General features: G+C 44.9%; 1 protein-coding gene across 3 annotated transcripts; it reads right to left on the bottom strand.

Annotated features, from left to right (window-relative positions):
- Positions 1 to 28,187: 28,187 nt before the first annotated feature.
- Positions 28,188 to 139,594, bottom strand: MAT2B (methionine adenosyltransferase 2B). 3 transcript variants are annotated; one of them, XM_040344663.1, is made up of 8 exons: positions 106,955 to 107,038; positions 83,404 to 83,474; positions 82,901 to 83,095; positions 56,090 to 56,204; positions 55,046 to 55,198; positions 54,688 to 54,881; positions 40,599 to 40,715; positions 28,188 to 32,575 (listed from the first exon to the last, which is right to left on the bottom strand). In XM_040344663.1, exons 2-8 carry the CDS (start codon positions 83,404 to 83,406, stop codon positions 32,405 to 32,407), a joined length of 948 nt encoding a protein of 315 aa, XP_040200597.1. In that variant the 5' UTR covers positions 83,407 to 83,474; positions 106,955 to 107,038; the 3' UTR covers positions 28,188 to 32,404. The 3 variants fall into 3 exon arrangements, with proteins under 3 accessions (XP_040200597.1, XP_040200596.1, XP_040200594.1); XM_040344662.1 differs by lacking the exons at positions 83,404 to 83,474; positions 106,955 to 107,038 and adding an exon at positions 139,379 to 139,594; XM_040344660.1 differs by lacking the exon at positions 83,404 to 83,474 and having other exon boundaries at positions 106,955 to 107,098.
- Positions 139,595 to 144,179: the final 4,585 nt, after the last annotated feature.

Raw genomic sequence — 144,179 nt, 5'->3', positions numbered from 1 at the left:
CCCTGCGTTAGACAGAGAGCTTTGAAAGTGATTCTCTTTTATGGGCAACCAATGAAGGGATCTCAACGAAGGTGAGATTGATTTCCATGGTTTTTTCCCAGTCACAAGTCGAGCGGCCGTATTTTGAACGACTTGCAGACGAGTGATTTGGTATTTTGGGAGTCCAAGATAAAGGGCATTTGCATAGTCAAGTCTGGAGTTGATAAGTGTCCCCACCACGACTGCTATGTCTTTTTTTGGGATAAAGGGAGTGAGTCTGCGTAGAAGGCGCAGCAGATGGTGCGATCCGCTGACTACTGACCCTATTTGTGCATCCATTGTCATGTAGGTGTCAAAGATGACCCTGAGACTTTTGACTTTGGTGCTGGGGGTGATGGATTGACCCAGAATGGGTGGGGGCGTCCATGTTGTTGCGGGATGAATCTTTCGATTGGCCTGAAACAGGAGAAGTTCTGTTTTTTGAGCCATTGAGTTTAAGGTAACTGCGAAAATACAGTTGTGTGTCTTCTGCATAAGAGTGATAAAGTAACTTCTGGTTGCTGATGATTTCAAAAAGCGGGCGGAGATAGATATTGAAAAGAAGGCGACAGAGGGGATCCCTGAGGGACTCCGCATGACACCGTGCGTGGCGAGGTGAAAGGACCCAATTTCACTATTTGTGATAGGTTTTCCAATCTTTTGTGAAGATGAAGTTAGGCCAGAATCACTTGCTGCCATGGTTTGTTTCATTGGTAACATTATTTGTGATATGGATGATGAGGCAGGTGGCAGATGGTGATAGCAAATTTCCTATATTCTCCTCCCCAACATTCGCACATATATTTAGTGGTTCCCCAACTTAGAGATGAGCCTTATATAGTATAGTGTGCTGTAATTAGTTACACAGAGTCCCTCTGTAAAGATCTTTTTCCCTGGTCGCTACACAGCTTTGTTTGATGAACTTTTCATTTAGGAGGGACACTGCTGAGCCTATGCCCTCTTCACCAGTCCAGAGTACCTTTGCCACCTCACTCCCAGTAAAATATTGGGGTCCTACTGTGCACTTAGTGCTGACCACATGCATGCACGCGTTAACTCCTTCTCTCCCATACCATGCGGCCAGGCTATGGGTTTCCATAAAGTTGGTTTGGTCCTGGTTACTTTGGGAAACCGACTGCTGAGGAGGGAGCAAGATCGCTGACCCCCTTGCTACCAAAGGACCCATCACCTACACCAGGTACAATGCCTCATGACTGGCTGCAGTGCACCTTGCACTACTTCTGGGTTACCCATAGCAACTGCATTACTCCTCCTGCTTGTCTTGCTAAGAAGACCTTTTGTAGTGCCTTTGCGTCATACCCCACATGTGCTTTACTGACCCTAGTTATTTCATACGTCAGGACCTTCATGCACCACCTTTAAATGACTTTAGACCAAGCTTAAAACAGTTGATGCAACTTTACTTGAACATTTTGAGGTACAGTTCAACATGAACTATCTCAATGGAACATTAAAGGAATTTAAAAAAAATAACAAACATGTTATACTTACCTCCACTGTGCAGCTCGTTTTGCACAGAGTGGCCCCAAACCTGGTCTTCTGGGGTCCCTCGGCGGCTGTCTCGGCTCCCCCCGTAAGGACTCAACACCTTCATGCAAGCGAGCTTGCATGGTGTTAAGTGCTTGCGGGCGCGCACCTGTGAATAAGCTGGCGGCCATAGCCGCTCGCTATATCACTTGGCCCCGCCCCCTGCGTGCCACGTCATTGGATGTGATTGACAGCCGCGCGAGCCAATGGCTGCGCTGCTTTCAATCAACCAATGAATGAGTCGGGAAGACGGCCGTGCAATTTTCGAGAGGTCGGGTAAGTAATCGGGGGGGGGGGGGCACTAATACTCGGATGTTTTTTCACCTTAATGAATAGAATGCATTAAGGTGAAAAAACATTTACCTTTACAACCCCTTTAACTTCATCCATACCAGACCCTTTTCCAGGCATCAAAAATATTACACAATGTAAATCCACCATCAATCACATCAAGGGGTCTGTTATGGATTTTGGGAAGGACTCCAGCTGGTATGTATTTTTTTGTGGAACTCCACATCACTTTTTTTTTGCATGTGTTACCTCCTTAATATCTATACCAGACCCTCATCTACTATAAGGTTCTGGTATTGATGGAAGCAAAGTCAATGAAAAAAGTGTGGATATGTAATTTAGCGGCAATTTAAATGTTATTTTTCTACTTCTTTGTAAATGTCACTTTTGCTTTAGTACATTGTAAATATTGTACAGGTGTGCCATTTCACAGGCAGCTTTGGGGCACCCCCTAAGCATGGTATTTAAAGGAATCTAGCATTTTGAATGGTTCACTTTAACCACTTCCAGACCACCCACTGTATTTATACGTCATTAGTTTGGTGTTAAATACCGGGGTTATGGCAGCAGCTAGCTGTCATATTCCTGGTATTTTTTTATACAGTGAGCGATTCTCTTTCTAATAAAAGTGATCCAGGCACAGGATCACTTTTAGAGGTGGCAATTCAGCCGAATGGGGGAAAGATAGCCCTCACTTGGCTCTATGGCCTTGGAGGAACGGAGCGACATCCAACGTCACTTCAACATTCCTGCAATAATTCTAGCACTAGACCTCCTCTATAACTCCAAACAGGTAACCTGTAAAAAAATGTAAAGTGTCGCCTATGGAGATATTTAAGTACCGTAGTTTGTCACCATTCCACTAGGCAAGCAATTTTAAAGCATTACATGTTATATACTCAGCTATATACTCGGCACAATGTAAAGGGAAAAAATATGTGCGCTATCCAAAAACAAAAATAAGTGTAACAAAGAATGAACCCTGAATGTGAAGACGTCATTACAAAATGCGCATCAGGCGGAGTTGCGCATTACGTCACTTCCGGGTAAGCGCCAGGTGGAACGCAGCTGGAGCGCACGCTGCAATCCCCGGTACAGGCGCCCATTCCTTATACCCGGCCAGCAAGTTTTATGAGCCTGACTGTTCAAACAGTCACAGCCTTTTACTGTTAGTTTTTTTATTTATTTTACTTTTGAGCTGTACTGAGAATACACATTGTTTTAAGTATTTGGCACTTTGTGGCCACAATAAAAATCCTATTTAAGTACTACACTATGGGAGCCGAATCTTTCTCTTTCTAAGGGACTACCATACAAATTGGTGCTGGACAGACCATAACGTGGACTGATCTGATTTGCCGAGGAGAGACCTGGAGCAGTGGAAACTTGGGAAACTTATACTACATGCTGTATACCCCTGGTGGGGATTTGGATCTGGTGAGGGTGGGGACCCTTGTGGGGGAGCACTGGGACCACCGCAAACAGATCATCTATGGTTAGGGAACACCTTCCCTTACTGCAAGACTCTGCATCCTTAAAGTCCTGATTGGAACCAATAGAACTTTTTTTACTAGAGACTACTGTTCCTTTTTATGCGATTTCCCTCATGCGATTTATTGCTTGGATCCTATATAGCCTTGGATTTGAGGCTGTAATTGGATTATATTTCACTTTATATATTTTTTTCTGATTATTAATTTGTTTCTCACTTATATACAGCTTATTGACAATAGGTTGTTATTGTTCAAATAAGATTGTCACTGTGGGTGGGAGCGTGCTGGCAGGTTTGCACACACCTGTCAAGGGTCGATACAGGCTCCCATTAATGTTATCACATTATACATAATTATTTCGTTTACGATTGGTACCTGATGTGGAGGCTTACACATTTATTTTATTTCACCATTGGCATTTGATGTGGAGGTTTACATACTGAATATATTGATATACTTTTATATTGATATACTTATATATTTTATTTAGTTCACCTATTAGTAGTTCACTCTTAATGGATCCCCCAGGTGGGGCCCTCTTCCATTTAAATTGAGTTCCTCCCCTATATAACCCCTCCCAAATGAAGAGTACCTCCATTTTTTCACCAGTGTCTAAGGTGGTTGGTCACGTTGAACATGTGCTAAGAAGAAAAAGCTCTTTTGATGGTCTGTCTATGGAGGCCTAGGAGCTATAACCGGATCCATACCTCGGGCTGATATCAAAAGCTTAAGATGGGTGGTACCCGGGCCTCGTGTAAAGAAGAAACAAAGTTTGCCTGTAATGTCTCTCTGCAGAGGTCTGGGATCTGGGATCCAGATTTTAGTGTACTAATGCAACTGTGGCACGAAAAGTTACTGGCAGAGTCTTCTACAGGTCCAATTATGAGGTTCCTCTAAAGGAACCCTTGGTAAACCTGAAGGTTGGCACAACTTACCCGCCGTGATGGGTGAAAGCTGGAACTACTTATTTAATAGCCTTCCTGCGTCGTGGATTAGGTAAGAGAGGATATATATATATTTTTTATTAATATTATCTTCTGTGAGTAGGATGTCCTTCCTGGTTTTCACCACTGGAGGGAGTAAGTGCATACCTGGTGTATTCTTAAATAGCCATCCAGGACACTCTCAGTGAAGTCCGTCAGTTAAACGCCACTCACCTCCTCTGCTGTAGGCTCTGCCACAAACGCATACAGGGGTCTCCCCATGAAGCCCCCAGTGATCTGCTCTCCCTTTGACTCTTTCTGGGCACCGCCATGATGGCCGGCGCGCGTGCACGCACCGAGAGCACGCTTTATACTGACTATGAGCAGATGGAGAGGGGGGGGCCGTGGTTGCTCGTGCCCGTGCACAGACACGGCGCACCTGCGTGCAGGCGCCAAGAGGCTGATTTAAAGCCCAGCATGCCAGAAGCCTTCTGTAAAGTGGCATGGACACAGAGCTCTGGGCTGTAAGCATCCCTGTGGACTACCAGGCAAACCTAAGACTCCTACTCTGCATCAGGTTGTGCAGTGAGCTGATATTTGTGTATTGTAAGAGTATAGCACAACAGTGATTGCATTTTTTGTGGATAGTACCTTTGCTTTGCAGTAAGGACTATGCCCCTGAGAAGAGGTACAAGGGCTAGTAAAAGAAGGACCAGATAATCCCTGCTTTTTGCTAAGGATTCTGAGCTTGCCTGCAGTTTACCACCCCCCTCTGTCAGTCTGATAGCAGCCTCACAGGATGATCATGTGCCCCTGTCTGGTTTTGCAGCTTCTCGTATGGCAGCTCCTGTATACGTCACTGAGGACGCTTTAAAAGTTGCTTTGGATGGCTTAGAAGGTAGGATTGCTACTATAATAGCAACCTCCTTGAAAGATAGCAGAAAACGGGGTAGATCCCCTTCATCTGCTCTGGCTCTCTCATCAGATGAGCATTCTAATGCCTCGTACACACCATCGGTTTTCCCAACGGTCAAAAGACTGCCGGGAAAACCGAGACGCTGCTCAGTCACCTTTCCCCTGTACACACGGCTGGTTTTCCCGACAGGAAAACTGACACGATATCTTTGGTCAGAAAAACCAGCCGTGTGTATGCTCCCTCGCAGTGTTTCCCCATAGGAAAACTGCAAGAAAAAAAAACACTGTAATTCACGATGGGAAAAAATAAAAGTTCTAAGTTCAAATTTTTTTCACCGCAGTTTTCCTGTCGGGAAAAATGCTATGAAGCATACACACGAACGGTTTTCCCGGCCAAAAGAAAACATGGCAGTTTTCCAGACGGAAAAACCAATGGTGTGTACGAGGCATGAGGGTAAAAAATCCCTCTCTGGAGATGAGGATCAGTTGCAGTCTGAGGACTTAGAGGATGAGAGGATTCCTGCTACCTCTCAGTCGCTAAAGATGCAGGTGCAATATTATGCAGAGATGGGGCATGACACTTACAAATTGCCTCCTGTTGAAGGTTCTATGTCCTCTGCTTCCTCTTTGGGATCCCGGAAATCCCCACAGGCTGCATGCTCCTTTCCAGTTCATCCCTTGCTGGATAAACTGATGTATGATGACTGGGTTCACCCAGATAAATAGTTTCCTCCTCCTAAGCAGTTTTCCCTCCTTTATCCTATGGAAGAAGGTTTCACTAAGAAATGGGGGTACCTGCTATAGATGCAGCTATTTCTTGTGCAAACAAAAGCCTGACCTGTCCTATAGACAATGCTTAGGGCTTTAAGGATCCAACTGATAAAAATCTGGAATCTTTATTGAAAGCCTACTCCTCTATGGCTGGTGCTGTAGTACAACCTGCAGTTGCAGCAATTGGTGTATGTCAGTTCCTCAAGAAACAAATGAAGCAGATGATTAACTTGCTCCCTACAGAGGAGATTGTGGTTTATGAGGACCTTCCTAAGGCCTTGTGTTTTGCGATTGATGCGATTTTGGACTCCTACAGGTACACATGCGCAGGTCCCTTTGTTTAAAACATTGGGAGGCCGGGTGTGGCCTGGACGGAGACCAAGATGGCAGCTTAAGCCGTGTGCTCCTGCGACCCGGGGACCGAATCCTGCCTATCTGGGGAGCCTACACTCCGATTCTTAACATGAATAGATCTACCCGAAGCTCGTCTACATCCCGAGCAATCGGCGACTCCGACACACAGGCCCAAACCCTAAGCCCGCTTAGTTTGGAGCACGACACGCCGCCACTAGAATCTGTCGCCAGCGCGGGGCGAGCTCATCCACCCAGCTTGTTTGATCTGGAAACAATGACTGCTGACATCAAAAATGCTGTTACAGCAGCGGTGGCAGACCTCAAGGCGGAAATCCGTACGGTTGCACACCGAAGTGACGAGGTGGAACAAACCACCCAGACGCACGCTGCCGCCAATCCGACAAGTTCAGACTACCTATGACTTCCAACTCTCCCACCTCCTAGACCTCCATAGGCACGTTGAGGACCTCGACAATTCACTAAAGGAGGAAATTCTCCGCAAGGCAAGGGACAGAGGTCGAATCCTCTATAATGGCGCAGAAATAAAACTTTTCCAGGACTTGTCCCAGATAACACTCCAGAACAGGCATGCTCTGCGCCCTCTGTTGGAAGCTTTGCGTGCCATCAACATACAGTATCGTTGAAAATTCCCCTTTGGTCTGTCGGCATCCGCTAGAGGGCGCACCACCCTTCTTCGCACACCAGAAGACCTGCATAATTTCTGTGAGCAACTCGATCTTCCACTCGTCGACCTTCCAGATTGGTATGCCTTCTACTTCCTCTCTGAACCCTGGCTTCCGGTCTCCCTTAATCCATCATCGAAGGCTCAACGTCACAGATCCCGCAGACACAGAGCCGGTCCGGCTTCTCCAGGTAACCATGCTTTTCACCGTGATCTATACCAACGCAGCCCAGGTTCCCCCTCCACGCCTACCAGGGGAAGTAGATGCTTAACACCCTTTGCTCCATTCCTGCCTTGGACTGCCGCTTGTGATTGTCGGACCTCACTCTTGATTCCTTTTCTCCCCAGTCCTCTGTGGCTCTCTCCTTTTCTGGATTTCTTGCCCCCACAGGTCTAGCCTACATTCTGCCTTCAGCGATCCTCCTTGGAACTGGTTCCTGAGCATCGTCTCTGCCGGGTGTCTTTTTCCTCCCCTGCATCAGTTTTCACAGACTTGTGGCTTGCTATTTACATGAGGTCAAGTAGCTCCGGTGGGAGGTAATGGCTTTGGGGACACATCTGCTCCCTTGGAGCTACTGTGCCCCATCATCTTGCTTTCTGAACATTTTCGTCAGGACCTGCTGAACTGTTGACCCTTGCCCCCCTCCCCCGGGTTATCTCCCTGGGGGAGAGAGCTGTGTTGTGGGGGGTGTTTTTTTTCTTTTTCTGTTTTTTTAAAAACATGCTCCTTTTTGTTTGGGGCCTCACACTTACTCACCTCTTGCCCAGAGGTACTCCTACTATAGTAGCAGAATTTGTGGTTTATTTAGGATCATGTCACTGCCTATTTTGAAATTGTTTTCACACTGTTGATAGCATTGCGATTGTTTTTGTCCCGCACTTCTCTGCCACGGGCTGCTGTGTTTAATGGGGGCTCTTGGCAGACCCGTGTTGCCTGCCATGAGTGATGTGTTTATGTTTTTTTATATATTTTTATATTTTCTTCTGGATCATTTTTTTTTTGTGTTTTTATTGCACATCTACCTATCCTAAGCTCAGAATATTTAATCTTTGTAAGGTTACGCTACTGTTTTCTTTGATTCTGTATTTGTATTTTTGCCGACAGGGTGGGCCATTTTGAACACCCGGAATGTTTGTTTGGGTTTATCACAGGTGTTAGGAGTTGCTCCCCGGTATTGACAAGGTTGAGGAGTTTGCTCCCTTGCGTATATACTCACTAACCCACGCTCTACTCCTCTACTATGGGTTTTCAAATGCTCGCTTTCAAATGCCTGTTTGGTTTAATCTTACTCCTATGCTTCCTAAGGCGGCTCACAATTTGCTATTACATTCTGATGTCATTATTGGCGGTCCCTGTCAGGATAGTTTGGCCTGTTTGAGTATTGTTTCCCGCCCTTTGGGTGGGAGTTATTGTTCTTGGGTTACCCTGTTCATTTGCTCCTCATCACCAGTATCACATATTATGGCCTTATACTCTGGTCCTTCTGCAGCAGTGAAAGTCAATGGCCACCTGTCGGGCGCCTTCCCCATCAGCAACGGTACACGCCAGGGCTGCCCACTCTCACCCCTGATTTACATTTTGTCCCTGGAACTCTTTCTTAATAGGCTGAGAAGCAATCCAAATATACAGGGGATCTCCACGAAGGGGAGAGAATTCAAGGTTGCAGCGTTTGCGGACGACATTCTACTCTCTTTAAAGTCGCCTTGTATCTCCCTGCCAAGTCTCCTCAAGGATATTGAATTCTTTGGCACCTTATCGAACCTCAAAATCAACCACTCAAAATCACAGGCACTGAATGTCTCCCTTCCCTCTCAGGAAGTGACTTATTGCCAAGAGTCATTCCCATTCCGTTGGGAAAAGGTTTCACTGACCTATCTGGGCATTCGAATTCCCGTCCGCCTGTCAGACTTATTTCTGAGAAATTTTCAACCTGCCTTGCTTGGGGTTCACAAGAACCTTAAGGACTGGAGGGGTCTGAATGTCTCCTGGTTTGGTCGTTCGGCCCTGATTAAAATGATCATTTTGCCCCGCTTGCTTTATCTAATGCAATCTATCCCTATTGCTTTACTGCCAGGTTTCTTCACTTCATACCGGAAGGCCTGTTCCGAATTTCTGTGGAAGGACTCTCCCCTTCAAATTAAATATGCTCGCCTTACTTTACCTGAATCTAGAGGGGGAATCGGTCTACCGGACCTCCATAAGTACCACAGTGCTTGTCACCTTACAAGGATAGCAGACTGGAACATTCATGCCTTCAAAAAAGCTTGGATTTTCCTCCTTCTCGTCTGGACCCTTGCACCTTACCCCGTGGCTGCCTCCAAAGCACTGGCCTCAAACCCTCCTGACGCACCCTCTTATCGCTCCCTCTCTCCTGACCTTTAAGAAGGCCTCCCTCCAAGGGAAACTCGCCCCCCTCCCAAGCCCTCTGATTACTTTAAAGTAAACAAAGATGTTCAGGCCCTGGACCTTCCTATGATCTTATCTTCAAAGGTTCACCAGAGCCTCAATTTGTGGTTGCTCCCCCAAAATCTGTCAAAAGGAAATTCCTTTACTCCGGTTACCTGGAAATTGGTAACCACAGACGCCAGCCTTCTTGGCTGGGGGGGCAGTTCTGGAAGAGGCATCTGCCCAGGGGAAGTGGTCCGGAGCAGAAAAGCTCCTCCCCATCAACATTCTGGAGATTCAGGCAATTCATCTGGCCCTCAGAGTCTGGTCTTACAGACTGCAGGGTTGGCCTGTTCAGATTCAGTCCGACAATGCTACAGCCATGGCCTATACCAATCACCAAGGAGGCACCAGAAGTCTGGATGCTCCAAGAGAGGTGAATCACATCCTGGCCTGGGCAAAAAAGGCATATTCCTCGCCTGTCTGCGGTCTTCATTCCAGGGGTAGAAAATTGGCAGGCGGATGGTCTCTATGTCCCGACATTTCAGATCATATGTTAGAAATGGGGTACCCCAGAGGTGGACCTGTTGGCTTCCAAGTTCAACACAAAACTGGACAACTTTGTGTCAAGAACAAGAGATCCTTGTGCTCAAGGGTCGGATGCCCTGACAATTTCAGGAGCCCCTGTGTAACGGAATGACCCGTGACACCCAGAGACTTTTGAAGGATGGGGGGTACTCCTGTGCCAACGTCACTAATGACTCTTGGGTCTAGGGTCACCCTCTGCCCCTTTTGGACATTGGGTGACTGATAAATGATAATTCATGTTTTGCAGGATATCTTGGAATATTACAGTTTGGTTAATGCTGTCCACAACAGGTCAATAGGATGTCTCCTTCAATGCTTAACCTAGGCTGTTGAGATGCTAATGAAGTCTGTAAAGGTCAGATGTCTAGCTTTTAGGTGTTAATTCAGCCTGGCTTCTAAGACCTTTCATTATGTATGTTAATAACACTGTTTTGTGTGAAAAGTATAATATGTGGAATGTGACTTGTCTAGCTGTATGCGGAGACAGGCTGTCTGGATACTGATTAGTAATTAGGTCATGTTAATTATGTCAGACAATATTTTACAACCTTTCTATTGTTTATTAGACATGTGCACACTGAAATATTTTGTTTCGGAATTTCGTTTTCATCCGAAAAATAAATTTAGTTACTCCCAAAATAAAAAATGCATTTGTCCGAAAATCCGAATTAATACAGGTCGAATCTGTCATTGAAGGCTTATGGTGTCTGTCCAATGTTCTAAGAAGATTCAACGGAACAGCTAAACTGTACGACGCCACAATCGTACATTTCCGGTCAAATGTTCTGCCTACAAGCTATAGAAGAATTCTAATGTTGTATGACACTAGTAATAATTATATTTATAAATTATTATTACTAGTCAACCAACATTCAAATTCTTCTATAGCCTATGGGACGAGCATTTGACCGGAAATGTACGATTGCGGCGTCGTACAGTTTAGCTACTTGTCGAATCTTGTTAGAACTTTTGACAGACACCATAAGCCTTCAATGACAGATTCAACGTCTGTATGTTTTTCACTGCTTCGTCAAATCTTTGTCGTTCATGTCGAATGTTCCACCCCAACACTGTCTCTATAATGTCAAATCTTTTCTCTCTGTGTCGAATCTTTCCTCTCTATGTAGAATAATCTTGAACTAATAGAGTTAAGGTTAAAGCGGTAGTTCACCCTCAGTGACATGATTTTACCATCGAGACAGGCATTGTAGCGCGAGCTACAGTATGCCTGTCCCGATTTTTTTACCCCCGTACTCACTGTGTACTCGTACATTATAGATTTCGGCTCCCGCGGGGAATGGGCGTGCCTATGGAGAGGGAGGATGATTGACGGCCGGCCCTGGCACGTCACTCTCCCCGAAGACAGCCGGAGTAGGTCTCGGCTCTTCACGGCGCCTGCGCACAGGCTATACGCAGGCGCCGTGAAGAGCCAAGCCTATTTCGGCTATTTCCGGAGAAGCGTGACGCGCCAGAGTCGGCCGTCAATCATCCTCCGTCTCCATAGGCACGCCCATTCCCCGAGGGGAGTCGGTATCTTCGATGTACGAGTACACGGTGAGTACGGGGATAAAAAAATCAGGACAGGCATACTGTAGCTCGCGCTACAATGCCTGATTTTATGGTAGAAGAAAAAAAAAAATTTTTTTGGGTTTATAGGGTGAACCCCCGCTTTAAGCACATTCGACCACAGGTTCTATAGACACAGATTGCTATTGTCAGCGTCATGTCGAATCTCCTATCTATATCGAACTGTTGTAGCAACGAAAATGAAAATAAAGCATTTTTTACGTTGAATCATTTGGATTTTGCACGTTCATTTTCGTTTGTTAAAATGAAAATACCCGAAATTCGGAAGAAAACTAATGCACATGTCTATTGTTTATAAACAAGTTCATTTCAGGAGGATTTATGTGTTGCTATGGTCACTGTTAGCAGTGCTTTTTGCAGTAATTTTTTTCCTTAGGATAGCACATTACTACTGTGGGATGTGAGTACCCTGATGGGCTGGATGGCGATTGGACAGCAGATGCATTTATCCTTATGCTGCCTTTTATTCCTCTCCAATACTGTTAAACATTTCCCATTCTTTCTGTTTGAGCAAAGGAGAATTTTCCAATTGTCTTAATCTGGATTCTGTTATTGGTTGCTTCAATAGATTTGTGGCAGTTCCTGTTTAGGGCTTCTTTTGCTCTAGTGGGACCACGCAGTCAGTCGTTGCTTCTATGGAAATCTGTGAGGCCCTTTCCGTCTGGTCCCAATGTGTGGTTCATAACCCGGGCTCTATTCTGACAGATCTTTCTGTACCTCATAGACATGTGCATTCGTTTTCGTCCGAATGCATTTTCCTCCAAATTTCAGGTATTTTCGTTATCGTTTAACAAACGATAACGAAAGCACAGAAAACGAAAACCGAAAGATCCGTAATAAAAAATGCTTTATTTAGTTTTCGTTGCGGTCGAATGTGCCTAACCTTAACTCTATTAGTCCAATATTATTCTAAATAAAGAGAAAAGATTCAACATTATAGAGAGAAAAGATTTGATATAGAGAGAAAAGATTTGACATAGAGAGACATAAAGATTCGACTAAGTAGCTAAAAACAACTGTAAAGTATGCCTGTGAAATAGTGCATGTTTCCCGTACTTAAAGTGTAATTTCTGAAGGAAAAAAGTCATTTAAAAATGACTCGCGGCTATAATGAATTGTCGGCTCCCAGCAATTCAGAGAGAATTCATTCATAAAAATAAAAAAAAAGCGTGGGGGTCCCCCCAAATTCAATTACCAGGCCCTTCAGGTCTGGTATGGATAGTAGTATAGGTATTTTCACCCCGGCTTCCAGGTAGTGAATCTCGCGGGAGTGGGCGTTCCTATTCAGAGACTAAGTGATTGACGTATGACAAAGGCTTTACCCCCGGTGTAAAAGGCACATCACCAGTTGCCGAAAAAAGCCAAACGTCGGTGCGCAGGTGCCGTATAGAGCCGACTCGACGTTCGGCTTCTTTCGGAAACTGGTGACGCGCATTATGCACTGGGGGTGAAGCTTTTGTCATACGTCAATCACTTAGTCTCTGAATAGGAACGCCCACTCCCGCGGGATTCACCACCCGGAATCCAGGGGGGGAAATACCTATACAACGGTATGTAAACTGAAAAAAAAAACAACAGCATTCTGTACATGTCGGCAGTATGCTGGATTAAATAGTATATACTTGTTTTTAGGGTGAACCTCCACTTTAAGGGGAACCCCACCGTCAATTAAGAAAAAAATTACGTGGGGTTCCCCCCAAATATTCATTCCAGACCCTTCAGGTCTGGTGTGGATTTTAAGGGGAACTCCACCCCAAATTTAAAAAAAAGAAATGGTGTGGAGTTCCCCCAAAAATCCACACCAGACCCCTTATCCGAATACGCAACCTGGCCGGCCGCAGAAAAGAGGAGGGGACGAGAGAGCGCCCCCCCCCTCCTGAACCGTACCAGGCCACATGTCCTCAACATGGGGAGGATGTCCCCATGTTGATGGGGACAAGGGCCTCATCCCCACAACCCTTGCCCGGTGATTGTGGGGGTCTGCGGGCGGGGAGGCTTATCAGAATCTGGAAGACCCCTTTAACAAAGGGGACCCCCAAATCCTGGCCCCCCCTATTTCCCCCCTATTTTACCATTTCACTAAGGAAGTGTAAATAATTGTAAAAAAACACACATCACAATCCAGCCGTGGTAATCCACTCTCGGTCCCCGCTCCAACGTTGTCAGTATCCAGCGACGGTGATCTCTCCGCCGGGGTCCAGCGATGAGATGTCCATCCAGATCCGGGATCCAGAGCGCAGCACCGCCGGCCGCCTGTCTCCACTGGAGACAGCCCGGCGAATGACGCGGCTGAAGCTAGTGACATTTCTTATATAGGTGAAGCAAGGCCATAGGTCACGTGACCCCGCCCCCCTCTGACGCACGGGGAAGCCTGGGCTTCCCCATTAACGTAGCAGAGGGTGCGTCAGAGGGGGATGGGGTCATGTGACAGGTGGCCCCGCCTCACCTATTTAAGAAATGTCACTGGCTTCAGCCGCGTCATTCGCCGGGCTGTCTCCGGTGGAGACAGGCGGCCGGCGATGCTGCACTCTGGATGGATGGATCTTCTCATCGCTGGACCCCGGCAGAGAGGAGATCACCCATCGCTGGATACCGACAACATTGGAGCGGGGAGCTTCCTTCGTGAAATGGTAGGGGTACAATGTACCCCATTATCAATTCACATAGGGGGGGGCAGGATCTGGGGGTCCCCTTTGTTAAAGGGGTCTTCCAGATTCTGATAAGCCCCCCACCCACAGACCCCCACAACCACTGGGCAAGGGTTCTGGGGCTGAGGCCCTTGTCCCCATCAACATGGGGACATCCTCCCCATGTTGAGGGTATGTGGCCTGGTACAGTTGAGGAGGGGGGAGCTCTCTCGTCCCCCCCTCTTTTCTGTGGCCGGCCAGGTTGCATGCTTGGATAAGGGGTCTGGTGTGGATTTTTGGGGGAACTCCACGCCATTTTTTTTTTTAATTTGGGGTGGCGTTCCCCTCAAAATCCACACCAGACCTGAAGGGTCTGGAATGGATATTTGGGGGGAACCCCATGTCATTTTTTAATTGACGGCGGGGTTCCCCTTAATATTCATACCAGACCTAAAGGGCCTGATAATTGAATTTGGGGGGACCCACACACTTTTTTTTTTTGTAAAGAATGAATTCTCTCTGAATTGCCGGGAGCCGACATTTCATTATAGCCGCAAGTGATTTTTAAATGACTATTTCACTATTTCACACGCATATTTACACCCCCCCTCCTAGTTTTTTTTTTAAAGATTCTGTCGAATCTTTTTTTTTTTTAAAGATTCCTTCGAATCTCCTTTTTTTTTTTTTAAGATTCCGTTGAATCTTCATAGAACATTTGACAGACACCATAAGCCTTCAATGACAGATTTGCCCTTAATTAATTTGGATTTTCGGACGAATGCATTTTTTTTTAGAAAAACAAAATAAATAAAAACTAATTTTGGGAGTTACTAAATACATTTATTTTTCGGACGAAAACTAAATTCTGAAACAAAATATTTCAGTGTGCACATGTCTAGTACTCCAGCACTTAGAACTTCTTCCAAAGCTCTTAGGCCCTGTACACACGATCAGTCCATCCGATGAAGCTGACTGATGGTCTGATGTGCCTACACACCATCAGTTAAAAAAACGATCGTGTCCAACGCGGTGACGTACAACACAACGACGTGCAGAGAAAAATTAAGTTCAATGCTTCCAAGCATGCGTCGACTTGATTCTGAGCATGCGCAGGTTTTTAACCAATGCTTTTGCATACTAACCATCGGTTTTGACCTATCGGTTAGGCGTCCATCGGTTCAATTTTAAAGCAAGTTCTAAAATTTTTGACTGAAGGATAACTGACCGATGGGGCCCACACACGATCGGTTTGGACCAATGAAACGGCCCTTCAGTCCGTTTTCATCGGTTTTGACCGACCGTGTGTATGCGGCCTTACAGTATTGTGTGAACAGTCTTGAGGATTCTCTTGAGCAGATGTCCAGACTTGGCCTTCTGTCTGTTTGACTGCTTAAATACTGGTCTGCTGAACCAACCTGTAAAAAGCAAATAGACAGTATGCCATTTGCAGGTTGAGGTCTCTTTAGCAAACATCCAGGCTTTTATTTAGGAAATTGAAGGTAGAAAGCATACTTTTGTCTAGCAAAAAGAAAGCCTTAGCTCTTGCGAACAAATACTTTTCTTCTGGGTTTAGAAAGAGTTCCTTGTGTTTCTCCCAGATTTCTTCCTCTAAGTCTAATTTTTGCCACAAGCCCTGGGTTCTCAAACCAGCTAAACCCAGTTCTAAGCCCCCCAATCGGTAACAGGCACCCTCACTTCTTCAATTAGGGGACATCTGTCAGCTTTCTCCGATTCCTGGATACAATCCAGGCAGGTAAAACTGTCACGCCAACTTCCTCAGCCTTAATGATGTGGAATAAGGACAGTGGTCCTTCTACTGGAGGATTTTTTCAGAATGTTTTTCACAAGTGGGAGATGCTAAATGTGGAATTATGAACATCCTGGTTCAACAACAAACTGAATGGGTTTGTCACCAACTTCAGAGATCCTCAAGCTATCTCAGCAGACCGCATCTATACATCCAGGTGGACTACTACCTCCAGAATCTGATACCTGTTGGTTTATCCTACCAATAGATGTTTCTATCTATACTTGTGTATATTGTTTAAGTACATCCCCCCTGGATTACTTGCTTACCAGCAACTTATAATGGTGATTTTCTGCGGTTGTCAGTAACTGGATTTTATATTACGGACTTTTTGGCTTGTGACACTTACAGTAGTTACAGCCCTCTGGCAGGGTTGCTTAGACAAATCTGCTGGTTATACTCATATGCTCCCGAAGAAGCGTTCCCCTACGTGTAACATGTAGAGCGAATTTCTCACGGGGGTCATAATTTGACTCAACCACTCCACATCGATATTCCCAACTGGTTGCCGCTACTGTGATTTTCATCATTGCACCATTTGGGTTTATATGATATTTTTTACACTTTGGAGGTGTTATTAGGGTCCATGTGGCAATTCAATAATATAATGCTTTATATGTATACATATGTTCTTAACACTATTTAATTAAAAACTATTTTATATGGTCTACCTGTGTGCCTATAAAGTCATATTTTTCTAGCTCAATGTTTCTCCTATACATTGTCGGAATGTTGGCACACTACTATCTGTGTATCCATAGAGTCACCCTGTGAGGATATACTTTAAGTGCTAGTTCACACCAGATGCAGTTACGTTCAGTTCCATGCGCTTTTTTCTGCACAAAATACATGCACAGTGTTTTCCATGTATTCCAATGGCTCTAGTTCATCAGTACACCATGCAGTCAGTTTCCAGTGCATGTCCTTAGTTTGCTTGTGCTCAGCAAACTGTCTGTGGGCTTTCTTGTGCATCATATTTAGAAGAGGCTTTCTTCTGGGACCACAGCCATGCAGACCAATTTGATGCAGTGTGTGGCATATGGTCCGAGCACTGACAGGCTGACCCCCTCACCCCTTCAACCTTGGCAGCACTCATACATCTGTTTCCCAAAGACAACCTCTGGAAATGCACGGCACTGCAGTTTCAGGGCCTTGGCAATCTTCCTATAGCCTAGGTCATTTTTATGTAGAGCAACAATTCTTTTTTTTTCAGATCCTCAGAGAGTTCTTTACCATGAGGTGCCATGTTAAACTTCCAGTGACCAGTATGAGAGAGTGAGAGCGATAACACCAAATTTAACACACCTGCTCTCCATTCACACCTGAGACCTTGTAACACTAGCGAGTCGTATGACACTGGGGAGGGAAAATGGCTAATTAGGCCCAATTTAGGGGTTTATACATTAATGGCTGTGTGTTGAGTTATTTTGAGGGGACAGCAAATTTACACTGTTAAAAAAGCTGTACATTTACTACTTTACAATGTAGCAAAGTGTAATTTCTTTCGTGTTGTCACATGAAAAGGTATAATAAAATATTTACAAAAAAGGGCGCATGCACGGAGCTCCAGAAATTGCCGCCTGAGCCGAGAGCTTCGCTCCAGTCTAGTGCAGCGGCGGTCATAGCAACCGCCACGGCGACTCTACAGCCCCCAAAATGGACTGACTGACCCCTTTACAGCCCAGGAACCCCCATACACAAAAATCCCCAAATACGAGGGCATTACAGCTGCAATTTGAGCCTGTATCATCAGACGAAAAGTCCAAAATGTCCGCCACAGCACTCTGTCTCAAGCGCTCTCTGCCTCACTGAACACAAGCAGGCTATTCATTCTACAGCACCAATTTTTACCTCAGGATACCAGGCAGGACTCTCGCTAGTACTTACATCTGCTCCAATCTCCTCTGAGCCATTCCCTGGACACTTAGGGCCAGATTCAGAAAGGATTTATGACGGCGTATCTCCAGATACGCCGTCGTAAGTCAGAATGTGAGGCGCCATATCTCAGCGCCTGATTCAAAGAATCAGATACGCCAGAATTTGTCTAAGATAGGACTGACATAAGTCTCTTACGCCGTCGTATCTTAGGTGCATATTTACGCTGGCCGATAGGGGCGCTTCCGTATATTTCCTCGTCGAATATTCAAATGAGCTAGATACGCCGATTCACGAACGTACTTGCGCCCGTCGGATTTAGCTACGCCGTTTACGTAAGGTGTCGGTCCGGCGTAACTTTACCCCTCATAAAGCAGGGGTAAGTCATGTTAAGGTATGGACGTCGGAACGGCATCGTATTTTACGTTGTTTGCGTAAGTCGTACGTGAATGGGGATGGGCGTAGGTTACGTTCACGTCGACTAAGGATTGAGCCGGCGTAACTTAGAGAGAAAATTTGATGTGATACTGCGCATGCGCCATTCGTTAGGCGCGTCATTTACGTGGGGTCACGATTCATTTCCATACAACACGCCCCCTACCAGCCTACATTGAATTACGCGGGCTTACGCCGGCCCATTTACTCTATGCCGCCACAACTTACGGAGCAAGTGCTTTGTGAATACTGCACTTGTCTGTCTAAGTTGCGGCGGCGTAGCGTAAATAGGGTACGCTACGCCCGCACAAAGATGTGCCCAGATACGTGAATCTGGCCCTTAATGTCTGAATATGCCCTTTCTGCCTCAGGACACAATTCCAAACTTTTTCTGTTACCTCAGAAGCCTTTCCCAGCAATGAAGCAAAACAAATGGCGGATTTATTTCAAAAGTTTTCTGACCTTTTAGAGATCTGGCACAAACAGCAGCCAAAATCATTGGAGATCTGAAAGCTGACTTTCAGAATTTGAGATCAAGAATTGATTCAATTGAACAAAAACTGGAAGAAACGGTGGCCTCATCAAATCAAAATATGAAACATATACACACAGTTCAGGAACAACTGGATTATGCCATTGAATTGATGACCTCGAGAACAGATCTCGCAGATACAATATCAGAATCAGGGGGCTCTCTGAAACAGTTCTAGATGTATCATCAGCAGTCCAGGAATTATTCAGAAACTTGCTACCTACTGTACCTTATCCCCGCCTGGAACTTTATAGGGCCCATAGGGCTCTGGGACCCCCAAGGAAAGATGGTAAACCCAGAGACATCATTGTCAAGTCCCACTATTATTCCATAAAAGAAGAGGTAATGAAACAGGCCAGACCCCCCCCCCACCAAGTGTTATATCAAGGCCACACAATACAACTTTTTGCAGATCTCTCCCCTTCTACTATCCAGTGCAGGAGGGCACTGAAACCATTATTATTGGTCTTAACACAAAAATAAATTAAATACAGATGGGCCTTTCCTTTGTGGTCAAATTTTCTGATAAAGGAAGAACTTACTCCTTCTCCAGACTTTTGGAAGGGGAACACCTACTACTACAACTAAAACTAATCTCCCATGACGCAGACATGGACACCGCCCCAGCCAATACTGGTTTGACTAAAAGACCCACTCTGACAAGCCCACAATCCCCAATGTGGAAAAAAGGAAAGACAAAGAAAATCAAGGACACTGGTCCCACCTGAATAAGGACTGTAAGGGGAGTCACTTTCGGGCACAGATTGATCCAGAAAATAATGGACATGCAGAATATGTCTTGGACTGCAGCCCACCTGTCTGTTGCGATGTAAATTAATCTAGGATGGCTTCTGAGGATCTTTCATTGTGGCTTGTGCTAATTGACCCTGTATTGTGTGAAGGTCTATTGATGATAAATGTGTATTGTGAGTTAACAGACAATTCCTACACCTGACCTTTAGGCTATCAGTTGCAGTTAATTAGCTCATGTAAATTATGTCAGAGCTGAAGCAAGAATGTCTACTAAAAGATGTGTATTGGGGTTCGTTAGGAACCATTGTCTGATGTTGTGGGTGAAGTTGGGTCATTGTTCATTTGGTTATTGCAGTATTCTTTTTGTGTATATAAGAGCCTACTTTCTCAATAAAGATTGCCTTTTCTGTTGAACCTCAAACAGAGCTGTGTCTCGTTAATGGGGGAATTCGTATGGGTCGTGTTCACGGGATTGTGGAGTGTCGATAGCTGCCTTGGGTTCGGGAATGGAATATCCTAAACGGCTTTAACCCCTGTCCCATTTGGGGTTGGCTGTAACGGTCACCACCGTTTACGATATTCCCATTCCATCAACCACGACAGCTTATCTGACACTCCACAATCCAGCAGACACGATCCATAATAATTCCCTCAGAGAGACAAGACATACGCTTTGTGTTCTGAGTCAAATGTATGAACAACTGCTTTAATGGTTAGCTCTCTTATATACAGTACAACATGTTACAGTAATCAAAGGAACAAAAAACTCTCCACCCCCAGCATCACACAATTTGGCTTCAATACACCTTTAGATGGGCTAATTACTAAACATTCCAGACAGCCTGTCTCCGCATTAGAGGAGGTAATTACTACAGCTTGACAAGTCACATTCCACACACAAAACAGTATTAGCATACATAATGAAAGGTCTTTCAGGAGCCTCAATTAATATCTCAAAAGCATGTGTCCTCACATTGAATGAAAACACTCCACTGACCTGGTGTGGGTCAGCATGAACCAAACTGTAATATCTCAAGATATCATGTAATATGAATTATCAGTAATGTCCCATCTCATGTAATTTATAATTAATATTTCTCAGTCACCCTATCCCCAAAAGGGGCACAGGATGACCCTAGACCCAAGAATTATTAGTGACGCTGGCACAGGAGTACCCCTCATCCTTCAAAAGTCTCTGGGTGTCATGGGTCATTCTGTTACATCTCTCCCCTTTCGGTGGGAGACTGACACAGGAGGGAACCCCAAACGGGTTGACTCCAAAGTTAGTCAGTAGTTCCAGTCCTCCAATGCTGGTATCCATACCGTACTCCAAATAAATTGCTCCAAACAGAGCATTACTCACCCAGCCAACCTCTGCCTCTCTCAGAGAACATGCCTGCCGCTGGGGAGAGGCCTGGACTGGCCCTTCTCCCTGGAGTCCTTTCAGCCGCTGGAGAGAAGACAGGGTGACTGGGCTCAGTCCATCATGCTGTTGGGGATCTGGGCCAACTGGCCCCCATCCCTGGGGTATACCAGTGGAGACTGAAGTCCCATCCACTGGTGGTAGGTGAAAATCCCCCGGTGCATGCAAAGCAAAGCTGACATCCTGTCTCAGTGCCGCACCATTTTCTGGGGTTGTGTCAGTAAAGACTGAATGACAACACTCCATTGACCTGGTGTGGGTCAGCATGAACCAAACTAATATCTCAAGATATCCTGCAATATGGATTATCAGTAATGTCCCAAAGTTTTGATCGGGCCGTTAAACTAAGACTGGCACACTATGGTCCTAACCCTCCAGCAGAAATCATAGACCTAGTTATAGCTGCTGTGGATGCAACTTGGCTACATCAAAGAGGTTCTGCAGCAGCAGAAGTCACAGCAGCACCAACTGAAAAGGAGAAAGATACATTTTGCTGCTTTTAAAATTTTTATTGAAACTGAAGGGGAGATTGATCGGCAATGTGCCCTACACCGGGTGCCCACAGAGGAATGGGTTACTATTTTGTCTGGGAAATTGTCCGGTCGGGCCAGTGAAGCGTTCAGGGCCATCCCAGACGAGGATATTATGAACTATGGACTGGTAAAAGAAGCACTTTTGGCCAGGTATGCCATCACACCAGAGGCGGTTCCGAGAGACGAGCAAGCAGACTGAAGACTCATATACCGAGTGGGCCGCCTACACCGCACTGCATCCCACTGGGTCGATGGATGCCAAGCAGAATCCGGGGAAGAGGTGCTGCAGGTGTTCCTGCTGGAGCACTTCTTTGACAAACTGTCCCTGGAAGTCAGAGAGTGGGTCCGGGACCGAAAACCTCTCCTTGCCTGAAGCAGCTCTCCTGGCGGACGAATACACAGACGCCCGCAAACTGGATAACCCTGTGGTCAAGACAACAGCTTGGGTGGATTATCGATCGGCGGCACCCCCTCCGGCTATCGCCTACCAACCCCAGTCGTACCGCCCTACAGCACCACCTCCAACGGCCACTTATTCTCAGCAGCCCAGGTTCAACTCCCAGGACTACTCACAACCCATCAGGTGTTTTGGGTGTAAACAGCTAGGGCACAAAAAACTAGACTGTCCGTTGAATCCAGCCAGGCAGTCACAGTCATGGAAACAGCCAGCAAGGGGGAACCCCCGCACATCCATGCCTGCGGCCCACTGCGTTGAAGAGGAAGAACATTGGGGCATCCTGCACGAGGCAGATCCAATACAAGCAGCTAAACAGGACAACACGCAGCAACACAGGCAGACTGTCTGGGTCAATGGAAAGGTAGCCAATGGGCTACGTGATACTGGTGCCACCATGACCCTACTACAGAAGGACCTCATCCCAGAGAGCCAACACACAGGAGACACTGTAGCCGTAAGAGTAGCGGGAGGCACCGTCTTCCGGCTACCCGTGTTCACCTGGATTGGGGGGTTGGTTCGGGACACGTGAATGTGGGGGTGATGAAGGATTTGCCAGCGGATGTACTACTTAAGCCCTGATGTGCCCTGCTAAAGCCAACCCAGTGACCACCTGTGCCCAGACCCGTGCTGCTGGAAACCAATCTCCCCCGACATGTACCTTAGATCAGGCACAATATCACAGTCTAAAATTGGAATGTGACAAGTTGGCCAGTGAGAAATCGGAGATGCAACGACACTACGTCATGTATTATGAGATGTCCCGTGGCTTGAACATTGAAATGCACAAACAGGCTGAAATTGTCAAAAGGTTAAAGGATCACTAAAGGATTTTTTTTTTAGCTAAATAGCTTCCTTACTGCAGTACTGGTTTCATGTCCTTATTGTTTGTTTTTGCTTTGAAGTGGCTGTAATTCTGCTCTGATCTCCACACTTCCTGGTTGTCTTTTTCCTTATAACCATCGTACTGGGAGCTTTTCACTGTAGGTCTAATCTGTCATTACTGTGTGTCTAGAACTTAACAGAACCAATCAGATTCATTTTAAAAACAAAAACACTGCCCTGGATTTGTTTGTTTTTGTTCTGTGTGTCTCTCTAGTTCACAGGAACATGAAAACAGTTTAAAAGTGAAACTAACCTACAGGCACATTATATGATTGATTTTTTATCTATTTGTAATCATTTTTAAAAGGAATCAGTTAACTTTTATGTCTCTATACCCTGTAAACAGTCATTTCAGAAAAAAAAAATCCTTTAGTGACCCTTTAAATGGGATTTGCATCCAGGTTGTGCCTCATCTCTCCCAAGAGCATCAGCAACAAGTTTTGGGAGCCATTGAGAGAGCAAAGCAAGTGACTGTTCCAGAATGCTGATGGGTTGTCCAGGCATTAGAGGAATGGAACTATGGACTAACTTCAACTCGTCTGGGGTCTCCTCCTGTGTTAGTCTCCTGCCGAAAGGGGAGACATGTAACGGGAGTCACTTTTGGGCACAGATTGAGCCAGAAAATAATGGACATGCAGAATATGTCTGCAGCCCACCCCGTCTGTCTGTTGTGATGCAAATGAATCTAGGATGGCTTCTAAGGATCTTTCATTGTGGCTTGTGCTAATTGACCCTGTAATGTGTGAAGGAGTCCTGTGATAAATGCGTATTGTGAGTTAGCAGACAGCCTATAGGTCAGGTGTATGAGTCATCAGCTGTAGTTAATTAGCTCATGCTAATTAGATCAGAGTCAGGATGTCTACTAAAAGATGTGTTTTGGTGCTCATTAGGTAAGCATTGTATGATGTTGTGGGTGGAGTTGGGTCATTGTTCATTTGGTTACTGCAGTATCCTAATTGTATATAAGAGCTGTATTTCTCAATAAAGGGTCTCTATTCCTGTTGAACCTCAAACAGAGCTGTGTGTCTCGTTATTGGGGTTCGTGTGCCTGACTGTGGTGTGTCAGTAGCTGCCTTGTGTTCGGAAATGGAATATCCTAAACGGCTTTAACCCCTGTCCCATTTGAGGTTCCGTTACAGTCACTTTTATTCCTATTACAGGGAATGTAAACATCCCTTGTAATATAAAAAAGCATGACAGGTCCTCTTAAATATGAGATCTGGGGTCAAAAAGACCTCAGATCTCATAATTAGACTAAAATGCAATAAAAAAAAATAGAAAATGTGCCTTTAAGAAGCATGGGCAGAAGTGACGTTTTGACGTCGCTTTCGCCCTGCTATGCTATGGAGATGGGTGGGGGCCATCTTGCCCTCACTCACATTCCAGCCAAGCAGGAGACAGGACCCGATTGCCTCCGCTGCTGCCGACGGCTCCAGTAAGCGGCGGAGGGCGCAGGAGAGCCCTCTCCTGCCGCCGATAACGGTGATCTTGCAGTGAATCCGCTGCGCAGACCACCATTATCGTTTAAAGGACTGGCGCCTGAAGAGATGGATATCTCGGTTGTGACAGCAGCTGCTGCCGTTACCCAGATATCCCTTTTCAAAAATAGGACGTATATAGTCGTGCGCGGGTCCTTAAGTGGTTAATCACTGCTGGGTTTTAGATTTTTTACAAAAAAAGCCCAAAATTTTGAAAAAAAAAAGTTAGTTACAAAATTTTATGACAGAAACAATGTAATTTTTCGCCTTCACTGATGTGGCAGCACTAATAGGCTGAACTAGTGGGCATTGATGAGGTGGCATTTATGGGAACTGATTAGGTGGCACTGAGGAGGCACTAATATGCCGCACTTATGGGCACTGTTAGGTGGCACTGATAGGCACTAATAGGTGGCATTGGTGGGCACTGATTGGCATCGCTAATGGGCACTGATTGCTGACACTATATTGCGATACTGTAATCAGGGCACTTATGATCAGGGCACTGATGATCAGGGCCCTGATTACATTGCTAGATGTCCCCCTGTGTAGAGATGATGCTGATCGGCTCTCCTCTCCACACACTATGTCAGTGTGAGGCGAGAGCCGATTACCGGCATCTCCGTGTTTACATGTGACCGGACACAGCTGATGAAATGGTTAATGAGCCACAGACACGGCTCTTCAGAGATTGGGGTCGCGCCGTGTCCTAGCAACATGGCGCTGTCTGCGATCGGAGCGCAAGAGCGGCCGTTCTGGGAAGCCGCCACATGACATTGTCCTAGAACGAAAGTCGTACCGCCCCACTGTACGAGGCCTAAGAAATCCCCTGAAGAAGTCACGTGGTGTGACGATACGCGTAGGGACTCAGGAGCACTAGAGCCTACACGCCTGACGCAGGGAGACAAGCTCGCCGCTCGTTTGGTTTATGTGCCCGGTGACAGCTGTTATGTGAGTTTTTTATCCCGATTTTATATTAAACATATTTTGTACTGTGGAATTGTGCTATGGTCTTCCTTTTTTCCCACTGCACCTGCATCCACTGAGGGAGATATCCAGCCCTAGTGTCTGCCCATCGGGTGAAGGAGGAATAGGAAGGAGGAAAGATTGCTACCATCTAGGACCACTCACAAACTCGGTGTTCATCGGAGATAGGCCCACTATTCATGGCCTCTATGTGAGTGCATGTCTATGTGATCCATGTTCTTCATCTCAGTGTCCTCACAATACTGTGCCATGATTTCTTTGATGTTTCTTACATGTCCATCTGCTGCTGAGTTCTTCAATTATCTCTAAGTGTTGCTGCATCCACCTGTGTCTACCACTTTGGAGCTTATTAGGCTATCCGTGCTATAGCCTGGAGGTGAGCAGTTAGAAATCACCAGAGGTGTTTGCACTGAAGTTTCCTTGTTTCAGCACGGATTTTATTGGACTTTCGTGGATTTTATTTTCTGGGAGCACTGTCTAGAGACTCTATATACACTTTAAGACTTTATATACTTATATACACTGTCATATATGTTGTGTATCATTTATTTCACTCATATATAATTTTTTTGCAGCACTTTATGTGTTTGGTTGTTTATGGTCATTTAAAAATATTTGTTTGCCATCTTTTGGTGGTTCACAGTATAGGTTCATTTTATCACTTGCCTGCCTTGTGTATTTTTCTAGCACAGTTCATATTGGTCTGTTGTACACCCGCCCCCCATACCCTTTCACCCTTTGGTTCAGTTATTCACATTGTGTATTTTCCTGCACCATACTCATTCGTATCCATTCACAGCGCGGACACCACCCCCCTTCTTTTTTATTAACAGCTGCATTGGCTTTAGTTTTTTTTTTCCTTTTCTCCTGGCGATCCTACCAGAGAATCTTTTTTTCATCTTCCTTTAACTGACCAAGCTGTCCAGCAAAAGTGGCAGTTAGAGGGTTTAGACAAACCATTTGCTATGGATGGAGGTTCTTGCTATTGTCAGATTGTACTGATTTATGTAAAACCTTTATACCAAAATGGAATAAAACTGTTGCTCCAATTTAGGAGGTATTGAAACATTCTAAACAAAGGGCAATCTGTCTTTCAGACTTTAGGGGGATCAGACTGTGGGAAGCCAAAGAAGAAAATGTCCTGGCTTCACTGGGCGTAAACCATGCCTGATCTTTAAAATTAGGGGAGGAATAGTACCCCATTGTTGATGTCAGTGGAAGGAACAGTGCCCCATCATTGGTGTCAGTGGGAGGAATAGTGTCCCAACATTGGTGTCATTGAGAGGAAGAGTGGTCTGTTGGTGTCACTGAGAGGAACAGTGCCCCATCATTGGTGTTAATTTGCAGAACAAAGCCCTATGGTTGGTGTCATTAGAAGGAATTGTATCCCAACACTGGTTTTAGTGAAAGAGGAATTGTGCCCTACTGTAGGTGTCATTGGAGGGAATAGTGCCACACAATTGGTGTAAGTGTGAGGAATAAAGATTGTCACGCAGCCCCGCCCGACACGTTTCATCCTTATAACTGCTTGCTTTTGGCGTAAATACTGCTTTATGAATTGGTTAGCTAAAATTTTTAATACTGCTATAAATTACGTAGGACTCTAAAGGAAAGATGTGAACGTATTACAGTTTGTGCATGTCCTAACCCTGAAATGTCTGTTTAGCCCAAATCCCAATTCCTAGAGAATGCAGAGTGAGCTTGCAACAATCCTATGTACTAGTCTGTTATATGCTGGAGAAGAATTTTCTGACATGAAGCATGGGTACTCTCACAAGCTAGTAATTTGTACGTGGTGGCTATCTGTGTCTGTTTGACTTGTCTGGTTAGAACTAGTGTTTTCACATAATTTTTTGATGTGCAGATACATTTTCAAGAACACTGCATCCCAGACAGTGACCATTGAAATATACAAAGGCATTTTGACCTTTCATTATTTGAAAGAGTCCATTTGCTCCGGTAAGCATATCTATGTGGCACATGGTGGTGGATGACAACTGTGTCATGTTTTACAAAGGATTATATATTCAAGCTTAAATTAAGGTTTAATTGAATCTTTTGGGCCCGTCACTGATTATTGCATACATTTGTCTTGTTGCACTTTGAGTTTTAATTTCCTTTTAAATTTTTTATTATCAAGCGCTGCACTCGTGTTTATGTATATTTGCACTGGTTGACCTGTCAGCTGCTTTTCATACTCTAATGCCGCGTACACACGATAATTTTTCGACATGAAAAAAACATTGTTTTAAAAAAAATTCATTTAAAATGATCGTGTGTGGGCTTCACATCATTTTTCGGGTTCTGAAAAATGACATGTTTCATTTTTTAAACAACGTTTTAAACAATGTCGTTTTTCGGGTTGTAAAAAAATGATCGTGTGTGGGCTAAAACGATGTTAAAAACCCACGCATGCTCAGAAGCAAGTTATGAGACGGGAGCACTCGTTCTGGTAAAACTACCATTCGTAATAGTGTAAGCACATTCATCACGCTGTAACAGACAGAAAAGCGCGAATAGTCTTTTACTAACACAGAATCAGCTAAAGCAGCCCCAAGGGTGGCGTTATCCGTATGGAACTTCCTTTATAAAGCCGTTGTACGTCACCGCGCTTTGCTAGAGCATTTTTTTTTAAAACAATGGTGTGTGGGTAATGTCGTTTTAATGATGAAGTTGAAAAAACTGTTTTTTCTACATGCCGAAAAATGATCGTGTGTACGCGGCATAAGTGCGATTCTCCTTGGATATACTGATCCATGTATGGCCGGCTTAAACTGTGATAGACATAACATTGATTAATATATGTAACCTTTTGTCCCCAAACATACATATCTCACACACATTTCAGAAATATACTTTATTTTTTTACTCAACAAACACTTGTTAAAAATACAAGAATGTTCTCACAATTCTGGAGGAAAAAAGTACATTGTACTTGAGTGGGAAGCATCAATGATTTGCTCATGATGTCTACAACTCTGTAACATACAAAACAGTATTTGGGTTAATGCGAAACACACACATGCCATCTGATATTGTACATAACAAAAACATAAACGGGTGGCATCCTGTGGCATTTCTGTCAAGTAGTCTTAGCAAAAAAAAAAAAAAAAATGTCAAACTGATGCATTAACTAGCCCGGGAGTTTAAGAATTTAACATGTGAAAATAAAGTGTACACTGCAAAATTTACAAGGACTCCACCCTGCTGTAAACAAAGGACACAACATGTAAACCTTCTCCTAGCATCCTAATCAAAACAGTGAGGCAATCCCATTCCTCCCTTTAAGCTAAGCAACTCAGAGGACCTCATGTTACTACATGTAAAAAGCATAAACACAGCACGGAGTAAGATGGTGCAAGATGAAGTGGAATGGCCAGGAGACCAAAGAGTAAACTATTAAGAATCTGAGGGTAGAGAGCTGGTTTTGAGAAATGAGGTGTGGCAGATATAGGAAACCGTTGACCAAGGATCCAAGGAGGAGTGGACAGGTGTACAAAAGGTTAGGGTCACAGGTTAAACAAATTACAAATGAGTGGAACAACTGAAGGACAATAGTTGGCGTGAGATGAGAGTGGTAAAGGGTCCAATAGAGAGTTGCCAAAGGATCTGAAGATGAGATCACAGTTGGGGTGAGAAAGTGAAATGACATACAAGACCCTCATGGCAGGAGAAGCACATTTTAGTGGGAAGGTGATGAGTAAACATCTGTGAAGGAGCAGACTTTCTGTGTGGAAGGTGGCTGGCATGTTGCAGATCAGCAGACAATTTGAAGTAACTAAGGAGAGTATATGCAGAAGAGTAAACAGAGGAAAATGTTGGAGGTCTGTCAGGGAGAGGTTGTGGAGGAACATACACAGATTACGGCAGGTGAGAACAATGGAGTGACCAAAACATTTAATATTAAGTGACCAAGTACTTGAGAGATGTGACATGCAGGGGATCACATGTATAAAATGATGGGGCAGAGATTGTGAGAGGTGCAGTGTACTAGAGCATTCAAGAGCACAGTGTACAAGGATTTGAGGAGTTGACCATTTGGACAGGAGAGAGATGAGATCTTTTAAAAAAGCAGACACGAATTTTGGGAGGTGAGGAGTATCAATGAATGGCCTGAAGATGGTACATGGAAGCATTCCATTTCTTATCATAAAGCTTTGAATGGAGGACTACTTGGGAGTATTATGTTGGGAATACTCATTTGGAGAAGTGACCAGAGAGGGCTTGTGAGAAATGAGCTGTGTGTAAGTAGAGAGTAATGTTCTGTAGAGAAGGATTCCAGGTTTTGAAGACATGGCCACAGGTTAGGAGAGGTCAAGTTAACACAGCTGGATGCTGTATTTATTTATGTTATCCATGAAGTAGTCTTAGCTGTAAAAAAATAAAAACCTCAGACTTGTATAACAGTGCAAAAAGCAATGATGTTCAAAAGGGATGTAGCAGCCAAATCATGTCACTGCAAGTCTGACCAATGAAAGTTGTATTGATTACTCCACTTTGCTTACCTGTTATTAAACCATCCCAAATGGGTAAAAAGTGGGCTATTTTAAAAAACACAAGTCTGAACATTTTTAGATTCAGGGATACAAATGCTACAGTCAATATGCAACCGTTTGAAAACATGGTACTAGTAGTAAAGATTTGCAGATTTCCTCTCCGGAACCATAAGATTTCACTTGGTGGCTATATTGAACGCACACTCCCAATTAGAATTCAGCCTGGAAAGAACATGGTGATACAAACAGTTATTCCTTCAGAAAATGGGGGTAAATCTGCAAAAGTTTCTTAAAATCCTTGCAATGAACATAGATTACCCAGCAGAATATTTTGTGGATGTAAATTACAATTAACAGTATACAATCACAGACTTAAAAGACAGTAAGATGGAGAAATATGCTGTAAGGCTTCACAGATTATTTTTTTTTTGTGGGAAAGATACCAAAGAACCATTTGCCTGAAACATGCATAAAAACCCCCACATAACCAGAGCATAATCTTAAACGGTTGCTTAAGAAACAAATGACTAAGCACATCAGAGCAAGGGCCAGTAAAGATTTGGAAGGATAGAAACTTAGGGATTTTAGTCCGATTAGAGGGCCAGTTGACACACCAAATGCAGTTCAGTAAAGAAGCATTCCGTGAGAGTTTCCAGCACCGCAGGTGGAAAAACTGCCCTTGCGATCAAGCATTATATTTTTTTTCTGTGGTCCAGTGCATTTTGCAGCTCATTAAAATGAACGTGCTGTCAAAATACACAGCATGGGATTGCTTGTGTTCCCGTACAATCCCGGTATAAACTGGCCCTGAAAGATAGTTTATGAAATAGTCAAATCATTACTGCTTCATGCTACTCTATGTGTAAAATGTAATATTAATATTTGGGGCCTCATTTAAATGCGGATTCAAAGACTTCAGTACTTGGAAAGTCACAGACCTGGAAGAAGTATGCAGATTAGTTGTACTGATTCCACTATGATTTTCATTATTTGCATGCTTGCTTGAGAGGTCAAGATCTCAAGTAATGAAGCAAAAGACAGCATCTCGTAAAATGAAGTTGGCAAAGGTAAAATGTGGCATGTTGCAAATCACCTGACACAGTTTTGCGGAACAGAGCATAGTAGTATGGCAAGTAGCAGACTGGAGATTAAACAAAGTAAAACTTGGGGGATGTGTGGGAGGGGGAGAGGAGAGGTGAATAGAGGATCACACACAGAATATGGATGGTGATCATAATCAACATTAAAAATAATAGTAAGTGATTAGAGGACTTTAGAAATGTGGTGTGGAATGGGATCCATGTATTAAATGAGAGGGTGCAGCTTGCAAGAGGTGAGGAGTGTACTGGAGAGTGGAAAATCACACTGAACAAGGTTCCAAGAGGAAGCTGTCAGTTGTGGCACACAGACAGGATTAAGAGATTTTGGAGAATGATGATTGTGTGAGGGGAGAAGTGCTACTTGCTAGATCTAGTAAAAAAAATGAAATACTTTGGCCCTAATCATAAACATAGTTCAGGCGAAAAGTGTCAGTTCAATTGATTCAATCAAAAGGAAAATGTGAAATACAAAAGAAATGCCAGGTGAATATCTACCGTGCAATATTTACGCAATAAAATGTAATGGGGCCCCTCGTATATTTTTTTGGAAATATAATTTCTTGTTTTTTTTAAAGCTGTTCTAAAGACGTTTTAGATCAGTGCAGCTTTTGCATGTGTATACACAGATCTTTGAGGGGCAAGCATTCATAGCTTGAAAAAAGCTTAAATGCCAACAATAGTGCAATCATTATTCTACATGGGCAACTGGCAGCAAATGAAGACCACAAGATATGTCCTGTTGCAATCTGTTCAGTGATGGCTATGATGTCTGTACACATCACCAGCTGTGCTCTTGTAGGGGTTAAAGCAACCACTGGCAGCATTACACAAATGCAGCATGACAGCACCTGTGTATGCATTCCCTTTACTGTGCAAAATCTAGCTCAAAATGGGCCTGACAGAGTACCTTAAAAATCAACTTTTAATTAACAGTAAATATATAGCAGTGCTTTGAATTACTGTACGCATTTTATTTTTATGTAGATTAACACATGTGCTTAAGCTCTGCCAAAAGCTGAACTTCGGATGCTGAATCTAAGCACCTTTCTGCCAATAATACAAGGATAAGTGGCACTATTCCAATTGGCAGCAGACTACAACTCTCAACTGGCACATATCAATTTCACTTCCATGCTGCTCAAAGCCTAAAACCCAAACCGATAATTTGAAAAAAGTAATTTGATCAAACTTTAACTTTAACCAGACCTCTGACTTAACCAATTTATTTTATGTTCTTTGTATGGCAAAAAAAAAAAAAAATGTATTATATATATATATATATATATCTATATATATATCTTTCAAAACGCTTAGCATTCTGCCACTGACAACTTTGTTCAGATTGTATATATCTCTTTTTATAACACAGATACAAAACTAAATTTCTTTTAATAAAAGAGCAAAAATAAACAAACATAGAAATCAGTTGAACATACAGAAAAAAAAACACTAAAAAAAAAAAACTAATGGAAGACAGTTTGCCGTGTTTTTTTCTCCACTAAAAATGGCCACAATGATTCTCTAATGCCAACTCTAAATGGTGTCCTCTGTCCAATGCCAAGCCCCTCTAGTTTGGAGCAATCAAGCTGTGGGTTCCATGGTCGAGAAGTTGGGCCAACGGGTTCATCTGTAATCTGAAAAAAGTAAAAAACAAACATTCAGCACCAGTCTGATATGGACAACAAAATATAGGTATTAAATAGAAAATTCTATACTGACACAGCCACATTTTTTGTCCTTCCCCAACATCTGCATTTCCCACTGTACAGTTGAAACAAAGTCTATCATGAGTTTAGAGTGTTTTCCCCTTTAACTACTTACATCTGGTGCATTTTTCCTGTCGGAACAGTTCTGTCCTCTTGTGTCACTACTGTTCAGCATTTGTAGCCTTTTAAAGGCTCCACCTTCACCAGCCAATCTTTAGGAATCCTGCCATTAAAGAAATATGTAGACTGCCACTGATGACCTCTTCCAAAAATGCTGCCTGGCCATCGCGCTGGCCCTCTATCTTCAATACATTAAGTAGTCGGTCTTAGGCCCCATACACACGAGAGAATTTATCCGCGAATACGGTCCAGCGGACCGTTTCCGCGGATAAATCCTCTCGAGGATTTCGGCGTATTTTCATGCGATGGAGTGTACACACCATCGCATTGAAATCCGCGCTGAAATCCTCTGGCGATGACGTGTCGCGCCGCGATAATCACGCGGCGACGTGCGCGACGCTGTCATACAAGGAATTCCACGCATGCGTCGAATCATTACGACGCATGCGGGGGATCCCTTCGGACGGATGGATCCGGTGAGTCTGTACAGACCAGCGGATCCATCCGTTGGGATGGACTCCAGCAGATGGATATGTTCTGCATGTCAGCAAATATTCGATCTGCTGGAATCCATCCCAGGGGAGATATATCCACGGAAACAGATCCGCTGGCGTGTACACACCATAGGATCTATCCGCAGAAACCCATTTGCTGGGATTTATCTGCGGATGGATTCTATGGTGTGTACGGGGGCCTCAAACATTTATGCAGATAAGAACAACTGACTTTCCTTGTCAGCATACTTATTCCAAGTTAGCAACTCAGTATGTACTAAAGCCAGTGGGGTTTATTTACTGAAGCTGGAGAGTGCAAAAATCAGGCTCACTTCTGCATAGAATCCAATTAGCTTCTAACTTCAGCTTGTTCAATTAAAGCGGGAGTTCACCCATAAATGCTGTTTTTACCCTTAGATGGATGCTCATTTAGTCTAGGGGAATCGGCTAGTTGTTTTAAAATCCGAGCATTGCCCTTATCGTTGTAGAGGGCGATCTTCTCCGCCACTTCCGGGTATGGGTCTTCGGGACTGGGCGTTCCTTCTTGATTGACAGTCTTCCGACAGGCTTCCGACGGTCGCATCCATCGCGTCACGAGTAGCCTACTTTCGGAAAATTGTGACGCGATGGATGCGACCGTCGGAAGCCTTTCAAGAAGGAACGCCCAGTCCCGCAGCCCATACCCAGAAGTGGCGGAGAAGACCGCCCTCTACAACGGTAAGTAATGCTCGGATTTTAAAACAACTAGCCGATTTCCCTAGACTAAATGAGCATCCATCTAAGGGTAAAAACAGCATATTACCGATGAACCTCCATTTTAAGCTTTGGCAATAAACCCTGGAAGCAGATTGGTTTCTATGCAGATGCAAGCCTGGTTTTGCACACTCCAGCTTTAGTAAATAAACCCCAGGGTGTCAAAACAAATGTGAAGCAACTAGGATTTCCAGCCTTGGTCTGTTCCTGCGTTTTGGCTAGGCCTTCTGACTTGTACACCCTTAGGCTCCACGTACACTAGCAGCTCCTAAACGTGAGTTTAGGAGCATTTGGCACTTTTTGCTGAGGTTAGAGGAGATTCAAGGAGGTTCAACCTCCTCTAACCACCCTCTCCTGATAGACTTAAGCCAACAGAAACATTGTTTAGTTCCCTGTCTAGTGTTCAGAATAGTATTTTAAAAATATAAAAAAAGGTACTAATGAAAGAAAGAGAACCTGAATTCCCCACATATCTTGGTAAGTGGGAGCAAGAACTGGGGGTAAGACTAAATGAGCACCAGAAGAGGAAAAAATTAAAACTGGCATGTTGTATCTCAAGGGATGTTAAGACGACAGAAATTTGTTTTAAATTCATAGCTAGATGGTATGTAACCCTCATCAGAGCTCAGAGCTTTCGGGCGGAAGCATCCCCTCTATGTTGGAGGGAGTGTAGCTCGCCGAGGACTTTGGCACACCTATGGTGGGAATGTATTAAGATACAGGCCTTCTGGAGGGAGATCAACAAGGCTATTCAGAAAATAACAGGGCAATATATGCAGGTTGAACCCCGGGAATGTTTATTCCATAATACTGTTAAGCCTATAGCAAAATATAGGAGATCCTTAGTACCACACCTGTTAAATGCAGCTTGATACCTAGATACTGGCGAACACCAAAACCCCAAGTGTGAGGGAATGGATACTAGAGATTGACAAGATTTGTTCCATTGAAAGGACTATACATGAAGGGGAGGATCGATATAATGAAACCTGAAAAGAAAATTCTAGATTTCAAAATCGGGGGAAGTACTGGGAAAGTGTGATGCAGGGGACTGAGAATATATAGGAGTATCGTGAGTATGTAAAAGAATAGAAGAAGAGGGGGACATGATAAGACTGAGACTATGGATGGTGTATCTATGTATAAGGGCGGTGTCTGTAACAATGTATTTTTTCTTTGAAAACAAATTAAAATTATTGAATAAAAAAAAAAAAAAAAAAAAAACAACACCTCATGAAATTTTTCTTGCTATTAAAATGATTATCTATGGATAAAGGAGGTTTTGGAAAAAATAAGACCTTTAAAGTGGTTGTTGAGGCTCAATGTTTTATACCTTCAAGCATTCTATGCATGAAGGTAAAAAACATTCTGTGTGCAGCAGCCCCCCCCCCCCCCCCCCCAAATACTTACCAGAGCCCCATCTCGATCCAGCAATGTGCACAAGAACCTCAGCTCCCCGGGCACTCTCCTTACTCATTTTGGCTGAGAGAGCAGCAGGCTCTTTGCAAAAACAATCCAAATCTGTCAGATTGGGAGGGCATCGCCTGTGCACAGCCCTCTTCAGATCTTCAGATCACCCCCACAGATTTTCAAATCCGATTCAGGTCTGGGCTCTGGCTGGGCTATTCCAAACCGTTATCCTTCTGGTGAACCCATTCCTTTGTTAATTTGGATGTATGCTTTGGGTCGTTGTCATGCTGAAATATGAAGTTCCTCTTCATGTCCAGCTTTCTAGCAGAAGCCTGAAGGTTTTGTGCCAATATTGACTGGTATTTGGAACTGTTAATAATTCCCTCCACCTTGACTAAGGCCCCTGTTCCAGCTGAAGAAAACCAGCCCCAAAGCATGATGCTGCACTCCTTTGACCAGTTTTCAGCAGAGAGAGGACTGAAGTCCGCTCTCTGCTGACATCAGGGATATCAGTCCAGGCACTGCATCTTTGCGACAAAGTCTGGATCCACCAGGTGCCTGGACTGACACCCGTCTCAGCCTGAGACGGCCCGCTTTGCCCCCTCCACAGCTTAGCGCTCCAATGAGCGTGGAGGGAGATGAGCAGAGAGCTGAAAAAAATTACTCAAAAAGCAATAATTGAATGGATGGACTTTTGAGGCAAGGCGGGAATATCAAAAATACAAAAAGTTTTATTACAAGAATATACAATATTTTTTTTACATAAACAACTTAAATAAAAAGAAACCATATAGGATATATGATGTAGAAAATATCCTCTGTGCATTGTCTACGCATTTCGCCTTTGGGGCTTCCTCAGGACGAGCAGAAGAAATTTTGTAGTAGGACAAATGTATATCTCATTGTCAAAACGGACGCCGGCCCTCCAAGTTGCCAAACCGCACCCTGAATCGCATAAGCGTATGTCAATCACATTTATTTCGATGAGGTTCCAAAAACTCATGGAAAATGTATCCAAGAGGCACTAGTATTAAGCCAATGAACACTAATACCGGGGGAAGGCAGGAGGGGGTGTAGTAAGGACAAATATATATGTCCCATATACCACAGCCAGGTATATCAGCCTGGATAAACAGAGCCTCAAACAGCCAGCAAACAGTGGAATCCCAGTAAAGGAGATACCCAGAGATAGTACGAACGTCGTGTCCCCCGGGGGATAGCCTGTGCCTGATAGCCTGTCCGTCCGTTTTGACAATGAGATATACATTTGTCCTACTACAAAATTTCTTCTGCTCGTCCTGAGGAAGCCCCAAAGGGGAAACGCATAGACGATGCACAGAGGATATTTTCTACATCATATATCCTATATGGTTTCTTTTTATTTAAGTTGTTTATGTAAAAAAAAAAAAAAATTGTATATTCTTGTAATAAAACTTTTTGTATTTTTGATATTCCCGCCTTGCCTCAAAAGTCCGTCCATTCAATTACTGCTATTTGAGTAATTTTTTTCATGTCTTCGCTATTTACGGATGTTGGCAAATGTGAGTGCTCCCCCCCTCCCCCCTTTTTTTGATTCATGAGCAGAGAGCTGTGACTGACAGTCTGCAGCTTTCTGCTCACAGAGCTCTGATAACGAGTGATCGGTGGGGTTCGATTGCTCGGTTTTCAGTGCAGAGGCGCCAGGGACAGATGCAGCATCGGACCCATGCTGCAGTCACCTAGGCAAGTATGAATCTAAAATAAAAAATAAACCCTAATGCCCCGTACACACGATCGGAAATTCCGACAGCAAAAGTCCGATGTGAGCTTTTGAACGGAAATTTAGACTTTTGCTGTCGGAATTTCCGCCAGCAAAAGATTAAAAGCTGGTTCTCAAATTTTCAGATGGAAAAAATTGCTATCGAAAAATCCGATCGTCTGTAGCAATTCCGACGCGCAAAATTCCGACGCATGCTCGGAAACAATTTGACGCATGCTCTGAAGCATTGAACTTTATTTTCTCGGTGTGTTGCACGTCACCGCATTCTTGATATTAGAAAGTTCAGAGAACTTTTGTGTGACCGTGTGTATGCAAGCCAAGCTTGAGCGGAATTCCGTTGGAAAAACCATCCAAGGTTTTCCCAACGGAAAATCTGATCGTGTGTACGGGGTATTACTTCTCTGTTAAGCATTACTTACAGCTTTGCATACATTTGTTTTGCAAAAATGCACAATTATGAACTTACAATGTGAAGCGCGTTTTGAAAGGTACCAGCGCCCATTTCCAGTTGGATCGCCACGGCACATTCACTGGAGGTTCTTCTCCAACCCCTCCCTGCCTGCAACCCACTGTGACATGTCACAGGGCTCAGAAGGCTGCAGGACCATTTACAAAGTGCAGCATAGCTTGCACACACACAGTGAGCATCCGGCTGTACAGCCACAAGGAATCACAGCCAGGTGCCCACAGTAAGCATGCCAGCGCAACTGTAGCTGTTAACTTTTAATAAACAGCCACTCACCTGTCCCACAATCCAGTGATGGGCTCATCCCACCTGTTCTGACATCTCATCTTCGGCGCAGCCCTCGTAAGTGTGGGCACCTGGCTTTGACAGCTTGTGGCTTCACAGCCAGGTGCCCACTGCGCATACACGAGCCGCGCTGCACATTTTTAATGGTCCCGTAGTCTGTCACGTGTCCGGGTGTGCAGAGACGGAGGAGAAGAGCTTCCACGGGTATCTGTCAATCAGGTACCCGCTTCTCCCCCTCCCCAAAAGTAACATTTCTGAAAGACGGGGGGGGGGGGTCGTTGGCTTAAAGCAGAAAGAACTTCCTCTTCGGGTGGAGCTACGCTTTAATAATAAATATGACCAAGGTGCTGCCACACATCTAAATTTATTGTCATACAGTTTTTATAACTATTGTTGCCATCTACTAGGTTCTTGATATTTGCTGCTTAAATGATGTTCAGGATGGCAGAGCTACGTATTAATGTGTTAAACATGGAGAGCTCCATCTTAGAAAAATCTGAAAATGTTTCTGTTCCAAAAGAGCCAATCTTAATATTGCTGTGAGGAATGTGCAGAGATATTTATATACAAGTTCATTTGCTTCCATTCTGGCATAACAGTAATGTGACCTTGGTAAAAGGTTGATATGTCGACATGAATCTATTCATTTTTTATGCTCGCTTGCCTAAGCTCCGTTCCTGGGAGAACTATGCCAACAGTAACTCATGATAAGACTTGTGCAGTCTTTCAGAGGTTCCGACAGTAATATAAGACTTGAAGGCAACTGTGCGCATTTCATATTTGTTACACATTCAGGGGCTGCTGTATAAGGTAAATAAACAAAGTACCTATATATTAAAAGAGCCGTTAGAAGAGAAGTATCCCCCCCTTTTATACTTACCTAGGTGGATGCAGCATGGGACCAATGCTGCATCTGTCCCCCAGCGTCTCTACACTGAGAACCGAGCAAGCGAACGCCACTGATGGCTCGGTTCTCACAGATCTGAGAGGAGAGCTGCTGCCTGTCAGCAGCTCTCCTCCATGCTCACTGGAGCACTGAGCTGTGGAGGGGTGGGGAGCTGCCTACTCAGGCTCTCACTAGCTCGCTGAGAGTCTGAGACAGGCATCAGTCGAGGTATCTGGCAGATCCAGACCCCAGGGTCGGGATGACGTGGTGTCTGGACTAAGTCCAGTGACATCATCAGAGAGCAGTCTTCAGCCCGCTCTCTGCTGAAAATGGGTCACAGGAGTGCAAAACAAATTGCACTCCTGTGACCCTTAGGAGAAGTCCAGCCAAATGAGCTCAAGCAGGACTTTTTATTTAACACTTTCCACATGCTAAAATGTTCAGTTTCAATGTATGGCCTGTTGGTTTTGCTTGGCAGTAAAATGTGCCCTTTCCCTGCATTGCACCGCTTATTTATTTTGTTACATTACATTCAAGTCTTCACACTGCAGCTGCACTGTATTAATCTGGCGTGCCATCTGATGTGTTGCAAAAAAAATGTAGCATGTCTGCACATCACTGCAGTGTTGTAGTGTGAGTGAGTGCAATGAAACGTAATTAACCGCATATAGTGTGAACGAGTCCTTAGGGCTGGCAAGCCACCTCAGAGGACCAGCAGCAAGCTTGGTCATTGCATAGCATGGCACAGTCATGTGTTTCTGCATGGTAGCATTGCAGAGCGGGTGCTTCAGTGTGCCATTCACTTTGAATGCCAGGATAATGCATGTTACAATAACATGTGTTGTAGAGAACAGGTGTGAATCAGCCCTTCAGTGCAAATGGCCACTGCCCCCACCTATAACTGGCCTTTCGCAGCAAGGAGCACATGGAAGGGTGATGTATTCCAAACAAAACTAAATAAATTCCCAGCTGAACTTGCAGACCAGCCTGTAACCAACCAAAATATCCCATCTCACAGGATGCGTTGAAAACAGGAACTTTGTTTGCACAGATTTGCCAATACATGCATAAGCTGCAGAGCCACTTCATGGCACCCCAGTATTATGTGCAGTCCCAACTCTATACATTTTCAGTTTTTTGACCATTTTCTCTGCAACTTTGACTGATGAATCATTGTTGCTACAAGCATCAGGTCTGAGAAACAGCGAACCGTCTGGGTTTTACATGCACTATATTCTCTAGTTATTATAGGCAACTAGGAAAAAAAAAAAGCATACATTAAAAAAGTGTTTTCAACCATAGCACTTAATGGGTCAGATTTTTTTCAAGCTCAAGTGAAAACTTTTAATTAAATAGTTTAGAAGTGTTGAGTACAAGCGGATCTTTGAATGCACAAACACATTGAGCCTAGAAGGCTACAACAGAATAACGCCAGACTAGGATCACATTTGTCAGCCAAGAACAGCAAAGTAACACTTGGCATTCAGTCACCAAGCCAAGATGCTAAAAGATCCGACAAAAATTGCCTGTTCTGATGCATCACCAAGTCTTCAAATGCAAAATACAGATGAAGGCTTGTTTCAATATTAATCTGTGTTTCAACTGTTCAGACTCGTGAAGTGGTACTGCAGCAGTGTGGACACATTTCAATACCACTATTGCATCATTTGAATACCACGCATACACGTACATTACTATCCATTTATACATACTATGTATTGTAGATAGGTGTATCATATGATAAGTTTCCCATTAAAACGTATATGAAATTTACTTACTGGTCTCAGATGACTGCTGGGAAGATTGAAAGCATCAGCCATAGCACAAGCCATTTCATACTTTGTCATTTGTTCATTCCCTGACCATTGATAAATTCCCTTTATCAGAGAAGGTTCCTGGAAAATAATAAAAAGGAAGTAACATATACAATTTCAAAGAAAAGCATTAAACATGAACCTGTACTGTGCCTCATGCAAAGCGAGACAATAGGAGCACTTAACTGCCAACTTCCTCAGCTGCATATACTTCTATTTCCTTTGTTTAGTTTTCCTGAGCAAGTACTTACAGGTAGGGTGCATGTAGCTTACTCTCCTTCCTCCTATGTGACAGCACTGGTACTTTTCCATTATCTACCCAGACAGCCAGCATTGTCACAGAGGAGGGATAAGAGTTTTTGTAAGTTCCAAGTTTACTTTTCTTTATTTCTAAATAAAATATTATTCAGTTATCAAGTACAAAAGTACAGACAAGAGTGAGGCTCCATGCACACTGGGCTTAAAAAAATGTCTGTTCTTTTTGGAGTAAAAAACGTCCATAAAGAGCATTTTTTGTACAAAGTTTAGACGAGTTTAGGAGAGTTTTACGTTTTTCTGCCAGTGAGCTCCAATCAGAAACGCGAATGAGAAGGTTTTTTTTTTCCTGCCTCTAAACATTGTTCTAAAAAATATGCCTGTATGAACACATAGGATAACATTGAGTTGCTTCTACAGGCAGAACACAAAACTCCTGTAGAAGCAACGTTTTTTATTCCAGTGTGCATGGAGCCTAAAATAAAGAAAGAGAGGGGCTACAACCAGTAGGGGCCCCTAATGTTGGAATGACAGCTTACAGCAGTAGATGTAGAAAACATTTTCTGATGGATTATCAGAGCAGAAAGGGGGAAAAAGAAAGATGGGTAAGTTTGTAAAGCTGAGAAGGTAGCAGTTAATTACCCTGCTGCTTTGCCCTACATAAGCAAAACACAGATCCACTTTAAAAGATTTTTCCTTTCTCAAATCCTGGCTAGCTGCTTATTGTTTACAAGGTTATCAGTGTAATGAAGGACAACTTTCACTACAATAACAGAACAAAGAAACACACACACACACACACACACACACACACACACACACACACACACACACACCAGGAAGGAAGAAAAAGTCCTGGAAGGCCACACACTGTTAAAGGCATCTTTATTGATATCTTGTGTAGCAGATGAAATCCAATACAGTTACTTCATATTACAGAAAAAGCTGCGGACACATTTCACACCATATGAAGGTGACTAATCCTATGATTAAGCGCCTTCATACGGTGTGAAACGCATCAGCAGCTTTTCCTGTTTTCTGTAACATGAAGTAACTGTATTGGATTTCATCTTCTACACAAGACATCAATAAAGATGCCTTTAACGGTGTGTGGCCTTCCAGGACTTTTTCTTCCTTCCTAATTTGTTGCTATACCATAGGAGAGACAGGAGAAGCCGTCGCGTCTCCATTAGATGTGCCTCTAAATCGCAATATTGATGCCATCGAACCTGTAAGTGCATAGTATCTTTGCCTATTAAACTCAACCTTACGGTATTACGCTATGGTCCTCTTTCTTTCTATTTCCTGATCATCGGAGACGATAGGCACCACCTCATACATCTTACAGAGGGTCTAGAGGGAGACCTAAAATCCCCAGGTGCGCTGAGATCACTGTAATGGTGATCACACTGACAGGGTAAGGAGACTACATTACCACATTTGGGTGTCTTCCTGGTGGATGAATTTTCTCTCTATCCTCTATTGGTGTCCATTCGGATTTTCCCTTCAAGGAGTCACCTATCCTGCAAGGACTTATTTTTTAATTATTTTTTCACCTACTCTCCATTTATTTTTCATCATTGTTGGACATTATATTCCACACAGTGGGACTTTTTCTATATTCACTTACCGTATTTAATCGGCGTATAACACGCACCCTAACTTTTAGGCCCTGTACACACGATCGAACATGTCTGCTGAAACTGGTCCGCAGACCAGTTTCAGTGGACAGATCCGACCGTGTGTACAGCCTAGCACAGTGTTTCCCAACTCCAGTCCTCAAGGCACACCAACAGGTCATGTTTTCAGGATTTCCCTCAGATGAAACGGCTGTGGTAATTACCAAGGCAGTGAAACTGATCAAATCACCTGTGCAAAATAATGGAAAGCCTGAAAACATGACCTGTTGCTGTGCCTTCAGGACTAGAGTTGGGAAACACTGGCCTAGCAGACATGTTTCCAGCAGACAAAAGTTTTAAAGCATGCTTTAAAACGTATCTGCTGGAAACCCGTCCGTCCGACATGTCCGCTGGTTAGTACGCTTAACCAGCGGACCGAAATCTCCCGCATGCGCCGAATGGATTCGACGAATGCGTTGGAAGCATTTTACTTCCCGGTTTGTGGACGTGGTGGCGTCAACGTCACCGCGCTGTCTGTCCGCGGGGATTTTGGTTTGATGGTGTGTACAACCATCAGACCAAAATCTCCTAGCAGACATGTCCGATGAAAACGGTCCGCGGACCGTTTTCATCAGACATGTTCGAGCGTGTGTACAGGGTCTAAGTGGAAAGTTTAAGGGAAAAAACTTTCAACAGCCCCCTGCGTATAACATGCAGGCACAGTTTACCCTCTAGTTTCAGGGTAAAAAAGTGAGTGTTATACGCCAATAAATACAGTATTTTTTGTTACATTATTTAATGTATTAGTGTGAGAAGTGTTTCTCATTTCACAATTCAATATTGTTTATGTAGGATCAATTTAATTTAGATCTTTTTCACTTGTTTTTTGAGCGCTGTACTATATTTTACACACTAATTTGTTGCAGAGCCAGCACCTGTAAGTTCCTAAAAGGGTTTGTGCTTTAGAGGTCTGGGGCTTGGCGTGGCAATTCTTCTCTATTACACACACACACTAACCACAAATGTAGGTTTTTACTGGTAAGAAATAGTGAAAGTTATAAGAAATCCATTTCCAGTAATTTTTTATAGCACTATTTTTGTCAGGTATTCAGATATGCAACCCAAGCAATCATATATAATCAACACACAAGCAATATAACAGTCTGATTTTTACATAAATAAAAAACACAGCTTGCCCTAGAATTGTAAACCCTACTCTGCTCCAAGATGACTGCTAGTGCTCACAGGAAGTCCCAGAGACTCCAGGAGATGGATTTAGCATCAGTGAAGAAACATTAGGGTAACTAACTCTTAGCTGCGCAAGTCCATGACAATACTATATAATATAATATTATATATATTATATATATATATATATATATATATATATATATATATATATATATATATATATATATATATATATATATATATATATATATATTTTTTTTTTTATTATCAGGGTTTGACAAATTTGCTTGGAATCTAGGAGCCAGCTAAAAAAGTTAGGAGCCAGAAAACGCGCCCTGTCCTGCCAAGCTCACGCGCAGAAGCGAACACATACCTAAGTAGTGCCCGCACATTTAAACGGTATTTAAAGCACACATGTGAGGTATCGCCGCGATCGTTAGAGCGAGCGCAATAATTCTAGCCCTAGACCTCCTCTGTAACTCAAAACATGCAACCTGTAGAATTTTTTAAACGTCGCCTATGGAGATTTTAAAGGGTAAAAGTTTGACAGCATTCCACGAGCGGACGCAATTTTGAAGCATGACATGTTGGATATCAATTTACTCGGCGTAACATTATCTTTCACAATATAAAAAAAAAATTGGGATAACTTTACTGTAAGACCGCTGCGCAAATACGGTGTGACAGAAAGTATTTCAACGATCGCCATTTTATTCTCTAGGGTGTTAGTATAAAAAAAAATAATAATGTTTGGGGGTTCTAATTAGAGGGAAGGAGATGGCAGTGAAAACTGTGAAATGAAAACTGTGAAAAAAAAAACTTTAAGAACTGCTGTTTTACTTGTAATGCCAACAGCCACCAGCAGATGTCGCCAGGTCACAGATGGAAGCTTGGGCCTTCACAAGGCTGCAAAGCCGCGGCCTGAATTACCGGCCGTTGTTGGGCCCGCCGCGATTGCGCGGCGGGGAAAGTGGGGGCGCACGGAAACACAGGATCATGTGCCTCCGTGGGCCCCCACCTCCCCCGCCGCACGATCGCGGTGGGCCCGCGACAGCCGGTAATTTAGGACGCGGCTTTGTAGGTCGCAAAGCCGTAGCCTTAATTACCGGCGGGCGCCAGGTCACAATTTCTTGTCGCAATTGCGCCTGGATTTTGTCGACCCCTGATTTTATATATATATATATATATATATATATATATATATATATATATATATATATATATATATATATATATATATATATATATATATATATATATACACACACACACACACACACACACACACATACACACACACACATACACACACACACATACACACATACACACAAGTGCAGTTATTTGCTTTCTAAAAGAGCAGATCGCCATTGTTTTCCAACTTCATAAAAAGAAGAAGTGGGGCTAAAGTTCTTTTGGCCATACTTTTCCTGTGGGTCACAGAAGTGCACCTAGTTCAGCACTTCTGTGACCCATACTTTAGACCACTGTCGGATGACGGTCACTCAGCTGGTCCAGGCACTGGAGAGCTCCCGACTGTCTGGATCCACCCTGTTGCCTGAGCAGAAGCTGTCCCAGCCTCTCAGCACACCACTAAGAGCCTGAGCCAGCCAATCTCGCCCCCTCCATAGCCCAGCATTACAGTGAGCTCTGGAGAGCCAGAGCACAGAGCCAGCGAGTGACAGCCACTGGCTTTGCTCAACGAAGACCAAGAAACAAGCAAACAGCAGTGTTTGATTGCTCAATTTTCAGTCTTCGAGGCAGCGGGGGGCCGATGATGCATCCACCTAGGGATGACAGTTTTTATATTTTTTATTCCTGCACCCCTAACAGTGGTATCCCTTAATTTGCACGATGATGATGTTGGCCCCTTTTCTGGAGCAAATAACCATTCAGAATTCCTACACTCATCACATTGCAGCAAGTAAAATGAACCAGTGACATAATAACTCCAGCCTACTGCAGCTGTTCTAAAATCGGAAGACTTGGCTAAATTGAAGTAACCCACTACATCCACAGCACACATATGAACCTCACATGGTGTACTTCTCCAAGGTTGTGCAGTGTAACTTGCTTTCCAGCAATCACTTGTACATTTCCTAGACAGGTCTAAAACTGATAAATGGATTTGAAAAACAATCTTATGTGAAAAAGGTGAAAAGGAAGGTGTTATAGCATTAAAAGCTAGGCAGTTTTAGGATTACGAGACTACACTCAAGAGTGGTAGAAGGGCTGTTGCAGCACAGGAATACCTAGATGAAAAACTGAAGAAGATGCTGGTAAAATTTCTATGCAACCCAAGGCTGTGCGTTAATTTTTTAAGTGTACATTCATAAAAAAGAGTAGAGTTGAAGATTATGATATCAATAAAATAAAACCAAGATCTTGCCTAGGAGTTGCACTTAAAAGGCAGTTTTGATTGACGAGTCATGTGACCAGGATGTCCCACTTCCCCAATTAAAATGAATGGGGTTTAGCTTATTAATTATAATGCAGGATTTATATAGCGCCAACAGTTTGCGCAGCGCTTTACAACATGAGGGCAGACAGTACAGTTACAATACAATTTAATACAGGAAGAAAGCTTACTTCTGATTCTGGAAAATAAACAACTAAATAAATGTGTAAAACACAAAAAAACACAATATAGTTGTTTTATAAATGTGCCAGAGTGTATTTGTAAAGGAGCAAAAGGAACTTAAAGTGTTTAAGGTAAAATAGGATTTTTGTACCGTAAAATCCTTTTCTCTGAAGTTCATGGACAGACACGGCTCAAAATAATCCTCAGGAGAGGACTAGGCAGACATGTTAAATGTCCCCTCACTCTGCAGTCAGCAGCTCAGTTCGTCTGAAAGCAGTACAGACTTAAAAAAAGGAGGGGTGGGTGCTGTTTCCGTCCATGAACTTCAGAGAAAAAGATTTTACGATGAGTACAAACATCCTATTTTCTCTTTCGTTCGTGGATGGACACAGCTCCAAATAATCTTGACAGTAGGGACGTCCCCAAGCAGTGTCAAAAAACGAGGGGTAGGCACGTCAAGCAAACCAACTTCCACCCAAAAACAAACAGTGCTCCTCAACGGAGGAGTTGTAACCTTAAACAGCCGCCTGCAAAACGTTGGTCAAAGCAGGCATCTGCATGTACATCAACCTTGTAAAATTTAGTGAAGGTGTGAACGAACGACCAGGTCGCCGCCTTACACACCTGTAAAACAGACGCTTGATTTCGGAAGGCCCAGGAAGCACCTTTCGCTCTGATTAAATGCGCCGTTACAGGAAAGGGAGGCGCCCGCCCCTGTAGAGCATAGGCCTGAATCACGATCTGTTTAATACACCGAGAAATGGTGGCCGACGAGACCGTCAGACCCTTCTTTGGACCAGTCACCGATACAAACAGCGAGTCTGAACTCCAGAACGGAGCCGTAGCAGAGAGATATACTCGCAGAGCTCGGACAACATCCAAGGAATGTAGAGCAACCTCTTTTGGATGCGACAACCGAGGACACAGGGATAAAAGTACTATGTCCTCATTAAGATGAAAGGCCGAAACAACTTTTGGAAGAAAAGAAGGCTGCAGGCGTAGCACCACCTTATCCTTGTGGAGGATCAAGTAGGGGGACTTGCAAGACAAAGCCTCCAATTCAGAAACCCTCCTGACTGATGTAATGGCCACCTTCTGAGAGTGTCAAAAGGGGGATCTCTCTGATGTTCTCAAAAAGAGGTTTCTGAAGTGCCGAGAGCACCAGATTCATGGGGGTAGGGGTGGCTGAACTGGAGGCGCCACATGTCAAACCCCTTGCACAAACGTTCTCACTAGTGGAGGAGCCGCCAAGGGACGTTGAAAGAAAACAGCCATGGCTGAAATCTGACCCTTTATGGTGCTTAGAGCAAGACTTTGATCCACCCCACGCTGTAAAAACAGCAGGATTCTGGAAACCGAATAAGCCTGTGGGCGCCACTCCATCTCCTCACACATGGAGATGTAGGCCTTCCACGTGCGATGATAGATCTTCCTAGAAGAAGATTTCCGTGCCCTTAGCATGGTGGAAATTACAGAGTCAGACAGACCCCGGTCCCTCAGTACCTGTCAGGAATGCTGGTAGACCAGTACTGTGTGACTGCACAGAGGAGACCCACAATGTATGCGGTGAAGTTAAAAGGTGTTTATTAACAAATAAATGAAGACAACCAGTGCGTAACAAAATAGCATATACAATCAGGGGAAATACCGTATTCATAAACGAAGCCAGGCCGAGGTCATACACAGGGGAAGTCAGCAGATGGGTGAGGATGGGAACACAGCGGATCAGGGAGCGGATGGATGGACAGGCTGCGGGGCAGGAATCCAAGAGGGAACAGGAATCAGGACACAGGGAGGACAAGTCCAGGCAGGATGGATGGACAGGCTGCGGGGCAGGAATCCAAGAGGGAACAGGAATCAGGACACAGGGAGGACAAGTCCAGGCAGGGATCAAGGATCAGGTCCAGAAATCAGGGTCAAATACCAGCTCAGGTCCAGGAGGTATGACGATACCAGGGCGAGGAGTGATTACACACGCCGGGTATTTATAGAGGCGTGCTGATTGCATTCAGGTCACACCTGAACGCAGGAAGGGCTGTGTGCTCCACACTGCTAAGAACGCACCGCTGGTGGACGCCAGTACTGCAGCCCAAGGATAACATAGCAGTAACACCAGCAGGGGGAACCTTCCCTGACAGTACCCCCCCCCAAAGGAGCGGCCTCCGGACGCTCCAACTAGCTGTTGCTGGGGAAAGTCCGTGGTGTCAAGCTGGGCAGCAGATAAAGTCACATCAGGTTGGGCCGGATGAAAGTCCATGACTTTTAACAGGGCAAAGTGCAGCTCAAGCTGGGCAGCGGGTACAAAAATCTTAGGTTGGGCAAAAAGTACATCAAGCTGGGATGCAGATAGGGGCCAATCAAGCTGGGCAGCAGACTCCGGGTCGTCGAGCTGGGCAGCAGGCTCCGGGTCGTCGAGCTGGGCAGCAGGCTCCGGGTCGTCGAGCTGGGAAGCAGGCTCCGGGTCGTCGAGCTGGGAAGCAGGCTCCGGGTCGTCGAGCTGGGAAGCAGGCTCCGGGTCGTCGAGCTGGGAAGCAGGCTCCGGGTCGTCGAGCTGGGAAGCAGGCTCCGGGTCGTCGAGCTGGGAAGCAGGCTCCGGGTCGTCGAGCTGGGAAGCAGGCTCCGGGTCGTCGAGCTGGGCAGCAGCAAACTCCGGGTCGTCGAGCTGGGCAGCAAACTCCGAGTCGTCGAGCTGGGCAGCAGCAAACTCCGGGTCGTCGAGCTGGGCAGCAAACTCCGAGTCGTCGAGCTGGGCAGCAAACTCCGAGTCGTCGAGCTGGGCAGCAAACTCCGGGTCGTCGAGCTGGGCAGCAAACTCCGGGTCGTCGAGCTGGGCAGCAAACTCCGGGTCGTCGAGCTGGGCAGCAAACTCAGGGTCGTCGGGCTGGGCAGCGGGCAGGGACACCTCAGACTGGGCAGCGGACAGGAACTTCACAGACTGGGCAGCGGACAGGAACTTCACAGGCAGGGCGGATGGCACTGAAACAGGCAGGGCAGATGGCACTGAAACAGGCAGGGCAGATGGCACTGAAACAGCAACTTCAGGCTGGCAAACTGGCACAGCAACTTTAGGCTGGCAAACTGGCACAGCAACTTCAGGCTGGCAAACTGGCACAGCAACTTCAGGCTGGCAAACTGGCACAGCAACTTCAGGCTGGCAAACTGGCACAGCAACTTCAGGCTGGCAAACTGGCACAGCAACTTCAGGCTGGCAAACTGGCACAGCAACTTCAGGCTGGCAAACTGGCACAGCAACTTCAGGCTGGCAAACTGGCACAGCAACTTCAGGCTGGCAAACTGGCACAGGCTGGCAAACTGGCACAGGAATGTCAGGCTGGAAAATTGGCACAGAAACATCAGGCTGGCATACAGGATCAGGCTGGCAAACTGGCACAGGAACTTCAGGCTGGCAAACTGGCACAGGAACTTCAGGCTGGCAAACTGGCACAGGAACTTCAGGCTGGCAAACTGGCACAGGAACTTCAGGCTGGCATACAGGATCAGGCTGGCAAACTGGCCGCATAGCAGGTAGAGGTTTGGCAGAATCAGGTTCAGCTGGCATGCAAGCAGACTGGAGCAGGTTGGTTGGTGTGGAGACAGGTTGGGTTACTGGCAGGATCATCTTGGTTGGGAAAAACTTTCGTTTTTTCTTGGGCTTAGCCACAGAAGCTCTGTAGGTAAGGGGTGCAGCAGACTGGAAAGGAGGATTGGGATATGGCAGAGTAGAGGGAACAGTAGCTGGAGGAAGTTTTTGTGGGTTAGTAGGCGGCTGAGAAGAGACAGGTGGGTTGTATACAGGATAGGTACAGGGAGCAGAGACTGGATATTGGTATCTGGTGGGAAGCAGTGTATACTGAGCTTCAACTGGGGTTGCCATTGGTGATGGACAGATGGATCTTTGGGAAGGTGAGTGGTTAATGGCAGGGCTGGAAACAGGTGGATTTGCTGGAATCAGGAGATCTGACCAGGCCTGCAGCACAGGCTGAACAAAAGCAGATTCACACACACCTTGTCTAATCAGAGACTGCACTGAACTAATGCACTCAGACAACGTCTGCTGGGGACAAGAAGAATAATGCTCATCAAAAGAAACTGGATCATCCTCTAATAACCATATCAAGGATTCAACTTGGTCATGACTGAAGGGGGGAGAGAAATCGTCACTGCCATCAGGAATAAATGACAGGGCTGGCTTTACACACAAACGGATTAATGCCTGAACATCATCATAAGACATATAACCATGATCCACCATGGAATGGGCTGATCGGATGGTTTCCATCAGCCGGTCACTTGTCCATCCCTCAAAAACCTGGCGACAATACTCCTCATCCTCCTCTGCCAGCAGAGAAAAGTAAGTGATTTCATTGAAATCCATCTTCAAAAAACGCACCGCAACAGGATGGTTCCTCAATGCAGGCACGTCTGGTCAGGGATGGCCCTGGTATACTGTCAGGAATGCTGGTAGACCAGTACTGTGTGACTGCACAGAGGAGACCCACAATGTATGCGGTGAAGTTAAAAGGTGTTTATTAACAAATAAATGAAGACAACCAGTGCGTAACAAAATAGCATATACAATCAGGGGAAATACCGTATTCATAAACGAAGCCAGGCCGAGGTCATACACAGGGGAAGTCAGCAGATGGGTGAGGATGGGAACACAGCGGATCAGGGAGCGGATGGATGGACAGGCTGCGGGGCAGGAATCCAAGAGGGAACAGGAATCAGGACACAGGGAGGACAAGTCCAGGCAGGATGGATGGACAGGCTGCGGGGCAGGAATCCAAGAGGGAACAGGAATCAGGACACAGGGAGGACAAGTCCAGGCAGGGATCAAGGATCAGGTCCAGAAATCAGGGTCAAATACCAGCTCAGGTCCAGGAGGTATGACGATACCAGGGCGAGGAGTGATTACACACGCCGGGTATTTATAGAGGCGTGCTGATTGCATTCAGGTCACACCTGAACGCAGGAAGGGCTGTGTGCTCCACACTGCTAAGAACGCACCGCTGGTGGACGCCAGTACTGCAGCCCAAGGATAACATAGCAGTAACACCAGCAGGGGGAACCTTCCCTGACAGTACCTGACTTTCAACAGCCATGCCGTTAAAGCCAGCGACTGTAAAGCAGGATGAAGAATAGGACCTTGTGACAGAACGTCTGCCCGCATTGGCAGTCGCCAAGGGACAAGGTCGGCGTACCAAGGAGCAATTAGAATCCCCGGCATCCCCTTGGTCTCCACCCTGCGAAGCAGGGGAGGAAGAAGCCTCAACTGGGGGGGGGGGGGGGGGAGGCATATATCAGCCGATACTGACCCCACGGAGCTACCAATGCATCTGTTGCGTCCGCCCAGGGATCTTTTGACCTGGCCACAAACCTCAATACCTTCAGATTGAGTCGAGAAGCCAGGAGTTCCACGTCTGGCGTGCCCCATCTCCGGCAAAGTAGCTGAAACACATCTGTGTATAGTGACCATTCTCCTTGGTCTAACATCTGGCGACTTGGGTAGTCTGCTTGCCAGTTTTCTACACCCGGAATGTATAAGGCCGACAGAGCCGGCATGCTCCGTTCTGCCCACCGAAGGATGTAAGCGACCTCCAATGCTGCAGCCGAGCTGTTTGTTCCACCTTGGTGGTTGACATACGCCACTGCCGTGGCGTTGTCCGACTGGATCCTGACTGGATGTCCCTGAAGCCTCAGAGACCAAGTGGAGACCAGTCTGATCGCCTCGAAACTCCAACACATTGATTGGTAGACGGGATTCCTCCTGCGTCCATCGACCCTGTGTTGACAGAACACCCCAGACACCCCCCCCAGCCGGTCAGGCTGGCGTCCGTCGTGATCACTGTCCAGTGAAAAGGAGAGAATGACTTCCCGGGTTTGAAGGACCAGAGACCTCAGACACCATACCAGGGAAGCCCTGACTAGTTGACTCACCCGGATTTGACAATCCAGGAACAACAGAGACTTGTCTCATTTGGACAGGATTTCCTTCTGCAAGACACAAGTGTGGAATTGAGCATATGGCAACGCCTTGAAGGTGGACACCATGAGCCCCAGGACTTGCATGCAGAAGCGTAGTGTCAACCACCTGCGAGATGCCAGGAGCTTCACTGCCGACCGAAGAGTTTGCAACTTCTCCAAAGGGAGGTAAACTCTCGCCTCCGAGGAGTCCAGAGTTAGTCGGCACCAACACCGACTTTTGTAGGTATAGTACCCAACCGAACTCCTGAAGAGTCTGACTGGCGATCGCCACATCCTCCTCTAAGTCTGAGCATTTCGCAGGAGGGGAATATAAATCAAGAGACAGGAGGGAAATCAAAGTGAACAAACTACCTCTGAAGGACAACAAATGCCTGTAACCGCTCCAGATTGCTGGATTATGCGATGCGTCTCCCTTCTTCTCTTCACTTTATTGCCATCCTCTGAGTAACCATTCGTTGCAACTGTGAGGCAAGGAGGAATAAGAGGGGACACGCAGGAGGTTTTGCGAGCTCGGCGTTTGTGGAGATATGCCCAATATTTTGTTGATCTGAGTGAGTGCATTATTGTGCGACCCATTTGTGCAATACCATTGGTTTACAGAGTTACGCTATATATCCTTCTGTTGTCTTTACACATGTGATCATCTGGTACTGGGTCCCCTAGCTGCATACAGGCTTTTCGTAGCACCCACTGTGTGTACACCTGAGGATTGTTAGGCTGTTAGAGCAACAGCTGTGAGGTTAGCTGCTAGGAGTCACAAGAGGTGTTTTTCACTGAAGTTTTCTACCTTTCAACACTTGGGCCTGGCTTTGGGATCACCATATAGCAGGGATATGCAATTAGCGGACCTCCAGCTGTTACAAAACTACAAGTCCCATCATGCCTCTGCCTCTGGGTGTCATGCTTGTGGCTGACAGAGTCTTGCTATGCCTCATGGGAATTGTAGTTCTGCAACAGCTGGAGGTCCGCTAATTGCATATCCCTGCCATATAGAGACTCTCTGCTTATTTAATACCACTTTGTGTGTGTTCTATGCCAGTCCTTTGGCTCCTATATATATTGACATTTATTTATTTATATTTGACTCACGTTTGATTCATGATATTTGTTTCACGTATCTATGTTTACTGAAGATTTGATGTATTTGGATCACTCATTGCTTTTAGTGTGATTTACACAGTTTTCTGTGTTTTACACATTTAGAGTGCCTATCAGTCACATTGTCCCCTTCCCTTTGTCACACAGCGCAGACATCACCACTTTTTTCATATGACACTTTTTCTGATTAGGACAGATCACTAGGTGTCTGCAGCAGTGCCCCCTAGCTTAGTTTACCAACAGCGCGGGAGTTCTTCTTGTTTACATTTACTGCCCCCAATAGAGCGTTCCGACGAGCCGGAAAAAGATGAAGGTTTGAGGGGGAAAAAAAAATCTGTTTGGTGGGCAAGAAAGAAACTCTATCTTGTACCCTGATGAAACCACTTTGCAAACCCACTGGTCGGAAAGTAGGGAGGTCCATCGAGCTGCAAACTCGCAAAGACGACCCCCCACCCGAGAGTCGGGTGGGGACAAACCTTCATGCTGTCGCAGATTTGTTCACAGGCTTGTTCTGCTTGCAAATCCAGGGACACTTTTGTCCCTCAGCTGGCCCCTTGCTCACGCTCGATGGCCAGACTGGGGAGACTACAAGGGTCTATATTATCCAGCATGTAACCCTGCCGGCAGTTGATAGTAGATCTTAGGATCAAAAAAACAAAAATATAAAAAGTTCTCCTAGGACCAATGAGCCCCCAGGGATCCAGGTCCTTCTCCTACGATAGGCAGAAAAAAAAAATGGAGCTGCTGACTACAGAGTGAGGGGTTATGACCAGAGGGCCCGTCCCCTGGGCGGTGCTGTTCGGCTTTGCTGTATTACATGTTTTTTGACCATTTAACATGTCTGCCTAGTCCTCTCCTGATAGACGAAATATAACCCTACTGTCAAGATTATTTGGAGCTGTGCCCGTCCATGAAAGAGAAATAATTACATAATAATGCATGTACCATCTAGGTAAAATGTGAAGGAGGGGAATGAAGTATGTTTGATGACCACAAATGGGGAAGGGTGAGGGTTTCCCCCCCACCCCCCTCTCTTGTGTTGTCGTTGCTCTTTTTTTGTATAATGTGAAAATTAAATTAAAATGATACTGCTCCTAAACCACCCCAAAAATGCTGCTTGTAGGACTAATGTCTTGCAAGCGCGCCGTTCCAGTGTGAAAGCACTCGGGCTTTGTCACTGGGGCTGCAGGGTAGGCATTTTTCAGGCGCTATTTGAAGCCCTTTAGCACCTGAAAAACGTCTCCAGTGTAAAAGGGGTCTTAGGGAACAGGATTTATTTTTTTTGGGGGGGGGGGGGGGTTAACACTTTAATATCAATTCTTACCTGCATTTTTTTCTCAGCTATCTGGAAGCAGACACTTGCTACATCCTTGACATAGGTGGGAAATCTCTGTTGCCAGTGGTCCATATTTGCAGATTTGTTGCTGAACTGTACCTTGTCAAACATAATTGTAACTGCACTTTCCTCTAATTTCTCTACATCCCCATATAACACAGGAACTCTGAGCACAGCAGCATCTATTGGACAAGGCAAAAAAAAAAGTGATCAACCACTTTACAGACTTCCTGGAAACATAAGTATGCAATAACTATACATTATAGGTACTGTATAGCAATTAATGACATTACAGAAATCAATACTTTGTGGCAAAAATTTGAAACAAAGACTGACTGGTACTTACTATCGCTGTTCTGCAGGATTACTCGCTCTCCTTCTAGTTTGGTTTTACCATACAGGTTCAGGGGATTTGGCACAGAATCCTCTCTGTAAGGGGGATTTGATCCATCAAAGACATAGTCTGAACTAATGTAGATCAGGAACGCTCCAGATGCAGCTTTGGAATAGAAATAGACAAAAATACATTTACATAAATTGAATGTTTTAAAGGCAGGTTTTTTTTTTTTTATCTTAATGCATCAAGATAAAACGTCTTCCGTATTCAGCATCCCCACTCAGCCCCCTCTACTTACCTGTGTCCCATCTCTATCCAGCGATGTTGTAGTAATGTCTCGGCTGCCCGAGACTCTGCTCCTCATTGGCTGAGACAGCAGCGCTGCACCATTGGCTCCCACTGTTAAATTCAGTCAGCCAATGAGAAGATAAAGGGGTGGGGCAAGGCCGCGACTTCCATGTCTAAATGGATACACAGAGCTGTGACTTCGCTCAGGTGCCTCCATAGCAAGCTGTTTGCAGTGGGGGTACTCAAAAGGAAAGCGTGTCCAGGAGCGCTAAAGAGGGAGCCAAGAAAAGGAGAATCGAGGCTGCAAGTATAACATGTTTTTTTTTAGGTAGAAATAACAAAGGAGGATTTTACAATTACTTTAAGTACTGATGAATTCAGCTTGATTTTAAGATTAGTAATAATATCTATTAATAACACTTGATAAGGAACTTCACTGCAACATGCTTAGGTCACATTGATCGTGAAATATATAAGCAAAGCTTATTTTTACAAACTGTTGGGTTTCTTTAAAGAAGAAAAAGAAAAGTTAACATTTTATCTCAGGCCTTGTTAAAAAATAAGGACTGAAAATTGCTGGCCACAAATGACCTTTCCTGTAAAAGTGATGCTGGGTCCTGCAGCTCCTACTTCCTTACCTCACTTTTGATGCTTAAATAAATGGGCAACCTTACTAACCAACAAGGAGGCACAAAAGGTTTGGAAGAGTTTGAACTGCATACGTTTGTTACATGTTTAGACCAAGGAGGACAAAAAGGTAAATACCTGCTATTTTGGCAAGATTTGCAGATGCCTCCACATTCAGCCTGGTGGCAGACTCAGGTTGGTTCTCAACAATATCTGGTCTTCTTTCTGCTGCACAATGAACAATCACATGTGGCTGCAAATAAAATACACATACAAGAATATATTAGAGACTAGATTTCTGCACATAAGTTACAGTAAATTCAAGAGTTGTTACAAGTTTCATAGAACTAAAAAGGCATCTTCGATCATGTATAATTCATAATAGATATTTTGCACTTGCAAGTTGTTCCAGGGCAGCTTCCGAATCGTGGCCATTCCACCTGCAAACCGCAATGCCATGGTGTGAATGGAGCCTTACGACTTAGCAAAGCCCTCCAGCGTATATAGGACGTACTGTACATTCCCTCAGACAGCGGTTTGGTGAGCACCATCGCTTTGTTGAAGACGGAACATATCAGCACAGTATCCCTCGCCACTTCGCACAGTGCCACCAAAAATCTACCCAGGACCTAGAAGTCTGGGTTGTTGAACAGATACCAAAAAGTCTCCCTGAAGCAGAGAGGTTTCACGGACTCTGTGAGAGGGAGACTTTCTGGATCTATTCTTTAGATACCCTCTCACCTGGAGAGTTAAACGAGGGACTAGAGGTCTCTACCATCTTATAATACATATTTACTATTATACTACCTCAGGTTTTTTTTTCCCTTCCCATTCTAACCATTAGCCTCCGTTTTTCTTCCAGATCACCTTAATATCGTATATAAAATATTTTTTAGGCGGTTGGATGATCTTCTCCACTAGGGTGGTGGGAGTTTTTGGTTCGGTACCTGTAAGTATATTGTCCAGGATACACTTTTTTACGTAAATTTTTATTTTCCTTCCCCTTAAGGCCCCCCCCCCCGGCCTGCTTCCGAGCCAGGCTTGTGGCTGGCACCATGGATTTGTGGCCCCTTTCACTATTTAGGGTATCTTATATGTGCCATACATCATTTCTCTTTGGCAGTCTAATAACCAGATTCAGGTAGCTTTACGCCAGCGTATCAGTAGATATGCCGACGTAACTCTGAATCTACACCGTCCTAAATTTGGCTATAGATCTTTAACCATTTTTAGCCCTTCACAAATACTCTCACCAATTTACTGTATGTGTACACTAGACAGTTTATTATTTACTAAGCTCATGCCCAGTGCCCCTATCAGTTTTTAATATCTACTGATCCCTACATTTCCCCTACACATGACTAGATCATCATGTTGCCATTACCTACAGTCGGGTCCATAAATATTGGGACATCAACACAATTCTAAACTTTGTTGGCTCTATACGCCACCACAATGTATTTGAAATGAAACAAACAAGATGTGCTTTAACTGCAGTCTTTCAGTTTTAATTTGAGGGTATTTACATCCAAATCAGGTGAAGGGTGTAGGAATTAAAACAGTTTGTATATGTGCCTCCCACTTTTTAAAGGGACCAAAAGTAATGGGACAATTGGCTGCTCAGCTGTTCCATGGCCAGGTGTGTGTTATTCCCTCATTATCCCATTTACAAGGAGCAGATAAAAAGGTCCAGAGTTAATTTCAAGTGTGCCATTTGTATTTGGAATCTGTTTCTGTCAACTATCAATATGAGATCCAAATAGCTGTCACTATCAGTGAAACAAGCCATCATTAGGCTGAACAAAAAAAAAACACTATCAGAGAGATAGCAAAAACCATTAAGTGTGGCCAATTCAACTGTTTGGAACATTCTTAAAAAGAAAGAACGCACCGGTGAGTTCAGCAACACCAAAAGACCTGGAAAAAAATTTGGGTGGATGACCAAAGAATTATTTCCCTGGTGAAGAAAACACCCTTCACTACAGTTGGCCAGATCAAGAACACTCTCCAGGAGGTAGGTGTATTGTCAAATTCAACAATCAAGAGAGAAGACTTCACCAGAGTGAATACAGAGGGTTTACTACAAGATGTAAACCATTGGTGAACCTAAAAAAAAAGGAAGGCCAGATTAGAGTTTGCCAAACAACATCTAAAAAAGCCTTCACAGTTCTGGAGCAACATCCTATGGACAGATGAGACCAAAATCAACTTGTACGAGAGTGATGGGATGATAAGAGTATGGAGAAGAAAAGGAACTGCTCATGATCCAAAGCATACCACCTCATCAGTGAAGCATGGTGGTGGTAGTGAATATAGAGAAATGTGGAAAATGGCGCCAATAATAAACAAAATGAAAAATTATCATCAATAAAAAAAATTACAAGTGCAGCTCCAAAAATTAGTGAGTGACTAATACAACTGTGAAAGAAAGATACAAATGGGCGCAAAAAGTGTAAATAATGTCCATATAAACACCAATAAACTATTATAAAAAAATAAATAAATAAAAACGCAGATCCAAAAAACACAGATTCAAAAAAAAGTTCAAATAATTGCAAATGGTAGCGAGATTGCTGCGTTTCAGATTTAAGCTCCAACCACCGTGTTCTCAGAAAATGCAACGTGCATATTAAAGTGCTTCACCCGAAGTGACAATCAAAAATGCGTTCACCAGATTTAAGCGGCCATAATTGACCTTCAGGCATATAAAGATTCTCTCAGGATCCTTCTTAACCGCTTGTTGACCAGCCGCCGCAGTTTTACGTCATCTCGCCGAGCAGCCAATAGAGGCGCGACCCCCGCTCGCCCCTGACACCGGCGGGCGCGATCACCGCCGGGCACCCGCGATCGCTCATTACAGAGCGAGAACCGGAAGCTGTGTGTGTAAAACACACAGCTCCTGGTCCTGTCAGGGGGAGAAATGCCTAATTGTCTGTTCATACAATGTATGAACAGCGATCAGTCATTTCCCCAAGTCAGTCCACCCCCCCCCTTCAGTTAGAACACACCCAGGAAACATACTTAACCCCTTCCTTGCCCCCTAGTGTTAACCCCTTCCCTGCCAGTAACATTTTTATAGTAATCAATGCATTTTGATAGCACTGATCACTATAAAAATGGCAATGGTCCCAAAAATGTGTCAAAAGTGTCCGCCATAATGTCGCAGTACTGATAAAAAAATCGCTGATCGCCGCCATTACTAGTAAAAAAAAAAAAAAAATATTAATAAAAATGCCATAAAACTATCCCCTATTTTGTAAACGCTATAACTTTTGCGCAAACCAATCAATAAACGCTTATTGCGATTTTTTTTTTTACGAAAAATATGTAGAAGAATACGTATCGGCCTAAACTGAGGAAAAAAATCTTTTTTTTATATTTTTTGGGGGATATTTATTACAGCAAAAAGTAATAAATATTCATTTTTTTTCAAAATTGTCGCTCTATTTTTGTTTATAGCGCAAAAACTGCAGAGGTGATCAAATACCACCGAAAGAAAGCTCTATTTGTGGGAAAAAAAGGCGCCAATTTTGTTTGGGAACCACGTCCCACGACCGCGCAATTAAGCGACGCAGTGCCGAATCGCAAAAAGTGGCCTGGTCTTTGATCAGCAATATGGTCCGGGGCTGAATTAGTTAATACAATCTCTCCCAAATAGGATCAATTCCCAATAAATCCAACACAGATGGCTCGTTGGTAAAAAAAAAAAAACTGTGTGTTCCAATCATTCAATCTGAAAAATTTCAAAAACCGTTCCACTGCAATGAGCCACAAAAACGGGGATAGTGTAATACCGTTTTTATTTAACAGCTTTGCAGGGTAAAACAGTGCATACAGGCAAGTACACACACACACACAGCTATAAATGAAGGCAGCGGTCAGGTTTTTCACAGTAAGCAATATACACCCCAGCATGCATCTAAGCTGTTTAAACCTTACAAACACATCGCTCCAGTGTGAAGGCGTGCTGTGTCAAATCTCTATGCATTTCATGTGTCTCACGTCATCAGGAAAAAAATTACTACAAAAGGATTTGCAACAAAGTATTAAAAAGTGAAAGTTTGATTTAAAAATGTTTATCTGTCTCATTACTTCTGGTCCCTTAAAAAGTGGGAGGCACATATACAAACTGTTGCAATTCCTACACCGTTCACCTGATTTGTATGTAAATACCCTCAAATTAAAGCACATCTTGTTTGTTTCATTTCAAATACATTGGGGTGGTGTATAGAGCCAAAAAGATTAGAATTGTGTCGATGTCCCAATATTTATGGACCTGACTGTATACATGGAACCTGTCCACCATTTGCCCCCCTCATCCCCATTGCTTAAAATTACCATCACATTAGTATCCCCACATGATGGGCCGAAATTCCAATACTTCCATAAAGTCTAAATGCCTTTTCCCCCTAATATTTTATCATTGTTTTTATTTTAATTTTAGCCACCTAGTTTCGTTCCATTCCTCTTTTTCCCTGTGGCCATTCCCATTCTCAGTATGTAGTACAATACAATGGTTATCATTGTTGTTTTTATTGTGATTTCCAGTATGTCCACTAGATGGCCCCCCACCTGCATGACCATATTATCCTCCATCTGTGTTTCATCATCATCTGCCATTTCCCCCCATCACCACAAGATGGCGGACTATATACTGTATGTAGCATGTGAATTCCTGCATATCCAGCTTGACAAAAGAGCGCGCCTGTCAATTCCACTGACAGTGCGCAGGCTCAGAAACGGCGTCTAAACACTTCCAGAGACATCAGACGCCGCTGCGGTTTATGAGTGCCTCAGACCTCTCCTCTGTATTACAATCTGAGCCACAGAGCCGGCGGACGGCTTTCTATGGGTTCCTGAGTGACACAGCCTGTTGAACCAGCAAGCAAGGAGATGCACTGCTGCAGGATTTTCCTCATGCTGGGCGCTTTTAACCTCAATGCGAGGGTTTTTATTTATCGTACCATAACGTTTCTACAGTTCATACTTAGAAGGTGCGTCTTTCTTTACCTCTATTCTACAGGTTTTGGATTGTGCTTCCGCTATCCTGAAGAGGCCTGCCCTGAGTTATGGACCCTTTCTTCGCCCCTGGATATCACCATCCATCTTGCATGGTTTGTGCTCTACCCTGATCCACATCCATTACAATAAACAGACTCAGGCTCTTTGGCATCATTTAAACTACAGTTTGCCCCAGAACCACCCCGTGAGTCTGAGAGCAGTGGGAGCCATTGGCTTTTGCCGTTAGTCAAAACCTGTGGGGAGCTCCTGAATCACGCGCGCGTGCCCGTCGGTCGCGATCACCGCCGGGCACCCGCGATCGCTCGTTACAGAGCGAGAACCGGGAGCTGTGTGTGTAAACACACAGCTCCCGGTCCTGTCAAGGAAGAAATGCCTGACCGTCTGTTCATACAATGTATGAACAGCGATCAGTCATTTCCCCTAAGTGAGTCCACCCCCCCTACAGTTAGAACACACCCAGGGAACATACTTAACCCCTTCCCTTTTTATAGTAATCAATGCATTTTTATAACATATGGTGGCCGACGAGATCGCCAGGCCCTTTTGTGGACCAGATCCCGACAAAAAGTGAGTCAGACCTCCGAAACTGAGCCGTAGCGGACAGGTACACCCGCAAAGCACGTACCACGTCTAAAGTATGCAGCGCAACCTCCTTAGGATGCGCCGGTCAAGGACACAAGGATGGAAGTACAATGTCCTCAGTAAGGTAAAAGGCCGAAACCACCTTCAGAAGAAAGGAAGGTTGCGGGCGCAACACCGTCTTATTCTTATGGAGGACCAAGTATGGCGACTTGCAAGACAAGGCCGCCAATTCAGAAACACGTCTGACAGACGTAATGGCCACTAAAAAGGCCACCTTCTGAGATAGTGTCAAGAAAGGAATCTCTCTGATGTTTTCAAAGGGAGGTTCCTGAAGAACCAAGAGCACCATATTCAGATCCCATGGAGGAAGAGGTAGTTTAAGAGGGGGAAGTATATGACGCACCCCCTGCACAAAAGGTACCCACCAGAGAATAGGCCGCCAAAGGTCGCTCAAAGAACACAGCCAAAGCTGAAGTCTGTCCCTTAATGGTGCTTAAAGCGGATGTGCCAGTAAAACAAAAATATTAAAAGCCAGCAGCTACAAATACTGCAGCTGCTGACTTTTAATATTAGGACACTTACCTGTCCTGGAGTCCAGCGCCGTCCGCAGCAGAGGACGAGCGATCGCTCGTCACTCTGCTGCTCCCCCCGCCATCCTCAGTGAGGGAACCAGGAAGTGAAGCGCTCCGGCTTCACTACCCGGTTCCCTATGGCGCATGTGCGAGTCGCGCTGCGCCCGCCGATTGGCTCCCGCTGTGTGCTGGGAGCCGAGTGTTCCCAGTACACAATGGGGGACAGACGGGAAGTCAGGAAAAACCCGTCTTTTGCCCGTGACGTGTGGCCGGAAGTGGGTGCAAATACCTGTCTTTAGACAGGTATCTGCACCCCCCTCCCCCCTGAAAGGTGTCAAATGTGACACCGGAGGGGGGGCGGGCTCCGATCAGCGTGAGTTACACTTTAGGGTGGAGCTCCGCTTTAAGGCAAGTTTCTGATCTACTCCACACTGTAAAAACAGCAGGACCCTGGAAACCAAATACGTCCGTGGATGCCACCCCATCTCCCCGCACAAAGAGATGTAGGCCTTCCAGGTGTGATGGTAGATCTTCCTTGAAGAAGACTTCCGTGCACTCACCATGGTTGAGGTGACCGAGTCGGAAAGACCTTGGTCCCTTAGTACCTGGTTTTCAATAGCAATGCCGTTAAAGCCAGAGACCGTAAAGCAGGATGAAGTATGGGGACACTGAGACAGAAGGTCCTTCCGCATTGGCAGCCGCCAGGGTGCATCCGCCACCTGGCGCACAAGATCGGCGTACCAAGGACGCCGGGGGCGAATCTGGAGCGATTAGAATCATCTGGATCCCCTCGGACTCCACTCTGCGGAGCAGCCGAGGAAGCAACTTCAATGGGGGAAAGGCATAAATTAGCCGATACTGACCCCACGGGGCCACTAACGCATCTGCCCAGGGATCTCTGGACCTGGCCACAAACCTCGACACTTTGCGGGTGAGGCGAGAGAGCAGGAGATCCATGTCCGGTGTGCCCCACCTCCTGCAAAGGAATTGAAACATCTCCAGATGCAATGACCATTCCCCCTGGTCCAGCATTTGGCGACTCAGGTAGTCTGATTGCCAGTTTTCTACACCCGGAATGTAGACGACCGAGAGCCGGCACGCTTCTTTCCGCCCAACGCAGGATGTGAGCGACCTCGGACGCTGCAGCCGAGCTCCGTGTTCCCCCCTGATGGTTGACATAAGTCACCGCCATGGCATTGTCCGACTGAATCCTGATCGGGCGACCTTGCAACCTCCTCCACCACGACAAGTTCCAGGACATTGATCGGCAGATGGGATTCCTGTAAAGTCCAGCGACCCTGGGCCGACTAGACTCTCCAGACGCCCCCCCAACCCGCGAGGCTGGCATCCATCATAATCACCGTCCACTGGAAGGGAAAAAACGACTTCCCGGACCGAAGAGCCGGGAATCTCAGCCACCAATTCAGAGACACTCTGACTAGGTGGCTTACCTGAATCTGGCGATCCAGAGACAACAGAGATTTGTTCCATTTGGACAGGATCCCCTTCTGCAATACTCGAGTGTGGAACTGGGCATACGGTACTGCCTCGAAGGAGGCTAACATCAGACCCAGGACTCGCATGCAAAAACAGAGAGATGACCATTTGCGGGATGCCAACAGCTTCACCGCAGACTGAAGAGTCCACTGACGCTAGGCCAAAGGGAAGAGCCACAAAGTGATAGTGGTTTTCTCCTATTGCAAAGCGCAGAAACCTCTGGTGTCCTGTGCAAATTGGGACATACAAGTATGCGTTCTTGATGTCCAAGGACGCCAGAAAGTCGCCTGGATGGAGCGCAGCCACCACCGAGCGTATGGATTCCATGTGGAACTTCCGTACTCTCACAAAGGCATTTAGGGCTTTAAGGTCCAAGATTGGATGGACCGCGTCCTTCTTTGGAACCACAAACAGATTTAAGTAAAAACCCTGAAACCTCTTGTCCTGCGAAACATGTAAACTTACCCCGCAACTCAGTAAGTCAATGCCCCCAATATGGCAGACCGACGAGCCGGAAGGAGAGGGAGATTTGAGGGAAAGAATCTGTTCAGCAGACAGGAAAGAAACTATCTTGTACCCCGAAGAGACCACCTCGCAGACCCACTGATTGGAGAGCAGGGAGGTCCACCGAGCTGTGAACCTGCAAAGCCGCCCCCCCCTCCACCCATGAGTCGGGCGGGGGCAAAACTTCATGCGGCGGTGGGTTTTTGATGCCGGTTTGTTCGGCTAACGCACCCAGGGAGGTTTCTGTCGCCCAGCTGAGCCTTTGTCAACTGACGAAAATACTGCTTCTGCGTGGGAAAAGAAGGACCTGGCTTACGGCGCGGCTCCTACCCCTTGGTAGACTGAGGGAGGAGAGTGCTCTTACCTCCAGTGACATCCTTAATAATGTCGTCCAGCAAGGTACCAAAAAGTCTCCCACCTTTGAAGGGTAAATCTGCCAGGGCTTTTTTGGATGCTTGGTCAGCAGACCAGCATTTCAGCCCAATCAGGCAGCGCAACACTACCACAAAAACAGAGGCTCTGGATATCAAGGGGACTGCATCCAGGGTAGCATCACAGACATATACAAGGCCCTGGACCAACTGGTCCGCCAGTCGAACATATTCAGGAGGAAGCTGATGCTCCTCCACAGTCTGGTGCAAAACCTTTGCCCATTCAGTGAGTGTGAGACACCAAGGTTGCAGCCAAAATAGGCCGCAATGCAGACCCTAGCATGATAAACATAGAGCGGGTCACCGCCTCGGACCTCCTATCAGTATGGTCCTTGAAAGCAGTGGTGCCTTCTATAAGGAGAGTGGTTACCTTGTTTAACCGAGCAACCAGGGGGGTCAACCACGGGAGGAGAAGCCCATTTTTTCAAAAGGCTGTCCTTTAAAAGGGTAACGGACCGCCAGGTGCTGAGGGACCACAAAGGACTTCTGCGACTGTTCCCATTTCTTATCTATGAACTTATCAAAGAAAGTAACATAAGGAAAAAACTTTCACAGAGCGGTTAGATTTATGTAACCCAAAGGAGACAGACCCCTCTGTGAAAATCCCAGCTGCATCTTCCAGCTTTAGAGAGTCCCTCACAGCATCAATAAGTGCACTCACAAGTGCCCTGTCTTGCACTGACCCCGGACGAGGGGTCCTCCTCACCAGGGAGGTCCTGGTCCGCATCCTCTGGTATACTAGAACAAGGGTAAATGTAGAGAATTGGGAGAAGATGGACAGCCGCACTCCAAAAGAACTTTGGAAAGTTGTCTTTATTCGATAAAATTGAACATGCAAAGCAAAACACAGCCACAGAAGGGGACAGCCGACATGTTTCGCACTATGTCAGTGCTTAGTCATGGCTGGACACTAGAACCAGGGTCCTGAGCCGCAGCCAGGCCCGAATCTGAGTCAGAGCATTCCCCAGAAGATGGTGGGGGGAGGGGGCGCTTTTTACCCCCCTTACGCCCGCACGCCGCTTCCACCCTGGCAACAAATGATTCCAGGACTGCCGACAGTGCATCCATGGGAACCGCAGGTGCAGGGGCACAGTTTGCAGCCTCTGGCAATGTAGGGGAAGAAAGACCAGATACTGGACTCCATTATCACCCACTGACAGCCCTCAGGGACTAAGTGAAAAACACTTAGGAAGTACACCCTCCTTGCTGCACCGACCGGGGGGTTACCCAGGGGACTCACCACCCAGAGGGAGACTGCTCAGCACAGCTGCTCGCCTTCCTTGTATACACAGTGTGTGTGTGAGGGAAAAAAACTGAGGTAAAATCTGTGAGGTAAAAACTGAGCTGTGATCCGATCAGAAAGCCAGTGGTAGAGACTTCACAGGAGACAGACCCCCCCCCTCACAGAAAATGGACCCCAGCGCCCCACAGGGACCCGGAGCCCCCCCCACAGGTACACCCTGGTCGCAGAGGGCCCTAAGGCAGGAGGGGAAAGGGCGACAGAGAGCAGAGAAAGGGAGGACAGGAGAACCCCTTAATCCCGGGAATGCCCAGCTGTTCCATTCTGCCGAGGCAGGAGGAACCATACTTACCCGTCCTTGAAGACATGCTGATGCGTCCCTGACAGACCCACAATTGATGGTACGGAGTAGCTGTCGGCCCGGTCCACTGTGAGTGAGACAACAAAACAGCCCAGTCATGTGCGGATCCTGGAGCAAAAGCCCACCGGCCACCCCAGGAGTCATGAGGTATGTTGTGGCAGACCCAGCGCTGAGCTAAGGTGTGCTCACGTTCACCAGACTCCTATAGGCCAATTTCACTTTTGACATGTGATGTCAAGCTGTTGGCCAGGGTTTTGGCTAGCAGGTTGGCTAAATGCATACAGAAGGTGATTCACAGGGATCAGTCTGGGTTTATTCCAACGAGGTCTACCTCACAGAATCTGCGCAGACTTTTCCTGAACTTGCAGATCCCTCCGGATAATGTGGGGAATAGGGCGGTTCTATCGTTGGACGCCGCTAAGGCGTTCGACAGTGTGGAATGGCCCTATCTCTGGGAAGTCCTGACTCGTTTTGGGGTGGGCCCCACATTTTTGAAGTGGGTCCAGCTGCTGTATAGTTCCCCAACGGCGAGAATGCGTGTCAATGGGGAAGTGTCGGAACCCTTTCGTCTTGCTAGGGGCACTCGGCAGGGGTGCCCTTTGTCGCCCCTGTTGTTTGCCCTGGCTCTCGAACCACTGGCCATACACATTAGGCATATGCAGGAAATAGTGGGGTTTCAGAGGGGGTCCAGAAAAGATGTGGTTTCCCTTTACGCTGATGACACTCTGATATACCTGGGGGATACAGGCAGCTCCCTCCAGAATGTTATGGGCCTGATCGCTGGCTTCGGTCAGCTCTCGGGCTTTTCCATTAACTGGAACAAATCGGTTCTTATGCCCTTAGATCCCCTACCGGGTCCTTTGCCAAGTTGTGCAGCAGACATTGCTGTGGTGGATGAATTCCGCTACTTAGGCATACAGGTCACACCACTCCCTCTCCAATACCTTGATAAAAACTTGTCCCCGTTATTACAGAAACTTCGGCTAAAATGCGCAGCATGGAAGAAATTGCCACTGTCAGTGACTGGTAGAGTCAACTTAATCAAGATGATATGGGCACCCCAACTCCTCTATATTTTCCACAACTCTCCGGTCTGGATTACCCATAGGTGGTTCACCCGCATAGACTCTCAGTTCAGGGAATTGATCTGGGGCGGCAAATTGGCACGTATAAGTCTGCACTCACTGCAGCTTGCGAAAGATCAGGGGGGTATGGCAGTCCCGCACTCTAGGTTCTATTTTATAGCCTCACAGCTTCAGCATCTCGGTAACTGGGGTGTAGTAGATGACTCTGATCCGATTAGGTCCCTGGTAACCCCGGCAGATTCGGTTCTCCCGGCTCTGGTGTATCTGGAGGCTGGTCTCACCCAATTCCCAAATACTCTCCCCACAATTGGTCTAATGAATAAATTATGGACATATGTTAGGACTATTTTCAAACTTAAAATGGTCTGCCAGTTCACTCCAATATGGAGAAATAAATATCTTGGAGAACTTTTTAAACTGAGGGGCTTTGGCTCGTGGGAGGTGCTGGGGATACACTATGTCACCCAATTGTTCTCTGGAATGGTTTTTAAGTCCTTTGCTGCCCTGAAAGAGGAGTTTGGCCTGCATAACACCCAATTCTACCAATATTTGCAGTTAAGACACGCGGTACAGTGTGAAGGCAGACTCTCCCCACTAGTTACAGTAGCGCACCCTCTGATGAGAGACGTACTCTCCACGAATGATAGGGCGGGTATGATATCTAGGGTCTATGCAAGACTACTCCAATCAACGCATGACGCAAGTAAACTTCCCTGTAGACGTGGTTGGGAGCGTGACCTGGGACCTATAGATGGAGGGACCTGGGAGCTGTGCCTGACATCAGCTCCGCTGGTCTCGGTCTCCGCATCCCAGAGACTCTCCCATTTGTATCTATTACACAGGGTATACAGGACCCCGGCTAGGTTACACAAGTGGGGCTTCAGAGATACCCCCTTATGCCCAAAATGTAATGCACACACTGGAGATCTGCTGCACATGGTATGGAAGTGTCCAAAACTCTTTCGGTACTGGAAGTTTGTTCTCGATACTATAGCTCAGGCATTTCAAATACCAGTTATTACTGACCCAGTGGTCTGCCTCCTCGGCGCATTGGAACTACCTGATCTGTCACCGAATGGTCATACCGTGGTGCTGCGATCGCTTTATCTTGCCCGTAAGATCGCTAAATTGTGGATCACTCCCAGAGTACCAACTGGGGCGCAATGGGTGACACAGGTTAATAATATGTTAATACGTGAAAAGCTGACATACCAGCACCGTGGTGTCTTGAAGAAATTCCACTCAATGTGGCAGCCCTGGCTGGATGTACCGGGACTGGGCCCACTGCAACTAGTGGCAGACAGGTTGCTGCAGGGATAATATCCCCCTTTTTTTTCCCTGCTAGGGTGTTGGGATGTGCTTGTGTTGTGGGTGGGGGGGAAGAGGGGGGGCATGATGAAATATTTAATGGGGAAATTGGAGAAATGCTGGTCCATGATTCTCAGCAAAAATCTTGCTTCCTTTCCTTTTCTTCTCTTTCTTCTCCTTAACTCTTTTACTTTCCTATTCTACCTTCTTTTTCTTTTTTTTTTTTCTCTAAATCCAGTTTGTTTAGATTTTTTCTTGCCTCCTGAGGTTACCGGTTAATACAGCTGTACACAGTCAGACTACGTTTCTTGTTTAAGGCGAGGTTGTATGCAATGCTGCACTTCGAAATATAACATTTTCTTCTATTGGTTCCATTCATGTATCTGATGGCAGGCCTGCCAGTTAGATACGCTAACATTGATCGAGGGAAAAAGTTTATATATGTTAGTGTAAATTTATACCCTGATTTTATTTTATTTTTTCTCCTTTCTCCCTCTGTAACTGCAAATAATTCTGGTCTGTATGTGTGTACTTATGTGATTGTATTTCTACTTTTGTACAATAAACTTGTTTCTGATTTAAAAAAGGTGTGCTCACGCTCGATGGCCGGACTGGGAAGACTACAAGGATCTATATATCCAGCCAGCCGGCAGTTGATAGAAGAATCTTAAAACAAAATAAAATAAAACATTTCTTCAGGGCGCTGGGCCCAAAGGGAGCCACATCCTTCTCCTCTGCTAGGCAGAGGTTAAAAACCCTTACATACGTTGTGCCTTTTTATCTGCAGCCCTCTCTTCTCTAAATCCATTCAAAGTGCAAAATGTAAACAGCTTATCTGAGCTTCCAGCAAGCAGAGGGCAGGGAGCTCAAGTCATAGGCCCCATACACACGAGAGGATTTATCCGCAGATACGGTCCAGCGGACCGTTTCCACGAATAAATCCTCTCAAAGATATCCGCTGATTTCGATGGGATGGAGTGTACACACCATCCCATTGAAATCCGCGCGGAAATCCTCTGCCGATGACGTGTCGCGCCGTCGCCGCGATTATGACGCGGCGACGGGCGCGACGCTGTCATATAAGGAATTCCACGCATGCGTCAAATCATTACGACGCGTGCGGGGAATCCCTTTGGACGAATGGATCCGGTAAGTCTGTACAGACGAGCGGATCCATCCGTTGGAATGGATTCCAGCAGATGGATATGTTGTGCAGCACAACAAATATTCGATCTGCTGGAATCCATCCCAGAGGAGATTTCTCCGCGGAAACAGATCCGCTGGCGTGTACACACCATAGAATCTATACGCAGAAACCCATTTGCTGGGATTTATCTGCGGATGGATTCTATCGTGTGTACGGGGCCTTACTCTGCAGAGTTCAGTAAAAAGAGCAGCTAGCAGGTTAGAGGGAAGGGACACGCCTCCCTTCTCACAGAACACAGGAACAGAGCTGGGGCTGTTAAAGTGGATGTAAACCCTCCATACACCCAGTGAAGTGAACAGCCTCAGATGATACACAGAGATTAACTAAATCTCCCTACATAGGTTTTATATTTATATATGCTGTGTTTAAATTTATATACTGTTTAGAAAGTTCAGATTTTGTTAGGAGATTTTCTCTTCCTGGTTAACACAGAGTGTGAAATAGCTAAAATTGCTGATTGGAGGAAAGGCACACACCCCCTCTCCTCATAGGCAGAGACTCTCAGAACTGTTTTGTAATAGGAGCTGCTCTCTGCTAATATATTTTAGCAACCTCCTTTGACAAAAGATTCAGGCTGCTTTTGCCTAAAAAGTAAAAATATATATGTCAGGAGTTCTCAGGCTGATAACAGAGGAACTGTTCTGAAGAGAGGTAAAAGGCCCCTTTCACACTGGGCGCGGGAGGTGCTGTGGCGGTATAGCGGCACGATTTTTAGCGCTGCTATACCGTCATATTTACTGCGATATTCGGCCTCTAGCGATGCGGTTTTAACCCCCGCTAGCGGCCGAAAAAGGGTTATAGCTGCGCTGTCCCATTGACTTCAATGGAAAGGAGCGGTATACACACACACACACACACACACACACACACACACACACACACACACACTCTCCTTTACCGCTCCAAAGATACTGCTTTGCAGGAGATTTTTTTTCCTCCCGCCAGCGCATCGCCTCAGTGTGAAAGCCATCGGGCTTTCACATGGAAAATGCTGGGGCAGGATTATTTCAACCATTATTTATGCGCCAACATGCCTGAAATACACCTCAGTGTGAAAGGGGCCTAAGACTTAGCTCATTGAAAAGAGATAACAAAATACTGCAGATATATGTGCCCAGCTCAAATTTCATAAATTGGCTTTACATCCACTTTAATCACAGGCTGTGTGCAAGAGATTTCTCCCCATGTAACCCTGTTTATCTCTTTGTGGCAGACAAACTTGTCAGAAGTGATTCATGCCGATATCAGAGGAATAAAACAGCAGGGAGAATCGACACCTAGTGCCCTGGACTGAGACAAGTACAGACTAGATAGGGATATGCTTTATTTAGATTTCATTAGGTGGATTCAGAAAGACTTAGGCCGGCGTATCAGTAGATATGCCGGCCTAAGTCTGAATTTGCACCATCGCTAATTTAAGCGTATTCTGAAAACCAGATACGCTTAAATTAGGCTCAGATACGAGCGGCTTAAGTGTCTTACACCGTCGTATCCTAAAGTGTAATTTTTAGGCTGACCGCTAGGTGGCGCTTCCATTGCGGTCGGCGTAGAATATGTAAATCACTAGATGCGCCTATTCACGAACGTACGCCCGGCCGACGCAGTATAGATACGCCGTTTACGTAACGCATTATCAGGCCTAAAGTTATTCCATCAAATAGCTGGAATAGTAATGTTAAGTATGGCCGTCGTTCCCGCGTCGAAATTGGAAAATTTTACGTCGTTTGCGTAAGTCGTCCGTGAATAGGGATTTACGTAATTTACGTCCACGTCGAAACCAATAGGACCGTGCGGCGTACTTTGCCGCAATGCACACTGGGATATGTAGGCGGACGGCGCATGCGCCGTTCGTAAAATACGTCAATCACGTAAGGTCACCCACCATTACCATAAAACACGCCCCCTCAGCTAAATTTGAATTAGGCGCCATTACGCCCGCCCGATTTACGCTACGCCGCCGTAACTTAGCAGGCAAGTACTTTGTGAATCATGTACTAGCCTCGCTAACTTACGGCGGCGTAGTGTAAACACGATACACTATGCCGCCGCAACGATACGCCTGCCTACCTGAATCTAGCTACATGTCTTTAAGCTTTGGGTGCACATTAACAAAACAAAACATACTGAAAGAAACAGGGACATCACCATTGTGACCCTGTTAAAAAATAAAATAAAAAATACAAAATAAAAATACTAAATACTAAACTGACTAGTCATCTCTGGCTTCTGTACTTTGATTCACTGATCTGGAAGAAGTATGCAGATGCAACCTGAATATTAATTTCAGGTCAGTGCTTTAGAAGGAACTGAAGCCATTGTATGAACAGGACAGTATTTTCAGAAGGCAAGATCTTCCATATTCTTTTGGTACAGGTTTCCTTTACAGAAAGGGTAGTCTTAATGCAAGACATTGCTTTTCGTCATAAACAAGGTTTAAATATTCATCGTGGAGTTTGTTTACAATGGCACAGAGCATTATATCCACCCATCTTGATACACATAGGTGTGCCATGACAAAACCAACACCAAGTGCTTAAAGCGGCATTCCAACCACATAAATGATATATATATATATTTTTGTAAACTATATCTCTTACTAGCACATTATGTTAGTATGAATAATAGCGCCGCTTTTCTACCTATTTTATGTCAAAAGTTACCTTATATTGCTGTCTCTCAGGCATCTCTCAGGCATTCCCATCTTACTTGTGGGCAGGCGAAGTCCACAAGCATAAACTTCCGGGATACGGCGCTGCTGTATAACCAGCATGTACCGCCTATTCTCGCGCATGCAAGGTAAGGACATCTAGGAGGCGCAGGAAACTTCAGGTTGCCATCACAATGGGCGGTGTCGTCAGAAGTGCCCCCCCCCCCATTGGGATGGCAACGAAGATAAGCCAAATATATGGTGCTGTGATCCGCCTTAAATCGCGTAATTTCCTGTCGGCAAATAACGCTATTTTTGGACACACTCATGCCCACTGACTCACATTTCGTAGGAGCACAGGCAAGGGAGGAAGTGATGCGGAGCTGGAAGTGGCAGATTACGAGCCACCACCTAGCAACAGGGCACTTCCGGTAAGAAAAACAATACATAATATAGCAGCTTATCCTTTCAGTTCAAACTCACAGACCTGGAGCTCTTTCAGCACTAGGTTTCGTTGTAACCTCCTGTTCTAGAGAAACAAATAGGTAGATTCACGTAGATTGGCCTAACTTTAGGGCGGCCTAGCCTTTTTAGGCTACACCGCCGTAAATTAGTTAGGCTAGTAGTGATTCACAATCTACTTACCTGCTAATCTACGGTGGTGTAGCCTAAAACGAGCGGGCGTAAGGGCGCCTAATTCAAATGACTTGGAGGGGGGCGTGTTGTATGGAAATGAGGCTTGACCTCACGTTTTTTGACACTGCGCATGCGTCGAGCGACTACATTTCGGCTAAGTAGGCCGTACGGGCCTATTGATTTCGACGCGGACGTAAACGACGTAACTCCCGATTCGCGGACGACTTACGCAAACGACGTAAAAAATTCGAACCTCGCGGCGGGAACGGCGGCCATACTTTAACATTGTTATTCCACCTCATAGGTGGAATAACTTTAGGCCGCCTAAGGCCTTACGGAAACGACGTTAATCGACTGCGGCGGGCTCATTTACATAATCTAGGCCGGCCGCAATGGAAGCTCCACCTAGCGGTCAGCCAAAACATTGCAATCTAAGATATGTTTAAGTGTATTCTCTGTTAGAGAATACACTTAAACATAGGTCGGCTTAGATTCAGAGTTAGGACGGCTTATCTGTAGATAAGCCGGCCTAACTCTTTGTGAATCTACCTAAAGGTTCCCTGAACAGCTCCCTAAGCCAAGTCTGTGAAGCCTTGTAACCCTACATACAATACCTGCTCCTGTTTTGGACATGCCAATGCACAGTATTTCAGGACATCTAACTTGATAGCAGAGGCATTCCAGTACCACCTACTGTGCTTGGTGCAATTGATTAGATATAGGAAAGAACAAAGGACCAGCAAATGTGTCAACCCCCTACCCTCCAGCCTAACCAAGTCAGATCATAGCCAGCAGACCAGCGCAAAGCTACACTTTGTTTTCTCTGTGTGTGTTCACCTACGTGCAATTTATAAATCAAAGGGGTTGATTTACTAAAGGCAAATCCACTGTGCACCACAAGTGCATTTGGAAGTGCAGTCGCTGTAGATCTGAGGGGAAACTCTGCTGATTTCCATCATCCAATCATGTGCAAGCAAAAATATTTTTTTTTTCTTGCGTGTACCCCTCAGATCCACAGCGACTGCACTTCCAAGCGCACAGTGAATTTGCCTTTAGTAAATAATAGGGGTGCACCAAATGGGTATTTGGTGCCAAAACCGATACCGAAAATGAAAAATACACTAGGCCGAAAACCGAAATTAAAATGTTATTGTTATATTTTAAATAAAAAATGTATACATTTTTATATAACACATTGCTAATAGTATTAGCAGAATTTGCATGCGGTGCACCTCTAGCAGATATGATACAGGAGATGGTCAGAGACTGCAGACATAGTACAAGAAATGATCAGACTGCAGACGTGGTACAGGAAAACAATGCAGCCTCACCAGTGTCCATCAAATGCAACCTGCTAGTGCCCAGCAGCCTACCAGTGCCCCTCATATGCAGCCTGCCTGTGCCCAACAGCCTTTAAAAGTGCCCCTCATAAGCAGCCTGCCTGTGCCCAGCATCCTCACCAGCGCCACTCATAGGCAGCCGGTCTATGCCCAGCAACCTCACCAGTGTCCACCATATGCAGCCTGCCTGGCGGATAAATGTTCATTGGTACCCAAAACAGCTGGTTTGCTTGCACCATGACCTTGAAAACATACCAACATATCCTTGGACAAGCTGCCATCCCTTTGAAGTCAGATATCTAGTGAATTTTTATTTTCTTGTTGTTCATGACATCTTTAGCCAATGACAGCACGTGACACGTCAACATCGCCCAGAACCAGCACACACACCCCTGCCTGGGTGTTGCAGTCTGACAGAGTGGTGCGAGCACCAAGAGAGTGCAGAACGTCACTGCAAATACACACAGCGAGCCGGAGACCCAGGCCAGGCACACTCCTACTGCCAGGACTAGGGCTCGGGTAGCCGCCATATTGCTGCCCACATCACTGGTCAGATCGCGGAGAGGAGGGAGGAGGGAGTTTGTTCAGTGCGGCTTACCCTGATCACTATGGGAACACGCACAGAGATTGTCAGAAGGAGGGGAGGAGGAGGTAGTGGAGGACTGGGGCACACCAGGGTGACAGTCCCGCAATAGGCGGCACCTGGGGTGGACCCCACCCACTTTCGGTATCGGTTGATTTTTGCTATCGGCCCGAATGAAAAAAAAACTGTTTTCGGATGATAATTGTCGGCGGCCGTAATGTCGGTGCACCCACAGTAAATAAACCTCAATCGTTTCATTTTCATGTACTTCTTCCATCTGAAGTACCTGGTTAACTCTGACAGTTACTATACTTCCTTGCTCTAAACTGTCCACACAAAGTACAGAAGCTGATCTCTGTTACAGTGTTCAGTTTTCATACTTTGCATGGACCAGTGTTAATTTTGACATCAAATTTCAATGTAGTATTTTGAACAAAATGTAATTTTAGTTTGTTGTATTTTTGTCATCTGAATGGTTAGAGAGTTTTAGTTGTATTTAGTCAACCAAAATCTCCAGAACATTTTAGTCTACTAAAATTTCTGGAACATTTCAGTCGACTAAATAATGCATTACAATTTTACTAAACCCATTTACCTTGAATTCCAGTAAAAAATGTTTAGGTGTCAGCATCTCCCCTCACCCCCTTTTACTTACCAGAGCCCTCATTCAATCCAGCAATGTGCATGTCTGCAGCTCTTCTCTCCCCTCACTTCCAGGTCTCTGGCTTTGCTGGGGCACCGGGAGCTATTGGCTCCCAGTGCTGTCAATTAAAACCAGTGACGAGGGAGCGGGGCTGTCTGTCAAGCGGAGCTCGGGTGGCACTGGACAGAAGGGACTGGCCAGGAGCACTGGCAGGGGGACCCAAATAGGTTTGTGGCCGCTCTGTGCGATTCCATTTAGACAATATAGACAAGACTTGTCAGTAGAGGGAAGCATGAAGTTCTTTAGAATTTCCTGGTAGAGAGGGCTGTGCCGACTTTGGACTTGATAAAAACGCAGTGGACCAACACAAGCAGATGACATGGCTCCCAAGATCATCACGGCCTGTGGAAAATTTTGCATTTCATTTGGAAATCAAGGTCCCAGAGCCTAGGAGGAAGAGTGGAGAGTCACAGAATCAAAGTCCAGTGTGAGGCTTCCACAGTCAGTGATGATTTGGGGAGCCATGTCATCTGCTGGTGTTGGTCCACTGTGTTTTATCAAGTCCAAAGTGAGCGCAGCCCTCTACCAGGAAATTCTAGAGTACTTCCATGCCTCCCTCTGCTGACCACCTTTATGGAGATGCCGATTTCATTTTCCAGCAGGACTTGGCATCTGCCTACACTGCCAAAAGTACCAATACCCGGTTTAATGATCATGGTATCACTGTGCTTTTTGGCCAGCAAACTCGCCTGACCTAAACCACATAGAGAATCTGTGGGGTATTGTCAGGAGGAAGAGGAGACACCAGATACAGCAATGCAGATGAGCTGAAAGCTGCCATCAAAGCAACCTGGGGTTCCAAAAAACCTCAGCAGTGCCACAGACTGATCATTTCCATGCCACGCAGCATTGATGCAGTAATTCATGCAAAAAGGAGCCCGGACCAAGAATTGAGTGCATACTACACTGTACATCGACATACTTTAAATTAAGCCAACACTTCTGTATTAAAAAATCCTTTTTTTATTGGTCTTATGTAATAGTCAAAATTTTCTGATACTGAATTTCAGGTTTTCACTAGCTATAAGCCAAATTCATAAAAATTAAAAAGAAAAAATGCTTAAAATAGATCACTCGGTTTGTAATGAATCTATATAATATAGGAGTTTCACTTTTTGAACTGAATTACTGAAATAAATAAAAAAAAAATCGCTTTTGTTCATTGACAGACACAGAGCTCCATTATTCAGAAACATAGGGATGTCCCAAAGCAGCGCCAAACATGGAGGGATGGGACAATGAAAAATCCCAAGGCTAACACAAGCTCAACATAAAACAACTGGAGCCTAACCTGGACAATGAACCCTCAAGAGGGAATAGACTCTCTAAACAGCAGTCTGCAAAACCTTGCAGGCCAATAGAAGTATCGGCAGATGCCATCACATCTACTTTGTAGAATTTTGTGAAAGTGTACACCAAGGACCAGGTGGCCGCCTTGCAAGTTGCGCAACTGACGCCTGATGACGGAAGGCCCAAGAAACACTAAGGGTCCGTGCAGAATGCGCCGTAACAGGGAAAAGAGGAGTCCAACCCCTGATAGTTATAACAGACTATGACTCTGGCCTATTCTATCTAGAAATGGTCATAGAAGAAGCAGACAGCCCCTTTCTTGGCACGTTCGTGATCACAAACAGTGAGTCTGACCTCCGAAAAGACTCTGTGGTTGCCAAATACATCCAAATCACCCGAAAACACACACACACACACACACACACACACACACACACACAGCACGTAAAGGTAAATTCCTTAAAATATTTTGACCTGGGACACAGGTAAGGCAACACAATGTCCTTAGTCAAAAGGAAATCAGGAAGGAAGGAACGACGGACAAGGGCGAAGAACCACCTTATCTTGTGGATCATCAGGTAAGGTGTGCGACAAGATAACGCCACCAGTTTTGATACTCTTCGAGCCGAGGTGATAGCCACCTAAAAGGCCCCTTTCTGAGACAAGTAGAGGAATCTCCTGAATATTTCCAAAGGGAGGCTTCTGTATAACAGACAGCAACAAGAGCAGATCCCACGGCGGTAGAAGAGACCGTGGAGGCAGATGTCGAACCCCTTGAATAAAAAGTATGCACCAGGGAGTGCAAAACCAGAAGAAGCTGAAGAAGAACACCAAGGCTGACAACCGGCCCTTGATTGTATTTAAGGCCAATTTCTGTTCAACCCCCTCGTGAAGAAAGGTTGAAATCCGAGCCACAAGAAAGAATGAGGGTGAATGCCAAGCGACTCACACCAGGATATGTACGCTTTCCACGTCCAGTGGTAGATCTTAGGAGGTAGACTCCCTAACCTTCAGCAGCGTCATAACTTCAGCACCTGGCTCATAACAGCCAGGCCTTCAAAACCAGGGATTGAAGCAGGATGAAAGATTGGCCCTCGGGACAGAAGATCCTCCCTGAGAGTCAGTCGCCAAGAAACGGTGGCGACCAGGCACACCAGGTCGGCGTACCAAGACCAAAAATGCCAATCCGGGGCCCCTAGAATGACCAGAATCCCTTCACCCTCAATCCTGCGCAAAAGCCGTGGCAGAAGTTTGAGAGGAGGAAAGGCATAGATCAGACGATATAGGCCCCAAAAAAAAAAAAAAAAAACACACAACAACAACTGAAAGCTTATAGCAGAGAGAGGGGTGTATATGTTTTTTCTGACTAGTGTCCTACTCCTGTGGGGGTAAAAAAAAGAGAAAAGATTGATGGGGGCCTGTGTCTCTCAGCAAATGCAGCTCTGAGGAAAGAAGAAATAAAAAAGAAAGCTGGTTTCTATGCAGAGCTGCACCGTTTGTTTTTGGTGCAGGGTTCCCCTTCAAGATCCTCATAGCACAAGTCGTATTCCAAAGTCAGATCAGTTATGATGATCCAACTTCAATGATATTCAGTGGACTGAAGTCGTGCAGGAACCTTTTTTTCAATGTTGGACCGACTTGTGTCGGACCAGTTAAGATGGCTCTCATGGGAAACCATTGATCTATACTCATCATGAGACATGTGCTCCCCAAAGTAGGAGCATATGCCATACCAGTGTAAACCGGACCTTAGTAACCTGCAACCGAGCTCCTTACTATCAGGAAGAAGAGATGTATGGACAAAATGACAGAGCTTTGTAACCATGTAAAAAAGGTAAGGCCCCTTTCACACATGCGGACCATATGTCCGCTTTTTCATTTATCTGTTTACAGATGAAAAAGGGACATACATGCATCCCTATGAGATAGCGGGTGTCAGCTACGGGATCCGCATGTCTGAAAGGATCCTAAGAAAGATCATTTGTGAAACTAAGCAAAAGCAGTTGTGGTACTTGCATACCTGTGTCTGTATTAGAAAGTGCCTATAACATTGTATGTTCACAACTACTTTAAGGGAAGCGAGGCAAAGTTGCATAGACTCAGTACAAGGTTTGTTGGAAAACATTAAATAAAATAAAAATAAAAAAAAACAGTAATGCAGCTCATAGGGACAGAGCCAGAGCTTTCCATTCAGTAAGCAGCATTGCCTTACTAATTGGAGTGCTCTGACTCAGGAAGGTGCTGAAGAAAGACTGCTGCCCAAGCACACACAGAAGCCTACAGCCTGGGGAAGAGTACTTTGGTCACGTAGTGGACATCAATTAGAATAAAAACAGTAAGATATTTTCTATTTTCCCTTTTGCTGCACATAAAACGTATCTGATTAATGTAATAAGAAACTCTGGTTGTGCTGTAAAGAACAGCTGCACCTTAAAATATCAATATTGTTAGAGGACTCTTGCATACTTATTAAATCAGCAACATATTTTTTTTTTTTTCCCCAAAATAAACTAATTTAAGATATTGTCATAGCCTGCCAAATTTAACACGGTTACCAAAAAACAAATAAATGGTGGCTGCTTGCATCATCACTTAGACCCCATTCACACCTGAGCGTTTTGTAGCTTAAAGCCTGAAGCTACAAAACGCTGGAGGAGAAAGAAAAATCTATTATTCTCTATGGAGATGGTTCACATCTCCACTTCAAAACGCCTGAAGCCAGAAGCTCCAAAATGCCTGAAGCTCAAACAAGTTCTGGGACTTATCTTTAGGCAGATTTGGGCATTTTCTGCTTTTTACATTGGTGACCTTTTGACCTGTACAAAATCACGGTAAAAAAGACGCCGCAAAAATTGCGGTAAAATCGTGCGACTTTCTGCCTGAAAACGCTACGCTCAGGTGTGAATGGGGCCTTAGGGCCTGATCCACAAAAAACGGCCATAACTTAACTTTTGCCATTTAAGTTACACCGCCGCAAAATCTCTACCTAAGTGCCTGATCCACAAAGCACTTACCTAGAAATTTTCAGCGGTGTAACTTAAATCCGTCCGGCGCAAGGCGTGCCTAATCTAATGGGGCGAGTCCCATTTAAATTAGGCGTGCTCCCGCGCCGGACGTACTGCGCATGCTCCCGACGTTATTTTCTCGACGTGCTTTGCGCGGATTTACGTTGCGCCGGGTATTGAGAATCGCGACGGGCGTAAAAAAAAAAGAGTTGCGGCGAAAAAAAAAAAATAAAAATTTAAAAAAAAAAAAAAAAAATGACAGCAACGTGGGATAGAAGGGTATACTTTTACAAGGTGTAAAGAGTTTACACTTTGTAAAAGCAGCCCTAATTTTGCGACGGCAAACCAATACTTACGGAGAAAAAACGAAGCGTAAAAACGCTTCGTGGATCTCCGTAAGTGCTAATTTGCATTCCCGACGCTGGATTGCGACGAGAATTGCCCCCAGCGGCGGCTGCGGTACTGCATCCTAAGATCCGACCATGCAAGTCCCTTACACATGTCGGATCTTCTCCCTATCTATGTGAAACTGATTCTGTGGATCAGTTCCATAGATAGAAACAGGGATACGACGGCGTATCCCTTTTGTGGATCAGGCCCTTAGTGCCCATTGAGACTACAAGTACACAGTGAGCACTATGATTTTAGAACATAAATAGTACTATCCCATGCTCTACAAGGCCCAGCAATCAATGTACCTGAGAAAAATGCCAACCAATCAGCCAACAGGCGAGAGGGGTAAACAGAAGCAGGGCTGACTGGCTGAAATTGGAACATGAATAAAATTGTGCCAGTTTCCTGGGTACTGTGAGGTGAACCCAAGTGTATAAGAGTTGGGTGTATCGCTCTTCTGTTCAGTCCTGCTGAGATAGAAAGGTGAGTGTGAAATCGGTGGCTATGCAGAGAAGATTTAGCAGCAAACAAGAGTACAGTAGTACAGAAAGAGTGGACAGGAGTGAGTTTCCTCAGGTGCACTAAATACTGAAACCTGTAGAGCGTGAGAAGGTATTTTCTGAGTATTGATTCCTCCACAGGAGATTTGATGGTCAGTTAGCGATAAAATCAAAAATCAGAGAACAGGATTTTTTAAGTTAAAAAAAAGCAAATACAGAAAGGTGGGAAACACTAAGCAGGCTCCAGCCCTACGTTTTAAGAGGGCGGGTACTGCAATATCATAAAGCCAAGAAAAACATGCCTCACAGAGACAATGGAAAAAAAGGAAGCAGCACATAAGAAGGAGTTACAGGTGAGGTGGCCTGTACAAAAGCCAGCAAAGCAGGGGACCAGGTGGACAGAGCTCACCAGCATCCAGACCAATACCATGATGACACACAGGGCAAAAACCCTGATCCAGAACCGAACACACAAAAGAATCAGACCAGATACTGCCAACAGAGCATGGCAGGAAGGGATGTTGCCATCTCTGCATCCAACATAATCTGGAGTCCAAATGCATGAAGAGAAATCTAAGGCAGAGAACTATCATGTTATGTCTAGAGGTGCAAGAACAGCCAATGTCCCAAGAACCCTCAGAAAGCGTGTGGGTGGGCAAAGCCCCTCAACAAAAACACTGTACCCAAATTACATTTTTTTCACACAAATAGAGCTTTCTTTTTGTGGTATTTAATAACCACTGGCATTTTTTTAATTTTTTGCTAAACGAAAAAAAGCTGAACATTTTTCATAGTTGGTTAAAAATTTGGCAAACAGTTAATTTTTCTCCTCCACTGATGTGCGCTGATTAGGCTGCACTGATGAGGCAGCACTGGAGGGCACTGATAGGCATCACTGATTAGTGACACTGAAAAGGCAGCACTGGTGGGCACTAGGGGTGCAACAGATTGTCATTGATCCGTGATCCGAAAGGGTCAACATCCGCATATCGCCACACCACGCGATCCGCGGATTGAGCCCATAGGAAAGGCAGCAGCTTCGGCCATCTTGGTACATGTGGTAGATGTGGACATTGCAGTGGGGGAGATGTGGACATTGCAGTGGGGGAGATGTGGACATTACAGTGGAGATGATGTGGACATTACAGTGGGGGAGATAAGGGGAGATGTGGACATTACAGTGGGGGAGATGACGTAGACATTACAGTGGGGGGGGGGGAGATGTGGACATTACAGTGGGGGGGGGAGATGTGGACATTACAGTGGGGGGGGGGAGATGTGGAAATTACAGTGGGGACTACATATGGTGGTGATCCGAAAAATTATCCGATCCGTGGCTCTGATCCGAGGAACGATCCAAACCGTGAGTTTTTTGATCCGGTGCACCCCTAGTGGGCACCCATTGGCAGCATGGGTGGGCACTGTTGGGACCCCACTAATAATCAGTGTACATGTCCCTTTAACACAAGCCGTTATCGGCTCTCTTCTTCTCTCCTCATGCGGTCAGTGTGAGGAAAGGAAAAGCAGATAACCGGCTTGTATTTACATATGTGATCAGCTGTCATTAGCTCTTTACCCTGATCTGTGATCAGCGGAATACAAAAGGCAGGGGGCGCGTGGGTAGAGCGATCATGGGAGGATGTCCATAGACGCCCTCCCAGCAAAGCAAGCCATAGCTGTAGCTGTCATTTGGCTATAGCGCAGTCTGGAAGGTGTTAAGCCGGTACATAATACAGTATCTTTCACCCTCTCTAGCGGGACTATAGACATACTTGTAGGTTTCTTCCCAAACAGCAGCTAGTGAGCCATGTTTATTTTCAGTTTTTAAGTTTCTAGGGAAAACTGTTCACTTTTACTGTATGTATGTATAATATTTCTGCATATGTATTGCTGCAATATCTGAAGGTTTATAGAGCAGGGATGGAAGATTTATGCATGATACGTTTAAATTGTTTTTCTAAAATATGCTTCAAACTTGTTTTAAAATACTTTTTTACTTTTTTTTTTTAACAAGAAAGAAAAAGGGGTAGGAAGGCATTTTACCTTGAATTCGCAGATAAACTCTTTCACAGCAGATGTATCTAGTAAATTAAGATACTGAAAGCGAGGCCGCGCCCGGCTATATCCACATCCCACAACATGCCAGTTGTTGTCCTTGAATTCTCTGTACATGGCACGGCCCAATAGACCAGTTGCTCCAGTTATCAGTGCCCTTCGATTAGGGAAAACAACATTTGCCTAGAACACAAAACACAAATCACACCATGATTCAGAAAAGTAGAAAATGGACAGCATGCCAAACAAAACAGAATACCATACACTGAATTATGAACTTTATTCTAAAATGCGTTTGGATGGAATAATAAAAAAACAACATCTAAAAAGTAATCTGTATAGCATAAAGGGTTGTTCATGTCACCTTTTTATTGTACAATTCTGGTCTCTTTAAATAAACATTTTACATGTATTTTTTTTGAATAAAGGATTCAATTAAAAAGGATTTATTTAGGTCAATGTGAAATACTGTATACAAATGTCATATTTACCATTGGTATTCAGCGGGTGGTGAAGTGTTCAAGGTTAAAAACCAGGATTTTTGCAGTGATCTACTGCTATGCTGTAAATAGACACCCAAATAGCAGGAAATCAGATTACATATAGCTGAATAAATAAGAATAAAAATGACCAAAACCATCAACACTTCTTTTGTTAGCATTCTCTCTTCAACTGACATTGCTAACAGTTCACACTTTCTCATTTGAACCCTCGCTGCAGTACAGCAATATTCCTACATGTTTTAACCATTTTTGATATTGTCTTTTCTTTGTTTGGTTCTAAGGTTTTAAAAAGTGATAGAAAGTCGACACTTCCAGGAGTGTCAAAACCTTGTCCCTGCTAGTTCCTTGCCGTTGCATCCTCCCATCCCCCTCACAATTGATACACCTCTAAAAAATTGTAAGGCTATAGCCGTTCACTGTATCACTCACACCCACCCCCTGGCACGCTGCGTCATTAGATGTGATTGACAGCAGCGTGAGCCAATAACTGTGCTGCTTTCAATCCATCCACTCTAGCCAATCAATGGCCAGGCTGAGTGGCGAAGACGACGTCGGGGGCGAGGGCAGCAGGTTAACGGGCTCAGGTAAGTAAAACGGGGGGGGGCCAGTATGTCGCATGTTTTTTCACCTTAATGCATAGGATGCATGAAGGTAAAAAAAACATGAACCTTTAGTGTCCCTTTAAGAATTAGAAGCCAATTTTGTACAGTAAATCATTGGGAAAAAGGTAGCATAACCTGCAAAGCTAAAGAGTAAGGCCCCTTCCACACAAGGCGGACCTGTTTCAGTGGATCTCTGTCTTCCCACAGTTAAAGCACCCCACACACAGTTACAAAGCACTCCCTAGGATCACATTTAACCCTTTGATAGCACCTGATGTTAACCCCTTCCCTGACAGTTTCATTAGCACAGTGATGGTACATATTTTTTAGCACTGATCACTGTATTGGTGTCACTGGTCACCAAGAAATTATCAAAAAAGTGTTAGGCCACGTACACACAGTCGGTCCAAACCAAACCAATGAGAATGGTCCAACGAACCGTTTTCATCAGTTCACCGCTGATGTGGTCTGATGTGCGTACACACCATCAGTTCAAAAACCGATCGGGTCAGAACGCGGTGATGTAAAACACACGACGTGCTGAAAAAAAACGAAGTTCAATGCTTCCAAGCATGCGTCGACTTGATTCTGAGCATGCGCGGGTTTTGAACCAATGCTTTTGCGTACTAACCATTGGTTTGGAACCATCGGGCAGCGGTCCATCGGTTTGATTTTAAAGCAAGTTCTAAAAATTTTGACCGAAGGACAACGGACCGATGGGCCGTACACACGGTCGGTTTGGACCGATGTAACTGGACTTCAGGCCGTTTTCATCGGTTTGGACCGACCGCGTGTATGCGGCCTTAGTGTTCGATGTGTCCACCGCAATCCCACTATAAGTCGCTGATTGCCGCCAGTACTAGTAAAAAAAAAAAAATCCATTAACAAAATCCTATAGTTTGTAAACGCTATAACTTTTGTGCAAACCAATCAACATACGCTTTTTTATTTATTTATTTTTACCAAAAATATGTGGCAGGATGCATATTGGCCTAAACTGATGAAGAAATTAGATTTTTTTTATTGGATGTGTTTTATAGCAGAAAAAAATAAAATAAAAAATAACATTTTCGAAATTGTCAGCCTTTGTTTATAGCCCAAAAAATAAAAAGCTCTATTTGCGTGAAAAAATAATTTGTATTTATGTACAGCGTCGCACGACCGCGCAATTGTTCAGTTAAAGCAACACAGTGCCATATCAAAAAAAAAAGAAATGGTCTGGACATGAAGGGGGGGGGGGGGTGTTAACCACTTACCCCCCGGACCATATTGCTGCCCAAAGACCAGAGTACTTTTTGCGATTCGGGACTGCATCGCTTTAACAGACAATTGCGCGGTCGTGCGACGTGGCTCCCAAACAAAATTGGCGTCTTTTTTTTACCCACAAATAGAGCTTTCTTTTGGTGGTATTTGATCACCTCTGCGGTTTTTAGTTTTTGCGCTATAAACAAAAATAGAGCGACAATTTTGAAAAAAATTAATATTTTTTACATTTTGCTATAATAAATATCCCCCAAAAATATATAAAAACATTTTTTTTTTCCTCAGTTTAGGCCGATACGTTTTCTTCTACATATTTTTCGTAAAAAAAAAAAAAATCGCTTATTGATTGGTTTGCGCAAAAGTTATAGCGTTTACAAAATAGGGGGTATTTTTATGTCATTTTTATTATATTTTTTTTACTAGTAATGGCGGCGATCAGCGATTTTTTTTCCCGGTACTGCGACATTATGGCGGACACTTCGGACACTTTTGACACATTTTTGGGACCATTGGCATTTTTATAGCGATCAGTGCTATAAAAATGCATTGGATTACTATAAAAATGCCACTGGCAGTGAAGGGGTTAACACTAGGGGGCGGGGAAGGGGTTAAGTATGCCTGGGTGTGTTCTTACTGTGGGGGGGGGGGTGGCCTCACTAGGGGAAACACTGATCCTCGGTTCATACATTGTATGAACCGAAGATCAGCATTTCCCCTGCTGACAGGACCGGGAGCTGTGTGTTTACACACACAGCTCCCGGTCCCCGCTCTGTACCGAGCGATCGCGTGTGCCCGGCGGCAATCGCGCCCGCCGGGCACACGCACGGGAGTCGGGGGCGCGCGCCCCCTAGTGGCGGCTGGGAGAGAGGACGTCATATTACGTGCTCTCGCCCAGCCGAGCCAACTTGTCGACGTATAACGGCGGTGGCCGGTCGGCAAGTGGTTAACCTTCAGGAGCGGAAGTGGTTAATACATTCATTGAGCTTTATGGATCTATTTCATGGCTTATTGATGATCTACTACAGCCCTTTTGCGAGTGGATTTTGAGGGCGGACGAGGAAGGGCTGCCTGGGAGCCGGGGGGGGCACCGTCGGCAGCCTGTGTGTAATGGGAGTCCTTCTCCCAGTGACCGTGGAGGGGGGAAGAGATAGAGAGAGAGAGAGCCGCCAGGTGTTTAGAGCGCAGTGCGGGGAACACAGGATAACAGTTTTCATTTTAATTGCCGTGTTCCCCCCCGCTCGCTGTCAGATCCTGCCCCGCCACCTTGTCCTGGAACTTTGATAGACAGATCACCCGTCCAATCCTGGTGACTGGTGATCTGTCAAAGTTCCCTGGCCAGGGGGCGGGGCTGAATATGACGTTGAGCGGCAGGAACACGGCAATTAAAATGGAAACTGTTATGACTGTGTTTCCCCCGCTGCGCTTTGATCACCTGGGCGGCTCTCCTGTTCCTCTCCTCCCCTGCACAGGTAAGCTGCATTGTGGACAAAGTCTGCATTTGGTGGACACGGGCAGCCTGCATTGGTGGGCATGGATACAGTTGTTAATATTTAATTTTATAACTTAATTCTGCATAAAAAACATTTAAGTCTCATTTCATGAGATAATTTATGAGGACATGTTTAGGGGTGAAATTAGGGGCGGGGCGGGCAACTGGTGGCGAGTAACCCTTGAGGCCTGGCTAGTAGCTCAGGACTTGAAATTTTGAGCCCTGATCTACTATATGAATCCGTGTGCTTATGAAGGTGTTAGCGTGAAACACATTGACATAAGTTTCACAAAGTAGAAGTGAAAGGAAGGCAGAGCGCAGTGATGGAAAGGGGGTGCAAAGGTGAGCAGAAATATGAAAAACACTGCAGAGGGGTGCAGAGGTAAGTGATGGACAAGAGGTGCAGGGAGAGTGGTGGAGTCCCCATTTTAATAAAACTCTTCTTTGAAAAAAGGAACTTCAGTCGCTCCTCTGTTTTTTTTTGTTGTTTTATCGGTCTTATCTGTCCTGCAGCACTGTCCAAGATTCAAATACTCACCTGCCCAAGAAAAAGGGTTGCATTTGATTTTTAGCACAAAAGGTTGTGGTTCACACAAGGGAGGCTGTTCATTTTGATGGGCTGTCTTAACGCATGTGTGATCACATTGCAAAGAAGTAAATGAACCGTCAAAAAACATTTTTAGGTGTAGGTTGTAGATCATAAAGGTGTACATGGTCTAGTATAGTCACTCATTAACCAGTTGTCACCCTGGCCACAGTACATTTATTGCAGCAGGGCAACACGCCACTCCTGCCGTGTCTGGTGGGCTCCTGGTAGCCAGCCGCTTTGTGGCCGGGGATCATGTAATCACATCGCAATTGCAGAGTCAACAAAGCTGTTATGACTGAATTTTATTCATAACAGCTGTGATGTAACCCATTCAAACATTGCCGTTACAGTTATAATCACTGTAACGGCAATCAAAGTGTAAAAAAAAGGAATTCCGATCATCTCCCCCTCTAGAGTAGCACAGTATGATGGACACACTGAACTACTTCGATAAGGAAAAACACACGCGCACCTCACAAAATTGTATTTCTTCAAAAAGATTTGCTGTGCCCCTTAATAAATGCCTCAGACCGTTTACTTTCCAAATTAGGGAGTATTTTTACTATCCTGGCATTTTAAGGGCCTCAAGGAAAGTGAAAGGCTATCAGGACATCAGAACAGATCCATTTTTAAAATATGTACAGTGCCTTGAAAAAGTATTCATACCCCTTGAAATGTTTTCACATTTTGTCATGTTACCACCAAAAACATAAATGTATTTTTATTGGGATGTTATGTGATAGACCAACACAAAGTGGCACATAATTGTGAAGTGGAAGGAAAAAGATAAATGGTTTTACATTTTTTTTTTTTTTACAAATAAAATATGTGAAAAGTGTGGTGTGCATTTGTATTCAGCCCCCTGAGTCAATAGTTTTTAGATCCACCTTTAACTGCAATTACAGCCACAAGTCTTTTTGGGGATGTCTCTACCAGCTTTGCACATCCAAAATGGTATTTTTGCCCATTCTTCTTTGCAAAATAGCTCAAGCTCTGTCAGATTGAATGGAGAGCGTCTGTGGACAGCAATTTTCATGTCTAGCCACAGGTTCTCAATTGGATTTGGGTCTGCACTTTGACTGGGTCATTCTAACACATGATTATGCTTTGATCTAAACCATTCTACTGTAGCTCTGGCTGTATGTTTAGGGTCGTTGTCTTGCTGGAAGGTGAACTTTTGCCCCAGTCTCAAGTCTTTTGCAGACTCTAATGCCTAGTACACATGTGCGGTTTTTCCATTGGATAAAAAAAACAACGGTTTTCCCGACATAATTCCTATCAGGCTGCCTTGTATACACACGCTCAGACAAAAGTCCGCCTGTCCAAAGTGCGGTGACGTACAACACATACGACGGCACTATGAAGGGGAAGTTCAATTCCAACGGCGCCACCCTTTGGGCTCCTTTTGCTGATCCCTGTGTTAATCCCTGGGTTAGTAAAAGTTTGGTGAGAGAAGATTCGCGCTTTTCAGTCTTCGTGCTTTTCAGTCCATTACAGCATGATGAATGTGCTATCTCCGTTACGAATGCGTGTTTTACCAGAAAGAGCGCCCCTGTCTTATACTTCTTATTCTGAGCAATGCGCGATTTTCTGCGCGTCGGAAAACCATACAGACGGACGGATTTCCCACTCAGATTTTTGGCCCGACGAAAAAAAAAAAAAAAAGAGATCCGGATCTCTTTTTTGTTCCGGGAAGTTTTCCGGTCGGAAAAACTGAGATGGAGCATACACACAGCTGGGATTCCCAACCAAAAGCCCTCATAGCAGTTTTCCCGTCGGGGAAAACGGTCGTGTGTACAGGGCATTACACTTTTTCTTTTGAAATTGCTCTGTATTTGGCTCCATCCATCTTCCCATCAACTCTGATCAGCTTCCCCATCCCTGCTGAAGAAAAGCATTCCTACAGCATGATGCTGCCGCCACCATGTTTCACGGTATTAGGGGGGCTGCTGCACAATGAATGCTTTTTATTTTAATGCATAAAGATAAAAAAAAAAAGTCTGCCTTTACAAACACTTTAAGCTTTGGCAATAAAACCTGGAAGCTAAATTTGTTTCTCTGCAGAAGTGAGCCTGATTTTGCACTCTCCGTCTTTAAATAAATCCCACTGTAACTTACGAATAGTAAGGTGCACCCAAAAAGAAAGGGCTGCACCAGCTCCACCAACCAGAACGCCTGGCTGCAATACTTTTTAGGGGTCTAAAGATTCCGTACAAGACAGTGTGCCTATTAATGGGCATTTACACCCAAGAACACAAGCTCAGTCTGCAGAGGTGGTGGCTGCATTCATTTTCCTTCACTTTTCACCTGGTGATCCTGCCAGTAACACGTCTCATCACTCACTGCACTTTAGCTGTGGAGAAGCAGCATTATCAATCTAGAACAGGACTAAAGAACATCTCTTTAGGACATAGTGGGTAGAGTTTATATACTCCGGAGTTAGCTGGAAACAATGCTAACTAACAAGAGTGCTGTACAGAGAGTTGGGAGGTGGGACAAGAGACAAGAGGTGGGAGCCAATGTAGCACAAAGCTGCTAGCGATAAGCACAGAGGGCCAGATTCACAGTCGAAATACGCCGGCGTATCTACTGATACTCCGGCGTATTTTCAAATTTGCCGCTTCGTATCTTTAGTTTGAATCCTCAAACCAAGATACGACGGCTTCTGGCTTCGATCCGACAGGCGTACGGCTTCGTAAGCCTTCGGATCGTAGGTGTAATACTTTGGCGCCCGCTGGGTGGAGTTTGCGACGTTTTCCGCATCGGGTATGCTAATTAGCTGTTTACGCCGATCCACGAAGCTACGCGCGATCTTCGTCGCATTCTTACGTCTTCGCTAGTCGGCTTTTCCCGTCGTAAAGTTACGGCTGCCATTTCATGGCTTATATTTAGACCAGCCATGTTAAAGTATGGCCGTCGTTCCCGCGTCGAATTTTGAATCTTTTTTTTTTTGCGCAAGTCGTCCGGGAATAGGAAAGGACGTCGGAGCAACGTCATTTCGCACAAAGCACGGCAGAAAATAACTAAACGGAGCATGCGCTGTACGTTCGGCGTGGGAACGCGCCTAATTTAAATGATACACGCCCCATTTGAATTAGGCAGGCTTGCGCCGGACAGATTTAGGCTAAGCCGCCGCAAGTTTACAGGCAAGTGCTTTGTGAATCAAGCACTTGCGCTGAAAACTTGCGGCGGTGTAACGTAAATGGGATACGTTACGTCGCCGGAATTGTACATGAATCTGGCCCAGAGTTGCTGAGCGTCTGGTCTGTGGGAGACTGGCCAAGACCTACAGTATAAGGCCTGAGCAGAAGAGCTGCGTTTAGAAGCCAGGAGTGCTGAATATCGTTTATTTCGGTAGCAGGAGTGAAATGCTGAATACCCCTGCGAAAGAATTTTTGTTTTTGTTTTAAACTTTCTTTTTAAGCTAAAAGTGGGCAAAACCAGCCCTGAAGTGGCGGTGTCCTTAACCACTTCAATACAGGGCTTTTATACCCACCTCCTTACCGGGCCTATTCTGGCACTTCTCTCCTACATGTACAAATCATCATTCTTTTGCTAGAAAATTACTCAGAACCCCTAAACATTATACCGTATTTGCCGGTTTATAAGACGACCTCCTAATTTTCCAGGAAAAATTTTGGTTTTGGGATATACTCACCATATAAGACTACCCCCTTCCTACTAGTCTTTCTGGAAGCTGAGGGGTAGCCAGAACCGCTGACAGAAACAGGCTTTTTTCAAATCTCACTGTGCCATTACATTACATTCCTCACTGTGCCATCACTTGCCCCCACTGTGCCATCACTCACGTTTTGCTGATTTGTTTCCAGGCCGGTGACAGTCTTTGTGCTGCGAGTGTCTATGATTTGAAAGCCGCGCCTTCTTCTCAGCGTGTTCTGTGATAGGCGGAACACAAATTTTCCCAGCAGCGCCTCTGTTCTGTGTTCCGCCTATTACGGACGTCCTCTCGCCTGAGGATGAGAAGGCATCTGCAATAGGAGGAACACAGAACAGAGGCGCTGCTGGGAAGATTTGTGTTCCGCCTATCACAGGACACGCTGAGAAGAAGGAGCGGCTTTTAAATCATTGACGCTCGCAGCACGGAGACTGTCACCGGCGTATAAGACGACCCCCGACTTTGGATGCATTTATTTGCATCCAAAAAGTCGTCTTATACGCCGGAAAATACGGTATATGTTTTTTTAGCAGACACCCTAGGGAATAAAATGGCAGTCATTGCAACATTTTATCTTGCACGGTATTTGCTCAATAATTTTTCAAACGCCTTTTTTTGGAAAAAAATGGTTTCATGAATTAAAAAACAAAACAGTAAAGTTAGCCCAATTTTTTTGTAAAATATGAAAGATGATGTTACGCCGAGTAAATAGATACCCAACATGTCATGCTTTAAAAATTGTGCACACTCATGGAATGGCGCCAAACTTCGTTACTTAAAAAATCTCCATAGGCGACACTTTGAAAAATTTTACAGGTTACTAATTTAGAGTTAGAGGAGGTCTAGTGCTAGAATTGTTGCACACGCTCTAACGCATGTGGCGATACCTCACATGTGTAGTTTAAACGACGTTTACATACGTGGGCGGGACTTGCGTGTGCGTTCGCTTCTGAGCGCGAGCTACCGGGGACAGGGGCGTTTTAATATTTTTTTTTATTTTATTTTTTTTTAAACTTTTTGTATTTATTTTTTTGATCGCTTTTATTCCCATTACAAGGAATGCAAACATCCCTTGTTATAGGAATAGTGTGTGACAGGTCCTCTTTAAGGAGAGATGCGGGGTCAATAAGACCTCACATCTCTCCTCCAGGCTGGAAAGCATGAGATCGTGAAAAAAAAAAAAATCACAGATCTCTTGCTTACTAGCCGCAATTGCGGCTTTGTTTACTTACGGGTATCCGGGCGTGACTTCATCACATCGCGCCCGGGCCTCCGACGATCATAGAGATGACTGGTGACCATCTGGTCACCAGTCATCTCTATGCTTCCTATCCGGCGCAGGGCGATCCTTTCTCCGGGCCCCCGATGACACGGGGGAGCCCGGAGAAGCACCGGATGGCGGCGGGAGGGGGGGGGGGGGGATTTCCGCCGTTATGATTGTTCTTATGGTGCGCAGAATAACCGCCAGAACACAATGATATCTAAATGATGCCTGTAGCAGCAGGCATCATTCACATATCACCGCACAAGTCCAGGACGTCATATGACGTCCAGCCAGGATAGGAGATCCCCTTTGTGGACGTCATATGACGGTGTGCGGTATTGAAGTGGTTAAAGTTCTACACTTGGAGTGAACCCCGACACTACTCATATCAGCAGTGGTGTGCCAGCTAAATTTGCTAGGTTGGGTAAATGATAGGTCTACGGTATTTGATTAACTATGTACAGTACCCTGAAAAAGTATTCATACCCCTTGAACATTTTCCACATTTTGTCAACGTTACAACCAAAATAAACTACACGTTTTCCAAAAGAGCAGCTCAGGAGTTCCTTACGGCCCTTTTCACACTTGTGTGACTTGTCCTGCAGCTTGGGACTGCAAAGTTGCATGACAAGTTGTTTCCCATAATAACCATTCATATATGTACGACTTCAAATTAGTCCCTGTACTACTTTGGTCAGACTTTCATGCGCGTTGAGGTCCATATACCTCCAGTTTACACAGGCATTCCCTGAAATCGCGTCAAAAATCACGGCCACGAAATTGGGGCAAAATCGCACACGACTTTGAAGTCGCAGTAGTGTGAAAGGGGCCTAAAGCATAGCAAGCCACAGCATCCCCAAAAATAGTGCTGTGGAGAAAATGACCAGTACATAGTAAATACAGTGCCTTGAAAACATAATCTCTCTCCCTGAAACTGTCCACATTTTACCATGTTACAACCAAAAATGTAAATGTATTTTATTGGGATTTTATGCGATAGACCAACACAAAGTGGCACATAATTGTGAAGTGGAGGGAAAATAAGATTATAAAATAAATGGTTTTCATTTTTTTTTTTTTTTTTACAAATAAATATGTGAAAAGTGTGGCATGCATTTGTATTTAGCCCCCCGAGTCAATACTTTGTAGAACCTCCTTTCACTGCAATTACAGCTGCAAATCTTTTTGGGGGGTCTCTACTAGATTTGCACATCTATAGAGTGACATTTTGCCCATTCACAAGCCCCATACACACTTTTAGATTTTCTGCAGATCGTTGTCTTCAGATTTACCAAAACCATAAAATTGGAGGTCAAACCTTAAGAGTTTCAATCTGTATGCCATCGGGCAGGCCCTTGCACTATATGGTTTTGGTAAAACTGAAGACAAAAATCTGCAGAAAAATCGAATACAGTGTGTATGAGGCTTTAGTTGCAAAATAGCTCAAGTTCTGTCAGATTGGATGGAGAGTGTCTTAACAGCAATGGTCAAGTCTTGCCACAGATTCTCAATTGGATTTAGGTCTGGACTTTGACTGGGCCATTCTAACACATGAATTTTGATCTAAACCAGGGATATACAATTAGCGCAGGGCTCGACAAATCCCGAGCGCCAGGTCGCCATGGCGACTAGAAATAGGGTCCTGGCGACTTGGCTTAGAAGGGGGGCAAAAAGCTGGCACCATCTGGTGGTGAGCCGTTGGTATTACAAGTTATTACCACCAGATGTGTAAGCTGGCGCCATCTAGTGGTGGCCGTTGGTATTACAAGTGAAGCATTACAAGTTAAACAGCAATTCTAATGTAATTTTTCACTGCCATCTTCTTCCCTCTAATTAGAACCCCCAAACATTATATATATTTTTTATCCTAACACCCTAGAGAATAAAATGGCGATCGTTGCAATACTTTGTCACGCCGTATTTGCGCAGCGGTCTTACAAGCGCACTTTTTTGTGAAAAAATTACACTTTTTTTATTTAAAAAATAAGACAAAACATTAAAGTTATCCCCATTTTTTTTAATATTATGAAAGATAATGTTACGCCGGGTAAATTGATACCCAACATGTCATGCTTCAAAATTGCGTCTGCTCGTGGAATGGCGACAAACTTTTACCCTTTAAAATCTCCATAGGCGACGTTTAAAAAATTCTACAGGTTGCATGTTTTGAGTTACAGAGGAGTTCTAGGGCTAGAATTATTGCTCTCGCTCGAACAATCGCGGCGATATCTCTTATGTGTGGTTTGAACGCCGTTTACATATGCGGTCGCTGCTCACGTATGTGTTCGCTTCTGCGCGCAAGCTCGTCGGGACGGGGCGCATTTTCTGGCTCCTAACTTTTTTAGCTGGCTCCTAGAATCCAAACAAATTTGTCAACCCCTGAATTAGCGGACCTCCAGCTGTTGCAGAACTATAAGTCCTATGAGGCATAGCAAGACTCTGACAGCCACAATTATGACACCCAAAGGCAGAGGCATGATGGGACTTGTAGTTTTTCAACAGCTGGAGGTCTGCTAATTGCATATCCCTGATTGAAACCATTCCATTGTAGCTAGGGCTTGGGGGGTAAAATCGATTTAAATCCTGGATCGAGTTACAAGGTCAATTTTGATTTTTTTTCCCCCCACCAGGACCGGCGCTGACACAATTAGGGCTGGGCGATTTCCCCCCCCCCCCCCCCCCCAAAAATAAATCTGTGAATATTTTTTTTTTTTTTTTTATAAAAAAATAAAAAATAAAAAATTGATTTACGATTTCATATCGAGTTTTTTTTAATCTTTTTTTGATGGACACCGCGCCGGTCCTGAGGAGCTGCGGGCAGGATTTTTTAGGTGAGGCCGCGGCTTCGGCCTAGTCCGCGAGACTAGGCTGAAGCCGCTGCCTCTCCTATAAAACACCCCTTCCCGCAGCTCCTCAGGACCTGCTGAAGAAAAGCATCCCCACAACATGATGCTATCGCCATCATGTTTCACAGTGGGGATGGTGTGTTCAGGGTGATGTGCAGTGTTAGTTTTCCACCACACATAGCATTTTCTATTTTTAGGCCAATGACAACTTGGTGGAAGTCACAAATCAAATACCAGGTGGAATCTTGAAAAGTTTGTGTGAACATACCCTTAGGCAGGTCATACATGGGTCAAATTTCGAAAGAATTTTCTTTTGAGAATCTTATCTAAGAATTTTTGTTCGTATTTCGCTCCATTAGAACGACTTTCTAATCAGTGGGAGAATCGTGTGAGAAATGTTAGCAAAAAAGAAATGCGCATGTGCAAGAATAGAAAATTCCCGGAAAGAAAAAAATTCTCAAACACGAAAATTATTTTCTGTAGGAACATGAGGTGAAATTGAAGGTTTGGTTGGTCGAATTTCGAAATCAATGGTGGCACCATCGGATCACAAAACGCACAAATTTTCTGATTTTCAAAAGAAAATTATTTTCGAAATTCGACCATGTATGGCTTGCCTAAAATGTGTAATTCCCCTTTGCAGATGATTTCAAAATAGTACACTGTTGCTATTGACACATAGCATTCCGCACCATACAATCACACGCACAAAATTCTCTGCCACGCAATTAGGCAGCATTCAGCGCCACACAATCTCACACAGCATTCTGCATCATATGCACAACATTCCACGCCACACAAACAGCATACATACCACACCACACAATCACATGCACAGCATTTCGTGCCCCAAAATCACATGCACACACAGAATGTCTCACCCCCCAATCAGATGCATAGCATCCCGTACCACACAAATCACACACCCACCATTTTCCACTGCACACACACACTGCTTTCTGCGCTACTCAATTATACATACACACAAACAAAAAAAATTACCAATAACTGCAAAATACTAAATAACACTCAAATAAAGTGGTTATAAGGGCTCAACGTTTTTATCCTGTTTTCATATGAGTTAAGGTAAAAAAAAATCTCTGTGCAGCTCCCCAACCTTGATCCAGTTATGTGCACGGGAGCAGCTGCTCTCTTTCCTCATAGGCTCAGAAAGATTGGCTCCTGCTGCTGTCAAACAACCAGTGAGGAGGGAGGGGGTTGTTGAGCTAAGCCCCATTTTTTGTGTCAATAGACACAGAGGGGTAGATTCACAGACAAGATACGACAGCGTGTCTCCAGATACGCCGTCGTATCTCTGAGTATGGCCGGTCGTATCTATGCGCCCGATTCATAGAATCAGTTATGCATAGATTTCTATTAGATCCAACCGGCGCAAGTCTCTTACACCGTCGGATCTTAACTGCATATTTACGCTAGGGGCGTGTACGCTGATTTACGCCTAGAATATGTAAATCCGCTAGATACGCGAATTCACGAACGTACGCCCGGCCGATGCAGTACAGTTACGCCGTTTACGTTAGGCTTTTCCCGGAGTAAAGTTACCCCTGCTATATGAGGCGTACATGCGGCGTACCAATGTTAAGTATGGACGTCGTTCCTGCGTCGAATTTTGAAAAATTTACGTTGTTTGCGTAAGTCGTTTGTGAATGGGGCTGGACGTCATTTACGTTCACGTCGAAACCAATACGTCCTTGCGGTGTACTTTGGAGCAATGTACACTGGGAAATTCCACGGACGGCGCATGCGCCGTTCGTGAAAAACGTCAATCACGTCGGGTCATGGTTAATTTACATAACACACGTCCACTTCTTCACAATTTGAATTAGGCGTAAGCCGGCCTATTTACGCTACGCCGCCACAACTTTCTTTTGAGAATACGGCACTTGCCTGTAAAAGTTGCGGAGGCGTAACGTAAATAGGATATGTTACGCCCGCACAAACATACGCCATTCTACGTGAATCTACCCCAGAGAGTGGGGCTCGGGAGCTAGAATGCTTGAGTGTCCCCATAGCAAACAACTTGCTATGGGGGCACTCAGCAAGGAGGGGGGGGTCTGGGAGGAGCCAGGAGTGATGCCGCGTACACACCATCACTTTATGTGATGAAAAAAAAACAACGTTTTTAAAAACGTCACTTTAATTGACCGTGTGTGGGGGAAAACGTCGTTTTATGTCTTGTAAAAAAACGACCAAAAAAAGTTGAAGCATGCTTCAATTTTATGTGTCGTTTTTCAAAACGTCGTTTTTTACTTCACAGAAATTGACCGTGTGTAGCAAAAAACGTCGTTTAAAAAGACGTTTTTACACCCGCGCATGCCCAGAAGCTAGTTATGAAGCGAGCTTCAATGGTAAAACGTGGTGGAACGTAACCTCGCTTTGCTAGAACATTGTGAGAAAAACGATGGTGTGTAGGCATCTTCGTCTTTGAAAATTGAAGTTTCAAAAACGTAGTTTTTTACTTCACAGAAAATGTCGTTTTTTTTCATCACATAAAGTGATGGTGTGTACGTGGCCTGACAGGAGGATTGGGGCTACAAAACCAAAACCTGTGCACAGCAGGCAAGTATGACATAAAAAATTTTTAGTTTCACTTTAATACTACACTGTAGTAAACCATACCATCCTATTAAAATCTTACAAGGAATAAATAATACCGATTAAAAAAAAATAACAGAAAAGCAAACTATTATACACCACTTTATGTAACATTACACAACATAATAGTTAACTGGGAAAAAAAAAAAAAAAACAAACACACACACAAACACCTGGGCCATAAACCACATTAAAGTCTAACATACAGCGAAGAATTATAGAATTTGATAGCCACAGACAAAAATGATTTCCTGTGTTGCTTTGCAGTGCATCATGGTTGTAACAATCACTGAAAGTACTCCTAATGGCCGGTACACACATTTTTTGCATGCTAGTCGCAGATCAAAAATGGAGGTTACTTAAGTGACAAATTCTCGTACGAAAAAAAAAAAAAAAATCTGAATTAATGTCATATGTTGTAGAGCATTTCTATTGTATTTTTGGAAAACTGTACCAATTAAACGAAAATCGTACGATCTAGCATCGTGCAAGAAAATTTTTCATGTTTGTCCGATCGTATAATATCAGATGAACTGTCGTGATCAGCTCTCGAAAGCTCTGTACTAACGATTTGATTATTGTACGATTGAAAGCGGTATTTTTCATCCAATTTTCGGATCGTGTGTATGGCCCATTAGACTATCCAGTGTATTATGGAGTGGGTGGGAGGAGTTTCCAAGATTGAACGTACCTTGGACAACATTCTCCTTTCCATCACTGTTGTTAAAGACTCCAATCCAACATCATCACTGCCTTATGAATCAGTTTATTGAGGCCGTTCGTGTCGGCTACCCCAAGTCAGCTTCACCTGCATGCAACCTTATAAAAAAAAAAAAAAGGAGAGCACTGGCCACCACAGACTCATAAAACATCTTCAGCATTGTACAGCAGATGTTACAAGACCTCAGCCCCCTTAACAAATAGAGGAGGCTCTGGCCCTTCCTATAGAGCACAAACATAAACCAGAAGGCCTGTGGGCAACCATCCGGGCCCACCAGGCCATTTTAGGTGGCCCTCGCACCTATCTTGCAGCTGTGGCATCCCCCACACCTCTGCTTCCACCTGGTCGCAGCAATCTGCCACAGAGAGAAAGACAGAACTCCTCCTACCAATCCTGCACCCCTCTGTGCAGCTACAGCACCCCCTCTCAGCTGCACCTTCAGCTCCTTCCCAGCAGTAGCACACTGTAATGCGATGTAGGCAAGGATGGGCTCTTGACAGTTCATGTATAAGGGGAAGGGGTGCTCTGGACATCTACTTATAATTGTTATTAGAAAAATACAATTCTACAGGTGAAACTCAAAACATTTGAATATCGCGCAAAAATTATTTCACTAATGCAACTTAAAAGGTGAAACTAATATACGAGATAGACTCATTACATGCAAAGCAAGGTAGTTCAAGCAGTGATTTGTCATAAATGTGATGATTATGGCTTGTAAGCCATAATCATCACATTTATGACAAAATTCTCATGAAAACCCCAAATCCACAATCTCAGAAAAATAGAATTTTGTGAAAAGGTGCAATATTGTAGGCTCAAATTGTCCCACTCTAATCAGCGAATTAAGCCACAACACCTACAAAGGGTTCATGAGCCTTTAATGGTCTCTCAGTCTGGTTCAGTCGCAATCACAATCATGGGAAAGACTGCTGATCTGACAGTTGTGAAGAAAACCATCATTGACACCCTCCATAAGGAGGGAAAGCCTCAAAAGGTAATGGCAAAAAAAGTTGGATGTTCCCAGCGTGCTGTATCAAAGCACATTAATAGAAGGTTATGTGGAAGGGAAAAATGTGGAAGAAAAAGGTGCACAAGAAGCAGGAATCACCGTAGCCTGGAGAGGATTGTCGGGAAAAGGCCATTCAAAAGTGTTGAGGACTTTCACAAGGAGTGGACTGAGGCTGGAGTCAGTGCATCAAGAGCCACCACACACACACAGATGGATCCTGGACATGGGCTTCAAATGTTGTATTCTTGTCAAGCCACTCCTGAACAACAAACAATGCCAGAAGTGTCTTACCTGGGCTAAAGAGAAGCAGGCCTGGTCTGTTGCTCAGTGGTCCAAAGTTCTCTTTTCTGATGAGAGCAAATTTTGCATCTCATTTGGAAACCAAGGACCCAGAGTATGGAGGAAGAATGGAGAGGCACACACTGCAAGATGCTTGAAGTCCAGTGTGAAGTTTCCACAGTCTGTGTTGATTTGGGGAGCCATGTCATCTGCTGGGGTTGGCCACTGTGCTTCATGAAGTCCAGGGTCACCGCAGCCGTCTACCAGGAGATTTTGGAGCACTTCATGCTTCCTTTCACAGACGAGCTCTATGGGAATGCGACTTCATTTTCCAGGAGGACTTGGCACCTGCCCACACTGCCAATAGCACCAAAACCTAGTTCAATGACCGTGGGATTACTGTGCTTGATTGGCCAGCAAACTTGCCTGACATTGCCATGAGAAAGATGAGACACATGAGACTGAACAATGCAGAAGAGCTGAAGGCCATTATTAAAGCATCCTGGTCTTCCATCACACCTCAGCAGTGCCACAGGCTGATGGCTTCCATGCCATGCTGCATTGAGGGGCCCAAACCAAGTACTGAGTACATATGCATGCTTTTACTTTTCAGAGGTCCGTTATTGTTCTATGTACAATCCTTGTTTTATTGATTGCATGTAATATTCTAATTTTCTGAGATTGTGGATTTGGGGTTTTCATGACAATTATGACAAATCACGGCTTGAACCATCTTGCTTTGCATGTAATGAGTCTCTCTCATATATTAGTTTCACTTTTTAGGCCTCATTCACACGAGGCGGACTCCGTTGCTACAATCCGCAGATCTCCGCTGAGCCGACGGATGACCAGCTCCTCTCTGCTCACTGAGCGGGGAGGGGCTTGTCGGGCACCGCTGTCTCCTATGGAGCGATCTGATGAAAACGGACAGCATGTGCGTTTTCATCAGATCTTACCCTATCCGCCATGGACGGATGGGGACGTGCCCCCATACGTCTGTTTTTAGCGGATCAGATGTCAGCGGACATGTCTCCGCTGACATCCGACGCTCCATAGGGATGCATGGAGCGGCCGTTTAAGTCCGCCGTCGAAACTGACAGGCGGACCCGAACGGTCCGTCCGTGTGAATGAGGCCTTAAAGTGGTTGTAAACACTTACAGACCACTTAGACCTACAGGTAAGCCTAGATTAAGGCTTTCCTGTAGGTGTAATAAATATCTCCTAAACCTACATGGTCTAGGAGATATTTCCAAAAGACATGCACCGATGTCTACGGCGCGCAGGCACACTGAGCGTAACGTTACCAACGACGGTCATGCCGTGCTGAGCAGTCTCCAATAAAGTTTCTTGTGAAGGACACTGGTGGTGTGCGATCCTCTTTCAAAGGCTTGCATCATCGGCTATAGGGGTGTGAGTGGGCTATGTGCCAGTCTGCACCTGCCCATCACAGCTTAAACCCTTTCTCACAGACTCACTAGGCTCGGCTTTTTTCCATGTGGCCGCATATATGTTTATCTGTCTTTGTGCCAAGAGCACAATGCCAGCACAAAGACTGGGCTCTTACCAGGACCCGTACTAACAATTGGGACCCGGAACTCCCGGTTCTGGGTCACCCGATCGCTGTGGTAGCCTCTGATTGGCTATAACAGTGATCAGTCACTGTGCAGCCTGCCCCTGTGTTTTCACTCTCTGATAAAGGGGAGAGATACATTGCATCCCTCTCTCCTTGCAGAGAGAAAAAAAAGAATAGCTAGATCAAGGTTTAATCTAGGTCAGTACCAGTGTTAGGGTCAGAGTCATGGTCAGTATATTTTGGGCAGGATTTAAAAAATATATACCGTATTTAATCGGCGTATACCGCGCACTTTTTTGCTCTGAAATTCAGGGCAAAATCGTGGGTGCGCGATATACGCCGATACCCGTGCCGAGTTTGAACTACTGCGCCGTCATATACCGAGCGCAGTACACTCGTGTATAGTCGGGCAGGCTCGGGTTCTCTCGCAGTCACGTCCTGGACGCACAGGACGTGACTGCGAGAAGAGCAGAGCCTGCCCGACTATACACGAGTGTACTGCGCTCGGTATATGCCGGCGCAGTAGTTCAAACTCCGCGCAGGAAGCGGGGAGGATACCGCAGAAGGACGCCGGACCCGACGAGGAGGACACCACCGAAGCCGCAGGCGGACGCCGGACCCGACGAGGCCGCCGTGCAAGACAGCAAAATTGTAAAATCTTTTTTTTACAGGAATGCGGGTCCACTTTAGGGGTGTGCGCTATACGCCGGAGTGTGCAATACCCCGATAAATACGGTAGTTTTTTAAACTAATATCAGTGTGTTTTAGGTATAGGACAGTAAAAAGAAAGGGTAAGAAACCCATCTCCTGTGGAACCCCAATATTGCGGACCACAGCGGACAGTCAGCTTTCTAGTGATAACAACCTATGAGGCTAAGAAGGTGCTTGGCTGTTTTCTAAAGCTGTGGAAGGGGTTGTCTCCCCCACAGCTCACCCAGGCTCTGCCACCCCACAAGGAGGCCTGAGCAGCCAGCGGAAGCCTGAACGAAGCCGGAATCAGCTTTGGGTCTCGGATCTAGTAACACGAAAGCGATGTTATGTTATCACTTCTGGATTACTGAAGACTTAAAAGGCGCCAAATTTAAAAAAATTACAGCATTCAAAACTGACAAAGTTGGAGTTTTGAATGCTTTATAGGAGGGGTTTGGGGTCTTATAGATCCCAGATATCTCCATAAAGAGTACCTGTCATTGCCTATTACTGTCACAAGGGAGGTTTACATTCCTTGTGACAGCAATTAAAGTGATCACAACTTTATTTTATATATATATATAACAGTGGAAAAATAAAAACAATAAAATCAAATAGGTAAAAAAAAAATAAAAAAAAGTCATGCCTGCAAATGTAAACGGTGTTCAAACCACACATTTAAGGTATCACTGCGATCGTTGGAGCGAGCGCAATAATTCTAGCACAAGATCTCCTCCAACTCTAAACTGGTAACCTGTAGAACTTTTTTTTTTTTAATCAGAAAAATTATTTGATTGTGTTTTCAACGCAGAAGTAAAAAAAAAAAAAAAAAAAAAAAAAGGATGGCACCAAAAGACAATTGAATCAGTACATACAGTAAGGAAATCAATATAATACACAAACAATGGTACACATAAGAAATAGATTTGGAACATCTGTAAATATGGGTGAAGAGCTTTGCTGACATACCACTGCCTAAGGTTATAGTGGCATTTACTCAAAGAGTGTACATCTGGTTAAATTACACATTTTTTTATAGCCAAAAAGGATCATGTAAAGCAGGGGTAGGCAACCTGGGGCCCTCCAGCTGTTGCAGAACTCCAAGTCCCATTATGCCTACAGGAGTAATTGTAACTGCCAGACTTGCAATGCCTCATGGGAAATGTAGTTCCACAACAGCTGGAGAACCCCGGGTTGCCTACCCTGATATAAAGTATAGACATGTTTAACGCATCGCCTGGGGATTTTTAAGTACCGTAGTTTCTCGCCATTCCACATTAAAACATGACACGTTCGGTATCTATTTATTTGGTGTAACATCTTTTATATTATATCAAATGCAAAATCAGCCATACAGTTTGAATGTCTGAATTCACATCGCACGTGATGTGCACTGCACGCAGTACATGCAAGATCTGTGACCACATGTGTGAACCCAGGCTCATCTGTATTACTGTTAGCTTGGGGGACCACACCCCCCAACCCAACACACACCATTCTGCACCACAATCCACACTATTCTGCACCACAATCACACAAACTATTCTGCACCACAATCACACACACTATTCTGCACCACAATCACACACTATTATGCACCACAATCACACACACACACTATTCTGCACCACAATCACACACACTATTCTGCACCACAATCACACAAACTATTCTGCACCACAATCACACACACTATTCTGCACCACAATCACACACTATTATGCACCACAATCACACACACACACTATTCTGCACCACAATCACACACACTATTCTGCACCACAATCACACACACTATTCTGCACCACAATCACACACACTATTCTGCACCACAATCACACACACACACACACACACACTATTCTGCACCACAATCACACACACTATTCTGCACCACAATCACACACTATTATGCACCACAATCACACACACACACACACTATTCTGCACCACAATCACACACACTATTCTGCACCACAATCACACACACTATTCTGCACCACAATCACACACACACACACACACTATTCTGCACCACAATCACACACACTATTCTGCACCACAATCACACACACACTATTCTGCACCACAATCACACACACACTATTCTGCACCACAATCACACACACATACTATTCTGCCCCACAATCACACACACACACTATTCTGCACCACAATCACACACACTATTCTGCACCACAATCACACACACACTATTCTGCCCCACAATCACACACACTATTCTGCCCCACAATCACACACACACACACACAGACACTATTCTGCACCACAATCACACACACACACACTATTCTGCACCACAATCACACACACACATACTATTCTGCACCACAATCACACACACACACACACACACACACACTATTCTGCACCACAATCACACACACACTATTCTGCCCCACAATCACACACACACACACACACACACACACTATTCTGCACCACAATCACACACACTATTCTGCACCACAATCACACACACACTATTCTGCACCACAATCACACACACACATACTATTCTGCCCCACAATCACACACACACACTATTCTGCCCCACAATCACACACACTATTCTGCCCCACAATCACACACACACTATTCTGCCCCACAATCACACACACACACACACACACACACTATTCTGCACCACAATCACACACACACACACACACACACACACACACTATTCTGCACCACAATCACACACACTATTCTGCACCACAATCACACACACTATTCTGCACCACAATCACACACACACTATTCTGCACCACAATCACACACACATACTATTCTGCCCCACAATCACACACACTATTCTGCACCACAATCACACACACACACACACACTATTCTGCACCACAATCACACACACACTATTCTGCCCCACAATCACACACACTATTCTGCCCCACAATCACACACACATACTATTCTGCACCACAATCACACACACACACACACACACACACACACGCTATTCTGCACCACAATCACACACACTATTCTGCACCACAATCACACACACACCATTCTGCACCACAATCACACACACACCATTCTGCACCACAATCTCACACACTATTCTGCACTACAATCACACACACACACACACTATTCTGCACCACAATCACACACACACACACACACACACACACACACTATTCTGCACCACAATCACACACACACACTATTCTGCACCACAATCACACACACACACACACTATTCTGCACCACAATCACACACACACACTATTCTGCACCACAATCACACACACACACACTATTCTGCACCACAATCACACACACATACTATTCTGCACCACAATCACACACACTATTCTGCACCACAATCGCACACACTATTCTGCCCCACAATCGCACACACTATTCTGCCCCACAATCACACACACACTATTCTGCACCACAATCACACACTATTCTGCACCACAATCACACACACACATACTATTCTGCCCCACAATCACACACACTATTCTGCACCACAATCACACACACACTATTCTGCCCCACAATCACACACACACTATTCTGCCCCACAATCACACACAAACACACACACACACTATTCTGCACCACAATCACACACTATTCTGCACCACAATCACACACTATTCTGCACCACAATCACACACACACATACTATTCTGCCCCACAATCACACACACTATTCTGCACCACAATCACACACACATACTATTCTGCCCCACAATCACACACACTATTCTGCACCACAATCACACACACATACTATTCTGCCCCACAATCACACACACTATTCTGCACCACAATCACACACACTATTCTGCACTACAATCACACACACACACACTATTCTGCACCACAATCACACACACACCATTCTGCACCACAATCACACACACACCATTCTGCACCACAATCTCACACACTATTCTGCACTACAATCACACACACACACACACTATTCTGCACCACAATCACACACACACACACACACACACACACACACACACACACTATTCTGCACCACAATCACACACACACTATTCTGCACCATAATCACACACACACACACTATTCTGCACCACAATCACACACACACACTATTCTGCACCACAATCACACACACACACACTATTCTGCACCACAATCACACACACATACTATTCTGCACCACAATCACACACACTATTCTGCACCACAATCGCACACACTATTCTGCCCCACAATCGCACACACTATTCTGCCCCACAATCACACACACACTATTCTGCACCACAATCACACACTATTCTGCACCACAATCACACACACACATACTATTCTGCCCCACAATCACACACACTATTCTGCACCACAATCACACACACACTATTCTGCCCCACAATCACACACACACTATTCTGCCCCACAATCACACACAAACACACACACACACTATTCTGCACCACAATCACACACTATTCTGCACCACAATCACACACTATTCTGCACCACAATCACACACACACATACTATTCTGCCCCACAATCACACACACTATTCTGCACCACAATCACACACACATACTATTCTGCCCCACAATCACACACACTATTCTGCACCACAATCACACACACATACTATTCTGCCCCACAATCACACACACTATTCTGCACCACAATCACACACACATACTATTCTGCCCCACAATCTCTCTCTCTCTCTCTCACACACACACACACACACCATTCTGCAGCACACAATCACACAGGTATGTGAAGAAGCTGAGGTGAGGTGCCTGTCCATGTCACAGTGTGTGCCCCATATACACAGCGATCCTCCTGTGAGAAGCATTGCGGCCTAGGTGCAGTGCCATGCCCGCTCCCGTGCCCAGCTCCTACCCCATCCCTCACCTGCACCACTTGTACATGACCCGGTCGGAATCGGATCTTAAGATCGGGGTATCTGCCCTCCATGATTCTCTCTTCTTCTGTCCTGCAACGAACACGACCCGGATCTTGCCAAGCACAACTGCACAGACTGCGGGTGGGCGGGGCTGCGCGTCCGATTGGCTGGGGATAAATATACAGCTCTACACTGACCTATCAGAGCGCGAGTTGCGAAACTTATGTTATTCCTGTACTCCCTGACCCCGGCTCGGTATGGGGACCAATAAACACGTGACGTCACCCCCACCTATGTACGATGTACACTGCCTGCGCTTGTCAGAGCTCAGTATGTTTCTTTCAATAGGAAACTAGTAAACAGGCACAGGGTGGGACCCCAGGCACCACTTTCTGGTGAATTCAGCTTACACACAACTCTGACTACTAAATGCTGAAGTTATTGCCCTTTTAGGCTATACAGTTTTATGGCTTTTTGCATTTTGTAGATTTGCTTTTAAATGGACTGTAGTGCAAATCTGCAAAAAGCACTAAAACTGCATAGGTGTGAATCCAGCCTTAGAGCACATTCACTCCACATGCAGTGCAGTGCTTTTCTTCTTAACCAAAAAAAAGCCTGGAAAGTTGGTTATAATGGGTTCCAATGGCATAGTCCACACCAGCGCAGCGCTCTTTAGTTCCAGGGGAAAAAAACATAACATGTTTTTTTTCTGCACAGAAATATACTGGAATGTGGGGAAACACATCAAAAAGCGCATGCAGAAACGCACGCTTTTTTGATGCAAACAAAAAAAACACTGCATGTGGAGTGAACTGGCCTTAAATCACATTTGGACTAAAGGCTTCGTTCACCTATACTGGATTTCACCCACAACTTCCCTTTGCAGTACAGTGTCAGTAAAATGTGAACCTCTTGCCTCCCACCGAACACATATGTGCAGCGGCAAACAGCGTGGTGGCACAGAGACCAACCTGTCAAGACCAGAACCAAGCCGACTGGGTTCCCAATCATGTGACCACTCTCACAGCCATTTACAGTGGTTACCAGATCAGGAAGCCCACCTTCATTTATTCACTGTAGCAGGATGACTGCAGGAGCTACCATATTTTTTTCTCCATAAGACGCACCCACCCCCACCCCCTCAAAAAAATATGGGGGGGGGGTGTCTGTGCATCTTATGGAGCGCATATTGACCCGTCGCCATCGCCGTTTTAAAATAATTGGTCCAGGGCACAGCTGCGGCGATCTGCCGATATGGTTCCGGCTAACGTGAAAGTTCCTGCGCAGGCGCAATCTGATCTGCCGATATGGTTCCGGCTAACGAGAAAGTTCCTTTAAGGACTGCGCAGGCGCAAACTTGCCATCGGAAATCTCCGAACCTCGGCCGGCATCCAGGGCGACGTGGATTTTGAGAAAACTGGCCAGTCGGCCTCGCTTCGCTCTGACGGCTCGCTCCGCCTCCTGGCTCTTTTTTTTTTTTTAACATCCTCCAATCCACGGGGATGTTAAAGAATGAGCCTGGATGCCGGGCGAGGTTTGGAGATTTTCGTCGGCAAGTTTGCGCCTGCGCAGTCCTTGATGGAACTTTCTCGTTAGGGGAACCTTAAGGACAAGTCACCGGCCACCAACTAGCTGACGCTGTTGCATTCTGGGAGTTGTAGTCCACTCCAGCAAGTTCATAGTCCTGGTGGGTGGAGAAGCAGCACAGCACAACCAGGGAACTACAACTCCCAGGATCTTGGAGGCAGGGTGTACCAGGGAATCGGGACTTGGGACCAACGTGACTGGCTTGGGTTGCAACATTGCTTGACCCCAGGACAGGAGCATCAACCCTCCAGTCCTGGAGGAGGCTGTGCAAGCACCTGCTGAGCTTGCGCTAGCAGCTGCCATCGCTGAGGTGAGAGACCCTGACAACCAAAGGGACAGCTGACCCCCACATCCCATCTATTTCCCCCCCATACACCCCATTTACTCTGCCCCAGTGTCCACCCAGTAACCTCAAAATAGCCCTCAATAGCCACAGCCGTTTGGTTCAGATTACTTTTTTTCTTGTTTTCCTTCTCTAAAACCCAAGTTTAAAAAAAGGCCTTGCTAGGCTTCACAAGTTAAATTATATGAAAACCTCTAATATTGGGATTTTATAGGCAACAAACAACAAATTATATAAAAAAATATTTGTACAAAAAGCATCATATTATAGATCACGTATATCTTGTCGAAACATTTAAAAATAGGAAGTTAAACAAAGAAAATAGATACAAATGATACAGTATCCGGAATTCAAAAACCTCCAGATCACCCGGAGACAGAAGAAAGGCAGTTTATAAGCTGCCTTTCTCCGGTTGATCTGGAGGTTCTTGAATTCCGGATACTGTATCATTTGTATCTATTTTCTTTGATTAACTTCATATTTTTAAAATGTTTCGACAAGATATACGTGATATATATGTAGCACTTACCCCTGAAGGAGCTGCTGGTTTGTTTTGGGTGGCATGTTACCTTATGTATCTCCACCGTCTAGGGCAGTGGTTCTCAATCTTTCTAGTGTCATGACCCCTTGATAACATTTCACAAATTGTGGGGACCCTTAACAGTAAAAAAAAAAAATTTGAACCCGTACTACAGTGGTGTCTCGCAGCAGTGACACCTATGCTTAAATCAGGAGATAGGGTCTCCTTCAGCCCCCCCCCCCACTTCACTTTCCTCACCCTTCAGCCGACTTCTAGTCTCTGCCCCTCAGCCATGCCGTGAACTGAACGGGCAGCTGCAAAGATGCGCCCGCGGGCTCCAGGAACAGCCCAGCTGGGCGGCCGAGAAAAGGCTGGGAGAGCGATGCACGCTTCAGAAACAGGCCAGGTCATCATTTGACCCCAAGGGGGTCCCGACCCCCAGGTTGAGAACCACTTGTCTAGGGTATATGATGATAGTTGTAGTAAATAGAATGTCCACACAACAGGTGTCTTTTCTGTGCTTTTAGGTGTATTGCGGGGATATGCAATTAGCGGACCTCCAGCTGTTGCAGAACTACAATTCCCATGAGGCATAGCAAGACTCTGACAGCCACAAGCATGACACCAGAGTCAGAAGCATGATGGGACTTGTAGTTTTGCAACAGCTGGAGGTCTGCTAATTGCATATCCCTGGTATTGTATTAGATTCAGGTGTATGTAGATGGGAAACAGTCCTGCTTCCAACGACAACTTCTATTTCACCACTCCAGCCAGAGTCGGTATAGCGCACCTGGACAGGCCGCTCTCACAAGCCTGGCAGCCAGAATGTCACTCGAACATGGGGTTAAGTCTCTGCCACAGACCCTCCCAATGGTTGAAAATAATGGAGATAGTAGTGGGCCAGAATCCTCCTTGACAGATTCAACACCCGGATCTCCTTCAGGTAGTTTTAGTTCGGTTACCGACTGATAAGCGACCGACGTCCAGCCTCTCAGTACCCGGTTTCCTTGGTCCCTGGTGGATGGTCAAGACCCTCTTGGAACACCAGCCTCTCTTGGCACTCCTCAGGCAGACTCTCCACCAGACAGCTTCCTCTAACAGGACTAACGCTCAGGACCTCCTCAGATTGGTGACCCAAATGTTCTGGACCAACATGGTCCCAGAACCAGGAACACTGTGTAGCACGCACACCCCGGAAGGCCATTTTGCCGGGGTGCCGTGGTATGGCTACCCTGAGGGTGGGCGCCACACGGGAAGACGACCCAAGAAAAATGGCGTCTGCCTCATAAATATCCCCTCCCAGCATGCACAGCGAGGAAACCTCCTCCTGATAGGCTGCTGGGAAGAACTATCCAAAATCCTTGACTCCACTGCTGCCACCTGTTGGCCTGGGGTGTGATCAGCACCCCAGAAACGACAGCATGAACCCACAGCACAGCCAAAGCTGAGACAGAGGCTTAACAATTTGATCAGATTAACCTGGTCAGAGTCACTTAACTCTCTGACCCCCTCTAAATTTACACTAGCACCGGTTCTGAAAAGTAACCAGGCGCTACATATAATATGATGCTTTTTTGTACACATAAATACATTTTTTCTATATAATTTGTTGCCTAAAAAATCCCAATATTAGAGGTTTTCATATAATTTTTAACTCAAAGGGATGACGGCAACCACATGCTCTCATGCTTGAGTCGCTCCAACTTAAAGGCTCCACAAGTTTGTTGCACAACTGCAGCAAGTCCGCATCGTATGACTCTGACTCCATATCAACTTTCTTTACAAACATTCTGCAAGTCTGGTTCATGTTGTGCAATAGTCATCCCACCACAGGGATCACTATGGCTGAATTTTCATGCCGTAGACTCACCACTGTAATTTTGCTCTTGCTAAAGACTTGCCAAAAAGTGTCAACTAGAACTTGTGCTTTAAGCACTCTGCAGATGTACGACTTGCCTGTGAACATGTACAGCAAGTTAACAGACTTACAATTCCAGACTGCCTATAAAAAACTTGTGTCAAATTATCTGGGATGTCTCTTCTGCAAGAAAATGTCAGCCTGCTCACAGTGTATTATAGCGAAACTTTAGTTCCACTTCAAAGCAGATCTTCACCCTAAAGGGCATGCTGTGCTGCCCTTCCTCTATTACAGATATTCAGATCGTGTGTACGGGGCATTAGACTAGGGCAGTGATGGCGAACCTTGGCACCCCAGATGTTTTGGAACTACATTTCCCATCATTCTCAACTACACTGCAGAGTGCATGAGCATCATGGGAAATGTAGTTCCAAAACATCTGGGGTGCCAAGGTTCGCCATCACTGGACTAGGGGATGCAGAGGAGGCCCTAGACTAGGAGGGAAGTACACAGGAGGCCCTGGACTGGGGCAGGGGGGAGTGATGTATAGTGGGGTTGGTGTGGCAAAGGACCTGGACTCAGAGGTTAGGGTGCAGAGGAGTCTCTGAACTTGGGGAGGGTCTGTAGAGGAGGCCTTGGACTAGGAGGGGAGTTCAGCGGAAGCCCTGGACTGGGACAGGGGAGGGCTGACTTGTGCAGAAGGGGCACTTGATTATAAAATGGTGGTTGGTGTGGCAGAGGCTCCTGTGGTACAATGGAGATACTGGACAAGGTGAACAGGCACCTGGAGGTCCCAGATTTGGAGAGGGGGTGTCTGGAGGCCATAGCTCCCAACTGTCCCTGACTTTGAGGGACTGTACCTGATTTGGAACAAAGTCCCTCTGTCCCTCTTTCTTCCTCATTTGTCCCTTTTTGGTCTGATCTATATAGATGTGTATAAAATCGCTCGATCGCCGCCGGGCACCCGCGATCGCTCGTCACAGAGCGGGGACCGGGAGCTGTGTGTGTAAACACACAGCTCTCGGCCTGTCAGCAGGGGAAATGCTGATCTTCTGTTCATACAATGTATGAACAGAGGATCAGTGTTTCCCCTAGTGAGGCTACCCCCCCCCCCCCACAGTAAGAACACACAGGGACATACTTAACCCCTTCCCCGCCCCCTGGTGTTAACCCCTTCACTGCCAGTGGCATTTTTATAGTAATCCAATGCATTTTTATAGCACTGATCGCTATAAAAATGCCAATGGTCCCAAAAATGTGTCAAAAGTGTCCGAAGTGTCCGCCATAATGTCGCAGTACCGAAAAAAAAAAATCGCTGATCGCCGCCATTACTAGTAAAAAAAATATATTAATAAAAATGCCATAAAAATACCCCCTATTTTGTAAACGCTATAACTTTTGCGCAAACCAATCAATAAACGCTTATTGCGATTTTTTTTAACGAAAAATAGGTAGAAGAATACGTATCGGCCTAAACTGAGGGAAAAAGAGATTTTTAATACAGCTTACCTGTAAAATCTTTTTCTTGGAGTACATCACGGGACACAGAGCGGCATATTCATTACTATATGGGTTATATGGAGTACCTTCAGGTGATGGACACTGGCAATCTCAAAAACAGGAAGTGCCCCTCCCTATATAACCCCCTCCCATAGGAGGAGTACCTCAGTTTTGTAGCAAGCAGTATGCCTCCCAAAATGGTCCCCAAAAGAGGGGTGGGAGCTCTGTGTCCCGTGATGTACTCCAAGAAAAAGATTTTACAGGTAAGCTGTATTAAAAATCTCTTTTTCTTTATCGTACATCACGGGACACAGAGCGGCATATTCATTACTATATGGGATGTCCCAAAGCAATGCTTACAATGAGGGGAGGGAGAACATCTTCCTAAGACAAAAGGATTTAATTTAGAGATATACTCAAATCATAATAAATCCAACTTAGTTGAGAAAAAATAAATTTTTAAATTTAACTCAAAAGGGAGCCCCCGGAATCCGAGGGTCTCAAACTGCAGCCTGCAGCACTGCCTGCCCCAAGGCTGTATCCGTATTCCTTCTTACGTCCAACTGGTAGAATCTTGTAAACGTGTGGACAGAAGACCAGGTTGCCGCCTTGCAAACTTGAGCCATAGAGATCTGGTGGTGTGCTGCCCAGGAGGCGCCCATGGCCCTAGTAGAATGAGCCTTTAATGATAACGGAGGAGGCAACCCTTTCAAGCCGTAGGCCTGAGTGATTAACTGTTTAATCCACCTCGAGATGGTGGATTTTGCAGCTGCCTGCCCCTTTTTGGGCCCATCTGGTAAAATGAACAACACATCTGTTTTCCGGATCTTCTCTGTAGCTTTAAGATAGGCCTTCATGGCCCTGACAATATCCAAGGTATGCAGCAACCCTTCCTTTCTGGAAGTAGGTTTAGGAAAGAAGGATGGTAATACCAAATCCTGGTTTAGATGAAAACTGGATATAACCTTTGGTAGGAAGGAAGGATGAGGGCGGAGAACGACCCTGTCCTTATGAAAAATAAGATATGGTTCCTTACAGGATAAGGCTGCCAGTTCCGATACTCTTCTGGCGGAAACTATGGCGACCAAAAATACTAACTTCCTTGTCAGTAAAACCAAAGGAATTTCAGCCAACGGCTCAAACGGTTGTTTCTGTAAACTTGACAGAACAAGATTTAGATCCCACGGACAAAGCGGGGATTTAACTGGAGGATTAATACGTAAGACCCCTTGAAGGAAGGTCTTAACTAGCGAGTGGGTGGCCAGCGGCCGCTGAAACCACACTGACAAAGCTGAAATCTGTCCTTTGATTGTGCTTAATGCCAGTCCTTTATCCACTCCTAGCTGGAGAAAACTTAATACTCTATCGATGGTAAACTTGCGAGAAAGCCATCGCTTGGACTCACACCAGCCTACATAGGCCTTCCAGACCCTGTAATAAATCACCCTAGAGACCGGTTTCCTGGCTCTGATTAGGGTAGAGATTACTTTCTGAGACAGACCTCTACCCCTGAGAATCAGGGATTCAGCTTCCAGGCCGTCAAATTTAGATGCCGTAAGGCAGGGTGGAGGATCGGACCTTGCGATAGCAGGTCTGGCCGTAGAGGAAGAGTCCAAGGGTCTCCCACTACCATCTTTAGGATTAGTGAATACCATGCCCTTCTGGGCCATGCTGGAGCTACCAGGATGACTGGTATGTGCTCCACCCTGATCCTGCGCAGCAGGCGGGGTAGTAACTGGAGCGGGGGAAATACATAAAGTAGTTTGAACTGATGCCAAGGGCAAACCAGCGCATCGGTTCCGCAGGCCATCGGATCCCTTGAGCGGGATATGAACCTGTCTAGCTTCTTGTTGAGTCTTGATGCCATGACGTCTACGTCCGGCACTCCCCATCTCTGGCAGAGTGTCTGAAAGACCTGTGGATGTAGAGACCATTCCCCCGGCAACAGAGTCTGGCGACTTAAAAAGTCCGCCTGAAGGTTGTCCACTCCTGGAATAAATATTGCCGATATGCAGGGCACATGAGCTTCTGCCCATAGGAGAATCAAGCTCACCTCTCTCTGAGCGGCTTGACTCTTGGTTCCCCCTTGGTGATTTATGTATGCCACTGCCGTGGCATTGTCCGATTGAATTCTCACCGGGAACCCCTGCAACTTGGACGTCCAAGCCCTGAGGGCTAGTCGAGCAGCTCTGAGCTCCAAGATGTTGATGGGCAACTGCTTCTCTGGCTTTGCCCAAGTGCCTTGGCGAGTGCAACCATCCAAAATTGCTCCCCAGCCTGTTAGGCTGGCGTCTGTGGTTACTATCTTCCAAGCCACTGGGCTGAAAGACTTCCCCTTCAGTAGATTCTGAGGGTCTAACCACCAACACAGACTTTGTCGGACTCTTGATGAGAGCGGCAAAGGGATATCTAAGGCCTGTGGCCTCCTGCTCCAGGCTGACAGGATGGCTGCCTGCAGGATGCGAGTGTGGCTCTGGGCGTACGGTACCGCCTCGAATGTGGCCACCATCTTGCCTAGTAACCGCATACATAGGCGAACAGTTGGTTCCTTCTTGCTTAGAACCAGTAGAATTAATTCTTTGATGGCTTTGACTTTTATCAGAGGCAGAAACACCCTCTGTTGTTCTGTGTCTAATCTCATGCCGAGATATTCCAACTGCCTTGTGGGCTGGAATGCTGATTTTTCTCGATTTAGGACCCAGCCGAACCTCTCGAGGTACTGAACTGTGAGGGCCACTGCTCGTTCCAAGCCAGGAGACGAGTGATCCATGACTAGGAGGTCGTCCAGGTATGCTAGGACCGTGACCCCTTGAATCCTTAGATTGGCTAGGATTGGAGCTAGGACCTTCGTGAACACCCGGGGGGCCGTAGCCAACCCGAAGGGAAGTGCCATGAATTGGAAATGACGTAGAGCCACCGAGAAGCGTAGAAATCTTTGATGTGGCTGGTAAACTGGAACATGAAGGTAAGCATCCTTTATGTCTATGGATGCCATGAAATCGTCCCTCTGAAGTGCGGCAACTGCTGACCGCACGGATTCCATCCGAAATGAGCGGACTTTTAGGTATGCATTTACCATTTTTAAGTCCAAAATTGGCCTGACATCGCCGTTGGGCTTTGGGATAATGAATAGGTTGGAGTAGAAACCTAGCCCCTGTTCTTGGACTGGTACCTCTACTATTACCTCCTGAGAGAGTAGATGATTCAATGCCGCTATTAATGCGGCTCCCTTCTTCGGATCGTTTGGTACTCTTGACTCCTGAAAATGAGGAGGAGGAAACTTTAGGAAGTCTAGTTTGTAGCCTGTAGCCACGGAGGACCGTACCCATTTGTCGGGAATGCTGGCCTCCCAAACCTCTGTAAAGAGACGCAGTCTTCCCCCCACCTTCGAGGGTGGGGGCGCCCCTTCATAAGGCCGGCTTGGGGGCTGGCTTTGCTGGCTTGCGAAACCACTGCTTCTTGCCTCTCGATACTGTTTGGTATTGGAGGGCCCCTGCCCAGGGGAGTACTGTCGTTTAAACGCAGGCCCCCGAAACTTCTTCTTGGTGGGCAAAAGAGTACTTTTTCCGCTTGAAATGGTCTGGATGTATTTGTCCAGGTCTTCTCCGAAGAGTCGTCCTCCATGGAAGGGAAACCCTACCAGGAGCTTCTTGCATGGGGGCTCTGCCTCCCAGCTCTTTAACCATAAGAGTCTTCTCATATGGATAAGGGATAACGATAAACGTGACGCTTGCTGGATCGAATCCTTAATCGCATCTACTGTAAAGCGTATGGCCCTAGGGACGTCCGAAAATTCTTCTGCCTGCTGGGCAGGAATAAGTTTAAGCATCTGCTTAGCTTGATCCGATAATGCTTGCGCAACCCCAATTGCAGCCACAGCTGGCTGCACTACTGCCCTTGCAGTAGTGAAGGAGGTTTTAAGTAGCGTTTCCAAGCGTTTATCAACCGGATCCTTGAACACCTGTATGTTTTCTACAGGGCATGTTAAAGATTTGTTAACACATGAGATGGCTGCGTCTACAGCCGGGGCTGCCCATCTCTTGGAAAATTTCTCTTCCATAGGATATAAGGCAGAGAATCTCTTTGGTGGTACAAAGATTCTATCTGGCTTGGCCCAATCTTGGAACATAACTTCCTCTAGTAGAGGATGGATCGGAAAAACCGCATTGGTTTGAGGCGCTCTTAGTGAGCCCAAAGCTGAGACCGTTGATACTTGGAGATCTGGTACTGGCAAGTTGAACGTCCTATGGACCAAGTCTGTTAAAACTTGAACCCACCAGCTCTCCCCTTGGGAGGCTGCGCCAGACTCCTCCGTACCCGGATCCTCGATCCCTGAACCTACTTGGTCCTTGTCCAAGAGGTCTTCCCACTCCTCTGCGGAAGGGACCTCCTCATCTGAGGGTTCACGCTCTATTCCGTTTTCTGCCCCGCATAGCCTTGGCTATCATCTTTTCCATTCTTTTTTCCATCTCCTTTAGAGAGGTGGACAGTACCTCGTCCGTGACCACCCTAGGGTTGGACTGACCCGTGCCAGCTCCAGCCCCAGATCCCGATGGTCTCACCAAGGCTCCTTCTGGGGAAAGTAGCGGTAAGACTTTGTCCGAGACCCCGGACCCTCTGGGGGAATCCCCACCTTTTGTACCCTCCGAACCAGATGCCATGGTACAATACCGAGGTACGCCCGCTACTTAATGGTGTTTGGGAAAATAAATAGTTGTTGCCCAAAAAACCCTTTCTGGGGAAAAAAATGCCTTTCCTTATTAATCTTGGTTCTTTTTTTTTTTTTTTTTTTTTTTTTTTAAACCAAAGAAAGAAAAACCATTCTGTCCCCCTTTAGTAGTATTTGCCAATAAAAACTGCTGAAAAGAAAAAGAAACCCTATCTTTAGGGTGAAAGACAGTCTTTTTGAAGACTGTAATACTCTTCTTTGGCCACTGTGTGTCCTCGGCGCCCCACTCTGCCGCTCTGGTCCTTCCTCTCTCAGTTCCAACACATCACTGAGCTGGGAACTCTTTTGGAAGGGCCGCCCCTTCCTTTTACCTACGGGCCCGCCCTTCCCCTTCAGAAAAACGGCGCGAAATTGCGCCGATATCACGGGGACGCGCGCGCCCGCCGGCGGGGGGGGGGGCGAGGCCCACACGAGGAGGTCAGAGGCTGATCCTGCCGTCCAGGCCAGGATCCACAGAGCGGCATTTATTTCTCTGCAGCAACCGCCTGGAGCTCTCTGAGCAGGCTTGCAGGTAAGAGCATTCACTCTCTACATAAGAAACCTCAATAGATTCCCAGGGGCTTCTCTTAAAGAGAATTGTCACTATACACACAGGCCCTTTTCAATGCTACTAGCACCAGTTGCAATACTACCAGGGAGGTCACAATTATGGGGAATATACACATATAGAGTCGTCCTATCCTAAGATATGTGACTCACCTTGCCAGATGCAGCGCATAAACCATAGGCATGTCCCACTGTGACCTTCCCCCAGAAAAAACCTGCTGCGAACCAAGTTCCGCAAGTTTCCCCTTCACTTACCTGCTCCATGCCGCAGGACTTTGCACAGCAAGAGGTCCAATCTTCCCCCATCTCCGTGGGGCGTCTAGACCTTCAGGCCCTGGGTTCCTATGAAGGATCCACTGTCCTGGGCCCATATAGCACCCTGGCAACAGAAACATTAGGCCCCCAAAGGTTTCTAAGTTCTGGGCCCAGAGTCCAGCTCTCTGTGACAGAAAGCATTATGGGCTATACCCCAATGGTTTGGGGTCCGGTTGCTGACCACTTTAGCACTGAGGCCTTTGGACAGAACCGGTTAGCCCACCTTAATCCCAAGGATGTGGAGGCAAGCTAAACCATGACCAACACCTAAGACACTGGCGAAAAAACTGAGGTACTCCTCCTATGGGAGGGGGTTATATAGGGAGGGGCACTTCCTGTTTTTGAGATTGCCAGTGTCCATCACCTGAAGGTACTCCATATAACCCATATAGTAATGAATATGCCGCTCTGTGTCCCGTGATGTACAATAAAGAAAAAATGTTTTTTTTATATATTTTTGGGGGATATTTATTACAGCAAAAAGTAAAAAATATTATTTTTTTTCAAAATTGTCGCTCTATTTTTGTTTATAGCGCAAAAAATAAAAACCGCAGAGGTGATAAAATACCACCAAAAGAAAGCTCTATTTGTGGGAAAAAAAGGACGCCAATTTTGTTTGGGAGCCACGTCGCACGACCGCGCAATTGTCAGTTAAAGCGGCGCAATCCCGAATCGCAAAAAGTGCTCTGGTCTTTGACCAGCAATATGGTCCGGGGGTTAAGTGGTTAAAGTGATTTAATTTTTTTATGGTATTGAAATGGTTAATTACCTGTCATCTCCTCTTTCCTGCCATGTGACCCACACGATAAATTAGGCCTCATTCACATGGAGCATATGCGTCCATGTCCAGTGTGATGGCCATGTACCACGTGGGGATACTTGGTGTTCTGTGTATCCCTGTGCAGGCAGTCCAGTGAAAGTTCGTTGGGACGCAGCAGCTGCATGGACAGTCAAATGTCAAAATTTAACATGCAGACAGGAAGGGATGCATGTACCCAAATGCACAGTGTCTGCATTCAGATCTGTGCACCCACCTCTATAGCTCTCTGGTAGATGCAGGAAAAAGTGGCTCAGCATACAGGACCTGTCTCAGCGCCTGTCTGACTGTGCCCTTAGGAATTTATAAAAACTAGAGCAGACAGAATTTGAAACAGCTGTGCATGGCAACCAATCAGCTTATACCTTTCAATTTTAAAGCCATACAAGCTGTAAATAGAAGCCGATTGGTTGACATGTGCAGCTGTTCCAAATTCTGACTACACCAGTTTTGATAAATTCCCCTCACTGTGTTTTACATTTCTTACTCCTGACTACTGCATTCTAAGTACAGCACATTCTGGTTGCATTCTATGCATGAAGGTAAAAAACCTGTGTGCAGCAGCCCCACCTACTACTTACCTGAGCTTCCTCTCAATCCAGGGATGTCCACGAGAGCCTTGGCTCTCTGGGGACTCGCACTCCTGATTGGCTTTTGGCAGCAGCGGAAGCCATTGGCTCCCGTTACGGTCAATCACAGCCAGGGAGCCAATCAGGAGACGGAGTGGGTGGGGGCGAGCCACTGCTCCTTGTGTGATTGGACACACAGAGTCGAAGCTCAGGAGTGTGCCTGCCCCAATAGCGATCTGCTTGCTGTGGGGGCACCCAACAGGAGGGAGGGGCCAGGGGCGCCGGCGAGGGACCAGAATAGAAGAGGATCTCGGTTGCTCTGTGCAAAACACAGAGCAGGCAAGTAGAACATTTTTGTCATAAAAAACAAACAAAAAAACAAACAAGGCTTTAACCACTTCCCGTCAGCGCGATAGCCAAATGACGGCTACAGAACGGACCTACAATGCAGGGAGGCCGTCATTAGTGCACCCTTCCAGTAGCAGGGTACAAAACAAATTCCAAAGGCGTATCACTCCAAAATAACGAATACAACAAAACAAAATTAACTTACAAAGTAATCTGAAACAAAACAAAAATGTTTTCCTTCATGCACATCTCTAGTATTAAAATGTGTTAAGTTAAAGCAGAAGAGCAACTTCAAATATTAAAAATGAATTAAATTGCGTTTTTGGTTTCTAAGGCACATCCAAGTCCTTAATTTGTGACATCAACAGCCCTGTTCACTTACATGGGCAGAATCCCTTGGCATGGAATCAATTAATGAGGAGAAGGACACACATAAAAAAAAAAAAACACACACACACACACACGCCCTAACAAATGGGCATCCAACTACAGACTACAAGCGGTTCATTTAACCAAAATTCATACCTCCTAACTTCTTAACTTAAAGTGTCGCTCCACTTTTGTAGAAAAAAAAAGAAACTTATAGTAATTTTTGCTAAGATGCAATATGACAACATGGAGGAGTTCTGTACACAGATGGTGTACAGGAAGCCCCCCAGAAATTTTATTTCCTGCTTTTGTAATTAGCTTGCAGATTTTACCAGAAGTCTGCACTAAGACACAAGTCAGATTTTGGGCATCCCCTGCAACAAATACTTCAATTTGGTGAGATTCTCCCAAAGGGTTAATCATGTCTAAAGGGATTCAGGCCCTGCCACTTTCCTCATTAGAACCCTGCAAGTGTAACAGCTGTTCACTAATGAGAATAAAAAAGTTGCTCCCATTCACATACACTTCACACATGGACACAGACAAACAGCCATTTCTTCAGAACAAAGGGTAGTAGTAATAATCTGCAATGACAATTTGTTAAAATCCCTGCAATGTAGATCACTCAGAGGAAAATGTTTTTTTTTCTCAAAAGGCCAGTTACTCTTGAGGCCCGATTCACACCTATGCAGGTTGCAGTTTGCATATTTCAGGTGCATTTTTTCAATACACATTTTTGATCCATTGACGTCCATGGAACCAAAAACCATGGCCCTTTTCATAAAATACATGTAGCGCCTGTGTACTTTTCAGTACAGGTGCCATACTAAACTTAGTGGGGAATGAGAGAGTTACTTGCTCTCATTCATTGATTTGTTAAATTTGGCTGTCGCCAATTCTGGAATGTCCTGTGGGTCAGTCTGTGCGTCCAGAGATGCGGTTTCATCTTTGGGTGGCAGGTGGCACCAGAGGGGTCACTTCTTCCCAGCAGCCAATGAGAGGAGTTTGGGCCTCGCTGTGCATGCTGGGGAGGGGTATTTATGTGGCAGAGGCCGTTGCTCGGGGTTCTTCGCAGGTTCCGGGTGCGGCACCCACCTTTAGGGTGTGCGCACATCACGGGCCCCGGCGTTATGGCCTACCAGGCCGGGGCGCACGTGCTACGCGGAGTTCCTGACTCTGGGCTTCTTAGGCCCGGAGCAACTGATGCTACAAATGGGGCCCCAGTGACTTACTGGGTCCCCCATCTCTATTGAGAAGATCCCAAGCTGGGTGCTGTTCGGTGGGGGGGATCGGTCTGAGGAGAACCCGGAGGCAGGTGATCCAATAGGGCTTGAACGAACCATCGGGGATCTGGGTGACCGGACACTGACAGGTTGTATTCAGACTGTCAGTCGGTGACCCCAAATCAACATTGGGAGGATTCGCCCTGCCGTTCAACTTTCAAGTACTAGGCCTGTGGCAGAGGTCTCATCTTCAAACCCAAATTTAATTAGAGCCAAGTCTATGGCAGAGACTTGTTTCCTTCCCAGTTTTTCTAAGTGGCGCTCTGGCTGCCAGGTTCGTGAGAGGAATCTGTCCAGGGGCACTTTACCCACTTCGGCTGAAGTGGCGACGAGGAAAGAGTTGCTGTAAAAGCAGGACTGCTTTTACTTATCCATAGCCAGATTCTGCGAGGTTCATTCTTCTTTCACCAACCTGTCCTGTCTACCTCAAGTTAACATGTTGGTCGTGTTGACCAGGAAAATAAAGCATTGAAAACGTCAACCAACAGTCTGGACATTCTATTACTGCTCTCATTGCTGTCATCATCACTAGACACATCACTGGGGTAACTAAAATACGCCGATCCCAAATTTAACCAGCGGCTCCTCCGGGGGTAAGCGATACATACACATATGTGAACTACATCAATAGGAAACCATGTTAAATGAACTGTAGTGTGTTTTTCTACAAAACTGAAAATGCACTAAAAAATGCATAGGTGTGAACCAGGCCTAAAGTCATATTAAACCCAAAACCAAAAATGCAGTATATTGCAGCTCATTGATCCTTGGGTGTGGTGCTGCACCAATTTTCTTTTTTCCTTAATTTCCCCCTAGTGATCCAGCCAGTAACATTCCCTGTCTTATGCTGGCCATACACTATACAAAAAAATAAATAAAAATAATCAGGTGAACCCATTTTCGAAAAACAAACACTTGTCTGTGAGAAAAAAACAATAGTGCCATCGTGTAATGACCAATAAATCGTTCAATGGACATAAATAAATACATTTTTTGATGTTTTTTTCACATATACCTTGTGCAAACAGTTTGGACTGGAAACACATTAACCTTTAAAATTATGGTTCGTCCGAAAATTTCAAATCTTGACTATATTTTTTTGTCTAAAAAAAACAAACAAAAAAAAAACAAACCTTACATTATACATATATTGCTAACACCTACAGGTAAGCCTACATTAAGGCTTACCTGTAGGTGTTGGCAATATCTCCAAAATCTGCACAGTTTAGGAGATATTCGCCAATGAAAGGTACCGCTGTCTAATGCGCATGCGCTGTAGACAACGGCGCACTTACAATAGCCGTCCTAAACACGGAAATGCTGTGTTTGACGGCTCCCGCCAATCACATCGCTGGAGCCGCGATACCCGGAAGTAACCTCCGGGAGCGATGGAGGGGGACACGAGGACGGCTTCTGGTGCTTCCTTCTAAAGGTAAGTACATGCATTATGAGCTAGTATGCTAGTCATACTAGCTCATTATGGCTTTGTCTTGCAGGTTTTTTTATTTAAAAAAAAAAAGTTTAAACAGGGTTTACAACCACTTTAACTGGCTGAAAAACGAACAAACTGTCCAAATTTCAGGCAATTTTTGGTATAGTGTATGGCCAGCATTTGGGTGGGTGTATCCACTTTGGATGAACTGGTAAAGCAGACACCTTTGGCCAGCAGCATTTTCAGTCTAGGGGAGGGCAGTCTTCAAGCTGGCTACACATTATGCAATTTTCTGGAGGGTTGTAAAGGTTTGTTTTTTATTTTCTAAATAGGATCCTTTAAGCTAGTGCATTGTTGGTTCACTTACCTTTTCCTTCAATTATCCTTCTAAATGTTTTTTTTTTATTTGTGGTCTTTCTCTGAATTTCTCACTTCCTGTTCCTCCTTAGTAAGCCGTTCTGGCTGACTAACCCCCAGCCAGAACAGCTCGAATGATGGGTGCAAGCTTACTGAGGAGAAACAGGAAGTGAGAAATTCAGACAAAGAAAAAAACATTTAGAAGGGAAAAAAAAAAAAAAAAAAAAAAAAAAAAAAAAAAAAAATCGAAGGAAAAAGGTAAGTGAACCAACAATGCACTAGCTTAAAGGAACCTATTTAGAAAATAAATAACGAACCTTTACAACCCCTTTAAGACCTCTTTCACACTGAGTCGGTTTTCAGGCGTTTTAGCGCTAGAAATAGCCTCTAAATAGCGTCTGAAAACCGCTTTCCATTCATTTCAGTGTGTCTTTTCACACTGGGGCGGTGCACTTGCGGGACGTTAGTAAAAGTCCTGCAAGCAACATCGTTGGGGAGGTTTGGGAGTGCTGTGTACATCGCTCCCAAAACGCCCTGCCCATTGAAATGATGGTCAGCGCTTCCAAAGCGCCGCAACACAACATTTTGAACCCGTTCTTTGGAGGTAAAAGCACCCTGCTAGTGGCCGAAAAGCACTCAAGTGCTGCCAAGACAGTAACACTACCTGTGATTATAGTTGCCATTAAAAGTCCCCACTAGAGTTCTCAGATGACCTTGATCAAGAGAACCTAAGTTGGCTGATCAGAACTCCCCCCCCCCCCCCCACCAAGTAGTAAGAGAAGGAATACAAATAGAGAATACATGGAAGGGAGAGGAAAAGAGGAGGGGGGGGACAAAGAAAAAAGGGAGAGAAATAATAAGAAGAAAGAACAAGAAAGATGGCTAGAGAGACAAGAAATTAGGATAAAAAAGAAATAAAATGGAAGGAAAGAACAAAGACAGAGAGTGGTACATTCTAAAATGTACCATAAGGGGTTTTCCCAATTTCTAAATTATTGCATTTATGAATTCCAACAACCAATATAAAGGAATAGTAGTGGTAAAAAAGGACTTAAAGGTTTAATTTTTTTTTTTAAATACAATTCTTCTTGGGGGGGCATACGTTTGCTAATAGGTGTTCCCCATCTCAGAAAGTTGGTAGGCAGGTTAAAGGCCACCAAATTGAACATATTCCATGAGTACCCTATATTTAAGCACTCCTGGAATAGTGGATGGATGCCTGCTCCCATTTCCTGGCTATCAGAAGAGAAACATTACAGCCTCTCCAAGCTCATCTCTGTCCATACCTCCCAACCAGGGCCACCATCAGGGGGGGTACAGGCAGTACACCTGTAATGGGCCCGGAGGTCCCCAGGGGCCCGGATGGCAACCCCCTTTAAAATAAAAAAATAAAAATGTATATTATTTTATTTCCCTTTTTAATATATATATATATATATATATATATATATATATATATATATATATATATATATATATATATATATTTTTTTTTTTTTTTATTAAAGGGCTCAGAGGTCCCCAGGGCCCCAGATGTATATTTTTTATTTCTTTTTATTAAAGGGCCCAGATATATATATTTCTTTATCTTGTAAAGGCCCCCCCCCCCCCCGCTTCTAAATCCCCCCCCCCGACCCTCTTAGGATAAAGGTTTTACATAAATGACTGAAAGCTGATTAGTGAAAATGGGCAGAATATAGGTCTTTGCTTAGAAGAGCATGTTAAATAACAGTCTAAACCTTCATAAAGTATACACTATAAAACAGACATACCCGACAACTTTCTGAGATGGGAATGAGGGACACCCATGCCTACATACTTTTTGCTAATAGAACACACCCCTTGCCACACCCCCTCAAAAGGGAGAATTTTGCAAAAAAATTAAAAAATGATTCGTTAAACTCACAAGTGCTTTTTTTACCACTACTTTTCCTTTTGTATTGGTTTTGAAATTTACAAATGCAGCAATCTATAAATTGGATACAAGGTTTAGTACTGGGAAACACTTTTGAAAGTGCATTTTATATACATCAGACCAAAATGAGGGACAAAAATGAAGGAGGAAATAGGTACAGTGGGACATTGTTCCAAATCAGAGACAGTCCCTTGAAATCAGGGACAGTTGGGAGCCATGTACAGACTGTAATGCTTGTGCCCAAAACATACTCCATGATTACTGTGCCGTGAATGACAGTCTCACTTACATAAACCTAAAAGGACCAAGGAAAAATAAAAATCCTGCCACAGTTCCAGAAATCCACAGCAGACACAGCAAGGCTGACCAACGATGAAAATGATAATTTCATCAAAAAATAAATAAAAAATAAATAGAGTTTACATCTACTTGATGCTATATACAACTTTGCAAAGCATTTACCCGTTACAGTAAACAGCTGTATACACTCAGAAATCTGAGCATACACCAGATTATAATAAACCAGATGGAAAAATACTACATTTGCTAGATGTTTAGGAATTAGTTGCAGCTCCAACAGTGATTACAGCATTTTGCCAGAAAACTATTAGTTCATAGGGGTTTGATTTACTAAAACTGGATAGTGCAAAATCTGGTGCACCTGTACATGGTAGCCAATCAGCTTCTAACTTCAGATTGTTTAATTAAGGGCTCTTTCACACGTCCGTTCGTCCGTTTTTTGGACGTCCGTTAACGGACCGCAATGCTTCCCTATGGGTTAACGTCCGTTAGCGGATGAGCATCCGCTAACGTCCGTTAGCATCCGTCTGCGTTAAGTTCCGTTTTTTTGGACGGAAGAAAACCCTATTTTTCTTCCGTCAAAAAAACGGAACGGACGAAAAACGGACGTTAGCGGATGATCCGTTTACCATCCGATCCGCTAACATCCGTTTTTCATCAAAATATGTAAAAAGCCCCCCCCCAAAAAAAAAAAAAAAAAAAAAAACGGATGAAAAAAACTGATGGAAAAACTGACGGAAAAACTGATCTAAAAAACTGAGCTGACGTGTGAAAGAGCCCTAAGCTTTGACATAAAAGACCTGGAAGCACAATATCAGTTTTCAAATTAATAGGAATGAAGACTTTCCTTTTAAGAATCTTGAATATACAAACACATGCTGCCATATAGCATATATAGTTTGCTTTAAGTGGTTGTAAAGCCATTTTTTAAACTTTTACCTACAGGTAAGCCTATAATAAGGCTTACCTGTAGGTATAGAGAATATCTCCTAAACCTGTACGATTTAGGAGATATTACCCTCGCAATGCGCCGCTGATTGCAGCAGCACAAGCGCAGCGGGGATCCTCAACTAAAGGACCGAATTGAAGTCTCCCATCACGGGAGTGACGACATCGCGGCTCCAGTCAATCACATCGCTGGAGCGGCGATACCCGGAAGATACGCCGAGTCAAGATGACATCTCGCTCGGCGTGGACCAGGTAAGTTCTCTTCTCCCCGTTCCGTGGTAAGTATTTCATAATGAGCTAGTAGCTCATTATGTCTTTTGCCTTGCAGGTGTAAAAAAAAAAAAAAAAAAAAATTCCATATGCGGGTTTACAACCGCTTTAATAATAAAAAAAAAAAAAAAGGGAGCATGTAAGTAATCAGAAAATCTTTACAATTATATTGGTAAAAATAGACATACCTCTTGGGTGGGGCTGTGAATCCTTGTACATAGACCACATAATATCAGCATGCCTGGCATCACAACAGGTTCGCAAAAAAGAAAAAGTAATGCGGGCCAGATGAAAACACTTGAATTATATAGAGGATGCAAGATCAAATTACATTATGCTCTCTTGGTTACTGACGCAAGACATTGTGCTGGCGATGCTAAGAAAAAATGCACAGCTCCATTTCCATTAGCTGAAAGGATGGGCTGCCCTGTAGATAAAGTAGCTCATGTCTTATTATCGAGATGGGCACCGAAGGAGCTCTGAGGTTGCCCTGCAGTAATATGCAGTAAACAAATAGATAATCTCATCAAATGTTAAAAGCAGAGTGGCTGCGACAACACACAAATCAGGAAAGAGGATTGGAGACTGGAACTGCTGCCTGATAAGAAATTAAGTTTTAAAGAAACATATTGCGCAATTGATTTTCCAGGACATGAGTATTACGCCTTGCCTTTTTTTCTAGAATGCCCAGAAAAAAAAAGTTCTCTAGTGCTACCTGAGAATAATTTTTATATTCCTTTGTAAATGGAGATCTTCTTCTTCATTGTAGTGACAAAGTAACAAAATTCAATTAACACTAAAACTTTCATCCACATTTACTGGCAAATTAATCGTGCTAAAAATGAGTGACTTCACTAAAATGAAACAGAGTTAGGAATACACTAAAGAGCGTCAAGATTACCTACTCTAATTACTCAGAAACAAGACAGGGCCCCCCTGAGGAAGTCATGTGACGTAACGCGTAGGACGGATCGGACAGACACTGACTTGAAGTGAAATTGCACAGTAATCTTAAATGTGAGTGCATTTTTACCTAATAAATTGTGCTTTATTGAAATGATTCACAATGGGATCCTTTTACTTTTTTTTTTTATTTGACACATGGGCAAGGTATATGGGCCGCATAAATAATTTAGTGATAAAAAATAAAAAAACACCCTCTACTACCTGGAACCATCACTGACGCCACCAAGGGGGTCCCTAGTGGACAGGAGCCCTGAAGGTGTTCAACCCAAAGAGCAGATAAACCCTGATGGTTTAATAGCATGAGAGTGATTAGCATTTTGAAGGTAAGAGTCTAGAGAGCACTGAGGTGGCACTGTGTGTATTCATAGAAGCACATCATCTGGTGTGGGGAGACTGAAAGAGACTGTTATTTTAATACACATATTTATGTATTATTGAGTCAATAGTGATGGTCACCTAGTACACAGTTGATGTATAGTATTTGTATGGGACACTGACTTATTTTGCACATTGGTATATGTTAGATATGACATATATCTTTAAGAAATCTTTTAAAATGATAGCCAGCAGTGCAGCACTATAATTATTATTGTACAGGATGTATATAGTGCCGACAGTTTACGTAGCCCTTTACCATATAAAAGGCAGACAGTACAATTGCAATACAATTTAATTTAATTTAATACAGTAGGAATCAGAGAGCCCTGCTCATTAGAGCTTACACTCTAAGGCCTCGTACACACGACGGGACATGTCAGATGAAAACTATCCGCGGGCCGTTTTCATCGGACATGTCCGCTGGCGGATTTTGGTCTGATGGCTGTACACACCATCAGACCAAATTTCCCGCGGACAGCGAACGCGGTGACGTGGCCGCGCCGTCGCCGCGACGTGTGCGACCCTGGAAGGTCAATGCTTCCACGCATGCGTCGAATCACTTCGACGCATGCGAGGGCTTTCGGCCAAGCGGACATGTCCGGTGAGTCGTACAGACGACCGAACATGTCCGACGGACAGGCTTCCAGCGTACATGTTTCTTAGCATGCTAAGAAATTTTTGTCCGCTGGAAACCTGTCCGATCCGCCGGAAAATTGTCCGGTCGGCCGTACACACGACCGAACATGTCCGTGGAAACTGCTCCGCAGACCAGTTTCAGCGGACATGTTCGGTTGTGTGTACGAGGCCTAAGAGGTGGGGTCAAGAGATACAAGATGTAATAACTGTGGGGGGATGGGCCTACAACACCTGTACAAGGAGGAGGGACAATTGAGGAAGGACAGAGGGAATTGGTTGAGAGGTATGATATTACTTTTAATGTTGTACAAATTTTATCTGTTGCCACTGTTTATTCGCAAGAAACACTTGGCAGAACAGGTACATGCTGTTTGTTTGTTTTTTTAATTGAAACTAATAGTTTGTTTTTTCCCTCCCATGCAGAACTTTTCTATACATTTGCAGAGTGGAGGATATACAAGGAGTAAAGATTGAATGAAGAGAAAAAAAAATAAAAAATTATCACAAAATATTGGCTGGTGGTTGACTATATATAAGCTGAACAGTGCTCAAAATAAGGACATTCCCAAGGACAAAACTCCAATTTCCAGGCCAACACCTGTAAATCAGGCAATTGTAGACAAGGCTAAGTAATGAACATTTACTATCTGTGCTTGAATATGGAGTTACTCTAGTATCTGAAATGCCTAACAATTTATTTTAGAATTCAGTGTCTGACACCACACTACCTAGTACTGCACAACACTTACAAATCATATTCTGAATGTCTGGAGCAGCCCCACTCCTAGGAAGAATTTTTGTTTTCCCTGGAGTACCACCCTGAAGGACAACTCTTCTGTTAAGGCTCCATGCACACTGAAGGAGTTTTTTATCGGTTTTGAGCGTTTTGCGTTTTTTTCTTTGAAAAACTGCACTTTGAACGCAAATTTTCGAGCGTTCTGAAAAAAGCCAATAAACTCCAAAGCTCATTAACACTAAAAAACGCCCAGGTGTGGTTTGAACACCGTTTACATATGGGGGCGCTGGTCACGTATGTGTTCGCTTTCTGCGCGCAAGCTCGTCGGGACGGGGCGCGTTTTCTGGCTCCTAACTTTTTTACCTGGCTCCTAGATTCCAAGCAAATTTGTCAACCCCTGTTGTAAACGCTATAACTTTTGCGCAAACCAAACGCTTATTGCGATTTTTTTTACCAAAAATAAGTAGAAGAAGAAGAATACGTATCGGCCTAAACTTTAGGAAAAAAATGTTTTTTTTATATATTTTTGGGGGATATTTATTACAGCAAAAAGTAAAAAATAGCAAATTTTTTTAAAAAAATTGTCTCTCTATTTTTGTTTATAGCGCAAAAAATAAAAACAACTGCAGAGGTGATCAAATACCACCAAAAGATGGTATATAAGTGGGAAGTATGTGCAGGTGAGGGAGAGGAATGTGGAGGGTCTAACAGTGTGCACTATGTACAGGAGAGGAGTGCAAAGGGTATGGCAAAAGGCACTATGTACAGGAGAGGAGTATGAAGGGTATGACAATGGGCAGTATGTACAACTCTTCTGTTAAGGCTCCATGCACACTGAAGCAGTTTTTTATCGGTTTTGAGCGTTTTGCGCTTTTTTTCGTCGAAAAACTGCACTTTGAACGCAAATTTTCGAGCGTTCTGAAAAAAGCCAATAAACTCCAAAGCTCATTAACACTAAAAAACGCCCAGGTGTGCATGGGCACATAGGCTAACATAGAGTTCAGTTTATGGGCTTTAAAAAAAAAAAAAGCCAAAACAGCAATAAACTGCAGTTTATAAGCTTCAGTGTGCATGGAGCCTAAAAAGTTAGCTTTAATCGATTTTCACTGGGTGGCCCTGTTTAAACTCACACAGGCTTTTATCAGAGAGGCTTTTGCCGAGTCCTCTGCAACCTCCACATACATTTTATCTACTCATTTATATAGGAACAGCCAAATGTTGGCATGTGTATAGCTCCCCATAGGAATGAATAAGGCCAAAGGTGCACATAAGCAGAATGAAGAGTACCAAAAGGTGTACAGATTCCTTGTAGATACTTTTAGAGAGAAAGAGAAAAGAGAACATGGACACACCTGTCACATACCAACTGCCATCATACCTTCCTGCACATGCTGACCCCCATCATCCCTTTTGCTATTAGGCCCATGTCATATACACATACTACAATACTCCTTACCAGCACATACTTTCCCCACTTAAACACTTCACCAATGTGCCTAATATCTTTAACATTGCCTGGTCTGGGAAAGTTACATTATTTCCAATTGTAAAATATAAAAAAGTGAAAGTGCTATTAAAAAAATGTCAACAAAAAAAGTTGAGGCTTTAGGCCCCCTTTCAGACTGGGGCGGGAGCCGCAGTGGCGGTATAACGCCACTAAAAATAGCGGCGCAATACCGCCGGGATTGCCGCGGGAATCAGCCGCTAGCGGTGCGGTATTAACCCCCGCAAGCGGCCGATAAAGGGTTAAGACCGTCCGCAATGCGCCTCTATAGAGGCGCATTGTGGGCGGTATTGCCGCGGTTTCCCATTGTTTTCAATGGGAAGGAGCGGTGAAGGAGCGGTATACATGCCGCTCCTCTCACCGTTTCAAAGATGCTGCTGACAGGAGATTTTTTTGTCTCCCGCCAGCGCATCGCCTCAGTGTGAAAGCCCTCGGGCTTTCACATGGAGTCTGCAGTGAAGGAGTTTTTCAGGCGGGATAGCAGCGCTATTTTTAGCACTGTACCGCCTGAAAAACTCCTCAATGTGAAAGGGGCCTTAAAGTAGGCCCACTGGTACAGGATTCAAACACTTTCTTGACGTAGGGAGATACCATGCTGTTATATAGCCTCTTTAAGAAGGGCACCAGATAGAGAGGCTCCAGCAGTGGCAGCCCGTCCATTAGGGGCACTGCTCTACTGGTCCATGCGCCTATCCCCTAATCTACATGCATTGCACCGAACGCATGGATTCCAATTTTTTTTTAAAGCACACGATTTGAGCCAGAGTCTCTTTTTGGCTTTAAAAAAGGGTGGGCTTGAGGCACAGAGCACTGCGCCCCAAGCCCACTTCGTTGTGCGACAATAGAAAATTAATATTCGCCATTGTCTTCCTGATTCTCCTCCCGGCAAAGCAGGACCTGAGACCCGATTGGCCAGGGAGTCTTAGGACCGACTTCCTGTTTGGCCGGGAGGAGAAACAACGGCCCTGGAGCTTAGAAGAGTCAGGGAGTAGCTCAGCCAGCGGTTCTCTCCAGCCAGGACTCGACTCGCTCTTTCAGGGATGACTCACCCACAGCCACATCCAGCCCTCCCACCGCCTCAGACAGTGGAGGAAGGAGGAGGGGGAAATCAGAGTGTCATCCTGGAACTCGTCACCTGCCTCCTAAGGTAAAGGAAAAGGCATCCCTGTCCGCAGTCAATGTCGTAGTCACAAAAAAAAAAAAAAAATCTCTGATCGCCGCCATTACTAGTAAAAAAAAAATTATTAATAAAAAATGCCATAAAACTATCTCCTATTTTGTAAACCAGGGCTCGACAAATCCCGGGCGCCAGGTCGCCATGGCGACTAGAAATGGGGCCCTGGCGACTTGGCTTGGAATGGGGGGGCAAAAAAAAAAAAAAAAAAAAAAAATTTTTTTTTTTTGAGCTGGGGCCATCTGGTGGTGAGCCGTTGGTATTACACGTTATTACCACCAGATGTGAGCTGGCGCCATCTGGTGGTGGCCGTTGGTATTACAAGTTAAGCATTACAAGTTAAACAGCAATTCTAATGTCATTTTTCACTATTTTCACTGCCATCTTCTTCCCTCTAATTAGAACCCCCAAACATTATATATATTTTTTATCCTAACACCCTAGAGAATAAAATGGCAAACGTTGCAATACTTTCTGTCATGCTGTATTTGCGCAGCGGTCTTACAAGCGCACTTTTTTGGTGAAAAAATAAGACAATAGTAAAGTTATCTCCATTTTTTTTTTTTTATATTATGAAAGATAATGTTACGCCGAATAAATTCATACCCAACATGTCATGCTTCAAAATTGCGTCCGCTCGTGGAATGCAGACAAACTTTTACCCTTTAAAATCTTCATAGGCGACGTTTAAAAAAAATCTACAGGTTGCATGTTTTGAGTTACAGAGGAGGTCTAGGGCTAGAATTATTGCTCTCGCTCTACCAATCGCGGCGATACCTCACGTGTGTGGTTTGAACACCGTTTACATATGGGGGCGCTGGTCACGTATGTGTTCGCTTTCTGCGCGCAAGCTCGTCGGGACGGGGCGCGTTTTCTGGCTCCTAACTTTTTTACCTGGCTCCTAGATTCCAAGCAAATTTGTCAACCCCTGTTGTAAACGCTATAACTTTTGCGCAAACCAAACGCTTATTGCGATTTTTTTTACCAAAAATAAGTAGAAGAAGAAGAATACGTATCGGCCTAAACTTTAGGAAAAAAATGTTTTTTTTATATATTTTTGGGGGATATTTATTACAGCAAAAAGTAAAAAATAGCGAATTTTTTTTAAAAAATTGTCTCTCTATTTTTGTTTATAGCGCAAAAAATAAAAACAACTGCAGAGGTGATCAAATACCACCAAAAGATGGTATATAAGTGGGAAGTATGTGCAGGTGAGGGAGAGGAATGTGGAGGGTCTAACAGTGTGCACTATGTACAGGAGAGGAGTGCAAAGGGTATGGCAAAAGGCACTATGTACAGGAGAGGAGTATGAAGGGTATGACAATGGGCAGTATGTACAGGAAGAGTGTGGGGGTATGACAGAGGGTAGTACGTACCAGAGAGAAGTGTGGAGGGTATGATGGGGCAGTATGTACAGGAGAGGAGTGTGGAGGGTATGACAGTGGGCAGTATGTACAGGAGAGGAATGTGGACGGTATGATGGTGGGCACTATGTATAGGAGAGGAGTGTGGAGGGTATGACAGTGAACGCTATGTATAGAAGAGGAGTGTGGAGGGTATGACAGTGGGCACTATGTATAAGGGAGGAGTGTGGAGGGTATGACAGTGAGCAGTATGTACAGTAAGAGGATTGTGGAGGGTGCGACAGTGGGCACTATGTATAGGAGAGAAGTGTATGACAGCAGGCACTATGTACAGGAGAGCAGTGTGAAGGGTATGACAGTGGGCGCTCTGTATAGGAGAGGAGTGTGAAGGGTATGACAGTGCGCACTATGTATAGGAGAGGAGTGTGTAGGTTATGACAGTGGGCACTATGTATAGGAGAGAAGTGTGGAGGGTGCGACAGTGGGCACTATGTACAGGAGAGGAGTGCGGAGAGTATGACAGTGAGCACTATGTACAGGAGAGGAGTGTGGAGAGTATGACAGTGAGCACTATGTACAGGAGTGGAAGGATATTTAGGGACTGCGTAGTGGTTAAGCGGGTCATACATGGATTGAAATTACGCCAATTATGCAGAGACCAGCTATATTTGATCTATGTATGGGCTAGCTGGTTTTACACAAGTCAATCTATTAATCGACTTGAGTACAACCAGCCTGTTAGGTTTTTCCCAAAACAATCAGTGCTGCCAGCTAAAGTTAGCAACACTGATCATTGTACGCACTGGCAGAACACAATAACACTGCAGGAGTGATTCCCCCATCCACAGGTCAGCAGGTGAGAGGGTGTGTGGGGACAGGCTGGGGAGAGATACTAGTCAGTGGCTGGGTAGGCACTGGTAGTATCAGAGCCAGATACACACAGGTTACATATGCCACGATCGTTAGAGCGAGAACAATAATTCTAGTACTAGACCTCCTCTGTAACTCTAAACATGTAACCTAAAAAAAATTTAAAGCATCGCTTAGGATACCAAAAAAAAAATCGTGCTAACTTAACTAACTAGTGTTTTTTTTAATGAATGAAACATTTTTTTTCCAAAAAAACATGTTTGAAAAATTGCTGCGCAAATACTGTGCTAGAGCTGCACAATTAATCGTTAAAAAAACGTGATTTCGATTCAACCCCCCTGACGATCTCCAATGCACAGTTTGACGATTCTTTCATATAACAAGTGGAAAGACTTTCAGCTATCAAAAGAAAATATCTGGGCAGTCTGCCAAGTTTTTAACAGGAAACATTGTAACTAACGCTTCCTTCATAGATAAAAGGGATACACTTCTGTGTGTAAAGAAAAAATCTGGGCAGTCTGCAAAGTTTGTAAACAAAATGAAACATTGTAACTAACTTCCTTCTTAGATCAAACATCTGTGTGTAAATGCGGGAAATTGAACCACTTAAAGTCCAACACTTGTTTCTTAAGTTAAATAGCAATATTATTTGCTAGAAAATTACTTGGAACCGCCAAACATTATATATATTTTAGCAGAGACTCTAGGGAATAAAATGGCTATTGCTGCAATATTTTATGTCACACTGCATTTTCCCATTTCAATGAATAATAAAAACCATAAAAACAAAACAGTAAAGTTAGCCCATTTATTTTATTTTTTTTGTTTTAATGTGAAAGATGACGTTACGCCGCAAGAATCGTGAGAGAATCGGGATCTATCTTCTAAGCAAATTCATTTTAGCCAGAATTGTGCAGCTCTACACCGTGCAACATAAAAAGTGCAAAGACCACCATAGAGTAGTTTTCTAGCAAAAAACTAATTATGATTTTTACATGTAGTAGAGAAGTGTCAGAATTGGCCTGGGTACAGCAGTCTGCTGTAATGTGTCAGCTTGTATTTATATTGGCCGCTCTGAATGTAGCTTCTGACAGGCTGTGCAAGCAGGCCCGTATCTCCGGAACCATTAATGATAGCCATCCCATATTTTGATCAGTTGTGGGGTAGGTCTTCCCACGCCTACCCCCCAAATGTGGGGTTTCTGTGACCTCTGGTCGTCGAGCTACAACCCCCGAAGTCAATCTTTTTTTTTTTTTTTTTTTTTTTTTATTTATTTTTTTTTTTTTTTGGGCAAATGGGCCTATCTTGAGAAAGGGGCCTGGAGCTGCAGCTCCATCAGCTCCCTTGTTAATCTGGCCCTGGACGTAGTGCGGAATCGCAAAAAGGGGCAAGGTCCTTAACCTGCATAATGGTCCAGGTCTTAAGTGGTAAATCCCCTAAAAAAAAAAAAAAAAAAAAAAAAGCGTATGGACTGTTCTAGGGGCTCATCACCATGCGAGCTCTCTCGCATGAATGTGATGAGTTCATGCGGGGAGGACCAGAGACAGCCGCCGAGGGACCCCAGAACACGTGGATCGGGGCCACTCTGTGCAAAATGAACTGCACAGTGGAGGTAAGTATAACATGTTTGTTATTTTAAAGAAAACATTTTTTTTCCTTTTAGTGACACTTTAAGTTAAGTTAATTTTGGATAGTCTGGAGAGGGATTAGAACCCATGTCAGTTTTTATTGCTGTTTGTGCCCCCATTAGGGAAATTCTCTCTATTTGTCCTGTTTACTTTTATCATCAAAAGGAGAAAGTAAAAGACAATCCCACATCAGAACAGTAATAGGGGAGACATGTTCCAATTGGTAAACTAGTTCTGGTGACACACTGGAATTCCCTCACTTTGGAGCAATTTACTCTCACTTCCTGTTTTGGTTATGGGACAGGAAGTGAAGGGAATCTCTGTAATGGAACACAGATGGCAAAAGTTAAATAAATAAAACACAATAGGGGTTTTAACTTATTCTATCTAAAATAAAAACAGTTTTAACTTTAGTGTACACTTTAAAACTTTGTATGTGCATTATAATTACCAGTATACACTAGGAATAATTAACCACAACTGGAGCAGCTGTGCATGCATAGTAACCAATCAGCTTTTAGCTTCAGCTTGTTAAGTTAAAGTGGGTGTGAGCCCTGGTTCACACTGGGTACGATTTGGAACGATTTGAGATGCGATTTGACATGTCAAATCGCATCTCAAATCGGCGGCAATTGTCGGCAATGGCACTGTCATAATCAGTGCGACGCCGCATCTGCGATTTCAAAAAGTAGTTCCTGTACTACTTTTTGCGATTTCGGGCCGCGATTTACATTAAATTGCGGCCGAAATCGCGGCAAGTCGCGGCAAAATCGCGGCCGCGAAATCGCGGTAAAATCGCACATTTTACCGCGATTTTGAATTCGCAGCAGTGTGAACCTAGGCTCAAGGCTCAAGGTATTTTAAAGTGGATGTAAACCCACTCTCGTCCTTTCTAAACTACTGCCATAGTGCTGATCTATAAGGATATACATGCCCCAGAATTGTATCCTTACCTGTCAAATGTCTCCCCTCTGTCTGTTATCAGAACTGAACAACTACAGATTCTGTGTGTGGATCTGTTGTCTGGAGCTCGGTGGGTGGAGTCGTGATGTCACTAGACTCCCCGCCCACCTTTACACTCCCCTTTGTCCTATGTATTTCTTACACTAAATTCTGCTATGATCACTAACATCCAGTCAAAATCCAAAAAAGTAACCACATGCCTTCAGAAAAGGAGTGGGGGTGGGAATTAAAAAATAAGGCCTGTTTCCAGGCTAGTGCATGAGATATGTAAATAACCTGTCACTCACAGCAAGGGGGCGGAACGGACAAAAGTTTTCTTCTGTTTGTCCGTTTATTTCACTGAAAAAAAAGAAAAAGAGGATTGCTCAGAGCTGGATTAACTTCGTGGCAAGGCTAGGAACAGATGATGGGAAATCATTTACTCTACATTGTGACAGCAAAACAATAAACACATTTTGGGTTTACATCCACTTTAACTTTCATGAATTCTATGCATGAAGGTAAAAAAACTTCTGTGTGCAGCAGCAGCACCTAATACTTACCTGAGCCCAATCTTCCTCCAGCGCTGAGCACACGAGCCTTGGCTCCCCCTCCTTATTGTCTGAGACAGCAGTGGGAGCCATTGGCTCCTGCTACTGTCAAATCACAGCCAATGAGGAGAGAGCAGTGGCGGGGCCAAAGTGTGTGAATGCTATGGGAGCCCTCAGCAGGGGCTCCGAGAAGAGGAGGATCTGGGCTGCTCTGTGCAAAACTATTACACAGAGCAGGTAAGTATAACAGAACAATTTTATTTATTTTATTTTTTATTTTTTTTTAACTGCCTTTATTATCAATTTAAACAATATCTTAGCTTAACAATATGGTAGCTGATTGGCTACCATGTACAACTGCTCCAGAGTCTGTCTGCTCAAGTCTTTTATACCAAGCAAGACTATAAAAACACTTAATATCTGTTTACAATTCAACCTTATTAATGCATAACAGTGAATTTGTGTGTAAAGACATTTAAAACATAGCAAGTAAAGATGGCCTTGCATGGGTAGTACCGGTAATTCCTTTGAAAGTAATTAAATATTATTATTAATATTATTATTATTATTAAATTGGTTTGATTTTCTAATAGTTAATGGGGGGTCAAATCAGTGATTGTATTTTAAATGCAGCGAAGACAAAAAAAAAAAAAAAAAAATACAGTATATTTCAATTCTATTTGGGAAATTCCATTCATTCCAAAATCAAATGTTAAAAATACAGCCCCCCCCCCCCCCCATGTACTTTTGACGAACATTCATTAAAGGGGTTGTAAAAGTTTGTTTTTTATTTTCTAAATAGGTTCCTTTAAGCTAGTTCATTTTCCATCCATTTCCCTTCTAAATGTTTTGTTTCTTTGTCTAAATTTCTCACTTCCTGTTCCTCCTCAGTAAGCTGTTCTGGCTGACTAACCCCCATGGATGATTGGGGCAAGCTTACTGAGGAGAAACAGGAAGTGGGAAATTCAGACAAAGAAAAAAAAAAAACATTTAGAAGGGAAATCGAAGGTAAGGGAAAGTAAACCAACAATGCACTAGCTGAAAGGTACCTATTTCGAAAATAGAAAACAAACCTTTACAACCCCTTTAAGTCTGACGGCATTATCAAATATACAGACAACATTATTCATACACAAATCCACCAAGGTATGACCAACTTCACTATACCCCACTGCTTGTAAACAGAGGTTTGTGTGTATTACTGCAGAGAAGAGGTTTTAAACATACGATTAAAATAGCAAGCCACATAAACGGCACCCCCCTAAAACCTTTGACGATAAGCCATATACATGAACTATTTTTTGTAGTGCAGAGGGTAGGGTTGCCGCCTCATCCCTTTAAACCGGAACATAGTAATTACAGATGCAGATAAGGCACCAAGTGAGTTTAATTATCACCTTAATCAGCCACAGAACCTGTGTAATATGTGGAACGGAGGTGGCAATACTAGCAAAGGGGGCTTATTTTACATGGTTTACACTAAAGTGTATCCAACAGCATCTAGTAAGAAATAACACAGGCACCATAGAAGGCACTGACAGGTTCATAGGAAATGCCTTTTCAAAGACGCCCTTAAGTTCCGCCATAGCTCTGTAACTACAAGGCAAAATGCTAACAACTGTTATGCATGATACATTGATTTCCACCCCAGCAAAATCCATGAAGGCAGTGCCTTACCTCCTCTATTTCCATCAACATTTCAGGCATTTTGTGGCAGTGTATATATAGAATATAGCAGTGAGAAGGCGGCTGGGGAAGCTGCAGATCTCTGCTCCAGTCTTTGTCTTTTCAGTAGTGAGCACATGGAATGAGGAAACACCAGCTGCCCTTTGTACAGGGTGGCTGTTTAGTTCACGCTCGTGATTGTTTCAGTCAGACAATGACCGCTTGTTGTTTAGCCAAGTAGCAGCTAGTCAAATTTAAGCCTTGCCTTTAATTAACTAATAACAGTTATAGACATTCCTACTTCTGCTGATGTAATTCCTCTCTTGTCGGGGGGGGGGGGGGGGGAATTAATTTGACCAATAATGGAGTAAAATGGAGTGTTGTCACTTTACAATTTAACCACTTAAGGACCGGAAGATTTTCCCCCTTAATGACCAGGCCATTTTTTGCAATACGGCACTGCGTTGCTTAACCACTTCCATACCAGGCACTTGCGCACCTTCCCGCCCAAGCCAATTCTCAGCTTTCAGCACTGTCGCACTTTGAATGGCAATTGCGCGGTCATGCTACACTGTACCCTTTTTTCCTCACAAATAGAGCTTTCTTTTGGTGGTATTTGATCACCTCTGCGATTTTTTTTTTTTTTTTTTGCTCAACAACTAAAAAATAGACTAAAAATTTTGAAAAAAATTAAGTTTTTTTTTCCCCTGTTAATTTTTTTGTAAATAAGTAAGTTTTCTCTTTCAATTACGGGCACTGATATGGCGGCACTGATGGGCACCGATGAGATGGCACTAATCGACATTGATGAGGTAGTACTGATGGGCACCAATGAGGTGGCACTGATGGGCGGCGCTGGTATGCGGCACTGATGGGCACTCATGGGCGGCACTGATGGAAACTCATAGGTGGCACTGATGGGTATTTATGGGTGGCACTGATGGGCACTGATAGGTGGGCACTGGGCATGGATGGGCACTGTGGGGTGGCACTGATGGACACTGCGGGGTGGCACTGATGGACACTGTGGAGTGGCACTGATGGACACTGTGGGGTGGCACTGATGCATCCATGTTGCCAGTCAGTGCCCATTTGTGGGCACTGATTGGCATCTTTTTTTTTTAAGCGAGTGAGGAAGAGCCATCAACGGCTCTTCCTGTTTACATCGTGATCAGCTGTGATTGGACACGGCTGATCACGTGGTAAAGAGCCTCCGCCAGAGGCTCTTTACCGAGATCTGAGATGCAGGGTGTCAGATTGACACCCTGCATCACCGATCGTAGCCACGGGCGCGCGCGGCATGAAATCCTGCAGGACGTCCATAGACGTCAAGTCAGGATTGTGTAACCACTTCCCGGATTTAAATTTCCCATTGACTGGGCGGGAAGTGGTTAAAAGTGGTTATAGACCCCCCTCCCCCAAAAAAAAAAAAATAGCTCCAGCGATGTGATTGGCCGGAGCGGCGAAGACGTCACTCTGTGAATGCGCGTGGGAGCCGTCAAAGCCCGCATTAGCCATTGAAAAAACTGGCATTCTCAGCGCACCTGTGCCATTGTCTATGGCGCGCATGCGCCGTAGACAACGGTGTATTCCTTTTGGCAATTATCTCCTAAACCGTCTACAAAATAGGGGATAGATTTATGGCTTATTTTTTTTTTTACTAGTAATGGCGTTGATTAGCGATTTTTAGCGGGATTGCGACAGACAGATCGTACACTTTTGACACATTTTTGGGACCAGTGACATTTATACAGCAAACAGTGTTTTTTTTTTTTGCGCAAGCATTTCAGGGAAAATAAATGAATGGATCCTGTTCCTTTAACCACTTGCCACCCGAGGCATTGTAATATGACGGCGACAGGAACCCTCTGTCCCTCCAGACCGCTGTCATATGACGTCCTCAGGTTCCCGGCATTGTAGAGAGCGCACACTCATCACAGAGCAGGGACGTGAATCTGTGTGTGTAAACACACAGATCCACATCCTGTCAGGTGAGAGGAGACCGATCTGTGTGTTCCCAGTACAAAGGAACATCGATCGGTCTCCTCCCCTTGTGAGTCCCCTCTCCCTACAGTTACGATCACTCCTTAGGTAACACATTTAACCCCTTTGTCACCCCCTAGTGTTAACCCCTTCCCTGTCAGTCACATTTACACAGTAAACAGTCCCTTTTTAATGGCACTGATCGCTGTATAAATGTGAATGTATCGCCGCCATTACTAGTAAAAAAAAAAAAAATGCCGTAAATCAATAACCTATTTTGTAGACGCTATAACTTTTGCGCAATCCAATCAATCGCTTATTGCAAATTTTTTTACCAAAAATATATAGAATACATATCGGCCTAAACGAAGGGAAAACATTTTTTTTTTTTTTAAATTGGGATATTTAGTATAGCAAAAAGTAATATATATATATATATATATATATATATATATATATATATATATATATATATATATATATTTTTTTAAATTGACGATCTTTTTTTCTTTGTAGCGCAAAAATTAAAAACCACAGAAGTGATCAAATACCACCAAAAGAAAGCTCTATTTGTGGAGAAAAATGGATACAGTTAATTTGGGTACAGTGTAGCATGACGGCACAATTGTCATTCAAAATGTTACAGTGCTGAAAATTGGCCTAAGCAGGAAGGTCTGAAAATGCCATGTATTGAAGTGGATAAAGAGGTTGTATACCCTCCTGTATGATTTGTACCTAGAAGTAAGCCTTATTATAGGCTTACCTATAGGTACTGTAAATATCTCCTAAACTTGCACAGTTTAGGAGATATTTACTGTCTACCGCACCGATGAGGTCATTGGCGCATGCGCTCTGAAGGAATGGCCGCCTGTGCCGTTTCTTCAGGAGCGTGTGCAGCTAACGGTGGCTCGTGCAAGCATGCGTGGAAAGTGACGTTACTCGGCGCCGGCCACTCACACAGCCGGAGTCCGCAGCCCTGGAATGAAGATGGGCGAAGATGGATGCTGCCTGCAGCGGTGAAAATGAGGCCTTGTTTGCAGGTAAGTGCCACATAATGTGCTAGTATGCGATGCATACTAGCACATTATGCCTTTAATTTGGGAAGAAAAAAAGGGGGAATCCTGAGTTTACTTCCTGTTTAAAGCATGTTATACAGCACAGTGTTTGTGCTGTGTCATTTGACCCCTGTATCACCTGAAATATTATTATTATCATTATACAGGGTTTATATAGCACCAACAGTTTGTGCAGCGCTTTATGGAGGCAGACAGTACAGTTCCAATACAGGAGGAATCAGAGGGCCCTGCTCGTTAGAGATTACAATCTAGAAGTACCTGGCTGATCTTGTCTGGCTATACTGTCTCCTCTGAAAACTGACCACGGTTTATCATGGCTGCTGAGCCCTGACACTGCGGTCAGTTTATGCGATTCGGTCAGCCGCTGCTATCTGCAGCTTTCCTGTGTCTCCCTCTGTCCTCTCCCCCCTTTGCTAAAAAATAAATACAAATTAAATGTAGTGCTTGGGCCCCCCTTAATGTGCCTGTAAAGTGGCATAAAACATGCTGCAGCAAAAATGAAATTTCTAAAGAAAAAAAAAAAAGTCAAATCACATTTGGACACATTTGGACATTTGGACATCTCTCCACCCAGTCCATACCAGACACTTTGGGACTGGTATGGATTTGGAGGGGGAACCCCACACCAAAAAAAATCCATACTATGCAGTAGGGTTGTCCCGATACCACTTTTTTAGGACTGAGTATGAGTACCGATACTTTTTTTCAAGTACTCGCCGATACCGAATACCGATACTTTTTTTTAAAATGTGTCCCCAAATGCAGCCATGTCCCCCCACAAATGCAGCCATGTCCCCCCACAAATGCAGCCATGTCTCCCCCCATATCCAGCCATGTCTCCCCCCCATATCCAGCCATGTCTCCCCCCATATCCAGCCATGTCTCCCCCCCATATCCAGCCATGTCTCCCCCCCATATCCAGCCATGTCTCCCCCCCATATGCAGCCATGTCCCCCCATATGCAACCATGTCCCCCCCCATATGCAGCCATGTCCCCCCATATGCAGCCATGTCCCCCCATATGCAGCCATGTCTCCCCCCCATATGCAGCCATGTCCCCCCATATGCAGCCATGTCTCCCCCCATATGCAGCCATGTCCCCCATATGCAGCCATGTCTCCCCCCCCATATGCAGCCATGTCTCCCCCCATATCCCCCCCATGCAGCCATGTCCCCCCATATGCAGCCATGTCTCCCCCCATATGCAGCCATGTCTCCCCCCATATCCAGCCATGTCCCCCCCCATATCCAGCCATGTCCCCCCCATATGCAGCCATGTCCCCCCATATGCAGCCATGTCTCCCCCCATATCCAGCCATGTCTCCCCCCCATATCCAGCCATGTCTCCCCCCCATATCCAGCCATGTCTCCCCCCCATATCCAGCCATGTCTCCCCCCATATCCAGCCATGTCTCCCCCCATATCCAGCCATGTCTCCCCCCATATCCAGCCATGTCTCCCCCCATATCCAGCCATGTCCCCCCATATGCAGCCATGCCCCCCCCCCCATATGCAGCCATGTCCCCCCCCCATATCCAGCCATGTCCCCCTATATCCAGCCATGTCCCCCCATATGCAGCCATGTCTCCCCCCATATCCAGCCATGTCCCCCATATGCAGCCATGTCTCCCCCCCCCATATGCAGCCATGTCTCCCCCCATATCCCCCCCATGCAGCCATGTCCCCCCATATGCAGCCATGTCTCCCCCCATATCCAGCCATGTCCCCCCATATGCAGCCATGTCTCCCCCCAT

This window comes from Rana temporaria, chromosome 3 (genome assembly GCF_905171775.1).
Source record: "Rana temporaria chromosome 3, aRanTem1.1, whole genome shotgun sequence".
Taxonomy (NCBI): domain Eukaryota; kingdom Metazoa; phylum Chordata; class Amphibia; order Anura; family Ranidae; genus Rana; species Rana temporaria.
The sequence above is the reverse complement of the archived record's forward strand: the minus strand, read 5'-3'. Positions and strand labels throughout refer to the sequence as shown.

Coding starts and splice junctions, on each gene's coding strand:
- MAT2B (XM_040344660.1), bottom strand. CDS start 107,017: ATGGAGGGCAGATACCCCGATCTTAAGATCCGATTCCGACCGGGTCAT. Junction 56,205..82,900: donor AGTTTATCTGCGAATTCAAG/GTAAAATGCCTT, acceptor TTTTATTTGCAG/CCACATGTGATTGTTCATTG. Junction 40,716..54,687: donor TAGCTGAGAAAAAAATGCAG/GTAAGAATTGAT, acceptor ATTATTTTCCAG/GAACCTTCTCTGATAAAGGG.